Source organism: Nerophis ophidion, linkage group LG01 (genome assembly GCF_033978795.1).
Source record: "Nerophis ophidion isolate RoL-2023_Sa linkage group LG01, RoL_Noph_v1.0, whole genome shotgun sequence".
Taxonomy (NCBI): domain Eukaryota; kingdom Metazoa; phylum Chordata; class Actinopteri; order Syngnathiformes; family Syngnathidae; genus Nerophis; species Nerophis ophidion.
The window spans coordinates 81,919,109-82,063,287 of NC_084611.1; the positions used below are offsets into that span (position 1 = coordinate 81,919,109).

Below are 144,179 nucleotides of genomic sequence, written 5' to 3' on the forward strand. Positions count from 1 at the left end.
AATTTAGATTTTACTCAATATGACTGTGTACTGTAACACTCAATATGACAGTTATTTAAACATAACTGCTAAACCACACGTGAACAATGGCTAATAATGCCTGAAATAATGCATCTTTGGGAGTTTTACTCGAAACATATGCTTTTTTAAATCTTGCAAATGCAAAAAGTAGTTTTTTTACTCAATTTGACAGTAACGTACTTAGAATCTTGAGATAATGCGAAAAAAGCAATACAAAAATATTCCAACATAATTCCTAATCCAAATGTGCAAAATGTCTAAAAACGCCTGTGATATTGAATCCATGTGAGTTTTACTAGAAACAGTTGTTTTTCTATGGTTTGCAAATACAAAAATTTGGTTTTATTCAGTATGACTGTGTACTGTAACACTCAATATGACAGTTTTTTAAACATAACTGCTAAACCACACATGAACAATGGCTAATAATGCCTGAAATAATGCATCTTTAAGAGTTTTACTCGAAAAATATGCTTTTTTAAATCTTACAAATGCAAAAAGTAGTTTTTTTACTCAATTTGACAGTAACGTACTTAGAATCTTGAGATAATGCGAAAAAGCAATAAAAATATATTCCAACATAATTCCTAATCCAAATGTGCAAAATGTCTAAAAATGGCTGTGATATTGAATCCATGTAAGTTTTACTAGGAACAGTTGTTTTTCTATGGTTTGCAAATACAAAATTTAGATTTTACTCAGTATGACTGTGTACTGTAACACTCAATATGACAGTTTTTTTTAAACATAACTGCTAAACCACACATGAACAATGGCTAATAATGCATCTTCGGGAGTTTTACTCGAAACATATGCTTTTTTAAATCTTGCAAATTCAAAAAGTAGTTTTTTTTACTCAATTTGACAGTAACGTACTTAGAATCTTGAGATAATGCGAAAAAAGCAATACAAATATATTCCAACATAATTCCTAATCCAAACGTGCTAAATGTCTAAAAATGCCTGCGATATTGAATCAATGTGAGTTTTACTAGAAACAGTTTTGATAGAACGTGAAGGTGTGTCCAAACTTTCGGCCTCTACTGTACATACGACAAGGCTACCAGTTAGCCTAGAAAAGGAAATCCCCTGAATAACGTGGCATCGCTCCTAAAAACTCGCCAATCTGCGCATTTTCTTTGTCCGAATATCAAGCCCGCTGCCTTTTTTGATTACAGCTTTTTCGCTAGGCTAAGCTATGGGCAGCAAATTTTGCTGCTGTGTAATATTCCAATTAAGGGTTCAGTAAATGCAAATAGGACAGTTTTTTTTCTCCAAATACTAGGTTATATCCCAGTTAGTGTAGCGTACCACAGAGACCATAAACAAGGAAATTACAAATATAACTGTTAACATCTCCTTTCAGCACACCTGTAACTAATCACTGAATGCATTTTCTTTATAGTTTATTTGGTAAGTATGCATGCACGAATGCAAAGCTAGCTTTCTTATTTAATTGCAGCCGCCATGCTATGCTACGCTAACATCGTAACACTCCTACATTGTAATAAACGGACCAAACAACAGACGTTTGCTTCTCCCAAATGGCCAGTTTTTGTCGTCGTTCAATACGGGGTGAACCCTACGATCAGTTGGTATCGAGAAGGTAGAACACTCCAACTGCAAAGCAAATTCCGTGATTAACCGCCGGCTAATAATCAGTACAGGCCAAAAGTTCGGACAGACCTTCTCATTCAATGGGGTTTCTCTATTTTCATGACTATTTACATTGTAGATTGTCACTGAAGGCATCAAAACTATGAATGAACACATGTGGAGTTATGTACTTAACATGTTTTATACTCGATTTTCTTCAAAATCGCCAACCTTTGCTTTGATTACTGTTTTGCACACTCTTGGCATTCTCTCGATGGGCTTCAAGAGGTAGTCACCTGTAATGGTTTTCACCTCTTGGGGCGGTATAGCTCGGTTGGGAGAGTGGCCAGCAACTTGAGGGTTCCAGGTTCGATTCCCGCTTCCGCCATCCTTGTCACTGCCGTTGTGTCCTTGGGCAAGACACTTTACCCACCTGCTCCCAGTGCCACCCACACTGGTTTAAATGTAACTTAGATATTGGGTTTCACTATGTAAAGTGCTTTGAGTCACTAGAGAAAAGCGCTATATAAATATACTTCACTTCACCTCACAGGGGTGCTTGAAGCTCATCGAGAGTGTGCAGAGGAGTAATCAGAGCAAAGGGTGGCTATTTTGAAGAAACTAGAATATATAAGTGAAGTGATGTCAAGTGAACTATATTTATATAGCGCTTTTCTCTAGTGAGTTTACATAGTGAAACCCAATATCTAAGTTACATTTAAACCAGTGTGGGTGGCACTGGGAGCAGGTGGGTAAAGCGTCTTGCCTAAGGACACAACTGCAGTGACTAGGATGGCTGAAGTGGGGATCGAACCTGGAACCCACAAGTTGCTGGCACGGCCACTCTACCAACTGAGCTATACCGCAACATGTTTTCAGTTTTTTTTTTTTTTTGTTAAGTACGTAACTCCACATGTTTTCATTCATACTTTTGATGCCTTCAGTGACAATTTACAATGTAAATAGTCATGGAAATAAAGAAAATGCATTGAATGAGAAGGTGAGTCCATACTTTTGGCCTGTGAGTTAAAACCCTGGCCGAGTCATACCAAAGACTATAAAAATGGGACTCATTACCTCCCTGCTTGGCACTCAGCATCAAGGGTTGGAATTGGGGGTTAAATCACCAAAAGTGATTCCCGGGCGTGGCCACTGCTGCTGCTCACTGCTCCCCTCACCTCCCAGGGGGTGATCAAGGGTGATGGGTCAAATGCAGAGAATGATTTCGCCAATCATTTGTACTTTAACTTTACTGTATATGCTAACGTGGTCATTAAGACACCGAACTGGGACTTCAGTTTTTTTTCCTTACATACAGTGGGGCTAAAAAAGTATTTAGTCAGCCACCGATTGTGCAAGTTCTCCCTCTTAAAATGATGACAGAGGTCTGTAATTTTCATCATAGGTACACTTCAACTGTGAGGGACAGAATGTAAAAAAAAAATCCAGGAATTCACATTGTAGGAATTTTAAAGAATTTATTTGTAAATTATGTAGGAAAATAAGTATTTGGTCAACCATTCAAAGCTCTCACTGATGGAAGGAGGTTTTGGCTCAAAATCTCACGATACATGGCCCCATTCATTCTTTCCTTAACACGGATCAATCGTCCTGTCCCCTGAGCAGAAAAAACGCCCCAAAGCATGATGTTTCCACCCCCATGCTTCACAGTAGTTGTGGTGTTCTTGGGAGGCAACTCAGTATTCTTCTTCCTCCAAACACGACGAGTTGAGTTTATACCAAAATGGATACATGGATGATACAGCAGAGGATTGGGAGAATGTCATGTGGTCAGATGAAACCAAAATAGAACTTTTTGGTATAAACTCAACACGTCGTGTTTGGAGGAAGAAGAATACTGAGTTGCATCCCGAGAACACCATACCTACTGTTAAGCATGGGGGTGGAAACATCATGCTTTGGGGCTGTTTTTCTGCTAAGGGGACAGGACGATTGATCCGTGTTAAGGAAAGAATGAATGGGGCCATGTATCGTGAGATTTTGAGCTAAAACCTACTTATTTTCCACCATAATTTACAAATAAATTCTTTAAAATTCCTACAATGTGAATTCCTGGATTTTTTTTTTCACATTCTGTCTCTCACAGTTGAAGTGTACCTATGATGAAAATTACAGACCTGTGTCATCATTTTAAGTGAGAGAACTTGCACAATCGCTGGCTGACTAAATACTTTTTTTGCCCCACTGTACCTGTTTTTTTTTGTTTTGTTTTTTAAACAACTCAAGACCAATCCCCACAAAATCGCCGGCTGTTTATAATAAATGTGACACTCGTGATCAATAGCTGTTTCGAGGAATGACATTCGTCCTTGTTTGTTTACAATCTCGTTATAGAACAAACTGGGCTGAAGTATGAATTCTCGTATTTTTCTCGAGTGAACGAAGGACTGATCTTGATTCTGACAAAACGTGCCTTGACTTCCAAAGTTTCTTCGTCCTCTCCAATCTAAAAGAGGATATATTTTGCTATACGAGGAGGAGAAGCTTGATTGAAGTCATGAAACACTCCTAACAACACTTAACTTTACAAGGTTTATTTGGATTGTTGATAAATGACTTAAAAAAAAAACAATGTAATATAAACACCAAATTCATTGTATGGAGGGATATTTTTGGGAAACTTTGACAAACTAGCCTCTTTTTTTAAGCTGCTAATACTTGATCATTGATTAGACTAGTTAAATAATGTATATTTTTAAAGCAAACTCATTCGACGTTAGTATTTATAACTTGCAAGTCGGACCTTGCTTGCTGAATTGTACTTTGCATATCGCTAACTTTTACAGTTTGTGAGTGTCGGCCTTTGCAAGGCACTCCCAATTTCTTACAAAAAAAAGATGTATTCAGTATATGTTTGTTATTTTGCCTAGTAGTATCTGTTCAATGTTCCCATTTTCTGAGAGCTACATAGTGCTCGCATGTACAAGTCGGACTTTTGCAAAAGAAATATGACAAATGTTGAATTTAAAAAAAAAGGAAGATATGTTCTGAATGTTGTGCAACATATTTGGGAAAATAAACTCTTTCAAAAAGGTGGTACCGTGTGCAGTTATTGTGATTGTTTAAAAAAAAAATTATGTCCAAAACCAGTGAAGTTGGCACTTTGTGGTAAATAAAAACAGAATACAATGATTTGCAAATCCTTTTCAACCTATTTTCAATTGAATAGACTGCAAAGACAAGATACTTAACATTCAAACTAGAAAACGTTATGTTTATGTAAATAGCACATTTGGGATTTCAAAAAAAAAAGCTGGAACAAGTGGCAAAAAGGACTGAGAAAGTTGATGACTGCTCATCAAACACTTATTTGGAACATCCCCCTGGTGAACAGGCTCATTGGGAACAGGTGGGTGCCATGATTGGGTATAAAAGCAGCTTCCGTGAAATGCTCAGTCATTCACAAACAAGGATGGGGCGAGGGTCACCACTTTGTGAACAAATGCGTGAGCAAATTGTTTAAGAACATTTCTCAACCAGCTATTGCAAGGAATTTAGGGATTTCACCATCTACGGTCCGTAATATTAAAAGGTTTAGGGAATCTGGAGAAATCACTGCACATAAGCAACAAGGCAGAAAACCAACATTGAATGCCCGTGCCCCTCGATCAAAAACCGACATCAGTGTGTAAAGGATATCACCACATGGGCTCAGTAACACTTCAGAACACCGCTGTCTATATCTACAGTTTGTCGCTACATCTGTAAGTGCAAGTTCAAATTCTTATTATGCAAAGCGAAAGCCATTTATCAACAACACCCTAAAAACGCCGCCGGCTTCAATGGGCCCGAGCTCATCGAAGATAGACTGATGCGAAGTGGAAAAGTGTTCTGTGGTCTGACGAGTCCACGTTTCAAATTGTTTTTGGAAACTGTGGACGTCGTGGCCTCCGGACCAAAAGGGAAAAGAACCATCCGGTTTGTTATAGGCGCAAAGTTCAAAAGCCAGCAAATGTGATGATATAGGGGGTGTGTTGGTGCCCAAGGCATGGGTAACTTATACATCTGTAAAGGCACCATTAATGCTGAAAGGTACATACAGATTTCGGAGCAACAAATGTTGCCATTCAAGCAACGTTATCATGGACGCCCCTGCTTATTTCAGCAAGACAATGCCAAGCCAAATGTTACAATAACGTGGCTTCATTGTAAAAGAGTGCGGGTACTAGACTGGCCTGCCTGTAGTCCAGACCTGTCTTCCATTCTAAATGTGTGGCGCATTATGAAGCCTAAAATACCACAACGGAGACCCCAGACTGTTGAACAACTTAAGCTGTGAATCAAGCAAGAATGGGAAAGAATTCCACCTGAAAAGCTTCAAAAATTGTTCTCCTCAGTTCCCAAACGTTTACTGAGTGTTGTTAAAAAGGAAAGGCCATGTAACACAGTGGTAAAAATGCCCCTGTGCTAACTTGTTGGCCATGTGTTGCTGCCTTTAAATTCTAAGTAATGATTATTTGCAAAAAAATAGAATTCTCAATTCAAACATTAAAAAAAATGTATTTGCAGTTTATTCAATTGAATATAAGTTGAAAATGATTTGCAAATCATTGTATTTTGTTTGCAAATCATTGTATTTTGTTTCTGGGGCGGTATAGCTCGGTTGGTAGCAACTTGAGGGTTGCAGGTTCGATTCCCGCTTCCGCCATCCTAGTCACTGCCGTTGTGTCCTTGGGCAAGACACTTTACCCACCTGCTCCCAGTGCCACCCACACTGGTTTAAATGTAACTTAGATATTGGGTTTCACTATGTAAAGCGCTTTGAGTCACTTGAGAAAAGCGCTATATAAATATAATTCACTTTATTTATGAATTGCACGTGTCAACTTCACTGGTTTGGGGTTTTTGTACATTTAAATGCAGACTTGTGCACAGTAGAAAAAGAAATAGGTCAGACGGTGATACATACAGACAAAATCATCATATAGCTAGTAACTCAGGAGAGCCAATATCCAGAATATAAGGTTGTATTTTTTTTTAACCTCATTCATACCTGTGAGAATCCTGCGTGTGCCTGAGGCATTAAGGAGTGAGACTATCCAGGCCTGGGTGGTGTGTGCTCAAACAACCACCAAGTAGCATCTGTGAGCAGATAATAATCCATCATCTCTTTCTTTTTTGGACCTATAAACTTGGTAGTGCCTTCTTCACTGTCACTTTAATCAATCAATCAATCAATCAATGTTTATTTATATAGCCCCAAATCACAAATGTCTCAAAGGACTGCACAAATCATTACGACTACAACATCCTCGGAAGAACCCACAAAAGGGCAAGGAAAACTCACACCCAGTGGGCAGGGAGAATTCACATCCAGTGGGACGCCAGTGACAATGCTGACTATGAGAAACCTTGGAGAGGACCTCAGATGTGGGCAACCCCCCCACTCTAGGGGACCGAAAGCAATGGATGTCGAGCGGGTCTAACATGATACTGTGAAAGTTCAATCCATAGTGGCTCCAACACAGCCGCGAGAGTTCAGTTCAAAGCGGATCCAAGACAGCAGCGAGAGTCCCGTCCACAGGAAACCATCCCAAGCGGAGTCGGATCAGCAGCGTAGAGATGTCCCCAATCGATACAGGCGAGCGGTCCATCCTGGGTCCCGACGAGCGGTCCATCCTGGGTCTCGACTCTGGACAGCCAGTACTTCATCCATGGTCATCGGACCGGACCCCCTCCACAAGGGAGGGGGGGACATAGGAGAAAGAAAAGAAGCGGCAGATCAACTGGTCTAAAAAGGAGGTCTATTTAAAGGCTAGAGTATACAGATGAGTTTTAAGGTGAGACTTAAATGCTTCTACTTTAAGTGAGGGAGGAGGTAAAATCTCCCCCTAATTTTTATTCAGATTTTATTTAGACTTAAACATACATTTACATTGTATCCTTACTTGTTATTTGTATAATTGTTTCCGATATCAGTGATTTGTCAAACTTTTTTTTTTACAAAGTATCGCCTCAGAAAAAACGTGGCTCTCCAAGTATCGTTATGATGACCAATATTAAAATACAATGGTGTCGTAGGCCGAAGTATTGTAAATTTTGTAATATTTTACACTGTAACACTACACACTGTTTGAACAGTAACACTGTGTGTGAACATAGGAAAATAAAACACTGTACTTTAATCTTGTGGTACCACTAGTGGTACATTCACTGATCTCTATTATTAAAATGCTACATAAATAGGGTTAACGCTGTTAAAGGCCTACTGAAACCCACTACTAGCGACCACGCAGTCTGATAGTTTATAAATCGATGATGAAATATTAACATTGATACACATGCCAATACGGCCTTTTTAGTTTACTAAATTGCAATTTTAAATTTCCCGCGGAGTTTCCTGTTGAAAACGTCGCGGAATGATGACGCGTGTTTGTGACGTTATTGGTTGGAGGGGACATATTAGCCCAGCACCACTCACGGCTGAAAGTAGTCTGTTTTTATCGCATAATTACACAGTATGTTGGCCGTCTGTGTTGCTGAATCTTTTGCAATTTGTTCAATTAATAATGGAGACGTCAAAGAAGAATGCTGTTGGTGGAAAGCGGTGGATTGCAGCTGCCTTCAGTAACCGATACACAGCCGGTGTTTCTTTGTTTGCTGTGAGCTTTAGCGAAAATGTTTCTCTACCACATGTCAACCGGCAAGTTTTTGGATGGGAAAATTGTGATATTAAGTCGGCTCTTACCGGAGACTTGAGCGGATTATGCGACCTCCTCCTGCAGCTGTCAAAAAGGCAGCTGGGATCTTGGCTTCTCTCAGAGACACTGGCGGTCCCTGCAGCCATTGGACTTTCAGGTATCAATCAATGTTTACTTATATAGCCTTAAATAACTAGTGTCTCAAAGGGCTGCACAAACCACAACACAAACCACTACGACATCCTCGGTAGGTCCACATAAGGGCAAGGAAAACTCACACCCAGTGGGACGTCGGCGACAATGATGACTATGAGAACCTTGGAGAGGACGAAAGCAATGGATGTCGAGCGGGTGTAACATGATACTGTGAAAGTTCAAGCCATAGTGGATCCAACACAGCCACGAGAGTCCAGTCCAAAGCGGATCCAACACAGAGAGTCCCGTCCACAGGGGAGCCAGCAGGAAACCATCCCAAGCGGAGGCTTTATAATCTCACTAAAACACTTCTAACACAATAGGCAGATAAAGGATTTTCCATAATTATCCTAGTAAATGTGTCTAATAACATCTGAATCGCTCCCACTGCAATCACCTTTTTTTTTCTTTTTTTTTCTTCTAGACCTTCACTCTAATTTTCCTCATCCACAAATCTTTCATCCTCGCTCAAAATTAATAGGGAAATTGTCGCTTTCTCGGTCCGAATAGCTCTTGATGCTGAAGGCTATATGATTGTAAACATTGTGAGAATGTGAGGAGCTCTACAACCCGTGACGTCACACGCACATCGTCTGCTACTTTCGGTACAGGCAAGGCTTTTTTATTAGCGACCAAAAGTGGCGAACTTTATCGTCGATGTTCTCTACTAAATCCTTTCAGCAAAAAATGGCAATATCGCTAAATGATCAAGTATGACACATAGAATGGACCTGCTATCCCCGTTTAAGTAAGAACATCGAATTTCAGTAGGCGGTACCACTGGTGGTACATGCACTGATCTCTATTATTAAAATGCTACATAAATAGGGTTAACACGTACTGTTAAAGTATGGGGATTGTGGACCACAAAACAAACAATAAATACAATTATTGCCAGTATTTTCAATCATTCTGACCAATATGGTTCTAATTGTGTAAATTTAAATTATACTGATCCAAATATTTTCTTATAACGGCTACTAGAACGTCTCTTTTCTAACAAACGGCTTCCTTCAAAGAGCCAAATATTACGCCTTTTTCCGGAGTGTGCCTGAACACCTCACGTGACCTCCAACGGGAGCGCGCCTCTCCACCTGACGCCGGCCCTGTCGTGAACGAGCACGCAAGGCAGCACGTCGTCCCTCTCTGCGTCTCCGTTCTGAGCGGGGACTCGCACTCAGACTGCGGCGGCGCGCAGGTCATCTTCGCCGGGAGAGCGTCTCCTCCTCGCCGCCACCAGGACCAGGACCACGACTCGGACCAGGACCAGGACTGATAGTTAGTCTTAACGGCGTCGGAGCGGAGTACGTGTCCCGACTGAAGCCCTCGCATCCTGCCCGGTAAGTGAGGCTGCGTCACCAGCCAGGGGCCCGGGGATGTGCGGTTCTCAGGAGTCCGGGAAAGTCGTCCCACTGTCTGCGTGTGGACCCTCGGTCTACCAGGCTCTGCAATGCAGTGGAGGTCCACCATGATTTAATTGGTTCCTGTTGCACTAATAGATTAGGTCCATCTACTTGATGCTGCCGTTAAAATGGATTAGTTGTTAATAAAACATTTAATTTAAGTACTTATCACAATTAAGTACACTACACATCTCCTTAATTGTGACATGCAAAATCTACATTTTTGGTTCATAACTGTAAAACTATTAGAAACATAAGTGAATTTATATTCATTCGTTTATTTATTTGTTGTTTTTTCTTAACGCACAAAGTTTGTTAGTTAGATATGTTGTTTTGTGTAGATGATTTGCAACTTGCTTGGCAAACTTTATGTGTAAAAAAAACAGCTAAATAATCGCATGACGATGAAAAAAGTGACTAAATGTTTTTGTTGTACGTGGTAAATATTTGCTTATATGTAAATTTTACATGTAAACAAATAGGGGTGCACAAAAAGATTCTAAATCGATTAATACGTTTCAAACAATGATATGGAAAAAAAAAGTTTTAAAAAGGAATCGCTTTTTAAAGAGATGCTTTATGCCAGTGGTCCCCAAACTAGGGCCCGTGGACCGGAACCGGCCCGTCAGCGCCCAAAGTCCGGCCCCCGGGAAGTCCCGAATATATATATATATATATATTATATATATATATATATATAATACAATTACAACACTTTATGTACATATTTATATACATATTTATATAATATGTAACTACAAGCTCCATTCACAGACAGAGTCCCATTGCTTTTATGAGCGGTCAAGCGAGTCAAAAGCCGAAAAAAAAAAATATATATAGATTTATTTGTCGCGGCCGTGAGTCTTTCGTGGCGGGCCGCCACAAATAAATGAATGTGTGGGAAACCCTGTATATATATATATATATATATATATATATATATATATATATATATATATATATATATATATATATATATATGCATATATATATATATATACATATATATATACATATATATCTTGATTGGATTATCCAGAGAATAGTGCCCGATACCGTGGTAGAACGCAATATGTAGGTGTGGGAAAAATCACAAGACTACTTCATCTCTACAGAACTGTTTCATGAGGGGTTCCCTCAATCTCCTGATGATTGAGGGAACCCCTCATGAAACAGTTCTGTAGAGATGAAGTAGTCTTGTGATTTTTCCCACACCTATATATACATATATATATGTGTATATATATGTGTATGTATATATTTATATATGTGTATATATATATATATATATATATATATATATATATGTATATGTGTGTGTGTGTGTTTGCAAGGCTAAGGACAAAGCCTGTGGTAGCGGGGGCGCTCAGAGCAGTAACTCCCAAACTGGGAGAGTGGTTACAACAGATCCCAGGAAAAGCATTTGAAGCCTTAGTCCAGAAGAGCGCAGTCCTAGGAACAGTTAAAATACTGCGCAGAACTCTCAAACTCCCAGGACCCGAGCTTGAGGATGACACAGATTTTTATATACTGTATACACATAGCAAGTTTTTTTAACCCAATGCAGCCTCCGAGTCAAAAAGTTTGAGGACCCCTGTTTTAAGCCATCATTATGTGATAAGAAGGAGCTTTCCCTAACCTGTAACCTGTTTTGAAAAAGTTTCATTATAACTATTATACGGTTGAAGAATCCGTTTAAATCGAGAATCTGTTCTGAAATGAATCATCACCACAATAGTTGGAATGAGGTCGAATCGTTAGTTGACCAAAGAGTCACACCCCTAAAATAACTAACCAAGTAGTGTAAAACAACTAACCAAGAAGTGTATGAGCTGATGATTAACCATGATTGTGTACAAACTTTATAATCATAACGATTGTTACTTAATCTCTAAATGTTGTATGTGAACAGCTAACCCCTGATCCATCAATTGGCAATTAATTAAATTATATATTTTTTTAAGTAATTTCCAATTGTATCTGTTTGTCCGAACTATTGAGCTGTAAACGTTACATGTGAACAACTAAGCAACTAACTAATCGCTTGACAATTAACGTGAAAGCATCACCAGATGTGAACATAATTGGACAATTCAGGATTCAGTCGGAACTTTTTGCACAGAAATGCTTTGCTACTTACTGTTTGAATGTTATACGTGAACAAACAGCTAACTATAAATCAATCACTTGACAGTTAATGCAATTATCATATTTAAAAAAAAAAAAATCGCAAATGTTTGTATTTGTCCGAAGTTTTCGCATAACAATTACATGCTACTTGCTCAGTAAACTTCCCATGCAATCAACTGAGCAATTAAGTAAATGCCTGACAATTAACATGACATCACTAAATTAAAAATAAATCATTCAATTTAGTATTTATTCCGAACTTTTTAGGTAGAAATTCTTTGCTGCTTACTCTTTAAATGATATTTGTGAACAAAAAGCTAACTACGAATCAATCGCTTGACCATCAATGAAATTAATGAAGATGTAACTAGATTTAAAAAAAAATTACAATTACGGATTTAGTCCAAACTAAATAAATACAAAAAAAAGTTAAATTCCGGATTTCGTCCAAACTTTTTACGTATACAATTTTTGCTACTTAATATTTGATGTTGTATGTGAACAAGCAACAACGAATCAATCCCTTAACAGGTAATTCAGTTAAATAAAAAAACTAAATTGCAAACGTATGTATTTGTCCAAACTTTTTGCTTCTCTGCAAACTTTACATTTAAACAACTAAGCAACTATCCAAACGCCTGACAATTAACATTACATCACTAAATTAAAAATAAATCATTCAATTCAGTATTTATTCCGAACTTTTTATGTAGAAATTCTTTGCTGCTTACTCTTTAAATGATATTTGTGAACAAAAAGCTAATTACGAAGCAATCGCTTGACCATCAATTAAATTATATAAAAAAAATAAATGAATTACAAATGTAAAAACTTATGTATTTGTCCGAACTTTTTGCATAGCAGGCATTTGATACGTACCTGATATTTGATGTTATACGTGAACAAACTGCTAACTACAGATCAATCACTTGACAGTTAATTAAATGATAGACATAATACGAAATTGCAAATGTATGTATTCGTCCGAACTTTTCGCATAACAAGTATTTACTCTCTGCTCTGTAAACTTTACATTTAAACAACTAAGCAACCAACTAATCGCCTGACAATTAACATTAAGGCGTTACTAAATCATTTTAAAACTCATAAAATTTCGGAACAACTATTTGCTACCTGCTCTGGATAGGATAGGATAGGTCTTTATTGTCATTGCACAAGTACAACAAAACTTTGTTTTCAGCACAAACCCGTTCAAGATTAGACAAACAGTGTACAGGGTTACAGAACAGGAACGCTGATGGGTCGCCATAAGGCGCCCTGTAAAAGATGGGGAAAAAGGTAAAACGCTGGGGAAGGATGAGTAAAAAAATACAATCTAGACTGGGCTCCTAAGGGGGCCCAGTTTGGAGTGGGAAAAAACCTCCATAGCAAAGCACATATACATATTACAACATACATCTTGAGATATCTAGCAACAGAGGAAAGGGAGTGCGGGGTCCTGGTGGTAGGCCGCAGCTCTCAGGTGCTAACCATCCTTTCATCACCCCTATGGGATTTCCGTCGAGGGCGTTGGATTAGAGTGGGTGGAGGTATGTATGTGTGTGGCGTATATTATTATGGATGCATGTTTGTGTGTAAGCCTGCAGCGTGTCTCTGTTTCGCGCCCTTGATGTCGTGCAGTCGCTAGTCCAAAGTCAACAACAACAGATGTGCGTCCATGAGAAACAAGAAGGGAGTTTGTTGTGTCTTCATTGCACTGTGCTTCTGAAGAGACTCGAAGCCAGGAAACAATCCAAGTTAGAATGTTTTGTATGCGAGTGAAAATAAAAATTCCTTTTCACTCTAAATTGTCTGTGACTTGTCCTCAAACCTGCGGGGCAAACAGTCTGATGTGATCCAAAATCACAAAAGTGTCCACAGTTTTTCCCGCATCCTCCAATCATTTGTGGCAGCTTTGGGGTACTTTGAAGACTGCCAGCAACTTCCAATTTGTCGACAAACCAGAGCAACGCTTACTCCAATCAGCAGATGTTCTGTTGTCATACAAACCCCGTTTCCATATGAGTTAGGAAATTGTGTTAGATGTAAATATAAAACGGAATACAATGATTTGCAAATCATTTTCAACCCATATTCAATTGAATATGCTACAAAGACAACATTGATGTTCCAACTGATGAACACTTTTTTTTGCAAATAATCATTAACTTTAAAATTTGATGCCAGCAACATGTGACAAAGAAGTTGGGAAAGGTGGCAATAAATACTGATAAAGTTGAGGAGTGCTCATCAAACACTTAATTGGAACATCCCACGGGTGTGCAGGCTAATTGGGAACAGGTGGGTGCCATGATTGGGTATAAAAAGAGCTTCCCAAAAAATGCTCAGTCTTTCACAAGAAAGGATGGGGCGAGGTACACCCCTTTGTCCACAACTGCGTGTGCAAATAGTCAAACAGTTTGAGAACAACGTTTCTCAAAGTGCAATTGCAAGAAATTTAGGGATTTCAATGATCCATAATATCATCAAAAGTTTCAGAGAATCTGGAGAAATCCCTCCAAGTAAGCATGACGGTAGGAAACCAACATTGAATGACCGTGACCTTGGATCCCTCAGACCTCAGACGGCACTGTATCAAAAACCGACATCAATCTCTAAAGGTGTTCTGTGGTCTGACGAGTCCACATTTCAAATTGTTTTTGGAAATATTCGACATTGTGTCATCCGGACCAAAGGGGAAGCGAACCATCCAGACTGTTATCAATGCAAAGTTCAAAAGCCAGCATCTGTGATGGTATGGGGTTGCATTAGTGCCCAAGGCATGGGTAACTTACATATCTGTGAATGCTGAAAGGTACATACAGGTTTTGGAACAACATATGCTGCCATCTCAGCGCCGTCTTTTTCATGGACGCCCCTGCTTATTTCAGCAAGATAATGCCAAGCCACATTCAACACGTGTTACAACAGCGTGGCTTTGTAAAAAAAGAGTGCGGGTACTTTCCTGGCCCGCCTGCAGTCCAGACCTGTCTCCTATCGAAAATGTGTGGCGCATTATTGAGCGTAAAATACGACAGCGGAGACCCCAGACTGTTGAACGACTGAAGCTCCACATAAAACAAGAATGGGAAAGAATTCTACTTTCAAAGCTTCAAAAATTAGTTTCCTCAGTTCCCAAACGTTTATTGAGTGTTGTTAAGAGAAAAGGTGATGTAACAGTGGTGAACATGCCCTTTCCCAACTACTTTGGCACGTGTTGCAGCCATGAAATTCTAAGTTAATTATTATTTGCCCCAAAAAATTAAGTTTATGAGTTTAAACATCAAATATCTTGTCTTTGTAGTGCATTCAACTGAATATGGGTTGAAAAAAGTAAAAGGGTTTGCAAATCATTGTATTCCGTTTGTATTTACATCTAACACAATTTCCCAACTAATTTGGAAACAGGGTTTGTAATTCCGAATAGGTAGATATCGTCACGTCCTCGCCAGGCACGCGGCACTCCTTATTCTCCCAAGAGTCCGTCGTGTGACCAGCAACAACCGCTCAGTCACGACTAGCAGGTCCCCCTATACCCAGGCCAGTTAAATAGTTGCAATGTTGATTTGGAGAGCAGTGTAAAAAGACGCAACAAAAAAGTTAAGACAAGACAAAGCAGCAAGCAGGAGAGATAAGGGAGAGGAAAGGGGAGCGTCTACCCTCGATGAGTGCCTGCTCTCTAAACTTTACATTTAAACAACTAAGCAACTAACTAATTGCCTGACAATTAACATTAATGCGTCAACATAAAAAAAGTTTTCAGGATTTAGTCCAAACTTTTTATGTAGAAATTATTTGCTACTTATTCTTTGAATGTTATACAGTATGTGAACAAAAAGCTAACTACAAATCAATCATGTAACAATTAATGAAATCATATATTTAAAAAAAGAAATTAATTGCAAATGTATGTATTTGTCCGAATTTTTCGCATAGCAACTATTTGCTGGCTGCCCAGTAAACTTTACATTAGCACAGCAAAGAAACTAATTGCCAAATAATTAACATTAAAGTGTCACTAAAAAAGAACAAAAAATATACAATTCAGGATTTAATCCGATCTTTTTATGTAAAAACTCTTTGCTGCGTACCGTAATGTAATTGCCTGACAATATGAAGGCGTCATCGGATTTTTAACAAATTGTACAATTCAGAATTTAGTCCGAACCTTTACATAGAAATGCTTTGCTACATGATATTTGATGTTTTAAGTGAACAAACAGCTAACTACGAATCAGTCACTTGACAAATAATTAAATAAAATTGTAAATGTATGTATTGTCCGAACTTTTTGCAGAGCAACTATTTTCTACCTGCTCTGTAAACTTTTTATTTAAACAACAGAGCAACTAACTAATTGCCTGACAATTAATATTAAGGAGTTGCCAGATTTTTAAAAAATTATTCAGTTCAGGGTTTAGTCCGAACATATACGTAGAAATGCTTTGCTTCTTCCTCTGCAAATGTTACATTTCAACAAACAAACAACAGGGCCACTAATCTTTTGACAATTAAAGTAGCTAGATTTTTGTTTTTAAAAGATCGCTAATTCATTTGTACAAACCTTTTGATTAAAAAATGATTGTTACTTACTCTTTAAATGTTGTGTGTGATCATACAGCTTGCAACACATCAATCACTTTGCAATTATTAAAATTATATAAAAAAATTAATAATTGCAAACGTATGTATTTTTCAAAAACTTTTTGCACGGCAATTGTTTACTACGTAACATAAGCAACTAACTAATCGCTTGACAGTTAACATTGAAGCGTAATCACATTTTTAAAAAGTCGTTTTATGTACAAAGGCTTTTTTACTCACAAACTAACAACCAACTAATGATTTGACAATGTAATAATGAGATGGTTTCACTTCACTAAAATCAATAAATATATCGCAAATAGAGGCATTTGTATGAAATTGTTTAGTATTTATTCATTCAATTTCTAAAAATAAATTAAATACATTTATTGAATAATAATCAATTCATGAAACCTAGCCTGTCGACTTAACATATTAACAAACAAATATCTTATTCAAAAGATATTTGTCAAAAGTGTTAAATCGGATTATCGTGATTGTGTACGAACATTTGGAGTGTTTTTTTTTTTTACTGTAAATTGTTTTGTAAACAACGGAAAAAAGTAATTATTTACTTAAGAAGTCACCAGATTACATTTTTTGGGAAACTAATTCTTTTTTACGCACTTTCTACGCTACGCTACTAGCTATCTTCAGTTTTTTTGATGGTCTTACTCGTAATTCACTTATTAGCTTTTTTAAAGTTGTATATTTTCAAAATATTATCGCATACAAGGTAGAGAAAAATTGTAGAAAGTGCCTTCCGCCCGATTGTAGCTGAGATAGGCGCCAGCGCCCCCCGCGACCCCAAAAGGGAATAAGCGGTAGAAAATGGATGGATGGATGACATTAATTGTACTGTATAGGGATGTTTAAAGGGGAACATTATCACCAAACCTATGCAAGCGTCAATATATACCTTGATGTTGCAGAAAAAAGACCATGTATTTTTTTTACCGATTTCCGAACTCTAAATGGATTAATTTTGGCGAATTAAACGCCTTTCTGTTTATCTGTCTTTTAGCGATGACGTCAGAACGTTACGTCACCAAGGTAACACACCCGCCATTTTCATTTTCACATTACAAACACCGGGTCTCAGCTCTGTTATTTTCCGTTTTTTCGACTATTTTTTGGAGCCTTGGAGACATCATGCCTCGTCGGTGTGTTGTCGGAGGGTGTAACAACACTAACAGGGAGGGATTCACGTTGCACCACTGGCAAGAAATCTGCCGCCAGACCCCCATCGAATGTACCAGAGTGTCTTCACATTTTACCGGCGATGCTAAGACAGACATGGCACAGAGATGTATGGATAACCTGCAGATGCATTTGCAAAGATAAAGTCAACAAATTCACAAAGGTGAGTTTTGCTGATGTTGTTGACTTATGTGCTAATCAGACATATTTGGTCACGGCATGACTGCCAGCTAATCGATGCTAACATGCTATGCTAATCGATGCTAACATGCTATTTACGCTAGCTGTATGTACATTTGAAACTAGATACCCACATTTAATGCGAAACAAACACTTACCAATCGACGGATTTAAGTTGCTCCAGTGTCACAAGATGCGAAAGTCCTGATCATTTGGTCCGCACATTTTACCGGCGATGCTAATAAGGCAGCTATGCTATGGGCCACTTCATTAGGTACACCCATGCTATGGCCGAATAGCGTCAATAGCTATTCGCTTATTAACTTCAATTTCTTCTTCAATTTCGTTTTCGCTATCTGCCTCCATACTCCGACCATCTGTTTCAATACGTGCGTAATCTGTTGAATCGCTTAAGCCGCTGAAATCAGAGTCTGAATCCGAGCTAATGTCGCTATATCTTGCTGTGGTAACCGCCATGTTGTTTGTATTGGCAGCCCTGTATGACGTCACAGGGAAATGGACAGTCGGATCGCAAATAGCGAAAATCAAGATCTTTAAAGCTTTTTTTAGGTGTAACATTTTGAAAAAAACAACAAGCCACTGGGAACTGATTTTTATTGTTTTTAACCCTTTTGAAATTGTGATAATGTTCCCCTTTAAAGATAATAATAGGTGAAAGTCTGATGCAACATTCATGGCCACAGCTTTTATTGAAGGCAATTAGCCTTGATTCCGACTTTTGTTATTGTCGCCCAATGTTCTTGCAGTTAAAAAAGTTGTATTTTACATTGTCACTGCGAGCCGAACTCAATGCACCGAATGCAACCTTTAAGCCTTTTACGACTCTGTGCCTGTTTGGGACCTCAGAGCCCGTCTTCCCTTTGGCTTTTGTACACTATTTTACGCCTGCTGAGATGAGTTAGAGGGCATCCCATTCAAGCGTAGAGGAACAATACCTCCGTAGAAAGGAAAAAAAAAGAAGCTTCTCCGTAGGTCGGGTCACGAGTGGGCGGAGGTTGGAGTCGGCCCGGTTGCTGTGGAGGCTGAGAGCAACATGGAGAACTCAATCCTCTGACGTCATCTTAAGGAGGAAGATACCGGGGTCGGGGGGCTTGATTTATGTGTGGGATCTGGGTTGGGGGCTGAATAGTCGCTGCCAACTTGGTACCACTGGAGTGTTCTTTATTGCCTGGAAATCAGTCTTATGAATACAGTTTTGACCAGTGCTGGTGGACAAACGGCTCAAAATGAAAAAAGTAACAAAGGAGGCAGGTGGCTTTAAGACCTCCCAACTCAGTTTTACCGCCCAAACACTCTAGTAGATAAAAAGTGGCTTAAACATTTATCACCGGTGACATGAGCGACTATCATCTACAGCAGGGGTCACCAACCTTTTTGAAACCATGAGCTACTTCTTGGGTACTGATTAATGCAAAGGGCTACCAGTTTGATACACACTTAAATAAATTGCCAGAAATAGCCAATTTTCTCAATTTACCTTTAATAAATCTATATATATATATTTTTAAAAATGGGTATTTCTGTCTGTCATTCGGTCATACATTTTTTTTCCTTTTACGAAAGGTTTTTGTAGAGAATAAATGATGAAAAAAACACTTAATTGAACGGGTTAAAAGAGGAGAAAACAGGAAAAAAATGAAAATTACATTTTGAAACATAGTTTATCTTCAATTTCGACTCTTTAAAATTCAAAATTCCACCGAAAAACGAAGAAAAAAAAAACTAGCCGATTTGAATCTTTTTGAAAAAAAAATAATAATAATTTATGGTACATCATTAGTAATTTTTTCTGATTAAGATTAATTTTAGAATTTTGAGGACATGTTTTAAATAGTTTAAAATCCAATCTGCACTTTGTTAGAATATATAACAAATTGGACCAAGCTATATTTCTAACAAAGACAAATCATTATTTCTTCTAGATTTTCCAGAACAAAAATTTTAAAAGAAATTTGAAAGACTTTGAAATAAGATTTAAATTTCATTCTAAAGATTTTCTAGATTTGCCAGAATAATTTTTTTGAATTTTAATCATAATAAGTTTGAAGAAATATTTCACAAATATTCTTTGTCAAAAAAACAGACGCTCAAATGAAGAATTAAATTAAAATGTATTTATTATTCTTGACAATAAAAAAAATAAATTTACTTGAGCATTGATTTAAATTGTCAGGAAAGAAGAGGAAGGAATTTAAAAGGTGATTAAAAATCCTAAAATCATTTTTAAGGTCGTATTTTTTCTCTAAAACTGTCTTTCTGAAAATTATAAGAAGCAAAGTAAAAAAATTAATTAATTTATTTAAACAAGTGAAAACCAAGTCTTTAAAATATTTTCTTGGATTTTCAAAATTTATTTGAGTTTTGTCTCTTAGAATTAAAAATGTCGAGCAGAGAGAGACCAGCTTGCTAGTAAATAAATACAATTAAAAAAAATAGAGGCAGCTCACTGGTAAGTGCTGCTATTTGAGCTATTTTTAGAACAGGCGGGCACCGCGTTGGTGACCCCTGATCTACAGTAGGTCAGGATCTTAAAGAAAGCGCAATTCTTCTGTGAACAAAATGTGATAGGCTTCTCCGGAAAAAAATAGGGGTGTGAATTAGAGATGTCCGATGATATCGGACTGACGATATTATCGGCTGATAAATGCTTTAAAATGTAATATCTGAAATTATCGGTATCGGTTTCTAAAAGTAATATGTATGACTTTTCAAAACGCCGCTGTACGGAGTGGTACACGGACATAGGGAGAAGTACAGAGCGCCAATAAACCTAAAAAGCACTACCTTTGCGTGCCGGCCAAATCACGTAATATCTACGGTTTGTCACACACACACAAGTGAATGCAAGCATACTTGGTCAACAGCCATTCAGGTCACACTGAGGGTGGCCTTATAAACAACTTTAACACTGTTACAAATAGAGGTGTAACGGTACACAAAAATTTCTGTTCGGTACCTACCTCGGTTTAGAGGTCACGGTTCGGTTCATTTTCGGTACAGTAAGAAAACAACAAAATGTAAAGTTTTTGGTTGTTTATTTACCAAATTTGTAAACAATTGCTTTATCATTTTAACATTGGGAACACTATAATAATTCTGCCCACGTTAATCAACATTAAACTGCCTCAAATTGTTGCTTTGATTAAATAAAATGACAAAACCTTTCTTCTACATATAAAAAGTGCAACATTAAACAGTTTCAAGTCAACTCATCAGTCTTAATTTATTATAGCATTTGGGAAGCCTGTAGTTGACTTTTATTATGTAAATGTTATATTTTTATCAACATGTGATAGCATGGACCCTGCCATTCAAAACTAGGCTGCTACATTACTAATGATTAATGTAACTATAGCTGAAAAAATAGTACAACAGCAATAGGAGAGACTATTCATCCCAGTACACCATGGAGTTCAATGAAATAACAGACAGAGGGCTTTGCTGCCCCTAACACACACGCACACACACACACACACACACACACATATAGCAAAATGAGCTAACGTTACGCTAAAAGGTAATTAGCCTTCACCTCAAGCCAGAACTGCGAGCGAACAGTTCTGAGCAGTTTAAGTTTCTAAAAAGTCAACGGGCTCATAGTGATGTTTAGAAAGTAAATGACTTGGAAGTGTTTAGTATAATTTGGAAAGAGTCCGCTGCTCCCCTGCTAAACGAATATCTGCTCGACGCTGAAGCAGTGACTCCATGCGCTCTGAATACGCACTGCTGATTGGCTGTTTCATCGCTCTGATTTACGCACTGCTGATTGGCTTTGTATGTAACCAATCAGATGGTTGTGTGGGCGGTACAAATGCTTGCTGCTGAGACAGAGGCAGAAAGCAGAGCAGCTTGTGAAGACTTACAAACTCGTTCGGTACACCAGCGTGCCGAATCGGAACCCCCGTACCGAAATGGTTCAATACAAATACACGTACCGTTACATCTGCGCCAAACTGTGAACCCACACCAAACAAGAATGACAATCACATTTCTGGAGGACATCCGCACCGCAACACAACATAAACACAACAGAACAAATACCCAGTATCCCCTGCAGCACTAACTCTTCCGGGACGCTACAATATACACTCCCCGCTATCCCATCCCACCTCAACCCCGGGCCCCCCAACCCCGCCTACCCCTCAACCTCCTCATGCTCTCTCAGGGAGAGCATGTCCCAAATTCCAAGCTGCTGTTTTGAGGCCTGTTAAAAAAAATAATGCACTTTGTGACTTCAATAATAAATATGGCAGTGCCATGTTGGCATTTTTTTCCATAACTTGAGTTGATTTATTTTGGAAAACCTTGTTACATTGTTTAATGCATCAAGCGGGGCATCATAACATAACTAGGCATAATAATGTGTTAATTCCACGACTGTATATATCGGTATCGGTTGATATCGGAATCGGTAATTAAGAGTTGGACAATATCGGAATATCGGATATCGGCAACAAAGCCATTATCGGCCATCTCTAGTGCGAATCTTTGGGCACCTAACTATTCAATCCGATTCAGAATCGATGTCCTAAAACTGTGACACGTGTACCTCAAGTTGTACGTAGTCTCCATCTAGGGCAGAGATCGGCAACCCGCGGCTCCGGAGCCGCATGCGGCTCTTTGATTACCCTGATGTGTCTCAGCTGCTAAATTGCAGACCCCAACGACTATTCTTTGAGGTTTCCGGATTTTAGTACCTCTCTCAGAAATCACCCGGGGATAATATTCTCCAATCTTCACCTGGACTAGAACACTAAGGGTGTGCAGTGATGGAAATGTATTTAACCTCCTTTACAACATGTCGTCGTGCCCGCTTTTACATCACGCAATCTGCGTGTCGACTGGTCATGTTTTGTTCAGCCTCTGTTAACACACGCAAGCGACTGCAACACATACTTAGTCAACAATCATGCAAGTTACACTGCGGGTTGTAATATAAACAACTTTAACACTCTTACTAATATGTAACACACTGTGAACCCACACCAAACAAGAATGACAAACACATTTTGGGAGAACATCGGTACTGTAACACAACATAACCACAAAATAACAATTACCCAGAATTCCATGCATCCGTACTCTTCCGGGCTACATTAGCACCAAACCCCGCCCCCTCCTACCCCGTGCTAGCGGGTGTATAATGTAGCCCGGAAGAGTGGGATGCATGGGATTCTGGGTAATTGTTCTTTTGTGTTTACGTTGTGTTACAGTGCCGATGTTCTCCCAAAATGTGTTTATCATTCTTGTTTGGTGTGCGTTCACAGTGTGGTGCATATTAGTAAGATTGTTAAAGGGGAACATTATCACAATTTCAAACGGGTTAAAAACAATAAAAATCAGTTCCCAGTGGCTTGTTTTATTTTTGGAAGTTTTTTTCAAAATTTTACCGGTCCCGGAATATCCCTAAATAAAGCTTCAAAGTGCCTTATTTTCGCTATCTTCGAAACCACTATCCATTTCCCTGTGACGTCATACAGGGCTGCCAATACAAACAACATGGCGGTTACCACAGCAAGATATAGCAACATTAGCTCGGATTCAGACTCGGATTTCAGCGGCTTAAGCGATTCAACAGATTACGCATGTATTGAAACAGCTGGTCGGAGTATGGAGGCAGATAGCGAAAACGAAATTGAAGAAGAAACTGAAGCTATTGAGCGAATAGCTATTGACGCTCTTCGGCCATAGCGTGGGTGTACCTAATGAAGTGGCCCATAGCATGGCTGCCTTATTAGCATCGCCGGTAAAATGTGCAGACCAAACGATCAGGACTTTCGCATCTTGTGACACTGGAGCAACTTAAATCCGTCGATTGGTAAGTGTTTGTTTCGCATTAAATGTGGGTATCTAGTTTCAAATGTACATACAGCTAGCGTAAATAGCATGTTAGCATCAATTAGCGTAGCATGTTAGCATCGAATAGCTGGCAGTCATGCCGTGACCAAATATGTCTGATTAGCACATAAGTCAACAACATCAACAAAACTCACCTTTGTGATTTTGTTGACTTAATCGTTGCAAATGCATCTGCAGGTTATCCATACATCTCTGTGCCATGTCTGTCTTAGCATCGCCGGTAAAATGTGCGGAGACTCTGGCAAATTCAATGGGGGTCTGGCGGGAGATTTCTTGCCAGTGGTGCAACTTGAATCCCTCCCTGTTAGTGTTGTTACACCCTCCGACAACACACCGACGAGGCATGATGTCTCCAAGGTTCCAAAAAATAGTCGAAAAAACGGAAAATAACAGAGCTGAGACCCGGTGTTTGTAATGTGAAAATGAAAATGGCGGGTGTGTTACCTCGGTGACGTCACGTTCTGACGTCATTGCTAAAAGACTGATAAACAGAAAGGCTTTTAATTTGCCAAAATTCACCCATTTAGAGTTCGGAAATCGGTTAAAAAAATACATGGTCTTTTTCTGCACCATCGAGGTATATATTGACGCTTGCATATGTTTGGTGATAATGTTCCCCTTTAAAGTTGTTTATATCACAACCCTCAGTGTAACCTGTATGGCTGTTGAACAAGTATGCCTTGCAATCGTTTACGTGTGATAGCAGAAGCCTCGTACAACATGTGACTGGGCCGGCAAGCTGATTGGACGCGTTGTAGATGGCGTCAAAGGCAGCGCTTTCATAGGTTGCCCTATTTATTGTCAATCGAGGGAAGTTCTGTTAACTTTCGCGAGAATGTTTAATGTAACATACGGTAGATTCCCCAGGTTAATACATGGCCAACAGTAAAAAAAAACTCTGTATGCAGTGTTATTTCATTTTAAATTTCAAAATAGTTTTGTGGCTCCCATTGTTTTCTTTATTTTGTGAAACGGGTCGAAATGGCTCTTTGAGTCGTAAAGTTTGCCGACCCCTGGTCTAGGGGGATGCCTAAGAATCACTTGTATAAAGCACAGTGTTATATTATCCTATATTTAAACTCAGTGTTACTGTTCAAAGTGTATATTGTTACAGTTGGCAAAAATGTTAAATATAGTTGTTAAATAAAATCTCTGCCTCGCTTTTAATGAATACTTAGGCCTACTGTATTTTAACAGTGGTCGTGATGGCGGTACATGGAGAGCCGATTGTTTTCAGAGGTGTTTTTTGGTGAAAACGTTTGAGAACCGCTGATTTAGTATAATAATTATAATGCATGGAAAAGTATTTTTTTTAAATATATTTTGTATTGTTACTACTTTTGGTTTTGGACCAGAAGTAGGGAATACATTTGTGGGGGGAAAAAATAAAAAAAATATATCACCTGATACGTACAAGTAATTTGGGGACCGTTCAGCTCTTTGGAGTTTAGGTGGCTACTTCGAGGACTGAGTAAGTCCTGGAGACAGGCAGGGAGCTTGGTCGTAATTATTTGTGAGGAGGTGCACGAGTCCCACATTAAGTCAATTCCCGCTACTTTCAATCAATCAATCAATGTTTATTTATATAGCCCTAAATCACAAATGTCTCAAAGGGCTGTACAAAGCACTACGACTACGACATCCTCAGAAGAACCCACATAAGGGCAAGGAAAACTCACACCCAGTGGGCAAGGAGAACTCACACCCAGTGGGACGCCAGTGACAATGATGACTATGAGAACCTTGGAGAGGACTTCATATGTGGGCAACCCCCCCACCCCCCTAGGGGACCGAAAGCAATGGATGTCGAGCGGGTCTAACATGATACTGTGAAAGTTCAATCCATAGTGGCTCCAACACAGTCGCAAGAGTTCAGTTCAAAGCGGATCCAAGACAGCAGCGAGAGTCCCGTCCACAGGAAACCATCCCAAGCGGAGTCGGATCAGCAGCGTAGAGATGTCCCCAACCGATACACAGGCGAGCGGTCCATCCTGGGTCCCGACGAGCGGTCCATCCTGGGTCTCGACTCTGAACAGCCAGTACTTCATCCATGGCCATCGGACCGGACCCCCTCCACAAGGGAGGGGGGACAGAGGAGAAAAAGAAAAGAAGCGGCAGATCAACTGGTCTAGAAAGGAGGTCTATTTAAAGGCTAGAGCAGGGGTGCCCATTACGTCGATCGCGAGCTACCAGTCGACCGCGGGGGGTGTGTCAGTCGATCTCCAGCCAGGCTTTTAAAAAAAATAGACCTAAAAATTAGTGATCATCAATCTTCACCAAGACGTCACTTAAATGACATTCACGGTACCGGAGGGTCTCGTGAGATGACGCTGGCTGCTGCAAGATCATTATTATTAAAATATGACCGAGAGGAAGGAGAGAAACACTTTTTATTTCAACAGACTCTCGCGCCGTACCTTCCGTCAAAACTCTAAAGGCCGACTGCACATTTCCTATCTTCACAATAAAAGCCCTGCTTCATGCTGCCTGCGCTAACTAAATACAGAGTCTCGGAAAACTGGCGTGCACAAGCGATCCCTCAGAAAGCTGGCGTGCACATCACTTGTGCACGCCAGCTTTCCGAGACTCTTATTTTGTTAGCGCAGGCAGCATGAAGCAGGGGTTTTATTGTGAAGATAGGAAATGTGCAGTCGGCCTTTAGAGTTTTGACGGAAGGGACGGCGCGAAAGTCTGTTGAAATAAAAAGTGTTTCTCGCCTTCCTCTCTGTCATTTTTTCATAATAATGAACTGGCAGCAGCCAGCGTCATCTCACAAGACCCTCGGGTGCCGTGAATGTCAATCAAGCAAGCTACGGAATTTGCCGCCAATGTTTTTCTTGTAAAGTGTATGGAAGCTGGATGAATTAGATGCCAAAAACCAACCACTTTCATGTGGTATTGTACAGAAAGGACAACTTTTTTCTCCTCCATTTGAAAATGTGGGCATTATCATCATTACTGTCTGATTCCAATCAATGCAAGTCATCAGAATCAGGTAATACACCAACTTATATTCTTGTCTTTGTGAAAGAAAGACATCTATTTGTGTTACACATGCTTGTATTATCATTAAACACATTTAACTTGTTTACACAAATGTCTCTTTCATAAATAAATAAATATAAATGATATATATAAATGAGGTAGATCCCCTCGAGTTGGTCAATTGAAAAGTAGCTCGCCTGCAGAAAAAGTGTGGGCACCCCTGGGCTAGAGTTTACAAATGAGTTTTAAGGTGAGACTTAAATGCTTCTACTGAGGTGGCATCTCGAACTGTTACCGGGAGGGCATTCCAGAGTACTGGAGCCCGAACGGAAACTTTTAATAGTACATTCTGTGTTTTTGGTTCTAATCTGTGATTCTGTCACAGGCCCTACGCTCCAGAATAATCAGAAACACTAACCTAACGGTGTCAGGTCAACCAGTATAAACCGTTCCCTCCTTAGTATGGTTTATTTGTTTCAGACATGCTTCCCAAGTTACATGAAGAAACATCGCCTTTGTTAAAAACTTGTTAGTGAAAACGGATATGAGGAAGTAGCACTCAGACATCAGGAGCATCAGTGTAGATAAAAATGAGTGATGTATGTATGTTTTCAGTGTTCAGTTGTGTGTCCATGTCAGTGTCTCTGTCCCCAGAGGCAAACAAGCCGCCATACAAACATGTTTGCATTCCCTTTGCCTTTCCTGGATCTCGTCTCCATGGCGACACCTGCTCCACGCCAGCACCTTTGACTATAAGCACACCTGCACCACAAGCTCAGGATGCGTACGAGAGCTTAAGCCAGGTCGAAGCTGAGCGTCCCAGTGTGTGTTTGTTATTGCTGTGTGTGGGCCGGGAAAAACCTGGAACATTTGCCTGAAGCTAACTTTGGGCGGCAGGCTCACATTGCTTGAGTGACAACCGGGAACCCAAAACATCACCCGATCAGGCGCCGTCACAAAAGAACAAAAGGTGAGAAGAACCGGAGCTTGGTTTTGATCCATAGTCCTGGAGATGGTGTCCCATCTCATCGCTCAGTCTGGTTTTCTTTTACTTCCTAAAGTTTTTTATGTCAACGTTGCCAGCGTATGTATGAGACTTCAGTTTGTTGAAATAGATATTACACATAAAAAACGTTTCCATATGAGTTGGGAAATTGTGTTAGAGGTAAATATAAACGGAATACAAGGATTTGCAAATCGTTTCAACCCATATTCAGTTGAATGCACTATAAAGACGAGATATTTGATGTTCAAACTCATAAACTTATTTTTTTTTTGCAAATAATTATTAACTTAGAAATTCATGGCTGCAACACGTGCCAAAGTAGTTGGGAAAGGGCATGTTCACCACTGTGTTACATCACCTTTTCTTTTAACAACACTCAATAAACGTTTGGGAACTGAGGAAACTAATTGTTGAAGCTTTGAAAGTGGAATTCTTTCCCATTCTTGTTTTATGTAGAGCTTCAGTCGTTTAACAGTCCGGGGTTTCCGCTGTCGTATTTTACGCTTCATACTGCGCCACACATTTTCCATGGGAGACAGGTCTGGACTGCAGGCGGGCCTGGAAAGTACCCGTACTCTATTTTTAATAAGCCACGCCGTTGTAACACGTGCTGAATGTTGCTTGGCATTGTCTTGCTGAAATAAGCAGGGGCGTCCATGAAAAAAACGACCCTCAGATGGCAGCATATGTTGTTCCAAAACCTGTGTGTACCTTTCAGCATTATTGGAACCTTCACAGATGTGTAAGTTACTCATGCCCTGGGCACTAATGCACCCCCATACCATCACAGATGCTGGCTTTTGAACTTTGCATCGATAACAGTCTGGATGGTTGGCTTCCCCTTTGGTCCGGATGACACGATATCGAATATTTCCAAAAACAATTTAAAATGTGGACTCGCCAGACCACAGAACACTTTTCCACTTTGCATCAGTCCATCTTCGATGATCTCGGGCCCAGAGAAGCTGGCAGCATTTCTGGATGTTGTTGATAAATGGCTTTCGCTTTGCATAGTAGAGCTTTAACTTTCACTTTCAGATTTTACGACGAACTGTATTTAGTGACAGTGGTTTTCTGAAGTGTTCCTGAGCCCATGTGGTGATATCCTTTAGATATTGATGTCGGTTTTTGATGCATTGCCGTCTGAGGGATCGAAGATCACTTTCATTTAATGTTGGTTTCTGGCCATGCCGCTTACATGGAGTGATTTTTCCAGATTCTCTGAACCTTTTGATGATATCATGGACCGTAGATGTTGAAATCCCAAAATTTCTTGCAATTGCACTTTGAGAAACATTGTTCTTCAACTGTTTGACTATTTGCTCACGCAGTTGTGGACAAAGGGGTGTACCTCGCCCCATCCTTTCTTGTGAAAGACTGAGCATGTTTTGGGAAGCTGTTTTTATACCCAATCATGGCACCCACCTGTTCCCAACTAGCCTGCACACCTGTGGGACGTTCCAAATAAGTGTTTGATGATCATTTCTCAATTTTATTAGTATTTATTGCCACCTTTCCCAACTTCTTTGTCACATCTTGCTGGCATCAAATTCTAAAGTTAATGATTATTTGCAAATGAAATACCATAATTATTGATTTTACACTAAAATACTGTACATGTGATAAAACAAGATACAACAACTGAACATCAGGTATCATAATCAGCTAATTTTTTACGGTAAATGTTACGAAAACATTTGATTTTCCAATGAAAAACGTTGATTAGGGATTTCGATTCGCAGGTACCGAGAATTGGTACCATATCTGTTCAAATATGAACAGTACCCATCCCTAGACCCAGTGTTTTCTGCAATGGACAAGGCTTTTTCTAAAATAAATGTCAACTGCAGAGTACGCTGTTTCTCACGAGTTTGTAGATAAAGGAACAAAAATGCCAGTTTAGTAAAAACTAAATTTGATATTCATAATGACGGGCGGAAGGAAGGAGTAGTTTCTGCCAACACAATGTTAATATTAAGACTTTTTCAAATCTACATCTCACACAAATATGTCAAAAATATTGATTGGATAATCACTACTAGTATCAGGAACCTTGGTTTCAGTACCAATATATTACAAGTATTGGATTAATCACATGTTTACGTTATGGACCTTGCATATCCTCTGAAGATCCAGTGTCCACGGTTGTGGACGTTTGTGAAAATTAATAGTAGGTTTATTTTTTTGCTAATTTGTTTCAGACAAAAGTGTTAAAGTCCGCTGCTCGGATCTCACATTATTTGGTTTGGATCTTACATTATTTGGTTTTGAGTGTTTTGTGTTTATCTTGTTGGTTCATGGACACTTCCGATTCTTAGTTGGTGCACTTCCTTGTTTGTTTTTGTCACCATGGCGACTTGATTTCGTCCGCAACGTGACAAAAAGAAATGAACCACAAACAAATGTACACTGTAGAGGACGCTGGTTCTGATGAGGTCATAGTGTTGAGGTGTGGCCTTCTCGTTAGCTAGTTTTTCAATGAATATGTTGTTTTTGGGGGGGAATATGTAAGAAAATCATATTGACACACTTTTTCTGAAATTAATAAATGTCTAAAAGGACTGAAAAGAAACAACCTATCCCAAAAAGAGGTCTGTAATAGTGATGTGCTTTGATAGTTCTTGTTCGCTATACAGTACCAGGTACCGTATTTCCTTGAATTTCCGCCGGGGCGCTAATTTAAAACCTCTTCTCATTCCGGCATTTACCAAAGGCATGCGGTAAAGGCAAGCATGCGCTAATTATTTTAAAACCTCTTCTCACTCCGGCGCTTACCAAAGGCATGCGGTAAATTTAGGCCTGCGCTTATAATTTTGTGTGTGATGTAAGGATACCATCATGAAAAGCACCTTTGATAAAAAAAAAACGTTATTATGGTCTTACCTTTATTTATAAATGAAGTCCATGCGCAGATCCTTCTGATCAAAAGTATCGATAACTTGTTTATAGAAGTCTTTCTTATCTTTCTTCGGTTTTAAAAGTCTCTCTGTCTCGATGGATATCTTCCTTTATTACCTCCTGCTTCGATTGAAAGTCCAGTTTAGAAAACTGTTTTATTTTAGATATGTAATCCTCCATGTTAAAAGTGCAAGCGAGAGGAAAAAATAAACGATCGCCGCTCACTCTTGCTGCTTGTTGACACTTCTTCTGCAGCCGAGTAGTGGCAAGAAGGATCACTAGCGCCCTCTACCACCAGGAGGCGAGAGTCATTTAATGACTCATATTTGACACACGCAGCTACGGTATATAAATAAAATAGCTGCTTACTGTTCTTTTTAGCATATTCAATAGCTTGGACCTTAAATCCTACTGAATAGCTCTTAATCTTCTTCCCTTTAAGCGATTTCAAATTATGGAAATCAGCCTCGTCCATTTTGAAAATGATGACAGGTGAAGTGTCACTCGTGACGTGACGAGTTTGACCCTGCGGAAATTCTAGGCATATGCTAATTATTTTGCGAAACGAGTTTGTCCCGGCGGAAATTCTAGACATGCGGTAATAAAAATAATACTTTGCGAAACGAGTCTGACCCGGCGTTAATCCTGAGCCGGTGGTAATGCTAAGCATGCGCTAATTATTTTGCAAAACGAGTTTGACACGGCAGTAATTCTAGGCAGGCGCATACTATATACCCGGCGGCTATTCAAGGAAATACGGCATATCCGATCATTCCTAAGAATGCTAACATATTTTAGGTCAATTTTTTAATTGTACATATGAGTTTTTTCCAGGTTTGTTTTAAATCCGATTGGCTAGCCTTCAACCGTCTGTCCTAAATTGAGCTAAGACCCTTTTATTACTCATCAGGAGTCAGGAAATATCTACCCGAGACACTGTTGGCAAAGCTAAGCGCTTTTATGCTCAAAATCGGAAAACCTTGTTGCAGAAACCACTGTCGTTATTACCTGATGTGTGCTAATCCCTCAAGGAGGAGTTGTTAGTTCATGCACACAGGTGTGCCAATAGGGTATTGCAAGCTATTTATTGAATCCCATCAGGGTACCTTTATTGTCGAACATTGAGTACAGAACACAGGTGGACTGCAGTTTGATTTAGAACATGTTGACTTGTTGTTGGTTTGTAACTAGAGCTGTAGCAAGGGATAGGTAGCGTCCACATTTGAACCGACACAGTACCAGTAGTTTTGTTCCTGTTAATAAATATGAATTATTTTTGATAATAAAATCTTATTTTGTATTGCATCATTTAAAAAATATATATGATTATGATAACTATGCTATGCAGTTGTTATATCTTGTTTTATCATCACATTATCATTTGCAAGCATGACAATAAGTTGCAATTAAAATTGCAAGTCCAAAACGTTAGATGGCAGTTGTGCATAGTTGGTGGTGTGTTTTGTTTTGTTTGTTTCCCCCATAAAAACGGTTTATACTTTAAGTATTGTACTTATTACACACATGCATCTTAGTTGTAGTTTTCCTCAACAACTTTGTAGGTGTTGAAATCCCCATGGGACGGCTTGGCGAAGTTGGGAAAACGTTTTGCTTCTTATCCGAGTACTGTAGGCTTCAGAATGCCATTGTGCCAGTTGTTTACAATTTGAGGGGTTCCTGGTTCAATCCCCACCTTCTACCATCCTAGTCACGCCCGTTGTGTCCTTGAGCAAGACACTTCACCCTTGCTCCTGATGGGTCCTGGTTAGCGCCTTGCATGTCAGCTCCCGCCATCAGTGTGTGAATGGGTGAATGTGGAGATAGTGTCAAAAGTGCTTTGGGTTCCTTAAAAAAGAGGTAGAAAGGTGCTCACCATTCATGTAAAATCGCTAATGCTAATAAGCAGCAGCATAATAGAAAATATACAGAAGGATTAAAAAAGAATACGCCAAAATCATATTGCATTTCTTTAGTTCTAAAGCATTGTAATCAGTGGCCAGTTATCCAAGTTTTATTGTGTTACAATTTCAGCGTTGTGGTCATGTAATCCTTTCGGCGCCTTTCAATTGTAGGAAGACTTCGTGTTTATTTACCCTCAAAATGGCAAATAACAGCAGCAATCAACACGGTGGATCGCAAAATCCTGGTGCGCGTTCCAGAGGAATTCTCATATTGTTTTGATGTTTTCCATGCTGCCGGTGGTGGCCATATTGAGTACTTGTAAAGCATGAAATAAATACTCAGTTATGTACAACGCGTGTTCAAGCTAGGTTTGCTATTGTTTTTCATTTTTGAAATATCGAGTGATAATTTTGGCTAATTATTTTATAATCACCTGGTATATTAGCATGAAGCTAGCATATTTCTAAAAAAAGTGGAGCCTTACTTTACTTGCGTTGGAGCGCCAATTGTTTTCTTGGCATTGAAAAAATGCAACATTACAGAGAAGTAGTTTGACTGAGTCCGCTCTCAGTGCCGCTGGAGTGATCGCCAAGCGCCGAATTGCGAAGAGCTGGCTGAGTTGGCAACCTGGCGTGACGTCACGCGCAATCTAGGTAGCGTAAAATGGCACCTTTGGATTTTACGTGAATCGGTGCCTGGTAGGACTGTCGGGATTTAGTCTGTGCCAAAAAAAGTACCAGATTGGATATCCATCCCAAGCTGTAGCCATCGATTCTTTTCGAGAAGTCTATTGATTTGTCATCGGCTAAAACACGTTACAGCAGGGGTCGGGAACCTTTTGGGCTGAGAGAGCCATACAAGCCAAATATTTTTAAAAAGTATTTCCATGAGAGCCATATAATTTTTTTTTTAAGACTGAATACAACTAAATGCGTGCATTTTTAAGTAAGACCAACATTTTTAGAGTAAAATAAGTCTCTTATTCTTTTTTATACCATTGTTATTCTGAAACTAACCAACAATAAATAAAAAAAACTTCTTTCCATTAATGCGACTTCTTGAACATGTGCGGTAGAAACCGGATGGATGGATTAAAATGCATGAGAATGTTTTATATTTTGAACGTTATTTTTGACACTGTGATTACCAGAGGAATTATTCATTATTCACCGTAATAAGCAATGTCTACTAAAATGTATCTGAGAGCCAGATTCAGTCATCAAAAGAGCTACATGTGGCTCTCGAGCCATAGGTTCCCTACCCCTGCGTTACAGGTTCAGTGCGTGTTAGTTACATAGTTTAAATAAACAAAATTTTTTTGGTGTGCCATAATCTTTAGTAATTTTTTCCAACATTGAAATTGCACTTTCACCATATGAGCAATAGTGAACATTTCAGAAATAAGTGTGCTCTCCATTGCAGTGGTCGTGTGAAAACTATGTTTGCGGTTTGAATTTTTTAAATTTAATTATGAAACTATTAAACAAAGCAGCATAATATAACGCAAAGCTTTTTTTCTGATCGATTAATTGTTTAAAGGTAATTTTTAACACTCCCAGGGCATTCAAGCAATCACAACTGGACTGTTTGGATTGTCTTAGAAAACGTTTCGCTTCTTATCTGAGTACTGTAGGCTTCAGAATGCCATTGTGCCAGTCGTTTACAACTGAATGGAACACTAACGTGGGTGATTCCGACTATTTTGGACTGGTAGTAGTCGATCCACAATGCTATCGATGGGAACTTAGACTTCAAACACTGTTGACAGTAGGATTGCTTGTTTGCATCAAAGCATTTGTTTTTCTCACTACGATAGGCCGAAACCATCCTTGCCCAGGCTCACCCTTCTGATTTTGTAATATAAGTATTTGTGATTTTGGCACCAGCCGCTAGACTAGATCTGACCAATCTATAAGCAGAGGTGGGTAGAGTAGCCAGAAATTGTACTCAAGTAAGAGTACTGTTACTTTAGAGATTTATTACTCAAGTAAAAGTAAGGAGTAGTCACCCAAATATTTACTTGAGTAAAAGTAAAAAGTATGTTGTGAAAAAACTACTCAAGTACTGAGTAACTGATGAGTAACCTGTTTGTTAAATGATTACGGCAACAAATAATGCACAAAAACATAAAAATAGATACGAGCAAATTCAGAATCAGGAATATCTCTTAAGCAACTAAAACCATAATATATATTAAATAATAGTACATTAAAATAAAAAAAATTAAGGCACATTGAGCCACAATAACTTAACAGTGCCATAGGTTCAGTAGGCATTCAATGATTGAAACTTGTATTAGTAGATTGCACAGTACAGTACATATTCCGTACAATTGACCACTAAATGGTAACACCCCAATAAGTTTTTCAACGTTAATCAATTACTTAATAAATGACCAAGTCGAGGTGATCTACCTCATATATACATGTACATGCACACACATATCATATATATGTACATAAATTTATATATACAGTATATAATTTATATTTATTTAGCCGTTTTTGTTGACATGTTAAAGGTGTTTTAATGAATATACATGCATGTTTAACATATATATTCCTATCTTTCATGAAGACAAGAATATAAGTTGGTGTATTACCTGATTCTGATGACTTGCATTGTAGTTTTGAAAACGTCCACGTTTTCAAATGGAGGAGAAAAAAAAGTTCCTCCTTTCCGTCTAATACCACATGAAAGTCGTTGGCTTTTGGCATCTTATTTGTCCAGCTTCCATATTCGTTTTTATACACTTTACAATAAATACATTGGCGGCAAACTCCGTAGCTTGCTAGCTTGTTTGCGCTAGCTTTCGGAGACTCTTATTTTGTTGACGCAGGCGCGATTGAGCGGCACCTTTATTGTGAAGACAGGAACTGTGGGATCAGTCTTTCGGCTTTTGACCGAAAGTACGGTTGAAATAACAAGTGTCTTTTTTCCTGTACACTTTTGATTGATTGATTGAAACTTTTATTATTAGATCGCACAATACAGTACACATTCCGTACAATTGACCACTAAATGGTAACACCCCAATAAGTTTGTCAACATGTTTAAGTCGGGTTTTACGTATCACGGTCATGTGACCGCCTGGCTCTGTTTGATTGAAACGCAGGCATGAAACGCAGGCATGCGTAGATCCTAGGTTGAAAAACCAAAACAAAAACATTAAGAGATCGATAAAAAAAAGTAGCGAGCTGAATGTAGTTAAATGGAGCGGAGTAAAAGTAGCGTTCCTTCTCTATAAATATACTCAAGTAAAAGTAAAAGTATGTTGCATAAAAACTACTCTTAGAAGTACAATTTATCCCAAAAGTTACTCAAGTAGATGTAACGGAGTAAATGTAGCGCGTTACTACCCACCTCTGTATGTAAGCATGAACTGATAAGGCCTGCTGAGGTATTGGCACTTGCCGCTAGCAAGATCTGTCCAATATAAGTCCAAGACTAGATCTGATTTATCTACATTTAAGAATAGATCTGACCAATATAAGTCTATGAGCATGAACTAATGAAGCCTACTTGTCTAAACATCTTCTAATACAAACTAAACAATCCAGTTGCGATCTATTGAATGCCCTGGGATTACAATGACCTGGATGAATGAGAACGTTCATAGACATATTCCTAACACCAATTGAGATCTCAACAATGGTAGCTTCTTTATAAAGTCATGATATTTTCCGTGAAATAGTTGACACATTTACCAGACTTCTTACCAAGGTACATCAGCTAAAAATCTGCTTTTCAGGAGGTAATGAAGGACAAACCTCCTTCCTCGTGGATATGATGCCTCCTCTTACCAAACCCTATAGCTAGGTCCACCACCATGTATACAACCACTTTGTAAACGAAACACAAAAGGCTTCGCTACACATCTTTAAACACAGCCTGCCAACTGTCAGTCAGCTGGCTATAGTTGATGGTTTCTTTTTGCACTACTCTCCAAATCTAAACATTGGAACTATTTAACTGGCCTCAACAAAATTGACAAGATCTTGGGTTTGGGGGAACCTGCTGTCGTGACGAAGCGGTTGTTGCTGGACACACGACGGACTCTTGGGAGAAGAAGGAGGGCCGCGTGCCTGGCGACCCTTTTTTGTCGAGGACGTGAAGATATCCACCTATTCGGAATTATGACAACAGGACATCTGCTGATTGGAGTAAGCGTTGCTCTGGTTTGTCGACAAATTGGAAGTTGCTGGCAGTCTTCAAAGTGCCCCAAAGCCGCCACAAATGATTGGAGGATGCAGGAAGAACTGTGGATTACATCGGACTGTCTACCCCGCAGGTTTGAGGACCAGTCATAGAGAATTTAGAGTGAAAAGCACATTTTTATTTTAGCTCGCATACAAATCATTCTAATTTGGATTGTTTCCCTGGCTTCGAGAGTCTCCCGAAGAACACTGCAGCGAAGACACAACAAACTCCCTTCTTGTCTCTCATGGACACACACTTGTTGTAGACTTTGGACTAGCTACTGCATAATACATCAAAGCCGCGGAACAGAGACACAATACGGGCTTACACACACACACCCACAAAAAATATACACCACACATATACACCCCTTCCCCCACCAACCCAACGCCCTCGACGCAAATCCCGTAGGGGTGATGAATGGATGGTCAGCGCCTGAGAGCTGCGGCCAACCACCATGACCTTGAACTACCTTCCCTCTGTTGCTAGATATCTCGAGATGTATGTTGTAATATGTATATGAGCTTTGCTATGGAGGTTTTTTCCCCACTCCAGACTGGGCCCCCTTAGGAGCCCAGTCTAGATTGTATTTTTTTTATTCATCCTTCCCCAGCATTTACCTTTTTCCCCATCTTTTACGGGGCGCCTTATGGCGACCCATCAGCGTTCTTGTTCTGTAACCCTGTACACTGTTTGTTTGTCTAATCTTGAACAGGTTTGTGCTGAAAACAAAGTTTCATTGTACTTGTGCAATGACAATAAAGACCTATCCTATCCTATCCTTGTTTTCGTCAGGCAATTTGCTAACCTAGAATGATGCTGTAGCAATCTAGCACCTAAATATGTGTTAATTAGCCGTATTAGTAATGTAGTATTGCATTCAATGCCAACGTCTCATCAGACATAAACACAAGTGACAGCATCAATCTTGTATGAAATGTGACAATCATGTTTTAAGATAGTCACTGCGATGAGCCATTAAACAGTTTCCAGAACAACATCGTTATAATCATATCACACAGTCTTGTAATTAGAAGGACTTAAGGGGCCTCAAAGTAGCTGCCAAGTGTTGTTGTATTTACGAACAACCCACTAAATAACGTCCTTAAAAGAATTATAGGATTGGATGAATGAAACCAGGGTTTTTGTCACCTGCAGCTGCTTATCTGCATGTCACTTTGATGCAGGGATGGAAGGAAGGAGCCCGACCTCTATTTATAGTCACATTCATGGATTGTGGGCCAGCACAGCCTCATTGGGGAGCCGTATATTAAAGGTGAATTTAACTGCTTTAAGATCCCTGAAAAACATTTTAGGAGGAAACTAAAGCCAGGACTTTATTTGATTTTGATTTTTATTAAGGATCCACAACAACCAACTAGTCTTCCTGGGGTCCACAAACAAGTAAAAGCATATCATTAAAAATACACGATACAGATACAAAATAAAAGCATCAAGAAAACAATTTACAGTCACAGAATAATAATTACCATATTAATATAACAACATAATACAAAACCAAACAAAATCATCAACAAGCAAACTAATTTAAAGACTCAGATAAAAAATTACTTTTCTTTTAAAAACCTGTTTACTTTCAATGCTGGTGAGAATTCGAGACAGGTTATTCCAGAGCGATACAGATCTATAAATAAAATATTTCTGCAGAGCATTCTTCCTGGGACGAGGGAGTACAACATGCTCCTCGCAAGACGTTATTATACATATGTTATTATTCAAAGAAAAAAAGATAAAGGGAATAATAATATGATAATAAACAACAGTTTACGTAACAATATACACACATTATTAACAACTATTTTACGAAGCAGTGTTTCAAAGCATGCTCGGATACAGTGATACATCTAGTAGTTTCTAAATATAATACAACCATACATTATTTATTGATAACATAAAAGTAACACTTTTAACAATAGTTATTGATTAGATTGAAGCAGCAAACAGATGATGGCGCAAATAATTCCATCAAACCCGGTTGTGGAACGGATCGAAACTGGAAGCGAAACTCTGTCCAGTTGAGGTTCTTTCAACTTCCATCCATCCATCCATCTTCGGCTTATCTGAGGTCAGGTTGCGGGGGCAGCAGCCTAAGCAGGGAAGCCCAGACTTTCCTATCCCCAGCCACTTCGTCCAGCTCTTCCCGGGGGATCCCGAGGCATTCCCAGGCCAGCCGGGAGACATAGTCTTCCCAACGTGTCCTGTGTCTTCCCCGTGGCCTCCTACCGGTTGGACGTGCCCTAAAGGCGTTTGGGTGGCATCCTGACTAGATGCCCGAACCACCCCATCTGGCTCCTCTCGATGTGGAGGAGCAGCGGCTTTACGTTGAGCTCCTCTCGGATGGCAAAGCTTCTCTCCCTATCTCTAAGGGAGAGCCCCGCCACCCGGCGGAGGAATCTCATTTTGGCCGCTTGTACCCGTGATCTTGTCCTTTCAGTCATAACCAGAAGCTCATGACCATAGGTGAGGATGGGAACGTAGATCGACCGGTAAATTGAGAGCTTTGCCTTTTGGCTCAGCTCCTTCTTCACCACAACAGATCGATACAGCGTCCGCATTACTGTAGACGCCGTACCGATCCGCCTGTCGATCTCACGATCCACTCTTCCCTCACTCGTGAACAAGATTCCGAGGTACTTGAACTCTTCCACTTGGACCAGGGTCTCCTCACCAACGCGGAGATGGCACTCCACCCTTTTCCGGGCGAGAACCATGGACTCGGACTTGGAGGTGCTGATTCTCATCGCAGTCGCTTCACACTCAGCTGTGAACCGATCCAGTGAGAACTGAAGATCCTGGCCAGATGAAGCCATCAGGACCACATCATCTGCAAAAAGCAGACACCTAATCCTGCAGCCACCAAACCGGATCCCCTCAACGGCTTGACCGTGCCTAGAAATTCTGTCCATAAAAGTTATGGACAGAATTGATGACAAAGGACAGCCTTGGCGGTGTCCAACCCTCACTGGAAACGTGTCCGACTTACTGCCGGCAATGCGAACCAAGCTCTGACACTGATCGTACAGTTCTTTCAACTTGGACTGCTAAATTGCTCATTTTTCCATTTTGAGCGAGAACACATGAGTTTTTTGCAGTATGGTCGTAAATTAATGGAATGAGGTTCACTAGGCTGGCATACGGCGTGTTAATATTTTTGGAAAAATAACGATTGAGGGTTATGTGTGTCTTTATTACGAAAGCTCTTTTTTTGACACTGAATTTATGTAACTGAATTTTTTGGCGTTATAATTTTGTAAACTGAATTTCTCACCTCAAATTATGCTGACAATTTCATTGGAAAAAAGGTGTTAGCAAAATTAAGTGTAAAAAAAATTCAGTGTGTAATAGTTCAGGGTAAAAAAAAAAAAATCAATGTAGAAAAATCTGACTAAATAAATACACTGTAAAACAAATCGGTGATTCTAACCCGTGGAATAATTTTTATAGTTTGAAAATAACCATTGAAATGTTAATTATGTTGTATTATGCCCAGGTAGCTCAGTTAACTGCTTTTTGTATGCTGTTTTGCAAGACATGTGTCACGTGACTTCAACCTTGACACCTCATTGGCTGGTTATGAGACAGGGTCGATTGCTTTAGTCTTAATTTACCGGAAGAGAGTCTTGCTTTTTGAAGCAGCAAATGTTTCAACACTGATTTTTTCAGCACCATTTTTTTTTACATTGACTTTTTATACACTAACTTTTTTTACACTTATTTTTTTTCACACTGAATTTTAAAACTTGAAATTTTTTAACACGTTTTGCCAACAATTTTTTTTTCTCTGCAATTGTCAGCATAATTTGATGTAAAAAATTTCAGTTCACAAACTTTAAACGCAAAAAATTCAGTAACATAAATTCAGTGTCAAAAAAAATCCTTTCTTAATAAAGACACAAAATAACCTCAGATAAAATTTGGGATGTATTTGTGGTTGCCGAAAACGAGTCGGTATGCTTAGATCCATGCCAGTTGTTATTAAAGAGAATTAGCATGTTAGCAAAGCCTTTGAAGCAGTTCCTTCACTATCTTAGAGACACTGTACTCCTAATACCGAAACTATTACCGTGAAAACCTTGATTTACAAACTTGGTTCTTGAACAGAGTTTGTAAATCGAAAAATTAGTATGAAAATTTCTCCATAATAATCAATGTAAATATGAATATTGGTTTCCACGTCCGACAAAAGCCCATATTGTAATGAAGGTTTGTAATTTTTGAACACAATATAATGTTCTATACCAGGGTCTCAAACGGCCAGCGCTTTGATGACAATTTCATGTATGTGCGAATATGAACCGAACTTGACAGCGTCATAATACCCAACATTCTCGATTTTCACGGAAGTCCCCATGGTATCAAGGCCGATTTTTACACAATCAACTCTATTCATGGAGTGCTGTAACGGCACTGTTCTTGACACCCTCTGAATTCTGTACAGACAATGTGCTAGCCAAATTGATTGTCACCTTTGGCTGAGCAGTCCGCATGTGTGATGTTGCAAGACTTATTTGCTCAACAGCTACACAAGTCACACTGAGGGTGGCCGTAAAAAAAAAAACTTTAACACTGTCATAAATATGTGCCAGACCGTGAACCCACACCAAACAAGAATGACAAACACATTTCAGGAGAACATCCGCACTGTAATACAACATACTGAACAAATACCCACAATCCCATGCAGCCCTGACTCTTCCGGGCTACAAAACACACACTGTTATGCGGCTGACACCCAGGTCTACATCTCAACCAAACCAACTGCTTTTCTTCCTCCTTCCTCCCTTACAGACTGCCTCAGTAAACTCAAGCAGTGGTTCTCACCCAATTTCCTTCAACTCAATAGTAATAAAACCGTAATCTTACTTGTAGGTACAAAAAACATTTTCGCCAAAACCGACAGCTTGTCAGTTTCTCTCGGCAATTCCTCTGTCTCACCCAACTCAAGAGTCTGGTTGTCGACAGCACACACTGGAAAAACTGTTGCCTAGACTCAATAAATAAAAGTTCGTAAATCTAAACGTTCGCGAATAGAAGGGTTTCTAAGTTGATGTTCCACTGTATTTAGAACCTAATACAGAAACCAAAATGAATAACTCATAAGTGACAGTTTACTTTGCCCGGAGTCCAGGTTTATCTGCGCCTATGTCACCAATGTCGCTTGAGCTTATTAAGTAAAGAACAAACTAGGATTTAGTGTCTGAATGTCTCAAGTAGTTCACGCTTGTCTCGCTCCAAAGATAAAAATCCTCACAAATTCTCTACTGTAATCTCTTAATCCGGGATTTCTTAAATAATGGTGTTCTTTGTACTTGATGGTTCATTTGTGCGTTACATAACCGGGGATTATCTTGGCGAAGGCAGAATGAGGCAATAAAGTGTCCGGTGAGTTTGCATTGCTTGCCCTTGCGTCAATCTGTCATCATTCCCTGCACTCTGAGGTGAAGGTGGTCAGCGGAATTAAAAACAGAAAGTTCCAACTGCCCACTGACTGGGCGCGCATGGGGAAGAAAAAAAATGCTCCTTGCTAACGAGCGTTCCCATGGAAACGAAGACGGAGGATTGGTCCCCTTGTGAACCCACCTCTTTGGCCCCGCGGCGTCAGTTAAAGACCTTGTCTCTGCGGGGGCTGCCTGGCCCTCAGGAAATTGGAAGTTAGGGACAGGGGATTATCATAGCGGTGAGCGGGGAACCTTGACCTTCAAGTATGACACACTTGTGGTGGAGATTGTGTTTCTTCCGACCTTAAAAATGTTCTTCTTGTTTAACTATCCATTGACAACCTTGGAAGTCCACTTTATGGCTATATTTACATGTAGTGTTGCATACTGTAGCTAAAGAGTCAATTTACCATGTATGTTTTTGCAATGCCAGGTTCAAAACGAGGCTGTCCGTCCTAAAGATGAACCACGACTCTCAAATGTGAATTATAGTGAAGTGAATTATATTTATATAGCGCCTTTCTCTAGTGACTCAAAGCGCTTTTACATAGTGATACCCAATATCTAAGTTACATTTAAACCCGTGTGGGTGGCACCGGGAGCAGGTGGGTAAAGTGTCTTGCCCAAGGACACAACGGCAGTGACTAGGATGGCGGAGGCGGGAATCGAACCTGCAACCCTCAAGTTGCGAGCACGGCCACTCCACCAACCGAGCTTTTCACAGCTATATAGGGCTTTACGATGATACGATCGTAATCAACGCTGATCAGCTGTCAAACATCGTTATCGTTCACCAATCAGAGCCAATCATTTCCTGGTACAGCAGAAGTAAACAGAATCATAAATAAAAAACAGAATGACCGAACTTGCAGCTAAACACAAAGTTGAGGGCAAGAAAATCAAAGTTGGATTTATCCAGGGCACTACGATTTATGTGTTAAAGGGGAACATTATCACAATTTCAAAAGGGTTGAAAACAATAAAAATCAGTTCCCAGTGGATTGTTGTATTTTTTTGAAGTTTTTTTCAAAATTTTACCGGTCTCGGAATATCCCTAAATAAAGCTTTAAAGTGCCTTATTTTCGGCTGTCTGCGAAGACACTGGCCATTTCCCTGTGACGTCACACAGTGCTGCCAATGTAAACAAACAATGGGAATACCACAGCAAGATATAGTGACATTAGCTCGGATTTCAGCGACTTAAGCGATTCAACAGATTACGCATGTATTGAAACAGATGGTTGGAGTATGAAAATATTGAAGAAGAAACAAGCTATTGAGCGAATAGCTATTGACGCAATTCATAGCCATAGCATGGCCGAATAGCTGCGTTAGCATCGCCGGTAAAATGTGCGGACCAAACGATCAGGACTTTCGCATCTTTTGACACTGGAGTAATTTAAATCCATCGATTGGAAAGTGTTTTTTTCGCATTAAATGTGGGTGGAAGGAAACGTAATATAGTTGCAAATGCATCTACAGGTTATCCATACACCTCTGTTCCATGTCTGCTTTAGCACCGCCGGTAAATAGCATGTTAGCATCGATTAGCATAGCATGTTAGCATCGATTAGCTGGCAGTCAACATCAACAAAACTCACCTTTGTGATTTCGTTGACTATCGTTGCAAATGCATCTGCAGGTTATCCATACATCTCTGTGCCATGTCTGTCATCGCCGGTCAAATGTGGAGACACTCTGGCACAGTCAATGGGGTCTGGCGGCAGACACTTTGGCATCTTCGGGCCAGTGGTGCAACTTGAATCCCTCCCTGTTAGTGTTGTTACACCCTCCGACAACACACCGTCGAGGCATGATGTCTCCAAGGTTCCAAAAAATAGTCAAAAAAACGGAAAATAACAGAGCTGAGACCCGGTGTTTGTAATGTGTTGAAAATGAAAATGGTGGGTGTGTTACCTCGGCGACGTCACATTCTGACGTCATCGCCTCCAGCAAGATAAACAGAAAGGCGTTTAATTTGCCAAAATTCACCCATTTAGAGTTCGGAAATCGGTTAAAAAAAATAGATGGTCTTTTTTCTGCACCATCAAGGTATATATTGACGCTTACATAGGTCTGGTGATAATGTTCCCCTTTAACAGAATGGGGGACAGGATCCTGAAGTCTCAGGGCATTCAATAGACAGCAATCGGACTGTTTGGTTTGTCTGAGAAGACGTTTTGCCCCTAATCCAAGTAGGCTCCTTCAGTTCATGCTCTTAGACTTAGACTTAGAGTAAGACAAATGACCTGGATGAATGAGAGCATCCATGGACAGAATTCAGAATTACTAACTCATTTAATTTGCTTTGTTATTTACTCAGACTGTCAACAAAATTGATCTAATTCAAATTAAGGCCCGGGGGCCGAATGTGGCCCGTTAAGGTCTTCAATCTGGCCCGGTAGACATTCCCAAATCATTTTTTTAAAATCTTTAAGATGGAAACTGTAACTGCCATTATGATGTCCAGTGATGTTTTCTAATGACCGTAAGTCTTGAACTATACAAAGTATTTCAATGGTTGGAATCTGTGCTTTACCATATTAACTAGTATATCATGCAAATCTTATTAGTTACTATGGTAATCTAAGTCACAGCAGCTCAGACGAGGCACCAAGCGGTGTGGGTGGGGATTCTTTCCACAGAGGCCAGCCTGAAATGCGAATGTCAGGGACGGACTCGGAAGGAGATTTTGACAACAAAATTCTAAAGCTTAGTGATATATCAGGTAAATCAGATTATAGGTGAGTTTTTTTTTTACCCTTCGCGTTCATATTTTGCTGTTTTTTGTATTTTTGTTGCGTTTCGCTAGATTGTAAGATACTTCGATGGAGAGGGGAGGGGGTGTGACGTTCACATGCTGTCAATATTCAGTGTTTTATCGATCGTAGTTAGTATTGTAAATCCCACATTCTTTATTTTCATGTAAATTCTTGGTGTCTCATTCAGTAAAAAATTTTAAAATTCCATTGTGTTTTTTAAGACGGTCTGTCACAACGTTTTTAGCATTCAATCCGACATTATTGTGCGGTTTTGTATTAGTGTTCCTAAAAAGAGATATACCGGCCCCCAGACACATTTTTTTCTCAAAATTTGGCCCCTGAGGCAAAATATGTCACGCCTGTGAATCAGGTTTTATGTTTGATCATGTTATGTTTTTTTTCTTTTGACTCTTGTTTCCTGTTTTGCACTTCCTGGTTTTGTTTGTTTCCATAGTAACCCATTAGTTTCCACCTGGTCTCCTAGTCACGCCCCGGTCCTCAGCTCTCACACCTGTTTCCAATAAATCACAGCTAGTATTTAAGCCATGTGTTTTCTGTTCCTCGGCCTGGCAACTTTACCGGAACTTTGTATTGAACCCTCATGACCTCGCACCTACCTTTCCTTGCCGACCTTCATGCCTTGCCACGCTGTTTATAGTTTTGACCACGCCACGTAGGACTTTTTGTATTTATGCCTAAGTGCAAGTTTTTGGTTTGTTTTGTGCCATAGATTAGTGTTTCTCAAATGGGGGTACGCGTACCCCTGGGGGTACTTGAAGGTATGCCAAGGGGTACGTGAGATTTAAAAAAAAATATTTTTAAAATAGCAACATTTCAAAAACCCTTTATAAATATATTTATTGAATAATACTTCAGCAAAATATGATTGTAAGTTCATAAACTGTGAAAAGAAATACAACAATTCAGTGTTGACAACTAGATTTTTTGTGGACATGTTCCTTAAATATTAATGTTAAAGATTAGTTTTTTTGTGAAGAAATGTTTAGAATTAAGTTCATGAATCCAGATGGATCTCTATTACAATCCCCAAAGAGGGCACTTTAAGTTGATTACTTCTATGTGTAGAAATCTTTATTTATAATTGAATTACTTGCTTATTTTTCAACAAGTTTTTATCTATTTTTATATCTTTTTTTTCCAAATAGTTCAAGAAAGAACACTACAAATGAGCAACATTTTGCACTGTTTCACAATTTAATAAATCAGCAACTGATGACATAGTGCTGTATTTTACTTCTTTATCTCTTTTTTCCAACCAAAAATGCTTTGCTCTGATTAAGTGGTACTTGAATTAAAAACATGTTCACAGGGGGTACCTCACTGAAACAAGTTTGAGAACTACTGCCATAGATAGTATCTTTTGTTTATTTGTATATAGTCATGCCATTGTGCTGTTTTGTTTGGAGTTTAGTCTAGTTCTTATCCGCCATTGTGCGTGCCCTTTGTTTTCCTGTTTTTGTATTGTAGTGTTTAAATAAATGAAAAATGTACTTACATTCACGTCTGGCTCGTGCCAATCATCCTTTGCGTAGAAGAAGCAAAACAAATCCAAGTTCAAGTCCTGACAAAATAATTGCCCATGCCTGATCTAATTTATAGTTTATTTACTTTGTGTCAGGCTTGGACTTGGTCTTGGGTTGTTTTCCCGAGGTGCAAAGCGAATGGAGTGGAAACTGCGTGAAGGAAGGTACATCTTTATTTTAACACTAAAACTAAAAACAAGAAACAAAAAGCACGCACAATGGCTGTATAAAAAAACTGGGCTATGAAACAAAAGACTAGCACAAAGGCTATAAACTACAAACATGAAACAAAAACACTTGCGCAGTGGCATAAATAACAAAAACTTACGTGGACAAAATGGACAGCATTGCAAGGCATGACGCAGATAATCAAGGACGTGAATGAGGTGAGGTTGCCAGACTGACTAACTGGTAACTGTGGCTTAAATAATGAACATGATAAGTGAAAACAGGTGTGAGACAAGACAGGTGAACTGATTGGTTGTCATGGTAACAAAACAGGGAGTGAAAAAAAAGGAACTTAGAGTCCAAAGGGTCAAAAGCACCTGGTATTCCTAGGCAGTCTCCCATCCAAGTACTAACCAGGCCAGACACTGCTTAGCTTCGAGAACAGATAAGATTGGGCATGCTCAGGGTAATACGGCCACACAAAACTCATGATCAGACAAGACAGAAAACTGAATCAGTTGGCATGGTAAGACAAACAAGGAAATGCAAAACAAAACTAAATGTCCCAAAAAACTAAACATAGCATGACCAAAACAAAACATGAACCATAGGCGTGACACTTTGTAGTAAAGATGCTCTAATATTGGCAGGTTTCTATGTTATATCGTATTGGATTGTAAGTTTTTATTTCAGATATGTTAAAAAAAAGAGGAGGAAAAATCAAAACAACTGTAAAGAAAAGAAAATAACGACATGGTGATGTGTTTCAAACATCCATCCATCCATCCATTTTCTACCGCTCATTCCCTTTCGGGGCCGCGGGGGGCGCTGGCGCCTATCTCAGCTACAATCGGGCGGAAGGCGGGGTACACCCTGGACAAGTCGCCACCTCATCGCAGGGCCAACACAGAGACAGACAACATTCACACTCACATTCACACACTAGGGCCAATTTAGTGTTGCCAATCAACCTATCCCCAGGTGCATGTCTTTGGAAGTGGGAGGAAGCCGGAGTACCCGGAGGGAACCCACGCATTCACGGGGAGAACATGCAAACTCCACACAGAAAGATCCCGAGCCTGGATTTGAACCCAGGACTGCAGGACCTTCGTATTGTGAGGCAGACGCACTAACCCCTCTGCCACCGTGAAGCCCCCCCTTTATTTGTCTAGAACTCATTTGAAACTCACTTCCTTTTTCAATCTTTAACACAACAATAAATAAATCAATTAATTAATATCAATTCAATACATTTTGCCTCAATCAATAATTGTTTCTGTTTCTTACTTTGAAGCCATTAGTACACTTATTTTTTGACATAAATGGTTGGACAGTAAAAGTCATTGGTGGAAATATATGACCTTACCTACTCGCCAACGATCCGGTCGACACCTTCAGTTTTACCTTGCACCTGTTTTGGAAGAGCTTCAATACCGTCTTGATTAGGTTGCGCGTTGCTGCTTCATCCATCAGTGATTCGTGTCACAAGTTTGGGCGAGGTCTTCCAACAGGAGGTTTCCGACAAAGACTTATCGGCCTCAGGGGTGGGCAGCAAGGGGACCCTCACAAAAAGAGCCCACATTCATGAAGACAGGTGGAATTGTGGAAACTTCCCCTTGGTTTTCCTTGCCTTGGGGCCACATCTAGTATTGGGTATAGTCTAAGGTTACTGGCAGGTGTCTGCCCTCCAAAGGTCCAGTCCAAGCTTGTAATTGACCTGCAGCGTGTGTTTATAAGATATATCTGTCCCTAATTAATTGTCACTAAGGATAAAAGTCACATATCAGTTCTAGAATATTGTTCATTTTCTCCAAGAAGAAGTGTTGACTATTCGTCCGATCGGTTCGCTATTAAGCAGCATTGTCAGGGTTGCCAGATGGGAAATGACAAGAAGCTTAAAAGGATACTGTTTTGAGGATAATTACCTTAAATACCCGATTTGATGTTTTTCAGGACCATCTGCTACAGTAAACATTACCACAGATTGTGTCTAATAGGGCGGGGTAAAACCAATTTAGCATATTAATCGTGGATCAATATCTTCTAAAATGTGCAATATGGATTCACAGGGCATAATATTGATTAGTCTTGTGCGCGAAGGAAAACTAAATAAAAGCCAACAAAGGTGAGGGACTTGCCAGCATTGCCTTCAAGTGCGCCAGAAAACCCAAGCGCACACTTCCGACCTTCAAAATAAAAGCGCTGCTCATTACATCCTGTCTGACCCTGCTAACGAAATAAGAACCCATCCATCCATCCATCCATCTTCTTCCGCTCATCCGAAGTCGGGTCGCGGGGGCAGCAGCCTAAGCAGGGAAGCCCAGACTTCCTTCTCCCCAGCCACTTCGTCCAGCTCTTCCCCGGGGGGATCCCGAGGCGTTCCCAGGCCAGCCGGGAGATACAGTCTTCCCAACGTTTCCTGGGTCTTCCCCGTGGCCTCTTACCGGTCGGACGTGCCCGAAACACCTCCCTAGGGAGGCGTTCGGGTGGCATCCTGACCAGATGCCCGAACCACCTCATCTGGCTCCTCTCGAAATTCCATTGATTTGGGAAATTTTCCATAGTGTGTAGTATGTTTTTCTTTTTTTAGCATTCTACAGTCTCTTTGACAGCTTTTGCGAAAGAACAACATGTACTGTATTCACGTTTAAGGCATCAGCCTCTGATTGATCAGTATGTTGGTAAATGTTCACAGGTCTTGGATTCCATTTTGGATATAACCTGTTTCTAGCTGCAAGCCGCCTCAGTAATGAACTGTTACTCTGCAGCGTGAGTCACGATATGCAAACTACAATGATGAAATGTACAATACAATGTCATCTTTTGCTACTGATTGCGTTCATTTTTTGAGTCATGAAGAGCTTCTCGTGAAAGGAGATGTCCTCACAGCGTCGTGAATTAGACATGAGGCCCAACATGAGGCCATTTGTGACGCCTGCCTAATTAATTAGTAAAGGTCGCCAGGTGTCAGGTGAGGTTGACGAACATGACGTGACAGTAAAGGTTGTATAAGAGGCCGCACGTCAATAGAAGTAGAAATCAGCAGAAATAGCTTATGTAATGTTTGATGCTAATAGTGTGTGTTTGAGGACCAAACCACCCCCCTTGACGGTCCCCCAAAACAGACTTTAATCCACTTGTCCGACCAACATTGTTAGCGACCGGTCACATTAACAGTGCAGCTGGTTTAACCCTTTTCTGTCTCTGCACCGCCACTGGGTATCATGTGACCGACTGTGGCGGTGAACGATGGGAGCGCCGGGTGGGTTCTGACACCTGAGTACTTCCTGACACATTCTCGTTTTTCCACATTGCCAATAAGCTCTTCCTCATTTCAGGGAGGATTGCTTCAAGGGAGGGCTTCTTACAATGGGTCAGTTTTCTTTGTGGTCATCCATTGGATGTTAAATGCTATTAGCAATGTTATTGATTGTTAAAAAGAAAACTGCTTGGCTTTTTCACTACGACAATCCTGAAACAAGATTGGTTCAGAGGCCAATTCCCTGATGTGCAATGTCAACAGGGTTCGTATTAGCGCGGAGAGTCCCAAATGGATTTTTAGTCCATTGCCTTAACCACTTGGCCACAACAACAATCGTGCTATATGGTGATGAATTGCTAGCTGGGTTGAGGTCCATAGACCGCATGGTTGAGTCCTGATATTCACAGCGTTAAGGAATCATAAAAAACAGGTTGTCATCCTACAAGATATTTCCCTTTTTTTTTTATCCTCACTGACTAAGTAATGCCTGTCCAGTAATCCATTAAAATGGTTTCCAAGAAAGTTACTGCAAGACTGATGATTATGTGTCCCTCAAAACCTACGTTGTCGGCAGGATTTGAACCTACGCGGGGAGACCCCAATGGATTTCAAGTCCATCGCCTTAAACACTCGGCCACGACAACTAATGATGTCAAGTCCTGATCAATTGACCGCAGGGTTTAGTCCTTATATTCACAGCATTAAGGAGTCATACAAACCAGATTGTCATCCTACATGATATTTCCGTTTTTTTTTAAATCCTTACTGACTGAGAAATGCTTGTCCACCAATCTGTCAAAATGGTTTCCAAGAAAGTTACCCCAAGATAAATACTCTATTTTAAAGACTTAAGAGCCAACTCATCCAAAAGATAGAGCCAGAGTACAAACAATAACACACATTATCAGCGTGTTTGCTTGTTAGTTTTTAAAAAATATTGCATTATGTCCATCAGCAATAAAAAAATAATAAATTAGCAACACCGTTTTATAAGCCGCAAGGTTCAAAACGTACAAAAAAGATAGCGGCTAATAGCTGTTAGTAGTTATTGACTAAGGTACTTTTGTCGCTCAAATCCTACTTTGTCCTGTTGTACCTGCACAAGGAGACATCAAAGGATGTCAGCTCCATCGCCTTAACTGCTTGGCATGTCTCATGTGCAAATTATTAGCTGGGTTGAGGTCCATAGACGGTTGTGTCTGTGTCCCTCAAAACCTACGTCGTCGGCAGGATTTGAACCTACGCGGGGAGACCCCAATGGATTTCAAGTCCATCGCCTTAACCACTCGGCCACGACAACTAATCATGTTATGTCTTGATCAATTGACCGCATGGTTTAGTCCTGATATTCACAGCATTAAGGAGTCATACAAACCAGGTTGTCATCCTCCACGATATTTCCATTTTTTAAAATTCTTACTGACTGAGTAATGCCTGTCCCCCAATCTATCAAATCTGTTTCCAGGAAAGTCACCCCAAGATAAATACCTTAATTTAAGGGCTTAAGAACAAAGTCGTCCGAAAGATAGAGCCAGAGTACAAACAAAAACACACCTTATCAAAGTGTTTTCTTGTTAGTTTTTGTTTTAAATATTGCATTATGGGCATCAGCAAAGAAAGATAAAAAAATTAGCAACACCGTTTTATAAGCCGCAAAGTTCAAAATGTAGAAAAAAGGTAGCGTTTGATAGTTTTTAGTAGTTATATCAGCATCAAGGGTTGGAATTGGGGGTTAAATCACCAAATGTTTTATTCCCGGGCGCGGCCACTGCTGCTGCCCACTGCTCCCCTCACCTCCCAGGAGGTGATCAAGGGTAATGGGTCAAATGCAAAGAATAATTTCGCCAAACCTAGTGTGTGTGTGACAATCATTGGTACTTTAACTTTAGTGACTAAGGTCTTTTTGTCGCTCAAATCCTACGTTCTCCTGTTGGAACCTGCGCAGGGAGACCCTAATGGATTTCAAATCCATCACCTTAACCACTTGGCCACGACAACTAATTATGCTCAGTCCTGATCAACTGACCGCATGGTTTAATCCAGGATTAAGGAGTCATAGAAACCAGGTTGTCATGCTACAAAATATTTCCATTTTTAAAAATACTTCCTGACTGATTAATGCCAGTCCACCAAAATAGGTATGTGATGAAGTTACTGACTAAGGTCTTTCTGTCCCTCAAAACTTACGTTGTTGGCAGGATTTGAACCTACGCGGGGAGACCCCAATGGATTTCTAGTCCATCGCCTTAACCACTCGGCCACAACAACTAATCATGTTATGTTCTGATCAATGGACCGCATGGTTTAGTCCTGATATTCACAGCATTAAGGAGTCATACAAACCAGGTTGTCATCCTACACGGTATTTCCATTATTTTAAATCCTTACTGACTGAGTAATGCCTGTCCCCCAATCTATCAAACCTGTTTCCAGGAAAGTTACCCCAAGATAAATACCTTATTTTAAGGACTTAAGAGTGAACTCGTCCAAAAGACAGAGCCAGAGTACAAAGAATAACACACCTTATCAGTGTGTTTGCTTGTTAGTTTTAAAAAAATATTGCATTATGGCCATCAGCAAAGAAAAATCAATAAATTAGCAACACCGTTTTATAAGCCGCAAAGTTCAAAATGTAGAAAAAAGGTAGCGTCTCATAGTTTTTAGTAGTTATATCAGCATCAAGGGTTGTAATTGGGGGTTAAACACCAAATTTGATTCCTGGGCGCGGCCACCGCTGCTGCCCACTGCTCCCCTCACCTCCCAGGGTGTGATCTAGGGTAATGGGTCAAATGCAGAGAATAATTTCGCCAAACCTAGTGTGTGTGTGACAATCATTGGTACTTTAACTTTATTGAATAAGGTCTTTTTTTGCTCAAATCCTACGATTTCCTATTGGAACCTGCGCAGGGAGACTCTAATGGATTTCAAATTCATCACCTTAACCACTTGGCCACGACAACTAATTATGCTCAGTCCTGATCAACTGACCGCATGGTATAGTCCTGATATTCACAGCATTAAGGAGTCATACAAACCAGGTTTTCATTCAACACGGTATTTCCATTTTTTTAAATCCTTACTGACTGAGTAATGCCTGTCCACCAATCTATCAAACCTGTTTCCAGGAAAGTTACCCCAAGATAAAAAGCGGCTCATAGTTTTTAGTAGTTATATCAGCATTAAGGGTTGGAATTGGGGGTTAAATCACCAAATTTGATTCCCGGGCGCGGCCACCGCTGCTGCCCACTGCTCCCCTCACCTCCCAGGGTGTGATCTAGGGTAATGGGTCAAATGCAGAGAATAATTTCGCCAAACCTAGTGTGTGTGTGACAATCATTGGTACTTTAACCTTAGTGACTAAGGTCTTTTTTTGCTCAAATCCTACATTTTCCTATTGGAACCTGCGCAGGGAGACCCTAATGGATTTCAAATCCATCACCTTAACCACTTGGCCACGACAAGAAGTTAGGCCCAGTCCTGATCAACTGACCACATGGTTTAATCTTGATATTCACAGCATTGAGGAGTCATAGAAACCAGGTTGTCATCCTACAAAATATTTCCATTTTCAAAAACACTTCCTGACTGAGTAATGCCAGTCCACCAAAATAGTCATATGATTGAAGCCACTGACTAATGTCTTTCTGTCCCTCATCACTTACGTTGTTGGCAGGATTTGAACCAGCGCGGGGAGACCCCAATAGATTTCAAGTCCATCGCCTTAACCACTCGGCCACAACAACTAATAATGCTTTGCCTTGATCAATTGACCGCATGATTTAGTCCTGATATTCACAGCATTAAGAAGTCATACAAACCAGGTTGTCATCCTACACGGCATTTCCATTTTTTTTTTAATCCTTACTGACTGAATAATGCCTGTCCCCCAATTTATATAACTGGTTTCCAAGAAAGTTACCTCAAGATAAATACTTTATTTTAAGGACTCAAGAGCAAAGTCGTCCAAAAGATAGAGCCAGAGTACAAACAAAAACACACCTTATCAAAGTGTTTTCTTGTTAGTTTTTGTTTTAAATATTGCATTATGGGCATCAGCAAAGAAAAATCAATAAATTAGCCACACCGTTTTATAAGCCGCAAGGTTCAAAATGTAGAAAAAAGGTAGCGGCTCATAGTTTTTAGTAGTTACATCAGCATCAAAGGTTGTAATTGGGGGTCAAATCACCAAATTTGATTCCCGGGCGCGGCCACCGCCTCTGCCCACTGCTCCCCTCACCTCCCAGGGTGTGATCAAGGGTAATGGGTCAAATGCAGAGAATAATTTTGCCACACCTAGTGTGTGTGTGACAATCATTGGTACTTTAACTTTATTGACTAAGGTCTTTTTGTCGCTCAAATCCTACGTTTTCCCATTGGAACCCGTGCAGGGAGACTCTAATGGATTTCAAATCCATCACCTTAACCACTTGGCCACGACAACTAATTATGCTCAGTCCTGATCAACTGACCGCATGGTTTAATCCTGATATTCACAGCATTAAGGAGTCATAGGAACCAGGTTGTCATCTACAAAATATTTCTATTTTTAAAAATACTTCCTGACTGAGTAATAATGCCAGTCCACCAAAATGATGTCCAAGAAAGTAGTCCTGTGATGAAGTTACCGACTAAGGTCTTTCTGTCCCTCAACACTTACATTGTCAACAGGATTTGAACCTACGCGGGGAGAGCCCAATGGATTTCTAGCCCATCGCCTTAACCACTCGGCCACGACAACTAATTAGACTATAACCTGATCAATTGACCGCATGGTTTAGTCCTGATATTCACAGCATTAAGGAGTCATAGGAACCAGGTTGTCATCTACAAAATATTTCTATTTTTAAAAATACTTCCTGACTGAGTAATAATGCCAGTCCACCAAAATGATGTCCAAGAAAGTAGTCATGTGATGAAGTTACCGACTAAGGTCTTTCTGTCCCTCAACACTTACATTGTCAACAGGATTTGAACCTACGCGGGGAGAGCCCAATGGATTTCTAGTCCATCGCCTTAACCACTCGGCCACGACAACTAATTAGACTATAACCTGATCAATTGACCGCATGGTTTAGTCCTGATATTCACAGCATTAAGGAGTCATACAAACCAGGTTGTCATCATACACTGTATTTACATTTTTTTAAATCCTTACTGACTGAGTAATGCCTGTCCACCAATCTATCAAAATGGTTTTCAAGAAAATTACCCGAAGATAAATACCTTGATTTAAGGACTTAAGGACAAACTCGTCCAAAAGAGAGAGACAGAGTACAAAGAATAACACACCTTATCAGTGTGTTTGCTTTTTATTTAAAAAAAAATATTGCATTATGTCCATCGGCAAAGAAAAATCAATAAATTAGCCACAGCGTTTCATAAGCCGCAAGGTTCAAAACGTACAAAAAAGGTAGCGGCTCATAGTTTTTAGTAGCTATTGACTAAGGTCTTTTTGTTGCTCAAATCCTACGTTGTCCTGTTGTACCTACGCAGGGAGACCCCAAAGGATATCAGCTCCATTGCCTTAACTGCTTGGCCTGTCACATGTGCAAATTGTTAGCTGGGTTGACGTCCATAGACAGTTTAGTCCTAATATTTACACCGTTAAAGAGTCCTAGAAACCAGATTGTCATCCTCCAAAATATTTTCCTTTTTTTAAATCCTTACTGACTGAGTAATACCAAACCACAAAACGATTTCCAATAAGGTTACCACATGTCAAAGTGTTACTGACTGACGACTATGTGTCCCTCAAAACCTACGTTGTCGGCAGGATTTGAACCTACGCGGGGAGACCCCAATGGAATTCAAGTCCATCGCCTTAACCACTCGGCCACGACAACTAACCATATTACGTTGTGATCAATTGACCGCATGGTTTAGTCCTGATATTCACAGCATTAAGGAGTCATACAAACCAGGTTGTCATCATACACTGTATTTACATTTTTTTAAATCCTTACTGACTGAGTAATGCCTGTCCACCAATCTATGAAACTGGTTTCCAAGAAAGTTACCCATAGATAAATACCTTATTTTAAGGACTTAAGAGCGAACTTGTCCAAAAGATAGAGCCAGAGTACAAACAGTAACGCACCTTATCAGTGTGTTTGCTTGTTAGTTTTTTAAAAATAGTGCATTATGTCCATCAGCAATAAAAAAACAATAAATTAACCACACCGTTTTATAAGCCGCAAGGTTCAAATTGTAGAAAATAGATAGCGGCTAATAGCTGTTAGCAGTTATTGACTAAGGTATTTTTGTCGCTCCAATCCTACATTGTCCTGTTGTACCTGCGCAGGGAGACATCAAAGGATGTCAGCTCCATCGCCTTAACTGCTTGGCCTGTCTCATGTGCAAATTATTAGCTGGGTTGAGGTCCATAGACGGTTGTGTCTGTGTGTCCCTCAAAACCCACGTTGGCGGCAGGATTTGAACCTACGCGTGGAGACCCCAATGGATTTCTAGTCCATCGCCTTAACCACTCGGCCACGACAACAAATCATGTTGTGTTCTGATCAATTGACCGCATGGTTTAGTCCTGATATTCACAGCATTAAGGAGTCATACAAACCAGGTTGTCATCCTACACGGTATTTCCATTTTTTTAAATCCTTACTGACTGAGTAATGCCTGTCCACCAATCTATCAAACCTGTTTCCAGGAATGTTACCCCAAGATAAATACCTTATTTTAAGGACTTAAGAGCGAACATGTCCAAAACATACAGGCAGAGTACAAAGAATAACACACCTTATCAGTGTGTTTGCTTGTTATTTAAAAAAAAATATTGCATTATGTCCATCAGCAAGGAAAAAACAATAAATTAGCCACACCGTTTTATAAGCCGCAAGGTTCAAAACGTAGAAAAATGATAGCGGCTAATAGCTTTTAGTAGTTATTGACTAAGGTCTTTTTGTCGCTCAAATCCTAAGTTGTCCTGTTGTACCTGCGCAGGAAGACCCCAATGGATATCAGCTCCATTGCCTTAACTGCTTGGCCTGTCTCATGTGCAAATTGTTAGCTGGGTTGAGGTCCACAGACGGTTGTGTCTGTGTGTCCCTCAAAACCTACGTTGTCGGCGGGATTTGAACCTACGCAGGGAGACCCCAATGGATTTCCAGTCCATCGCCTTAACCACTCGGCCACGACAACTAATTAGACTACATCCTGATCAATTGACAACATGGTTTAGTTCTGATATTCACAGCATTAAGGAGTCATACAAACCAGGTTGTCATCCTACACGGTATTTCCATTTTTTTAAATCCTTACTGACTGAGTAATGCCTGTCCCCCAATCTATCAAACCTGTTTCCAGGAAAGTTACCCCAAGATAAATACCTTATTTTAAGGACTTAAGAGCGAACTCGTCCAAAAGATAGAGCCAGAGTACAAACAATAACACACATTATCAGTGTGTTTGCTTGTTCGTTTTTTTTAAATATTGCATTATGGCCATCAGCAAAGAAAAATAAATAAATTAGCCATACCGTTTTATAAGCCACAAGGTTCAAAATGTAGAAAACAGGTGCTGCTCATAGTTTTTAGTAGTTACTTCAGCATCAAGGGTTGGAATTGGGGGTTAAATCACCAAATTTGATTCCCGGGCGCGGCCACTGCTGCTGCCCACTGCTCCCCTCACCTCCCAGGGTGTGATCAAGGGTAATGGGTCAAATGCAGAGAATAATTTCGCCAAACCTAGTGTGTGTGTGACAATCATTGGTACTTTAACCTTAGTGACTAAGGTCTTTTTTTGCTCAAATCCTACGTTTTCCTATTGGAACCTGCGCAGGGAGACCCTAATGGATTTCAAATCCATCACCTTAACCACTTGGCCACGACAACTAGTTAGCTCAGTCCTGATCAACTGACCGCATGGTTTAGTCCTGATATTCACAGCATTAAGGAGTCATACAAACCAGGTTTTCATTCAACACGGTATTTCCATTTTTTTAAATCCTTACTGACTGAGTAATGCCTGTCCACCAATCTATCAAACCTTTTTCCAGGAAAGTTACCCCAAGATAAATACCTTAATTTAAGGACTTAAGAGCGAACTTGTCCAAAAGATAGAGCCAAAGTACAAACAATAACACACCTTATTAAAGTGTTTGCTTGTTAGTTTTTGTTTTAAAAATTGCATTATGGCCATCAGCAAAGAAAAATCAGTAAATTATTCTCAGTCCTGATCAACTGACTGCATGGTTTAATCCTGATATTCACAGCATTAAGGAGTCATAGAAACCAGGTTGTCATCCTCCAAAATATTTCCCTTTTTAAAAATCCTTCCTGACTGAGTAATGCCAGTCCACCAAAATGATGTCCAAGAAAGTAGTCATGTGATGAAGTTACCGACTAAGGTCTTTCTGTCCCTCAAAACTTACGTTGTCGGCAGGATTTGAACCTACGCGGGGAGAGCCCAATGGATTTCTAGTCTATCGCCTTAACCGCTCGGCCACGACAACTAATCTTGTTATATCCTGATCATTTGACCGTATGGTTTAGTCCTGATATTCACAGCATTAAGGAGTCATACAAACCAGGTTGTCATCCTACACGATATTTCCATTTTTTAAATCCTTACTGACTGAGTAATGCCTGTCCCCCAATCTATGAAACTGGTTTCCAAGAAAGTTACCCCAAGATAAATACTTTATTTTAAGGACTTAAGAGCAAAGTCGTCCAAAAGACAGAGCCATAGTACAAACAAAAACACACCTTATCAAAGGGTTTTCTTCTCAGTTTTTGTTTTAAATATTGCATTGTGGGCATCACCAAAGAAAAATCAATAAATTAGCCACGCCGTTTTAGAAGCCGCAAGGTTCAAAACGTAGAAAAAAGGTAGCGGCTAATAGCTTTTAGTAGTTATTGACTAAGATCTTTCTGTCGCTTAAATCCTACGTTGTCCTGTTGTACCTGCGCAGGGAGACCCTAAGGATGTAAGCTCCATCGCCTTAACTGCTTGGCCTGTCTCATGTGCAAATTGTTAGCTGGGTTTTGGTCCATAGACGGTTGTATCTGTGTGTCCCTCAAAACCTACGTTGTCGGCAGGATTTGAACCTACGCGGGGAGACCCCAATGGATTTCAAGTCCATCGCCTTAACCACTCGGCCACGACAACTAATCATGTTACATATTGATCAATTGACCGCATGGTTTAGTCCTGATATTCACAGCATTAAGGAGTCATACAAACCAGGTTGTCATCCTCCACGATATTTCCATTTTTTTTAAATCCTTACTGACTGAGTAATGCCTGTCCACCAATCTATCAAAACTTTTTCCAGGATAGTTACCCCAAGATAAATACCTTATTTTAAGGACTTAAGAGCGAACTCGTCCAAAAGAGAGAGACAGAGTACAAAGAATAACACACCTTATCAGTGTGTTTGCTTGTTATTTAAAAAAATATATTGCATTATGTCCATCAGCAAGGAAAAATCAATAAATTAGCCACAGCGTTTTATAAGACGCAAGGTTCAAAACGTAGAAAAATGATAGCGGCTAATAGCTTTTAGTAGTTATTGACTAAGTTCTTTTTGTCGCTCAAATCCTACGTTGTCCTGTTGTACCTGCGCAGGGAGACCCCAATGGATATCAGCTCCATCGCCTTAACTGCTTGGCCTGTCTCATGTGCAAATTGTTAGCTGGGTTGAGGTCCATAGACGGTTGTGTCTGTGTGTCCCTCAAAACCTACGTTGTCGGCAGGATTTGAACCTACACGGGGAGACCCCAATGGATTTCTAGTCCGTCGCCTTAACCACTCGGCCACGACAACTAATTAGACTACATCCTGATCAATTGACCACATGGTTTAGTTCTGATATTCACAGCATTAAGGAGTCATACAAACCAGGTTGTCATCCTACACGGTATTTCCATTTTTTTAAATCCTTACTGACTGAGTAATGCCTGTCCCCCAATCTATCAAACCTGTTTCCAGGAAAGTTACCCCAAGATAAATACCTTATTTTAAGGACTTAAGAGCGAACTCGTCCAAAAGATAGAGCCAGAGTACGAACAATAACACACATTATCAGTGTGTTTGCTTGTTCGTTTTTTTTAAATATTGCATTATGGCCATCAGCAAAGAAAAATCAATAAATTAGCCATACCGTTTTATAAGCCACAAGGTTCAAAATGTAGAAAACAGGTGCTGCTCATAGTTTTTAGTAGTTACTTCAGCATCAAGGGTTGGAATTGGGGGTTAAATCACCAAATTTGATTCCCGGGCGCGGCCACTGCTGCTGCCCACTGCTCCCCTCACCTCCCAGGGTGTGATCAAGGGTAATGGGTCAAATGCAGAGAATAATTTCGCCAAACCTAGTGTGTGTGTGACAATCATTGGTACTTTAACCTTATTGACTAAGGTCTTTTTTTGCTCAAATCCTACGTTTTCCTATTGGAACCTGCGCAGGGAGACCCTAATGGATTTCAAATCCATCACCTTAACCACTTGGCCACGACAACTAGTTAGGCTCAGTCCTGATCAACTGACCACATGGTTTAGTCCTGATATTCACAGCATTAAGGAGTCATACAAACCAGGTTTTCATTCAACACGGTATTTCCATTTTTTTAAATCCTTACTGACTGAGTAATGCCTGTCCACCAATCTATCAAACCTGTTTCCAGGAAAGTTACCCCAAGATAAAAAGCGGCTCATAGTTTTTATTAGTTATATCAGCATTAAGGAGTCATAGAAACCAGGTTGTCATCCTACAAAATATTTCCATTTTTAAAAATACTTCCTGACTGAGTAATGCCTGTCCACCAAAATAGTCATATGATTGAAGTCACTGACTAAGGTCTTTCTGTCCCTCAAAACTTACGTTGTCGGCAGGATTTGAACCTACGCGGGGAGACCCCAATGGATTTCAAGTCCATCGCCTTAACCACTCGGCCACGACAACTAATCATGCCTTGGCTTGATCAATTGACCGCATGATTTAGTCCTGATATTCACAGCATTAAGGAGTCATACAAACCAGGTTGTCATCCTAAACAGCATTTCCATTTTTTAAATTCTTACTGACTGAGTAATGCCTGTCCACCAATCTATCAAACCTTTTTCCAGGAAAGTTCCCCCAAGATAAATACCTTAATTTAAGGACTTAAGAGCGAATTTGTCCAAAAGATAGAGCCAAAGTACAAACAATAACACACCTTATTAAAGTGTTTGCTTGTTAGTTTTTGTTTTAAAAATTGCATTTTGGCCATCAGCAAAGAAAAATCAATAAATTATGCTCAGTCCTGATCAACTGTCCCTCAAAACTTACGTTGTCGGCAGGATTTGAACCTACTCGGGGAGAGCCCAATGGATTTCTAGCCCATCGCCTTAACCACTCGGCCACGACAACTAAACTTGTTATATCCTGATCATTTGACCGTATGGTTTGGTCCTGATATTCACAGCATTAAGGAGTCATACAAACCAGGTTGTCATCCTACACGATATTTCCATTTTTTAAATCCTTACTGACTGAGTAATGCCTGTCCCCCAATCTATGAAACTGGTTTCCAAGAAAGTTACCCCAAGATAAATACCTTATTTTAAGGACTTAAGAGCAAAGTCGTCCAAAAGACAGAGCCATAGTACAAACAAAAACACACCTTATCAAAGTGTTTTCTTCTCAGTTTTTGTTTTAAATATTGCATTATGGGCATCACCAAAGAAAAATCTATAAATTAGCCACGCCGTTTTATAAGCCGCAAGGTTCAAAACGTAGAAAAAAGGTAGCGGCTAATAGCTTTTAGTAGTTATTGACTAAGATCTTTCTGTCGCTCAAATCCTACGTTGTCCTGTTGTACCTGCCCAGGGAGACCCCAAAGGATGTCAGTTCCATCGCCTTAACTGCTTGGCCTGTCTCATGTGCAAATTGTTAGCTGGGTTGAGGTCCATAGACGGTTGTGTCTGTGTGTCCCTCAAAACCTACGTTGTCGGCAGGATTTGAACCTACGCGGGGAGACCCCAATGGATTTCTAGTCCATCGCCTTTACCACTCGGCCACGACAACTAATCATGTTATGTCCTGATCAATTGACCGCATGGTTTAGTCCTGATGTTCACAGCATTAAGGAGTCATACAAACCAGGTTGTCATCCTACACGGTATTTCCATTTTTTTAAATCCTTACTGACTGAGTAATGCTTGTCCACCAATCTATCAAAATGGTTTTCAAGAAAATTACCCCAAGATAAATACCTTAATTTAACTTGTCCAAAAGATAGAGCCAGAGTACAAACAATAACACACCTTATTCAAGTGTTTGCTTGGTAGTTTTTGTTTTAAAAATTGCATTATGGCCATCAGCAAAGAAAAATCAATAAATTAGCCACACCGTTTTATAAGCCACAAGGTTCAAAATGTAGAAAAAAGGTAATGGCTCATAGTTTTTAGTAGTCACATCAACATCAAGGGTTGGAATTGGGGGTTAAATCACCAAATTTGATTCCCAGGCGCGGCCACTGCTGCTGCCCACTGCTCCCCTCGCCTTCCAGGGGGTGATCAAGAATGATAGGTCAAATGCAGGGAATAATTTCGCCAAACCTAGTGTGTGTGTGACAATCATTGGTACTTTAACTTTATTGACTAAGGTCTTTTTGTCGCTCAAATCCTACGTTTTCATATTGGAACCTGCGCAGGGAGACCCTAATGGATTTCAAATCCATCACCAACTAATTATGCTCAGTCTTGATCAACTGACTGCATGGTTTAATCCTGATATTTACACCATTAAGGAGTCATAGAAACCAGGTTGTCATCCTACAAAATATTTCCCTTTTTAAAAATCCTTCCTGACTGAGTAATCCCAGTCCACCAAAATGATGTCCAAGAAAGTAGTCATGTGATGAAGTTACCGACTAAGGTCTTTCTGTCCCTCAAAACTTACGTTGTCGGCAAGATTTGAACCTACGCGGGGAGACCCCAATGGATTTCTAGTCCATCGCCTTTACCTCTCGGCCACGACAACTAATCATGTTAAGTCCTGATCATTTGACCGTATGGTTTAGTCCTGATATTCACAGCATTAAGGAGTCATACAAACCAGGTGGTCATCCTCCACGATATTTCCATTTTTTTAAATCCTTACTGACTGAGTAATTAATGCCTGTCCACCAATCTATCAAACCTGTTTCCAGGAAAGTTACCCCAAGATAAATACCTTATTTTAAGGACTTAAGAGCGAACTCATCCAAAAGATAGAACCAGAGTACAAACAATAACATACCTTATCAGTGTGTTTGCTTGTTAGTTTTTAAAAAATATTGCATTATGTCCATCAGCAATAAAAAACAATAAATTATACACACCGTTTTATAAGCCGTAAGGTTCAAAACGTAGAAAAAAGATAGCGCCTAATAGCTGTTAGTAGTTATTGACTAAGGTCTTTTTGTCGCTCAAATCCTAAGTTGTCCTGTTGTACCTGCGCAAGGAGACATCAAAGGATGTCAGCTCCATCGCCTTAACTGCTTGGCCTGTCTCATGTGCAAATTGTTAATTGGGTTGAGGTCCATAGACGGTTGTGTCTGTGTGTCCCTCAAAATCTGCGTTGTCAGCAGGATTTGAACCTACGCGGGGAGACCCCAATGGATTTCTAGTCCATCGCCTTAACCACTCGGCCATGACAACTAATCATGTAATGTCCTGATCAATTGACCGCATGGTTTAGTCCTGATATTCACAGCATTAAGGAGTCATACAAACCAGGTTGTCATCCTCCACGATATTTCCATTTTTTTAAATCCTTACTGACTGAGTAATGCCTGTCCCCCAATCTATCAAACCTGTTTCCAGGAAAGTTACCCCAAGATAAATACTTTATTTTAAGGACTTAAGAGCAAACTCGTCCAAAAGATAGAGCCAGAGTACAAAAAATAACACACCTTATTAGTGTGTTTGCTTGGTAGTTTTTTTTAAATATTGCATTATGTGCATCAGCAAAGAAAAATCAATAAATTAGCCATACCGTTTTATAAGCCACAAGGTTCAAAATGTAGAAAACAGGTGCTGCTCATAGTTTTTAGTAGTTCCTTCAGCATCAAGGGTTGGAATTGGGGGTTAAATCACCAAATCTGATTCCCGGGCGCAGCCACCGCCTCTGCCCACTGCTCCCCTCACCTCCCAGGGAGTGATCTAGGGTAATGGGTCAAATGCAGAGAATAATTTCGCCAAACCTAGTGTGTGACAATCATTGGTACTTTAACCTTAGTGACTAAGGTCTTTTTTTGCTCAAATACTACGTTTTCCTATTGGAACCTGCGCAGGGAGACTCTAATGGATTTCAAATCCATCACCTTAACCACTTGGCCACGACAACTAGTTAGGCTCGGTCCTGATCAACTGAGCACATGGTTTAATCCTGATATTCACAGCATTAAGGAGTCATAGAAACCAGGTTGTCATCCTACAAAATATTTCCCTTTTTAAAAGTACTTCCTGACTGAGTAATGCCAGTCCACCAAAATGATGTCCAAGAAAGTAGTCATGTGATGAAGTTACTGACTAAGGTCTTTCTGTCCCTCAAAACGTACGTTATCGGCAGGATTTGAACCTACGCGGGGAGACCCCAATGGATTTCTAGTCCATCGCCTTAACCACTCGGCCACGACAACTAATGTTATGTTGTGATCAATTGACTGCATGGTTTAGTCCTGATATTCATAGCATTAAGGAGTCACAAAAAACAGGATATCATCCTACAAGATATTTCCTTTTTTTCTAATCCCCACTGACAGAATAATGCCTGTCCACCAATCCATCAAAAATGTTTTCCAAGAAAGTTACTGCAAAACAAAGTGTTACTGACTGACGACTATGTGTCCCTCAAAACCTACGTTGTCGGCAGGATTTAAACCTACGCGGGGAGACCCCAAAGGATTTCTAGTCCATCGCCTTAACCACTCGGGCACGACAACTAATTAGACTATATCCTGATCAATTGACCGCATGGTTTAGTCCTGATATTCACAGCATTAAGGAGTCATACAAACCAGGTTGTCATCTTACGCGATATTTCCATTTTTTTAAATCCTTACTGACTGAGTAATGCCTGTCCCCCAATCTGTGAAAATGGTTTCCAAGAAAGTTACCCCAAGATAAATACCTTATTTTAAGGACTTAAGAGCATAGTCGTCCAAAAGACAGAGCCAGAGTACAAACAAAAACACACCTTATCAAAGTGTTTTCTTCTTAGTTTTTGTTTTAAATATTGCATTATGGGCATCAACAAAGAAAAATCTATAAATTAGCCACGCTGTTTTATAAGCCGCAAGGTTCAAAACGTAGAAAAAAGATAGCGGCTAATAGCTGTTAGTAGTTATTGACTAAGTTCTTTTTGTCGCTCAAATCCTAAATTGTCCTGTTGTACCTGCGCAAGGAGACATCAAAGGATGTCAGCTCCAGCGCCTTAAGTGATTGGCCTGTCTCATGTTCAAATTGTTAATTGGGTTGAGGTCCATAGACGGTTGTGTCTGTGTGTCCCTCAAAATCTACATTGTCAGCAGGATTTGAACCTATGCGGGGAGACCCCAATGGTTTTCACGTCCATCCCCTTAACCACTCGGCCACGACAACTAATCATGTCATGTCCTGATCAATTGACCGTATGGTTTAGTCCTGATATTCACAGCATTACGGAGTCATACAAACCAGGTTGTCATCCTACACGGTATTTCCATTTTTTAAATCCTTACCGACTGAGTAATGCCTGTCCCCCAATCTATCAAACCTGTTTCCAGGAAAGTTACCCCAAGATAAATACCTTATTTTAAGGACTTAAGAGCAAAGTCGTCCAAAAGATAGAGCCAGAGTACAAAGAATAACACACCTTATTAGTGTGTTTGCTTGGTAGTTTTTTTTAAATATTGCATTATGTGCATCAATAAAGAAAAATCAATAAATTAGCCATACCGTTTTATAAGCCACAAGGTTCAAAAGGTAGAAAACAGGTGCTGCTCATAGTTTTTAGTAGTTTCTTCAGCATCAAGGGTTGGAATTGGGGGTTAAATCACCAAATTTGATTCCCGGGCGCGGCCACCGCCTCTGCCCACTGCTCCCCTCACCTCCCAGGGTGTGATCTAGGGTAATGGGTCAAATGCAGAGAATAATTTCGCCAAACCTAGTGTGTGTGTGACAATCATTGGTACTTTAACCTTAGTGACTAAGGTCTTTTTTTGCTCAAATACTACGTTTTCCTATTGGAACCTGCGCAGGGAGACCCTAATGGATTTCAAATCCATCACCTAAACCACTTGGCCACGACAACTAGTTATGCTCAGTCCTGATCAACTGACCACATGGTTTAATCCTGATATTCACAGCATTAAGGAGTCATAGAAACCAGGTTGTCATCCTACAAAATATTTCCATTTTCAAAAATACTTCCTGACTGAGTAATGCCAGTCCACCAAAATAGTCACTGACTAAGGTCTTTCTGTCCCGCAAAACTTACGTTGTCGGCAGGATTTGAACCTACGCGGGGAGACCCCAATGGATTTCAAGTCCATCGCCTTAACCACTCGGCCACGACAACTAATCATGCCTTGTCTTGATCAATTGACCGCATGATTTAGTCCTGATATTCACAGCATTAAGGAGTCATACAAACCAGGTTGTCATCCTCCACGATATTTCCATTTTTTAAAATTCTTTCTGTCTGAGTAATGCCTGTCCACCAATCTATCAAACCTGTTTCCAGGAAAGTCACCCCAATATAAATACCTTAATTTAAGGGCTTAAGAGCAAAGTCGTCCAAAAGATAGAGCCAGAGTACAAACAAAAACACACCTTATCAAAGTGTTTTCTTGTTAGTTTTTGTTTTAAATATTGCATTATGTGCATCAGCAAAGAAAGATAATTAAATTAGCAACACCGTTTTATAAGCCGCAAAGTTCAAAATGTAGAAAAAAGGTAGCGTCTCATAGTTTTTAGTAGTTATATCAGCATCAAGGGTTGGAATTGGGGGTTAAATCACCAATTTTTTTATTCCTGGGTGCGGCCACCGCTGCTGCCCACTGCTCCCCTCACCTTCCAGGCGGTGATCAAGGGTAATGGGTCAAATGCAGAGAATAATTTTGCCAGACCTAGTGTGTGTGTGACAATAATAGGTACTTTAACTTTATTGAATAAGGTTTTTTTGTCGCTCAAATCCTACGTTGTCCTGCTGTACCTGCGCAGGGAGACCCTAATGGATTTAAAATCCATCAGCTTGGCCACGACAACTAGTTATGCTCAGTCCTGATCAACTGACCACATGGTTCAATCCTGACATTCACAGCATTAAGGAGTCATAGAAACCAGGTTGTAATCCTACAAAATATTTCCATTTTTAAAAATCTTTCCTGACTGAGTAATGCCTGTCCACCAATCTATGAAACTGGTTTCCAAGAAAGTTACCCCAAGATAAATACCTTATTTTAAGGACTTAAGAGCGAACTTGTCCAAAAGATAGAGCCAGAGTACAAACAATAACGCACCTTATCAGTGTGTTTGCTTGTTAGTTTTTAAAAAAATAGTGCATTATGTCCATCAGCAATAAAAAAACAATAAATTAACCACACCGTTTTATAAGCCGCAAGGTTAAAAATGTAGAAAAAAGATAGCGGCTAATAGCTGTTAGTAGTTATTGACTAAGGTCTTTTTGTCGCTCAAATCCTACGTTGTCCTGTTGTACCTGCGCAGGAAGACATCAAAGGATGTCAGCTCCATCGCCTTAACTGCTTGGCCTGTCTGATGTGCAAATTATTAGCTGGGTTGAGGTCCATAGACGGTTGTGTCTGTGTGTCCCTCAAAACCTACGTTGTCGGCACCATTTGAACCTACGCGGGGAGACCCCAATGGATTCCTACTCAATCGCCTTAACCACTCGGCCACGACAACAAATCATGTTATGTCCAGATCAATTGACCGCATGGTTTAGTCCTGATATTCACAGCATTAAGGAGTCATACAAACCAGGTTGTCATCCTCCACGATATTTCCATTTTTTTAAATCCTTACTGACTGAATAAAGCCTGTCTACCAATCCATCAAACCTGTTTCCAGGAAAGTTACCCCAAGATAAATACCTTATTTTAAGGACTTAAGAGCAAAGTCGTCCAAAAGATAGAGCCAGAGTACAAACAATAACACACCTTATTAGTGTGTTTGCTTGGTAGTTTTTTTTAAATAGTGCATTATGGCCATCAGCAATAAAAAAAACAATAAATTAGCCACACCGTTTTATAAGCCGCAAGGTTCAAAACGTAGATAAAAGACAGCGGCTAATGGCTGTTAGTAGTCCTGTTGTACCTGCGATGGGAGACATCAAAGGATGTCAGCTCCATCGCCTTAACTGCTTGGCCTGTTTAATGTTCAAATTGTTAGCTGGGTTGAGGTCCATAGACGGTTGAGTCCTAATATTTACAGCGTTAAAGAGTCCTAGAAACCAGATTGTCATCCTCCAAAATATTTTCCTTTTTTTAAATCCTTACTGACTGAGTAATACCAAACCACGAAACGATTTCCAATAAAGTTACCACATGTCAAAGTGTTACTGACTGACGACTATGTGTCCCTCAAAACCTACGTTGTCGGCAGGATTTGAACCTACACGGGGAGACCCCAATGGATTTCTAGTCCATCGCCTTAACCACTCGGCCACAACAACAAATCATATTCAATTGTGATCAATTGACCGCATGGTTTAGTCCTGATATTCACAGCATTAAGGAGTCATACACACCAGTCGCCTTAACCACTCGGCCACGACAACAAATCATGTTATGTCCAGATCAATTGACCGCATGGTTTAGTCCTGATATTCACAGCATTAAGGAGTCATACAAACCAGGTTGTCATCCTCCACGATATTTCCATTTTTTTAAATCCTTACTGACTGAATAAAGCCTGTCCCCCAATCTATCAAACCTGTTTCCAGGAAAGTTACCCCAAGATAAATACCTTATTTTAAGGACTTAAGAGCAAAGTCGTCCAAAAGATAGAGCCAGAGTACAAACAATAACACACCTTATTAGTGTGTTTGCTTGGTAGTTTTTTTTAAATAGTGCATTATGGCCATCAGTAATAAAAAAAACAATAAATTAGCCACACCGTTTTATAAGCCGCAAGGTTCAAAACGTAGAAAAAAGACAGCGGCTAATGGCTGTTAGTAGTCCTGTTGTACCTGCGATGGGAGACATCAAAGGATGTCAGCTCCATCGCCTTAACTGCTTGGCCTGTTTAATGTTCAAATTGTTAGCTGGGTTGAGGTCCATAGACGGTTGAGTCCTAATATTTACAGCGTTAAAGAGTCCTAGAAACCAGATTGTCATCCTCCAAAATATTTTCCTTTTTTTAAATCCTTACTGACTGAGTAATACCAAACCACGAAACGATTTCCAATAAAGTTACCACATGTCAAAGTGTTACTGACTGACGACTATGTGTCCCTCAAAACCTACGTTGTCGGCAGGATTTGAACCTACACGGGGAGACCCCAATGGATTTCTAGTCCATCGCCTTAACCACTCGGCCACAACAACTAATCATATTCAATTGTGATCAATAGACCGCATGGTTTAGTCCTGATATTCACAGCATTAAGGAGTCATACACACCAGGTTGTCATCCTACACGGTATTTCCATTTTTTTAAATCCTTACTGACTGAGTAATGCCTGTCCACCAATCTATCAAAATGGTTTCCAAGAAAGTTACCCCAAGATAAATACCTTATTTTAAGGACTTAAGAGCGAACTCGTCCAAAAGATAGAGCCAGAGTACAAAGAATAACACACCTTATCAGTGTGTTTGCTTGTTAGTTTAAAAAAAATATTGCATTATGTCTATCAGCAAGGAAAAATCAATAAATTAGCCACAGCGTTTTATAAGCCGCAAGGTTCAAAACGTAGAAAAAAGATAGCGGCTAATAGCTTTTAGTAGTTATTGACTAAGGTCTTTTTGTCGCTCAAATCCTAAATTGTCCTGTTGTACCTGCGCAGGGAGACCCTAATGGATATCAGCTGCATCGCCTTAACTGCTTGGCCTTTCTCATGTGCAAATTGTTAGCTGGGTTGAGGTCCATAGACGGTTGTGTCTGTGTGTCCCTCAAAACCTACGTTGTCGGCAGGATTTGAACCTACGCGGGGAGACCCCAATGGATTTCAAGTCCATCGCCTTAACCACTCGGCCACGACAACTAATCATATTATGTTGTGATCAATTGACTGCATGGTTTAGTCCTGATATTCACAGCATTAAGGAGTCATACAAACCAGGTTGTCATCCTACACGATATTTCCATTTTTTTAAATCCTTACTGACTGAGTAATGCCTGTCCCCCAATCTATGAAAATGGTTTCCAAGAAAGTTACCCCAAGATAAATACCTTATTTTAAGGACTTAAGAGCAAAGTCGTCCAAAAGACAGAGCCAGAGTACAAACAAAAACACACCTTATGAAAGTGTTTTCTTCTTAGTTTTTGTTTTAAATATTGCATTATGGGCATAACCAAAGAAAAATCTATAAATTAGCCACGCCGTTTTATAAGCCGCAAGGTTCAAAACGTAGGAAAAAGGTAGCGGCTAATAGCTTTTAGTAGTTATTGACTAAGATCTTTCTGTCGCTCAAATCCTACGTTGTCCTGTTGTACCTGCGCAGGGAGACATCAAAGGATGTCAGCTCGATCGCCTTAACTGCTTGGCCTGTCTCATGTGCAAATTATTAGCTAGGTTGAGGTCCATAGACGGTTGTGTCTGTGTGTCCCTCAAAACCTACGTTGTCGGCAGGATTTGAACCTACGCGGGGAGACCCCAATGGATTTCTAGTCCATCGCCTTAACCACTCGGCCACGACAACTAATCATGTTATGTCCTGATCAATTGGCCGCATGGTTTAGTCCTGATATTCACAACATTAAGGAGTCATAGAAACCAGGTTGTCATCCTAAACGGCATTTCCATTTTTTAAATCCTTACTGACTGAGTAATGCCTGTCCCCCAATCTATCAAACCTGTTTCCAGGAGAGTTACCCCAAGATAAATACCTTATTTTAAGGACTTAAGAGCAAAGTCGTCCAAAAGATAGAGCCAGAGTACAAACAATAACACACCTTATCAGTGTGTTTGCTTGTTAGTTTTTTTAAAATATCGCATTATGGCCATCAGCAAAGAAAAATCTATAAATTAGCCATGCCGTTTTATAAGCCGCAATGTTCAAAACGTAGAACAAAGATAGCGGCTAATAGCTTTTAGTAGTTATTGACTAAGTTCTTTTTGTCGCTCAAATCCTACGTTGTCCTGTTGTAACTGCGCAAGGAGACCCCAATAGATATCAGCTCCATTGCCTTAACTGCTTGGCCTGTCTCATGTGCAAATTGTTAGCTGGGTTGAGGTCCATAGACGGTTGTGTCTGTGTGTCCCATCAAAACCTACATTGTCGGCAGGATTTGAACCTACGCGGGGAGACCCTAATGGATTTCAAGTCCAACGCCTTAACCACTCGGCCACGACAACTATTAATGTTATATCCTGATCAATTGACCGCATGGTTTAGTCCTGATATTCACAGCATTAAGGAGTCATACAAACCAGGTTGTCATCCTACATGATATTTCCATTTTCTAAAAATCCTTACTGACTGAGAAATGCTTGTCCACCAATCTATCAAAATGGTTTTCAAGAAAATTACCCCAAGATAAATACCTTATTTTAAGGACTTAATAGCAAACTCGTCCAAAAGAGAGAGACAGAGTACAAAGAATAACACACCTTATCAGTGTGTTTGACTAAGGTCTTTTTGTCGCTCAAATCCTAAATTGTCCTGTTGTACCTGCACAGGGAGACCCCAATGGATATCAGCTCCATCGCCTTAACTGCTTGGCCTGTCTCATGTTCAAATTGTTAATTGGGTTGAGGTCCGTAGACGGTTGTGTCTATGTGTCCCTCAAAATCTACGTTGTCAGCAGGATTTGAACCTACGCGGGGAGACCCCAATGGATTTCAAGTCCATCGCCTTAACCACTCGGCCACGACAACTAATCACGTTACGTCGTGATTAATTGACCGCATGGTTTAGTCCTGATATTCACAGCATTAAGGAGTCATACAAACCAGGTTGTCATCATACACTGTATTTACATTTTTTTAAATCCTTACTGACTGAGTAATGTCTGTCCACCAATTTATGAAACTGGTTTCCAAGAATGTTCCCCCAAGATAAATACCTTATTTTAAGGACTCAAGAGCGAACTTGTCCAAAACATAGAGCCAGAGTACAAAGAATAACACACCTTATCGAAGTGTTTTCTTGTTAGTTTTTGTTTTAAATATTGCATTATGGGCATCATAGGCTCATAGGACTCCGGAGGCAGTGGACAGGTACCGACAGGCCAAGCGGTGTACGGCTTCAGCGGTCGCGGAGGCAAAAACTCGGACATGGGAGGAGTTCGGGGAAGCCATGGAAAACAACTTCCGGACGGCTTCGAAGCGATTCTGGACCACCGTCCGCCGCCTCAGGAAGGGGAAGCAGTGCACTATCAACACCGTGTATGGTGCGGATGGTGTTCTGCTGGAACACCATCCTACTGTCATCCTACAAAATATTTCCATTTTTAAAAATCCCTCCTGACTGAGTAATGCTTGTCCAACAAAATGATGTCCAAGAAAGTAGTCATGTGATGAAGTTACTGACTAAGGTCTTTCTGTCCCTCAAAACATGCATTGTCGGCAGGATTTGAACCAACTCGGCCACGACAACTAATCATCTTATGTCTGGATCAATTGACCGCATGGTTTAGTCCTGATATTCGCAGCATTAAGGAGTCATACAAACCAGGTTGTCATCCTAATACCTGTCCCCCAATCTATCAAACCTTTTTTCAGGAGAGTTACCCCAAGATAAATACCTTATTTTAAGGACTTAAGAGCGAACTCGTCCAAAAGAGAGAGACAGAGTACAAAGAATAACACACCTTATCAGTGTGTTTGCTTTTTATTTAAAAAAAAATATTGCATTATGTCCATCAGCAAAGAAAATTCAAGAAATTAGCCACAGCGTTTCATAAGCCGCAAGGTTCAAAACGTACAAAAAAGGTAGCGGCTCATAGTTTTTAGTAGCTATTGACTAAGATCTTTTTGTTGCTCAAATCCTAAGTTGTCCTGTTGTACCTGCGCATGGAGACCCCAAAGGATATCAGCTCCATCGCTTTAACTGCTTGGCCTGTCTCATGTGCAAATTGTTAGCTGGTTTGAGGTCCATAGACTGTTGAGTGCTAATATTTACAGTGTTAAGGAATCATTAAAAACAGGTTGTCATCCTCCAAGATATTTTCTCTTTTTTAAATCCAGATATTTTCTCTTTTTTAAATCCTTAATGACCGAGTATTACCAACCCACGAAACGATCTTCAAAAAAGTTACGGCAAGTCAAAGCGTTACTGACTGACGAGTATGTGTCCCTCAAAACCTGCGTAATCGGGGAGACTCCAATGGGTTTCAAGTCCATCGCCTTAACCACTCGGCCACGACAACTAATTATGTTATATTGCGATCAATCGACCAAGGAGTCATACAAACCAGGTTGTCATCCTAAACCTGATCAACTGACTGCATGGTTTTATCCTGGTATTCATAGCATTTCATATTTCACAAATTAGGTCCCTCAAAACCTACATTTTCAGCAGGATTTTAACTTGCACGGTTAGACCCTATACATTTTTCGTCCATCGCCTTAACCGCTCGGCCACAACAACAATCGTAGTACTCAATGATTCATTTCTAGCTGGGATGAGTTCCAATATTCACTGCCTTAAGCAGTCAGAAAAACCACGTTGTCATCCTCCAAGATAGTTTCCTTTTGTTTAAATCCTATACTGACTGACTATTACCAACCTATGAAACTGTTTCCAAGAAAGTTACCGTAAGTTAAAATTTTACTGACTGACGACTATGTGTCCCCCAAAACCTACATATACGCTGTAGGTAGGATTTGAACCTGGGCAGGGAGACCCCAACGGACTTCTAATCTATCGCTTTACCCACTCGGACACGACAACAATCATAGTACTTAATAATCAATTGCTAGCTGGGTTAAAGTCCGTAGACCGGATGGTTGAGTCCTAATATTTACAGCGTTAAGGAGGCATAACAACCATGTTGTCATCCTCCAAGATAGTTTCCTTTTGTTTAAATCATATACTGACTGACTATTACCAACCCACGAAAGGGTTTCCAAGAAAGTTACCGTAAGATAAAGTTTTACTGACTGACGACTGTGTGTCCCTCAAAACCCACATGTACGCTGTCGGCAGGATTTGAATTTGCGCGGGGAGACCCCAATAGATTTCAAATCCATCGCCTTAACCACTCGGCCACGAAAACAACAAGCATAGCAGTTATTAATCAATTGCTAGCTGGTTTGAAGTCCGTAGACCGGATGGTTGAGTCCTAATATTCACAGTGTTAAGGAGGCATAAAAACCACGTTGTCATCCTCCAAGACAATTTCCCTTTTTTAAATCTTTACTGACTGAGTATTACCAACCCACGAAACGGTTTCCAAATAAGTTACCGCAAGATGAAATGTTACTGACTGATGACTATGTGTCCCTCAAAACCTATTTTGACAACTAATCATGTTAAGTCCTGCTCATCCGACCACATTTCTTAGTCCTGATATTCACAGCATTAAGGAGTCATTGAAACCATGTTGTCATCCTACAAGATATTTCCATTTTTTGAAACCTTTACTGACTGAGTAACGCCTGTCCACCAAAATGATCTCCAAGAAAGTTATCATGTGATGAAGTTACTGACTGAGGTCTTTCAGTCCCTCTAAAAGTACATTGTCCGCAGGAGTTAATCTTCAGCAGGGAGAGACCCTAAACATTTTATTGTCCATCATCTTAACCTCTCAGCCACAACTACAATCATTCTGTCCCGTGTTAATAAATCGCTAGCTGGGTTGAGGTCCATTGACCACATGGTTGAGTCCTAATATTCACAGCATTAAGGAGTCATAAAAAACAGTTTGTCATCCTCCAAGATATTCTCCTTTTTTGCAAATCCTTAATGACTATTACCAACCCACAAAACAGTTTCCATGAAAGTTACCGCAAAAGAAAATGACTGAGGACTATGTATTCCTCAAAACCTACGTTGTCAGCAGGACTTGAACCTATGTGGGGAGACCCCAATGGATTTCAAGTCCATCCTCTTAACCATTCAAACGAACCACGTTTGAAACACCTCGACACATCTGTCTGATCTGCTCAAACCAATGACCAAACTCCATTACCGGAGCAGGAGAAAACGCCAGACCGCCAATAAGTTACTATTCCGCTGACGGACAATGAAACATGGCACAATTATTTCACCTCTTATGGCTTTTACCGAGTTTATAGGGCAAATAAACAGGTTGGTCTTCTGATTCTGCTATATCACCAATTTCAACAGCATTAAGGAGCCCTAGAAACTAGATTATCGTTTTTCAAGATATTTTCCTTTTTTTTTTTATCCTTACTGATTGAGTATTACCAACCCACAAAGTTTTGTTGGTTATATGTTTATAAGTTGTCGGCAGGATTTGAATCTACACGGGGAGACCCCAATGGATTTCAAGTCCATCGCCTTAACCACTCATCCACGACATTATTTTAATTGATTGATTGATACTTTTATTAGTAGATTGCACAGTTCAGTACATATTCCGTACAGTTGACCACTAAATGGTAACACCCGAATACGTTTTTCAACTTGTTTAAGTCGGGGTCTACGTTCATCAATTCATGCTAACCAACTATATTACGTCCTGATCAACTGAGCGCATTAAGGAGTCATAGAAACATGGGTTATCCTGACGTTTCCAGCTGCTTGCTGTCCTATTTCAAGAGCAACTACAACTGTTTTGAGGTCCATTAATCATATTATTTACTCTGTTAGGGAGCTATAGAAAACAGGATTGTCATCCTGAACGATATTTCCCTTTTTTTAAATCATTACTGTTCTGCCCAAGTGCAGCTGGGATAGGCTACAGCCATATAACCCCCCACAACCACAAGAGGGACAAGCGGTAGAAAATGGATGGATGGGTAAATCCTTACTGATTGAGTATTACCAATCCACCATTCACCGCAATGGTCTCTAAAAACGTTTTTTCGAGATAAACAGTTACTGACTGGGAGGACTTTTTGTCAGCAGAATTTAAACATGCGCAGGGAAACCCCGATGTCTAGTCCATCGCCTTAACCAGTCGGCCAGGACAACCAGTTGTCCAATACTCTGTACAACTGTTGTCTGATTTGAGGTCCAGAAATGCTAATATTTACAACGATAAGGAGCAAAGGATCCTCCAAGATATTTCCCGGTGTGAGAATCACTGTTCTAGTTTGTCCAGCTCAGTTTGTGGGAAAACATTGCTTATCATAATAATATTAACAAATGTAATATTGAAACTGTAACCATAGATCCATACACCTGTGGTTCACAAATGGGGGTATGCTTACCCCTTGGGGTACTTGAAAATATGCCAAGGGGTACGTGAGATATTTTAAAAAATAGCAACAATTCAAAAAAAAATTATAAATATATTTATTGAATAATACTTCAACAAAATATGAATGTAAGTTCATAAACTGTGAAAAGAAATGCAACAATGCAATATTCAGTGTTGACAGCTAGATTTTTTGTGGACATGATCCATAAATATTGATGTTAAAGATGTCTTTTTTGGTGAAGAAATGTTTAGAATTAAGTTCATGAATCCAGGTGGATCTCTATTACTGCGATGAGGTGGCGACTTGTCCAGGGTGTACCCTGCCTTCCGCCCGATTGTAGCTGAGATAGGCGCCAGCGCCCCCCGCGACCCCGAAAGGGAATAAGCGGTAGAAAATGGATGGATGGATCTCTATTACAATCTCCAAAGAGGGCACATTAAGTAATGATTACTTCTATGTGTAGAAATCTTTATTTATAATTGAATCACTTGTTTATTTTTTGACAGGTTTTTAGTTATTTTTATAACTTTTTTTCCAAATAGTTCAAGAAAGACCACTAAGAACGAGCAATTATTTTGCACTGTTATACAATTTAATGAATCAGAAACTGATGACATAGTGCTGTGTTTTACTTCTTTATTTCTTTTTTTCAACCAAAAATGCTTTGCTCTGATTAGGGGGTACTTGAATCAAAAAAAATGTTCACCGGGGGTACATCACTGAAAAAAGGTTGAGAACCACTGCCATACACCATAGATACCGCTACATTGTGTGTTCTATCACAACAATCTACAGCACCTCGTAACTGAAGCGAGCATGTCTTTGAACTGTTTCAACTTCAAAGGGCTTCAAAATCAGAGAAAGTGGATTTAGCCTTAACCCTCGTTTAGAGACCCCCACTCTTCTAGATGGGGGCACCCATTCCCTCTTTGATCCATCACCTCCCCTTCAGTTCCTCTAATGTTTCGTGATTGTCCATGACAACATGCATGACTTCCTCATCATTTTCTTGCCCTTCATTGTTTTTTTCACCTCTGCAGCCCTGTGGCCGCTGTCAACGCCGCCGCGCCGCCTGCACTCACCCCCTGCTGGAATTAACCCTCAAAGGTCTGATGGATCGCCGGCTGAATGATGGAGACGGACAAGAGAAGCAAAGGCCACGCCCCCTTCGCTCTTTCAGTAGTGAGGCAATGACTTCCTCCGGCAGTGAGGGGACGGACGACGCTGCGTTCTGATGTTGGTCACGGTGAACTGACGCATGTCGTCTGGAAGTTGACTTCATATGCTGACAAGCGCTCGCTACCATGCTGGTTATGAGTAGTCCGTCCTCAGCCAACGAGAGCTGCAGTTCCGTTGGGAGCGGCTGCACCACCTCCGACCTGTCCTCAACTACAGGACGCTTAGTTCCGCCCCCTTTGCCCCCACCACCCCCGCCTCCGGCCGCTCCCCCTCCGCCAGCCCAGGTTAGCACCTCCGGCAAGAAGAAACGCCGGGTGCGGAGCTTCTTCTGGAAGCCCATCCCGGAGGAAAAGGTTCGCGGGAAGCCCAACATTTGGACCATGTCGGTGCGGCAGCAGCAATATCAGATCGACGTCCGGTCTGTGGAGGAGCTGTTTGGTCAGCAGGAGGAGGCAGTGGTTGGTGGACGGGGGGCGGCAACTGCCGGGATAGCGACCCGTGTCTCCCGATCCCGGTCTTTCAAGGAGAGCAGCAGAGAAGAGGTGAGTCTGATCCGCCGACTCCCATGGTTAAAGTTAAAGTACCACTGATAGTCACACACACACACTAGGTGTGGTGAAATTACCCTCTGCATTTGACCCGTCCCCTTGTTCCACCCGTTGGGAGGTGAGGGGAGCAGTGAGCAGCAACGGTGGCCGCACTCGGGTAGTATGAGCATTAAAGGCCTACTGAAATGAGATTTTCTTATTTAAACGGGGATAGCAGGTCCATTCTATGTGTCATACTTGATCATTTCGTGGTATTGCCATATTTTTGCTGAAAGGATTTAGTAGAGAACATGGACGATAAAGTTCGCAACTTTTGGTTGCTGATAAAAAAGCCTTGACTGTACCGGAAGTAGCAGACAATGATGTCACCGGTGTGAGGGCTCCTCACATCCTTACATTGTTTATAATGTGAGCCTCCAGCATCAAGAGCTATTCGGACCGAGAAAGCGACAATTTCCCCATTAATTTGAGCGAGGATGAAAGATTCGTGGATGAGGATATTGATAGTGAAGGACTAGAAAAGAAAGGAAAATAAATTTAAAAAAAATAAAAATAAAAAAAAAAAGGCGATCGCATTGGGAGCGATTCAGATGTTTTTAGACACATTTACTAGGATAATTCTGGGAAATCCCTTTTCTTTCTATTGTGTTGCTAGTGTTTTAGTGAGTTAAATAGTACCTGATAGTCGGAGGGCTGTGTCCACGGGTGTCTTGCCGCCAGTCTCTGATGGAAGTCACGGCAGCTGCATGGACGGCGCAAGCTCCGCTGATCTCCGGTAAGAGGCCACTTATTTCCACAATTTCCTCACCGAAAACTGACGGTTGACATGTGGTCGGGATCCATGTTCGCTTGACCGCTCTGATCCATAGTAAAGTTTCACCTCCGGGAATTTTAAACAATGAAACACTGTGTGTTTGTGTTGCTAAAGGCTAAAGCTTCACACCTCTCTCTTTCTACTTTGACTTCTTCATTATTAATTGAACAAAGTACAAAAGATTCAGCAACACAGATGTCCAAAATACTGTGTAATTGCGCGATGAAAAGAGACGAGTTTAGCCGCAAGTGGTGCTGGCTAATATGTCCCCTCCAACCAATAACGTCACAAACACACGTCATCATACGCGTTATCATTCCGCGACGTTTTCAACAGGAAACTCCGCTGGAAATTTAAAATTGTAATTTAGTAAACTAATTGGCATGTGTTGCAATGTTAATATTTCATCATTGATATATAAACTATCAGACTGCGTGGTTGGTAGCAGTGGGTTTCAGGAGGCCTTTAAAGTACCACTGATAGTCACACACACACACTAGGTGTGGTGAAATTACCCTCTGCATTTGACCCGTCCCCTTGTTCCACCCCTTGGGAGGTGAGGGGAGCAGTGAGCAGCAACGGTGGCCGCGGCTGGGTAGTATGAGCATTAAAGGCCTACTGAAATTAGATTTGCTTATTTAAACGCGGACAGCAGGTCCATTCTATGTGTCATACTTGATCATTTGGCGATATTGCCATATTTTTGCTGAAAGGATTTAGTAGAGAATATCGATGATAAAGTTTGCAACTTTTGGTGGCTAATAAAAAAGCCTTGCCTTTACCGGAAGTAGCAGACGATGTGCGCAGGACGTCACGGGTTGTAGGGCTCCTCACATCCTCACATTGTTTATAATCATAGCCAGCAGTAGCTAGAGCTATTCGGACCGAGAAAGCGACAATTTCCCCATTAATTTGAGCGAGGATGAAAGATTCGTGAAGTACTATAAAAAAGAAAAAGAAAAGGCGACGGCGACAGGCGGCGTTTCAGATATAATTAGACACATTTACTAGGATAATTCTGGAAGATCCCTTATCTGCTTATTGTATTAATAGTTTTTTTATTGAGATTGTAAAGTCATACCTGAAAGTCGGAGGGCTGCGGTGAACGCCAGTGTCTCTCAGAGAAGCCAATGGAGGAGCCAAGATCACAGCTGCCTTTTTGAGCTGCAGGAGGAGGTCCCATAATCCACTGAAGTCTCCAGTAAGAGCCGATTTAATATCACAATTTTCCCATCCAAAAACATGCTGGTTGACGTAGAGAAACATGTTTGCCTGACCGCTCTGTGTTAAAGTTTCACAACAAAGAAACACCGGCTGTGTCTCGCTGCTAAAGGCAGCTGCAATCCACCGCTTTTCACCAACAGCATTGTTCTTTATAGTCTCCATTAATAATTGAACAAATTGCAAAAGATTCAGCAACACAGATGTCCAAATTACTGTGTAATTATGCGATGAAAAGAGACGACTTTTAGCCGGGTGTGGTGCTGGGCTAATATGTCCGCTACTACCTGAGACGTCACAAACACGCGTCATCATTTCGCGACATTTTCAACAAGAAACTCCGCGGGAAATTTAAAATTGTAATTTAGTAAACTAAAAAGGCCGTATTGGCATCTGTTGCAATGTTAATATTTCATCATTGATATATAAACTATAGGACTGCGTGGTCGGTAGTAGTGGGTTTCAGTAGGCCTTTATGCAAGGTTAGCTCAAGGCTAATTTTTTTTAAACGTGTAGCGAAGCCGGCTTTTTAAAAAGAATAATCCATCCTCTGTGAATTGGTCGGGAGGCAATATCATGTCTCGGGAAGAGCAACAGAACGGTTGCGGTAATAAGTGACATCGCCGTCTACTGTTCCGGCATGCATACCGCATCCCTCCCAAGTACTTCCTGCACTGTCTCACGTGTGTCACTGCTATGTTTGTCCCCTTTCAGATCAGCATCCTAGACTCCAAGAGAGGAATGAATGTGGGCATTTTCCTCAAACAGTTCAAAAAGTAAGTCCTGCGCATGTTTTACAACCTAAGGGACGAGAGCCCCCTTGCATAGCCCCCATGTGTTTGTTCACACGTCCTAAAAGTGATCATATTGTGTGCGGTAATTATAATTTTTTTATTTCCAAATTTGTGTTTAGTTAAATGGTAAATGGGTTATACTTGTATAGCGCTCTTCTACCTTCAAGGTACTCAAAACACTTTGACACTATTTCCACATTCACCCATGATGGCGGGAGCTGCCATGCAAGGCCCTAACCACGAACCATCAGGAGCAAGGGTGAAGTGTCTTGCTCAAGGACACAATGGACGTGACGAGGTTGGTAGAAGGTGGGGATTGAACCATGACCCCTCAGGTTGCTGGCACGGCCACTCTACCAACTGCGCCACGCCTCCCCCAAGTTAATGAGCTTACTCATATTTCTCTTTTTTTAATCAGATTCGAAAATCCTACTAAGAGGCTTTGGGTTTACATAAGTTATCTGGAGCAACATGTATGTGTGCATACTTCTATTAAAATTAATTTGACATCAATTTGCATTCAAATCAGAGATATTTGAATACACTAGTCCAGACCTGGGCAAATTAAGGCCCGAGGGCCACATGCAGACCGTTAAGCTTTTCAATCCGGCCCGCCGGACATTCCCAAATAATTTTTTTTAGATCTTTAAGATGGAAAATGTAGCTGCCTTTATGATGTGCAGTGATGTTTACTAATGACCGTAAGTCTTGAACTATACAAAGTATTTCAATGGTTGGAATCTGCGCTAATTACCGTATTTTTCGGAGTATAAGTCGCTCCAGAGTATAAGTCGCACCTGCCGTAAATGCATAATAAAGAAGGAAAAAAAATATATAAGTTGCACTGGAGTATAAGTCGCATTTTTGGGGGAAATTTATTTGATAAAACCCAACTCCAAGAATAGACATTTCACAGGCAATTTAAAATAAAATAAAAATAGTGAACAACAGGCTGAATAAGTGTACGTTATATGACGCATAAATAACCAACTGAGAAGGTGCCTGGTATGTTAACATAACATATTATGGTAAGAGTCATTCAAATAGCTATAACATATAGAACAGGGGTGGGCATTACGTCGATCACGATCGACTGGTCGATCTCGCAGGGTGTGTCAGTCGATCTCAAGCCAGGCATTACATTAAACACATATGCTACTCTCATAACAAAGTGTTTAAAAACGAGTATGCAAGTTGGACAAATGAGATGCCAAATCCAACCACTTTCATGTGGTATTGGACAGAAAGGAGGACTTTTTTTTTCCTCCATTTGAAAATGCGGACGTTATCAGCACCACTGTCTAATTCCAATCAATGCAAGTCATCAGAATCAAATACACCAACTTATATTCTTGTCTTCATGAAAGAAAGGAATCTATGTGTGTTAAACATGCTTGTATTATCATTAAACACCATTAACTTGTTAACGAAAATGTCTCTTTCATAAATAAATAAATATAAATTATAAATAGGAATGAGGTAGATCTCCTCGACTTGGTCAATTGAAAAGTAGCTCGCCTGCAGAAAAAGTGTGAGCGCCCCTGAAATAGAACATGCTATACGTTTACCAAATAATCTCTCACTCCTAATCGCTAAATCCAATGAAATCTTATACGTCTAGTCTCTTACGCGAATGAGCTAAATACTATTATTTGATATTTCACGGTAATGTGTTAATAATTTCACACATAAGTCGCTCCTGAGTATAAGTCGCACCCCCGGCCAAACTATGAAAAAAAATGCGATTTATAGTCCGAAAAATACGGTAGTTACTATGGTCATCTAATTAGTTACTATGGTAATCGACATCACACTTGCACAGACAAGGCACTAAGCAGTGTGTGTGGGAAGCGTTTCCACTGACGCGCAAGGAGATTTTCACAACAAAGTCCTAAAGCTTAGTGATATATCAGATATATCAGATAAGTAGGTGGGTTTGTTTTGTACCCTTCGTGTTCATATTTCACTGTTTGTTGCATTTTTGTTGCATTTCACTTGATTGTAAAATATGTCGATCAAAACAGGGTGTGACATTCATATTTTGTCAATATTCACTGTTTTATCGTTCATAGAAAAATGTAAAATTTCATTATGTTTTTTTAAGGCGGTCTGTCATATTGTTTTTAGCATTCAATCAGACATTATTGTGAGGTTTTGTATTAGTGTTCCTAAAAATACTAGATGTACCGGCCCCCAGACACATGTTTTTCTCTAAATGAGGCCCCCAAATCAAAATAATTGCCCAAGTTTGCACTATAGTCCTTGCACGTGTGAGTCCGTCCGCTCCAGAGTACTGTATTTTTCAGACTGTAAGTCGCAGTTTTTTTCATGCGACTTATACTCAGGAGCGACTTATGTGTGAAATTACTAACATATTACCGTAAAATATCAAATGTTATTTAGCTTGTAAGAGACTAGACGTATAAGATTTCATGGGATTTATCGATTAGGAGTGACAGATTGTTTGGTAAACGTATAGCATGTTCTATATGTTATAGTTATTTGAATGACTCTTACCATAATATGTTACGTTAACATACCAGGCACCTTCTCAGTTGGTTATTTATGCCTCATATAACGTACACTTATTCAGCCTCTCATTTCACTTGATTGTAAAATATGTCGATCAAAACGGGGTGTGACATTCATATTTTGTCAATATTCACTGTTTTATCGTTCATAGAAAAATGTAAAATTCCATTACGTTTTTTTAAGGCGGTCTGTCATAAAGTTTTTAGCATCCAATCAGACATTATTGTGAGGTTTTGTATTAGTGTTCCTAAAAATACTAGATGTACCGGCCCCCAGACATGTTTTTTTCTCTAAATGAGGCCCCCGAATCAAAATAATTGCCCAGGTTTGCACTATAGTCCTTGCACGTGTGAGTCTGTCCGCTCCAGAGTACTGTATTTTTCAGACTGTAAGTCGCAGTTTTTTTTTCATGCGACTTATACTCAGGAGCGACTTATGTGTGAAATTACTAACATATAACCGTAAAATATCAAATATTATTTAGCTCATTCACGTAAGAGACTAGACGTATAAGATTTCATGGGATTTAGCGATTAGGAGTGACAGATTGTTTGGTAAACGTATAGCATGTTCTATATGTTATAGTTATTTGAATGACTCTTACCACAATATGTTACGTTAACATACCAGGCACCTTCTCAGTTGGTTATTTATGCCTCATATCACGTACACTTATTCAGCCTGTCATTTCACTTGATTGTAAAATATGTCGATCAAAACAGGGTGTGACATTCATATTTTGTCAATATTCACTGTTTTATCATTCATAGAAAAATGTAAAATTCCATTACGTTTTTTAAGGCGGTCTGTCATAAGGTTTTTAGCATTCAATCAGACATTATTGTGAGGTTTTGTATTAGTGTTCCTAAAAATACTAGATGTACCGGCCCCCCAGACATGTTTTTTTCTCTAAATGAGGCCCCCGAATCAAAATAATTGCCCAGGTTTGCACTATAGTCCTTGCACGTGTGAGTCTGTCCGCTCCAGAGTACTGTATTTTTCAGACTATAAGTCGCAGTTTTTTTCATGCGACTTATACTCAGGAGCGACTTATGTGTGAAATTACTAACATATTACCATAAAATATCAAATGTTATTTAGCTTGTAAGAGACTAGACGTATAAGATTTCATGGGATTTATCGATTAGGAGTGACAGATTGTTTGGTAAACGTATAGCATGTTCTATATGTTATAGTTATTTGAATGACTCTTACCATAATATGTTACGTTAACATACCAGGCACCTTCTCAGTTGGTTATTTATGCGTCATATAACGTACACTTATTCAGCCTGTCATTTCACTTGATTGTAAAATATGTCGATCGAAACGGGGTGTGACATTCATATTTTGTCAATATTCACTGTTTTATCGTTCGTAGAAAAATGTAAAATTCCATTAAGTTTTTTTTAAGGCGGTCTGTCATAAAGTTTTTAGCATCCAATCAGACATTATTGTGAGGTTTTGTATTAGTGTTCCTAAAAATAGAAATACCGGCCCCCAGACACATATTTTTCTCTAAATGAGTCCCCCAAATCAAAATAATTGCCCAGGTTTGCACTATAGTCCTTGCACGTGTGAGTCCGTCCGCTCCAGAGTACTGTATTTTTCAGACTGTAAGTCACAGTTTTTTTCATGTGACTTATACTCAGGAGCGACTTATGTGTGAAATTACTAACATATTACCGTAAAATATCAAATGTTATTTAGCTTGTAAGAGACTAGACGTATAAAATTTCATGGGATTTATGGATTAGGGGTGACAGATTGTTTGGTAAACGTATAGCATGTTCTATATGTTATAGTTATTTGAATGACTCCTACCATAATATGTTATGTTAACATACCAGGCACCTTCTCAGTTGGTTATTTATGCCTCATATAACGTACACTTATTCAGCCTGTCATTTCACTTGATTGTAAAATATGTCGATCGAAACAGGGTGTGACATTCATATTTTGTCAATATTCACTGTTTTATCGTTCATAGAAAAATGTAAAATTCCATTACGTTTTTTTAAGGCGGTCTGACATAAAGTTTTTAGCATCCAATCAGACATTATTGTGAGGTTTTGTATTAGTGTTCCTAAAAATAGAAATACCGGCCCCCAGACACATTTTTTCTCTAAATGAGGCCCCCAAATCAAAATAATTGCCCAGGTTTGCACTATAGTGACTCCACGTCTGAGTCCGTCCGCTCCAGAGTACTGCATTTTTCGGACTGTAAGTCGCAGTTTCTGACTTATACTCAGGAGCGACTTATGTGTGAAATTACTAACATATAACCGTAAAATATCAAATATTATTTAGCTCATTCACGTAAGAGACTAGACGTATAAGATTTCATGGGATTTATGGATTAGGAGTGACAGATTGTTTGGTAAACGTATAGCATGTTCTATATGTTATAGTTATTTGAATGACTCTTACCATAATATGTTACGTTAACATACCAGGCACATTCTCAGTTGGTTATTTATGCGTCATATAACGTACACTTATTCAGCCTGTCATTTCACTTGATTGTAAAATATGTCGATAAAAACAGGGTGTGACATTCATATTTTGTCAATATTCACTGTTTTATCATTCATAGAAAAATGTAAAATTCCATTACGTTTTTTAAGGCGGTCCGTCATAAAGTTTTTAGCATTCAATCAGACATTATTGTGAGGTTTTGTATTAGTGTTCCTAAAAATAGAAATACCGGCCCCCAGACACATGTTTTTCTCTAAATGAGGCCCCCAAATCCAAATAATTGCCCAAGTTTGCACTATAGTCCTTGCACGTGTGAGTCCGTCCGCTCCAGAGTACTGTATTTTTCAGACTGTAAGTCGCAGTTTTTTTCATGCGACTTATACTCAGGAGCGACTTATGTGTGAAATTACTAACATATTACCATAAAATATCAAATGTTGTTTAGCTCATTCACGTAAGAGACTAGACGTATAAGATTTCATGGGATTTAGCGATTAGGAGTGACAGATTGTTTGGTAAACGTATAGCATGTTCTATATGTTATAGTTATTTGAATGACTTACCATAATATGTTACGTTAACATACCAGGCACCTTCTCAGTTGGTTATTTATGCGTCATGTAACGTACACTTATTCAGCCTGTTGTTCACTATTTATTTATTTTAAATTGCCTTTCTAATGTCTATTATTCAATCAATCAATCAATCAATGTTTACTTATATAGCCCTAAATCACTAGTGTCTCAAAGGGCTGCACAAACCACTACGACATCCTCGGTAGGCCCACATAAGGGCAAGGAAAACTCACACCCAGTGGGACGTCGGTGACAATGATGACTATGAGAACCTTGGAGAGGAGGAAAGCAATGGATGTCGAGCGGGTCTAACATGATACTGTGAAAGTTCAATCCATAATGGATCCAACACAGTAGCGAGAGTCCAGTCCAAAGCGGATCCAACACAGCAGCGAGAGTCCCGTTCACAGCGGAGCCAGCAGGAAACCATCCCAAGCGGAGGCAGATCAGCAGCGCAGAGATGTCCCCAGCCGATACACAGGCAAGCAGTACATGGCCACCGGATCGGACCGGACCCCCTCCACAAGGGAGAGTGGGACATAGAAGAAAAAGAAAAGAAACGGCAGATCAACTGGTCTAAAAAGGGAGTCTATTTAAAGGCTAGAGTATACAAATGAGTTTTAAGGTGAGACTTAAATGCTTCTACTGAGGTGGCATCTCAAACTGTTACCGGGAGGGCATTCCAGAGTACTGGAGCCCGAACGGAAAACGCTCTATAGCCCGCAGACTTTTTTTGGGCTTTGGGAATCACTAATAAGCCGGAGTCCTTTGAACGCAGATTTCTTGCCGGGACATATGGTACAATACAATCGGCAAGATAGGATGGAGCTAGACCGTGTAGTATTTTATACGTAAGTAGTAAAACCTTAAAGTCACATCTTAAGTGCACAGGAAGCCAGTGCAGGTGAGCCAGTACAGGCGTAATGTGATCAAACTTTCTTGTTCTTGTCAAAAGTCTAGCAGCCGCATTTTGTACCAACTGTAATCTTTTAATGCTAGACATGGGGAGACCCGTAAATAATACCTTACAGTAGTCGAGGCGAGACGTAACAAACGCATGGATAATGATCTCAGCGTCTTTAGTGGACAGAAAGGAGCGAATTTTAGCGATATTACGGAGATGAAAGAAGGCCGTTTTAGTAACGCTTTTAATGTGTGCCTCAAAGGAGAGAGTTGGGTCGAAGATAATACCCAGATTCTTTACCGTGTCGCCTTGTTTAATTGTTTGGTTGTCAAATGTTAGAGTTGTATTATTAAATAGAGTTCGGTGTCTAGCAGGACCGATAATCAGCATTTCCGTTTTTTTGGCGTTAAGTTGCAAAAAGTTTGCGGACATCCATTGTTTAATTTCATTAAGACACGCCTCCAGCTGACTACAATCCGGCGTGTCGTTCAGCTTTAGGGGCATGTAGAGTTGGGTGTCATCAGCATAACAGTGAAAGCTAACACCGTATTTGCGTATGATGTCACCTAGCGGCAGCATGTAGATGCTGAAGAGTGCTATTGGGTTTTATCAAATAAATCTCTCAAAAAAATGTGTCTTATACTCCAGTGCGACTTATATATGTTTTTTCCTTTCTTTATTATGCATTTTCGGCAGGTGCGACTTATACTCCGGAGCGACTTATACTCCCAAAAATACGGTATAAGCCGCACTTCCGGCCAAACTATGCAAAAAACTGCGACTTGTAATCCGAAAAATACGGTATTCTTGTCTGGTGCACACAAAGTACCTTTTGTGAAAAAAAAAGCACCCGTGCTGTTTTATGTTGACACCCGCAGGTCCAACCGCTCCATTGTCGAGGACATACGGCGAGGAGACGGGAAGCTCTACGGCGCCGAGCTGCTCAAAGACTTGCTGAAGCTGCTGCCCGACGCCGACGAGGTCCGTGTCCGTGCACGTCACCTTTTGCAACACGATTCCCCCCGAGACTGAAAGAAACGCGCCCGTCTGTTGTAGATCAAGAAGCTGCAGGCGTTCAAAGGCGACCCGGACAAGCTGACGCTGGTCGACTCCTTTATGTATCTTCTCATTCAGGTCCCACGGTGAGTCGCACACACCTGCCAATAATGAGAGGGAAGTTTGACGTTTGTGTGGCTTTTTGTGGGAAAAGATTAGGACTATTTATTTAAAGGGTTCACCTGTGCTCAAATAAAAGTCCTGATTGCATCACTGGACTCATAAAGGGTTTTATTGTATCAATTTGTAAAATTATATTCAAATTTAGTGCGCTATAAAGTGTTTAACATGGTTAAAAATGTTGTCTCATATGTTTTAACAAAGTTATGAGACTAATTGTCATTAAAAAGACAGGAAACAGTCACTTGTTGGTTCATTTAGTTTAGAACAAGGGGGTCGAAAGTGAGGCCCGTGGGCCAAATTGGGTCCGCTGATTATTCTCACATTATTAACATCCATCCATTTACTACCGCTTATCCCTTTTGGGGTAGTGGGGGATGCTGTAGCCTATTAATAACATTATTTTAACAGATTCATATTTAAGTAGATATGTAAGTATTTATATTTTTATTTTGATAAAAAAATGTTGGTAATGTTTGATAATAAAACATGTGTTACATTATTATATAATTAAATAATAATTTCTTAGATAATTATTAGAATATAATAAATACATATCATATTTCTAATTATATATATATATATATATATATATATATATATATATATATATATATATATATATATAATTAGCCTGTTTTTTTTTTTTTATCATAGAATCTATGGTTGCTGTTTTTGCGGTGGATTACTGAAAATGGAAAAACAGTACTAACATTTTTTTAATGTAAAATTATGGCAACTGAGCAGCCTTTTTATTTTTATTTTATTTTATTTCACCGTAAAATGTTCTATCATTTTTACATTGCACATTTTAATGGATAACTTGCTTTGAAATCAAGTCAATCAAATATCTTTATTTTAACCAAAAAGTTTGTGTAACGACCTGGTCGCATGGTGATGCGGATTCGTTCTCCCAGGGATGCAGACGGGCTTCGGACACGGCGTGCAGGTAGGAAATGATTTATTTAACCAATAAAACAGACTTTGACAAAACTAAAAGAGCTAGCATGGGAGCTAGAAAACAAATAGCCTAGCATGGAAGCTAGCAGGTAGCGAGTAGGAAACAAAACGTTGTTACTTGTTGTGCGAAGACAAATTCAGAAGCAAGACAGACTGACGGGAGAAGGCAGGCTAAATAATGACAGTAATCACAAAACAGGTGCACGTCAGGAGCAGGCGGCAGGTGAAAATAATGAGTGACTATGGAAACCAACTGAGAGGTGCACAAACAGGAAAGGAAGAGTCCAAAGCCAACACAAAACACAAAAAGACTCAAAAATCTAAATCATAACATGATCCGGGCAGCGGATCACAACAGTTTGTAATGTATGATAATATAATATTTGTTATGTTATTAGGAAGCACAAAACTAATAGTTCAATATTATTACAGATTATAATTAATTTCCAACCTGAATTCATACAATTTTAACCAACATTACATTATTAACATGTATATATATATATATATATATATATATACTGTATATATATATCTTCATCCATCCATTTCTACCGCTTATTCCCTTTGCGGTCGCAGGGGGCGCTGGTGCCTATCTCAGCTACAGTCGGGCGGAAGGCGGGGTACACCCTGAACAAGTCGCCACCTCATCATATATATATATGTATATATATATATCCATCCATCCATTTTCTACCGCTTATTCCCTTTTGGGGTTGCGGGGGGCGCTGGCGCCTATCTCAGCTACAATCGGGCGGAAGGCGGGGTACACCCTGGACAAGTTGCCATCTCATCATATATATATATAAATAAAAATACAAAAAATATATTATAACTATTACATAATATTGAATATAAATATATGTAATTGCATGTATTTTTTCTGTCAAAACAGAAAGCACGACTACATTAAGTAAGAAAAGTAATTTTTTGACATATATTATTTTTAGGCTGGGTGGGAACTTTGATATTCACATTAAGGTTATTTGTGTTCCACACTTAAATCCAATATTGATATAGGATTTGGGTGTGATTTCAGCAAAAGAAAATAAGCTTCGGATGATATCAGTTTGCATGTAAAATGTCCGATACAAGCAGTCCTGCAGAGTGTTTACTTGTGCAAATCTGGACAGTCAGTTAACATGTAAATGTCCGCCAATAAACACACAAGGTTGGTCTTTTCTTCTATTTTAGTCAGATACGAAACGGAAATACGGTAGGCAATAGGCTATTACGAGCCGGCAGCTACACAACAGCTGAGAACACAATAGCGCACAAGCTAGACATACACTGTAAGTGTCCTTTTTTGAACAATATTGCGGTCTCAAACAAGACATTTGTCAATATAAGTATTAAATGATTATAATTGCATATCTCTTATACATACAATGTCCCCACGGCATATTAGAAAGGATTCAGTAACAAAAGTGTCCACATCCTTCATCTTACTTTGTCGTTTTACTCATTCGCCAAAAAAATCAATTACCACTCCACTTCAACGTCAAAGACAGCATACAGTGGGGCAAAAAAGTATTTAGTCAGCCACCGATTGTGCAAGTTCTCCCACTTAAAATGATGACAGAGGTCTGTAATTTTCATCATAGGTACACTTCAACTGTGAGAGACAGAATGTGAAAAAAAAATCCAGGAATTCACATTGTAGGAATTTTAAAGAATTTATTTGTAAATTATGGTAGAAAATAAGTGATTTATCTTCCCCTGTTTAAATTGTCATACTGTTTGAATTGTGTGTAACGTTACAAAAGCCAAACGTATTAAATAAACCCCTCTGCCTCGTTTTTGATTCATACTTTGGCCTACTACGCTACTGTGTATTAATGTTGGTCATTATGGCGGGACTTGGAGAGCCAAGGGTTTTCTGAAGTGTTACTTGGTGAAAAGTAGAGTATATCCATATTTACAAAGTGTATATTTTTCTTTTAATTTTTATTCATAACTGTGTGTAGAAGTGGCTGGTTGTATCCGCTGCTTTAATGTCTTTCATGTCTTTTGTCTTCTCTGATGTTTCCCTCTTACACACATGTGTGAGAGGGATGTGTACTATGGCTATGAGTTGTTGTTGTTTTTTTCCCTTGGCCTCAGTCTGGACCCCCTCTCCAGGGCCCAGGCTTGTATATCATATTTTATTTTATTTTATTTTATTTTAATATTCTATTTGTTCCTCCCATTCCCCCCACTTGTTTACCTGTATCTCACCTTTTTTGTAAGACCCGTCAGCGATCCTGTTCTGTCTTCCTGTAACGTTTGTCTGATCTTGAATGGGATTGTGCTGAAAATTCAAATTTTCCTAAAAGAACTCTATTTAATCCATCTAATCTAATCTAATCTAATCTAATGATATGGTGGCAAAATATATTTAAATGAGTGCCGTGTTGGTCCTGCGATGAGGTGGCGACTTGTCCAGGGTGTACCCCGCCTTCCGCTTGATTGTAGCTGAGAGAGGCGCCAGCGCCCCCCGTGATCCCAAAATGGAATAAGCGGTGGTAGGAAATGGATGGATGGATGGAGTGCTGCAGTGTGAGATGTGTAACATCATCTTTTGTTTCCCGCACAGGTTGGAGGTTCGCATCGAGGCCATGGTCCTGAGCGAGGAGTTCGTCCCCTCCTGCGCTGTGATGAGTCATGAGATCCGTGTCGTGCGCCTCGCCACTCAAGGTAGCGAGATACGGACATTTCAGTTTTTCATTTACTGATTCATCTTTCTTCAATCCCTCCTTCAACCAAACTTGTTTTTACAGCTTTCAAATTGTTAGAAAAATGATTTAAAATTATTTTGATTGTTTTCCCAAGAAAAGTATGTTGCATTCAAATTTCAAGAAAAATGATTTAAAATTATTTTGATTAATGTTTTCTAAAAAAAAAAAAAAAAAAAAAAGGACGTTGCATTGGCCGGGAATCGAACCCGGGCCTCCCGCGTGGCAGGCGAGAATTCTACCACTGAACCACCAATGCTTCTGGTATCCCGCCTACGGTAAAATGGTGTAATATATGTAGAATGTGTCCCTGTTCCTAGTTCACAGGACAATAAGGTGATGGTAGTGTACGCAGCTAACAAGAAAATACGTTTGTTGTGGGGTATTTTGACGAAATATGAAAATCTCTTATTGGTACATTGAGAATGAACGTGTAGTGTTCGAGAAGAGCGAGGTACGTTATGCGAAGTCTACTTTTACGACAGTTTGTTGTCATTTCTGATAACCGACACGGGCGTGTTTAGCGTTTTAAATCTTTTTTTTTTTTTTTTTACCCTACGTCACATCATCATAGTCCGTGGTTTTGTTAAATATTATTTACACTGACACAGTGAAAGATCGAAGAAATCAGTTAAAAAGGTTATGTATTTATTGTGGGTATTCATAACAATGTTGGTGATTATGCTGTGCACTGCTTCAGTCAGTCTGTTGATACAACTTGCATTTTTGTACATAGTATGTTCTTGGACAAGCGGTAAAAAAAAAGGATTGATGGATGTTCGATTTTTTTTTAATTTTTATTATTATTTGTAAAAAAAAAAAAATATATATATATATATATATATATATATATATATATATATATATCCATCTATCAATCTTCTTCCGCTTATCCGAGGTCGGGTCGCGGGGGCAGCATCCTAAGCAGGGAAGCCCAGACTTCCCTCTCCCCAGCCTCTTCGTCTAGCTCTTCCCAGGGGATCCCGAGGCGTTCCCAGGCCAGCCGGGAGACATAGTCTTCCCAACGTGTCCTGGGTCTTCCCCGTGGCCCCCTACCGGTTGGACGTGCCCTAAACACCTCCCTAGGGAGGCGTTCGGGTGGCATCCTGACCAGATGCCCGAACCACCTCATCTGGCTCCTCTCGATGTGAAGGAGCAGCGGCTTTACTTTGAGTTCCTCCCGGATGACAGAGCTTCTCACCCTATCTCTAAGGGAGAGCCCCGCCACACGGCGGAGGAAACTCATTTCGGCCGCTTGTACCCGTGATCTTGTCCTTTCAGTCATAACCAGAAGCTCATGACCATAGGTGAGGATGGGAACGTAGATCGACCGGTAAATTGAGAGCTTTGCCTTCCGGCTCAGCTCCTTCTTCACCACAACGGATCGGTACAACGTCCGCATTACTGAAGACGCCGCACCGATCCGCCTGTCGATCTCACGATCCACTCTTCCCTCACTCGTGAACAAGACTCCTAGGTACTTGAACTCCTCCACTTGGGGCAGGGTCTCCTCCCCAACCCGTAGATGGCATTCCACCCTTTTCCGGGCGAGAACCATGGACTCGGACTTGGAGGTGCTGATTCTCATTCCGGTCGCTTCACACTCGGCTGCGAACCGATCCAGCGAGAGCTGAAGATCCCGGTCAGATGAAGCCATCAGGACCACATCATCTGCAAAAAGCAGAGACCTAATCCTGCGGTTACCAAACCGGATATTTCATCATTGATATATAAACTATCAGACTGCGTAGTAGTGGCTTTCAGCAGGCCTTTACATCTTTTCACCGCATTGCAGAGCCTCGAGATGAAACCAGAGCAAGGTGTTCTTTTTTAGAGTGACAACAACGCAACCATGAATTGATTAACGTGGACCCCGACTTAAACAAGTTGAAAAACCTATTCGGGTGTTACCATTTAGTGGTCAATTGTACGGAATATGTACTGAACTGTGCAATCTATTAATAAAAGTATCAATCAATCAATCAAACAAAGGGACGGTGTCCTCATTCAAGTGTCCAAAGTAGATTTGGCTGGTCTTCTGTTGATGGATTGGGTTTGTTTTTGATCCCGCAGAGCTGATGAGCTGCGAGGAGCTTCACGCCATCTTGCATCTGGTGCTGCAGGCGGGGAACATCATGAACGCGGTAGGATGGAAAAAAAGAAAAGAAAAATCCGGTTTAAAAAGTTGACTAACGCCGGCGTCTGCAGGGAGGATACGCCGGCAACGCGGTGGGCTTCAAGCTGTCGTCTCTCCTCTCGTTGGCCGACACCAAAGCCAACAAGCCGGGGATGAACCTGCTGCACTTTGTCGCCATGGTGAGCACTTTGTGACCCGGGTTTAGTTGATCCGATACGGTGCTTTTCAACCTTGTTTTAAGCTAAGGCACATTGTTGGATATGACTTTAAAGCAGGGGTCACCAACGCGGTGCCCATGGGCCTGTTCTAAAAATAGCTCAAATAGCAGCACTTACCAGTGAGCTGCCTCTATTTTTTAAATTGTATTTATTTACTAGCAAGCTGGTCTCGCTTTGCTTGACATTTTTAATTCTAAGAGAGACAAAACTCAAATAGAATTTGAAAATCCAAGAAATTATTTTAAAGACTTGGTCCTCACTTGTTTAAATAAATTCATTTGTTTTTTTACTTTGCTTCTTATAACTTTCCGAAAGACAATTTTAGAGAAAAAATACAACCTTAAAAATGATTTTAGGATTTTTAAACACATATACCTTTTTACCTTTTAAATTCCTTCCTCTTCTTTCCTGACAATTTAAATCAATGTTCAAGTATTTTTTTTTATTGTAAAGAATAATAAATACATTTTGATTTAGTTCTTCATTTTAGCTGCTGTTTTTTCGACGAAGAATATTTCTGAAATCTTTCTTCAAACTTATTATATTTAAAATTCAAAAAAATTATTCTGGCAAATCTAGAAAATCTTTAGAATCAAATTTAAATCTTATTTCAAAGTCTTTTGTATTTCTTTTAATTTTTTTGTTCTGGAAAATCTACAAGAAATAATGATTTGTCTTTGTTAGAAATATAGCTTGGTCCAATTTTTTATATATTCTAACAAAGTGCAGATTGGATTCTAACCTATTTAAAACACGTCATCAAATTTCTAAAACTAATCTTAATCAGGAAAAATTGCTATTGATGTTCCATAAATTCTTTTTTTTTATTTTTTCCAAAAATTCGAATTAGCTATTTTTTGTCTTAATTTTTTTCGGTTGAATTTAGAATTTTAAAGAGTCGAAATTGAAGATAAACTATGTTTCAAAATGTAATTTTCATTTTTTTCGTGTTTTCTCCTCTTTTAAACCGTTCAAATTGTCAGGCTTTCCCCTGACAGTTTGTCTATGTTTTAGTTTTCTTCTGCATTTGTCTGTTTCCTCTGTGTCTAGTATCTCCTGTCTTTAGTTCCTGTCTAGTGCTCTTATTTTGTCAGCTTCCTGTCTTGTTCCCTGAGTGCTGTGTTCCTCCTCAGCTGCGGCTGATTGGCACCTGGTCACACCTGTTGCCAATCAGCCCGCTCCTATTAGTACCCTCATTGTCTTGTGTCAGTTGCTGGACCATAGTATGGTCATTTGTATTGTCGTTGCCACATGTCGCTCCTGTCGTTGCTATCGTGTCGTTTTATTGCAGCGTAGCGGTAAGCTACATTAGTTTGTTTGTAACTTACTGTCTTTTGTTCCCTGCTTCTGTTTTGTTTTCACTCTACAAGTAACGACTTCTGTTTTCCTGTTTGCTACCTGCTAGCTTCCACGCTTGGCCCTTTTTTGTTTCTTGCTAGCTTCTATGCTAAAGACCCTTAGTTTGTTATCCGCCTCGTGCACGCTTTGTGTTAGTACCCTTTTGTTGGATTTTGTCTTAGTATCTTTATTAAATCATGTTTTCTCACCCCATGCCTGCCTCCATCTCTGCATCTTGGGGTTCGTCAACAAATGACTCTGACACAAATAAGTGTTTTTTTCATCATTTATATTCTACAAAAACCTTCCGTAAAAGGAAAAAAAATGTACGACGGAATGACAGACAGAAATACCCATTTTTTAAAATATATATGGATTTATTTATTAAAGGAGAATTGAGCAAATTGGCTATTTCTGGCAATGTATTTAAGTGTGTATCAAACTGGTAGCCCTTCGCAATAATCAGTACCCAAGAAGTAGCTCTTGGTTTCAAAAAGGTTGGTGACCCCTGCTTTAAAGCAGAACCAAGCATGCATCACTATAGCTCTTGTCTCTAAGTAGGTGTACTCTCATCACCTGTCACATCACATCATGACTTATTTAAACTTTTTGCCTGTTTTCCTGTGTGTAGTGTTTTAGTTCTTTGTGGGAACATTGTTGATTGTCATGTCATGTTCGGATGTACATTGTCTTTGCTCCACAGTAAGTCTTTGCTGTCGTCCAGCATTCTGTTTTTTGTCTACTTTGTAGCCAGTTCAGTTTTAGTTTTGTTCTGCATAGCCTTCCCTAAACTTCAATTGCTTTAGTTAGGGGCACTCACCTTTTGGTTTTTTTTTATTTACGTATTAGACAGCTTTTTACCTGCATGCTGCCTCCCGCTGTTTCCGACATCTACAAAGCAATTAGCTACCGGCTGCCACCTACTGATATGGAAGAGTTTTACACGGTTACTCTGCCGAGATCTAGAAAGCACCGACACTCAACGACAACACATTTGCAGACTATAACATTTTTAACCCAAATAGGTGGAATTAGATACAGTAATCTCCCACAGCACACCAGAATAATATAACTTGTTACTTGACATATGCTAACTATTAGCATGCTAACAAGCATGCCTATGTTAGCATATTAACTTTTTTAAACAATTTTGCTGGCGTACACCACACAGTCATGCAACTTGGTATGTGACAGTATGCCAACTTCTAGCATGCTAACGTTAGCATGGTAAAAGTTAGCATGTGCCAAGTTCGAGATGATATGACTCGTTTCCATGCTAGCATGCTAACATTAGAATGGTAACTTTTTAAATAAATTGTTCAACCTTTTATCCCAGAGTAATATAACTTGTTAATTGATACATGCTAACTGTTAGCATGCTAACTATAGCCTTTAAGCATGCTAGCATGCTGTCACGCCAAATTTCTTCTCCCTACAAAAACCTTCCCCCCCATTTACATCCAGGGTCATGATTAATACAGACGTTTTGTTAACGCTATATTATAAAAATATAACGCTATATTATAAAAATACAGACGTTTTGTTAACGCTATATTATAAAAAATTTTTAAAAACAATTTATAAACACAAGCAATGGGATGACATAAGAGGAAACGTGACCCCGGAAGTAAATGCGTCATCCCATAGCTTGTGTTTATAAATTGTTTATCTTTTTATTTTTTATAATATAGCGTTAACAAAACGTCTGTATTTTTATAATATAGCGTTATATTTTTATAATATAGCGTTAACAAAACGTCTGTATTAATCATGACCCCGGAAGTAAATGGGGGGGAAGAAATTTGGCGTGACAATACCTATGTTAGCATATTAACTTTTTTAGACAATTTTGCTGGCGTACACCTCACAGTCATATAACTTTGTGTGTGACATTATGCCAACTTCTAGCATGCTAATGTTAGCATGTGCTAATTTCGAAATAATATGACTCGTTTTCATGCTAGCATGCTAACATTGGAATGCTAACTTTTTTGGAGAATTTTACAACCGTTTATCGCAGAGTCATAGAACTTGTTACTTGACATATGCTAACTGTTAGCGTGCTACCAATAGCATACTCTGTTAGCGGGCCAACTTTTTTAGACAACTTTGCCGCTGTACACCTTTAGAGTCATATAACTTGGTACGTGCGTGACATATACCACAATTTCTAGCACGCTAATATTAGCATACTCACGGTTAGCATGTGCCAAGTTCCATGTTATAGGACTCTGAGGTGTATGGCGCCTAACAGTTAGCATGTATCACGTACAAAATTATATGACTATGAAGTGTACGGCGGCAAAAGTGCCTAAAAAAAGTTAGCATATGCCAAGTACCAAGTCATAAGACTCTGGGGTAGACGGTTGCAAACTGTTAGCATGCTAATATTAGCATGCTAACAGTTTGTGGAGCATCCATTGCTTTCGGTCCCCTGGGGGTGGAGGTGGTGCCCACATATGCTGTCCTCTCCAAGGTTTCTCATAGTCATCATTGTCGACGTCCCACTGGGGTGAGTTTTTCCTTACCCTTATGTGGGCTATATCGAGGATGTCATTGTGGTTTGTGCAGCCCTTCGAGACACTTGTGATTTAGGGCTATATAAATAAACATTGATTGATGTACAAGTTATGTGACTCTTAGGTGCACGGGTGCGAAATTAGCTAAAAATAAATGTCAAACTTGCAATGAAAACATTCCTTTTTTCACCACTGCATCGGCAGAGTATCTCGAGTGCAACAAGATTGCTTTGTTGTTTATTTACGATGCAAATCTTCTTCTAGGAGGCAAAGAAAAAAGACGAGAAGCTGCTAAAGTTTCCAGAAAAACTGGTGGACGTCCAGAGTGCCGCCAGGTACTGTCCTGTCTTTTTTAATGTCACAGAATACATGGTTCTATGCCAAGCATGTTTATATTTTTACTGTCCCGATTTGATATCGGTCCAGTATCAGCAAAAATGATATCGGCTTGCATGTAAAATGTCCGATACTAGCAGTCCTGCACACATTAACTGGTGCAAAGACGGCATCTGAAAAGTCCTCTACCAACCGGTTTAGCTCGGTTGGTAGAGTGGCCGTGCCAGCAACTTGAGGGTTGCAGGTTCGATTCCCGCTTCCGCCATCCTAGTCACTGCCGTTGTGTCCTTGGGCAAGAGACTTTACTCACCTGCTCCCAGTGCCACCCACACTGGTTTGGATGTAACTTAGATATTGGGTTTCACTATGTAAAGCGCTTTGAGTCACTAGAGAAAAGTGCTATATAAATATAATTTACTTCAGTTCACTCCAATAAGCACACGATGTTGGTCTTTTCTTCTATCTTAGTCATTTACAAACAGGCTACTCGGTGTTATGATCCGTCGCCCGGATCATACGTTATTTTGGTTTTTGAGTCCTTTTGTGTTTTTTCCATTGTTTTGGATTCTTCCTGTTCCGAGTTTTGCTCTTCCTGCTTTATCTGGTTGCCATGGTTTCTTATTTGTTCCACCTGCTACTTTCGGTTGACGCGCACCGGTGTTTTTGATTACTTCCCAGTATTTAAGCCTGTCTTCTACCTCAGTTTGTTCTTGATCCTTGGTTTGCGGTAAGCAACATTCACGAGGCATCACATTTCTAAGTCTGATTTCCATGCTGAGTTTTAGCTTAGCTTCCCGTGCGCTCGGCACGTCATTTTGGACTCTGTATTCCGTGCTAAGTTTTGGTTTAGCTTCCCGTGCATAGGCACGCGTTTTCTTTTGTATGTTTTTGTACCAGTGTTATTTTATTTTTGTATATTAAATCAAGGTCTTACCTGCTTTTCTCGTCGGATCTGGTCAATTTGCATCCTGGGGTGGACAACACGCGCATCACTATGCGCGCCCATCGTGACACTCTGAGCTACAGTAGCAGCTACACAACAGCTAAGCACATAATAGCGTACAAGCTAGACATACTTAATAATAATTGAACAATATTGCAGTTTAAATCAGCACATTTGTCATTATAAACTAGTAGCTTAGACTTCTTTTTTATTGTCATTCAAATTTGAACTTTATAGTGCAGATAAGAACAAAACATGTTTGCATTAGCTCATGGTAGTGCAGGATAAAAAATCAATAGGGTGCAGATATAAATATATAGATTACTGAACAGATAAATATATTGCACTTTTGCATATGCACCCACGTTTATGGATATGTCTTTTATATTCCAGTGAGTTAATCCATTTTTGGGGGGGGGGATTGAGGGGATTATTGTGATGCGTTCAAGAGTCTTACGGCCTGAGGGAAGAAGCTGTTACAGAACCTGGGGGTTCTGCTACGTAGGCTGCGGAACCTCTTTCTAGAGCAGGGGTCGGCAACCCGCGGCTCCGGAGTCGTATGCGGCTCTTTGATCACTCTGATGTGGCTCAGTTGCATACTTGCTGACTCCTCCAATTTTTCCGGGAGGTTTCTGGATTTCAGTATGTCTCCCAGGGCGGATATTCTCCAATTTTCACCCAGATAACAATATTGAGGGCGTACTGTGACGGCAATGCTTTTAACGTCCTCTTACACATGTCACGCGCCACACAGTGAACCCACACCAAACAAGAATGACATACACATTTCGGGAGAACATCCGCACTGTCACACAACATAAACACAAAAGAAGAAATACCCAGAATCCCATGCATCCTTACTTTTCCAGGCTACATTATACACCCCCGCTACCACCAAACCCCCCTCCAAACCCGCCCACCTCAACCAATGCACAGAGAGGAGGGCGGGTTTGGTGGTAGCGGGGGTTGTATCCAGAGGTGGGTAGTAACGCGCTACATTTACTCCGTTACATCTACTTGAGTAACGTTTGGGATAAATTGTACTTCTAAGAGTAGTTTTTATGCAACATACTTTTACTTTTACTCGAGTAAATTTATAGAGAAGAAACGCTACTTTTACTCCGCTCCATTTATCTGCAATCAGGTCGCTACTCGCTACTTTTTTTTTTTATCGATCTGTTAATGCACGCTTTGTTTGTTTTGTTTTTGTCAGACACACATTCAAAGTAGGAACTATGCATGCCTGCTTTTCACCAATCAAATGCAGTCACTAGTGACGTTGGACCAATCAAACAGAGCCAGGTGGTCACGTGACCGTCACACGTAGAACCCGACATGTTGAAAAACTTATGCGGGTGTTACCATTTAGTGGTCAACTGTACGGAATATGTACTGTACTGTGCAATATACGAATAAAAGTTTCAATCAATCAACCAATCAATCAAAAGTGTAAAGGAAAAAAGACACTTTTTATTTCAACCGTACTTCCCGTCAAAAGCCTAAAGACTGATCGCACAGTTCCTGTCTTCACAATAAAAGTGCCGCTCCATCGCGCTTGCGCTAACAAAATAAGAGTCTCCAAAAGCCAGCGCAAACAAACTAGCAAGCTACGGAGTTTGCCGCCAATGTATTTCTTGTAAAGTGTATAAAAACGAATATGGAAGCTGGACAATTAAGATGCCAAAAACCAACGACTTTCATGTGGTATTAGACAGGAAGGAGGCACTTTTGTTCTCCTCCATTTGAAAATGTGGACATTTTCAGCACTGATTCCAATCAATGCAAGTCATCAGAATCAGGTAATACACCAACTTATATTCTTGTCTTCATTAAAGATAGGAATCTATATGTTAAACATGCATGTATATTCATTAAAACACCTTTAACATGTGAACAAAAACGGCAAAATAAATAAATATAAATTATATACTTTATATATAAATGTGTATATATATATATATATATATATATATATATATATATATATATATATATATATATGATATGTGTGTATGTATATATATATATATATATATATATATATATATATGTTTATGATATGTATGTATATGTATATATGAGGTAGATCACCTCGACTTGATCATTTATTAAGTAATTGATTAACGTTGAAAAACTTATTAGGGTGTTACCATTTAGTGGTCAATTGTAGGGAATATGTACTGTACTGTGCAATCTACTAATACAAGTTTCAATCAATCAATCAATCAATGAATGCCTATTGAGCATATGGTACTGTTAAGTTATTGTGGCCCAATTTGCCTTATTTTTTTATTTTAATTTTAATGTATCATTAATATATAATATTGTTTTAGTTGCTTAAGAGATATTCCTGGCTCTGAATTTGCTCATTGCTATTTTTATGTTTTTGTGCATTATTTGTTGCCGTAATCATTAAACGAACAGGTTACTCATCAGTTACTCAGTACTTGAGTAGTTTTTTCACAACATACTTTTTACTTTTACTCAAGTAAATATTTGGGTGACTACTCCTTACTTTTACTTGAGTAATAAATCTCTAAAGTAACAGTACTCTTACTTGAGTACCATTTCTGGCTACTCTACCCACCTCTGGCTGTATCATTCTGGGTATTTTTTCTGTTGTGTTTATGTTGTGTTAGGGTGCGGATGTTCTCCCGAAATGTGTTTGTCATTCTTGTTTGGTGTGGGTTCACAGTGTGGCGAATATTAGTAAGAGTGTTAAAGTTGTTTAAACGGGCACCCTCAGTGTGACCTGTATGTCAAGCTATTAGTACAGACTGTAGAGGGCGTCAGAGGCAGTGCCATTTTAGCACGCCTTTGGTATTGTTGATTTGGTGGAAATCAGCAGGTTCGAAATAAAGGATGCTCTGAAGTTTGGGAATCTCCCGGAAAAATTAGGAGGAATGGCATGTGTGATGCTGTCAAGCGGCATTAATATAATTTGTCATATTAAGGTGTGAGCCGCGAGTCTGAGACCCCTGGTTTATACATAGCACAAAGCAAAAAAAAACTCTGTTTGCAGTGTTATTTCATTTTAAATTTTAAAAGAGTTTTGTGGCTCCCATTGTTCTCTTTATTAAGTGAAACGGGTTAAAATGGCTCTTTGAGTGGTAAAGGTCGCGAACCCTGTTCTAGAGTATCTATTTATAGTTGCATATTACTCGCACATACAGAGTCTCCAAGGCGGAAGTGTATTCCAAAGTATCCAGTAACAAATGTGTCCGCATCATTCATCTTACTGTGTTATGAGCTTGACTAAAGGATTTGTCGCAAAAAAAACTTTTGCCACTCCACTTCAACTTGAAGACAGTATAGGTCCATTCCAAAATGCTTCATAATAGATAGGTTATTGTTTTTCATACCTGCCGTTGTTCTCTAATTTCACTTAATCAAACCTTTTTCTAACATTCAACACCACAAAATAGTAAAAAATAGGCGTGGCGAGGTTAGGAGAGTGGCCGTGCCAGCAATTTGAGGGTTCCTGGTTCAATCCCCACCTTCTACCAACCTCGTTACGTCCGTTGTGTCCTTGAGCAAGACAATTCACCCTTGCTCCTGATTGGTCCAGGTTAGCGCCTTGCATGGCAGCTCCTGCCATCAGTGTGTGAATGTGTGTGTGAATGTGAAAATAGTGTCAAAGCGCTTTGAGTACCTTGAAGATAGAAAAGCGCTATACAAGAATAACTCATTTACTATTTTAAGTGCAGTGTTTTATTTTTCTATATTAAAACACAATGTTACTGTTCAAACTGTAGACAAAAAACATTAAATACATTTGGTAAATAACACCTCTGCCTTGTTTTAATGAATACTTAGGCCTACTATGCTACTGTATTTTTATGTTGGTCATTATAGGGGCCCTTGGAGAGCCAACTGTTTTCTGAGGTGATTTTAGAACCAGTGCTGCAGCACCTTAGTACTTTGGTACAAGTTATTTTCAAAATCAATAGTTTTTCTCGCCTTCTTTATTAAAGTGCTGTCTCTTTCGATTTTTTTCGTTAGGGAACTCCATTCTGAGGAATTGATTGAGTGATTGAAACTTTTATTAGTAGATTGCACAGTACAGTAGGGCTGGGCGATATATCGATATACTCGATATATCGCAGGTTTTTCTCTGTGCGATACAGAAAATGACTATATCGTGATATCCGAGTATATGTTCTCACGCAGTTGCTTTTAGCTGCGGGCATTACACTAGATGCGTTTCCCACTCTTTCTTGTCTCTCCTTCTCACAGAGACATAAAACAAGCGCAGACAGGGAGCGACAAGGTGCGAATCTGGTAACAAATGCAGGAAGCATTAATTCCCAAGAAAAACAGCACAGGGTCTGGCTTCAAGCGGGAAGATGTAGCATCATTTGAAATGTCACCCCGCTAGAGAATGAAGAGTGCTTGAAACTCTGCATGTCAACATCTCCGTTCGGCGCCACACCAACAAAATGCCGAAGCAACTATTTCCAGATCAACACAGTATGAAAAAAATAGTCAACAACAGAAGGAGATAACGTCCGCAGGAACCCACCACATAGCGAAGGACTTATACTATTTGATTTTCTTTAATGCAGCTAATTTTTATTTGACACTTATTGAAATATCTTGCACAAAAATGCACTTTATTTGTTTTTAAACTATTGTAGTGGCGTTCTGTACAAACAGTGCACTTTAATTTAGTGTCTTGATATGTCATCTTATTGACATCATGCACAAAAAAAGCACTAATAACTTGTTATGAAATTACATGAATGTTTGTGCCACTGCTTAATAACTGTTTGATAAATGCAGTTTTGGTCAATTGACTTAGTTGTGATTTCCCTCTCTGCATGAAAGTTTAAAATGAGCATATATTAATGAAGTATGAACAAGAATGTTTTAATGTAGACACATAGAATCATCATACTGCTGTGATTATATGCATCCTATTACGCCTGTACTGGCTCACCTGCACTGGCTTCCTGTGCACTTAAGATGTGACTTTAAGGTTTTACTACTTACGTATAAAATACTACACGGTCTAGCTCCAGCCTATCTTGCCGATTGTATTGTACCATATGTCCCGGCAAGAAATCTGCGTTCAAAGGACTCCGGCTTATTAGTGATTCCCAAAGCCCCAAAAAAGTCTGCGGGCTATAGAGCTTTTTCATTTCGGGCTCCAGTACTCTGGAATGCCCTCCCGGTAACAGTTCGAGATGCCACCTCAGTAGAAGCATTTAAGTCTCACCTTAAAACTCATTTGTATACTCTAGCCTTTAAATAGACTCCCTTTTTACACCAGTTGATCTGCCGTTTCTTTTCTTTTTCTCCTATGTCCGACTCTCCCTTGTGGAGGGGGTCCGGTCCGATCCGGTGGCCATGTACTGCTTGCCTGTGTATCGGCTGGGGACATCTCTGCGCTGCTGATCCGCCTCCGCTTGGGATGGTTTCCTGCTGGCTCCGCTGTGACAAGACTCTCGCTGCTGTGTTGGATCCGCTTTGGACTGGACTCTCGCGACTGTGTTGGATCCATTATGGATTGAACTTTCTCAGTATCGTGTTACACCCGCTCGACATCCATTGCTTTCCTCCTCTCCAAGGTTCTCATAGTCATCATTGTCACCGACGTCCCACTGGGTGTGAGTTTTCCTTGACCTTATGTGGGCCTACCGAGGATGTCGTAGTGGTTTGTGCAGCCCTTTGAGACACTAGTGATTTAGGGCTATATAAGTAAACATTGATTGATTGATTGCTCAAGTGTTCATTCAAGGCTAAGGCAAAATATCGAGATATATATCGTGTATCGTGTCATGGCCTAAAAATATCGAGATATTAATAAAAGGCCATATCGCCCGGCCCTACAGTACAGTACATATTTCTTACAATTGACCACTAAATGGTAACACCGGAATAAGTTTTTCAACTTGATTAAGTAGGGGTCCACATGAATCAATTAAGTAATTTATGGTAATTCATGGTAATACGCGGCAAGTAGTTTGTTACGTGCAATGTTCTGTCCTACGATAAGAGAGGGATGTTTTCGATGACTCATTTTACACGCAGAATCTCCGTGGAAAACATCGAGGTGGAGTTCTCCTCCTTATACGTTGGCATCAAAACCCTGGAAGAGAAGGTGCAAGGCGACCCAGAGTTGCTGCAGCAGTTGGATCCCTTCCTGCAGGTGAGTCAGCAAAGCCATGACGCCTTTTTGTGGGGGCGTTCCGCCGACTAAGAGCGTTTGTCTTTGACGTCTGCGCTCTCAGAGTTCGGCGCAGACCCTCCAGGACCTGAAGCGGCGGCGCCTGGACCTGCGCAAAGAAGGCAACGCGTTGATCGATTTCTTCTGCGAAGACAAGGACACGTTCAAGCTGGACGAATGCTTCCGCATCTTTCAAGACTTCTGCATCAAGTTCAGGAAGGCCGTCAAGGTCAGTATGTTCAAGTCCTCAATAATATAAGATAATATAGATATTTTGTTAAATCCTATAAAGTGTTTGTACTGTAAGTAAAGTACTTTTCACCAAGGATGTTCCTAATGGGGTATTGTACTCCCGATTTCGATCATTCATGAATGAGATCAACTAATAGCAATACTGTCTTCTTCTAATGTATTTATTACAAGCTGGGTAACATTTGCAATGGTCTGGAACAATATGGCGCACAAACTACTATAAGAAATGTTGCCAATATTACGCACCGATAATGTGTCATGAGACATGCAAATATAAATTAAACAAACAGAGGACATAAATAAAGGAAATTAAATGAGCTTAAATATAACTAAAAATGAGACATAATGATGCCATCCATCCGTCCATTTTCTACCGCTTATTCCTTTTGGGCTCGCGGGGGGCGCTGGTGCTTATCTCAGCTACAATCGGGCGGAAGGCGGTGTACACCCTGGACAAGTCGCCACCTCATCGCAGTCATAATTGTCAAGGCGTGGACTTTGGGGGTTTGTTTTCCCGGATTGCAAAGGAAAGTTGGAGCGGGCAAGGCGTGAAGGTAAAGACATCTTTTAATATCAACTCTCAAAAAAGGAAGAAACGAAAGGCGCTCACAATGGAGCTACAAAACCTGGCTATGGAAGCAAAACTTGCACTAAGGCAAAACTATGGTCATAAAACAAAACGTGCACTATGGCATGAATAACAAAAAAATTTACTGTGATCGAGACAAGGGGCATGGATCATTGGCATGGAATCATGGGTTTGTAGAAGGTGATAGAAGGTGATATCGCCAGGCTGACTACCTGGCAACTGTGGCTTAAATAATACTGTGGTGATTGAAAACAGGTGCGTGACATGGGGACAGGTGAAAACTAATGGGTTGGCATGGAAACAAAGCAAACAAGGAAGTGCAAAAACAGGAAACAATGGAGTCTTAAGCAAAACGGAACATAACTAAAAAAAAAACACATGTTCACAAGACATGACACATAATGATGCAATATGTAGATACAGCTCGCCGAAATAGCATGTTAGCATCGATATATTTGCAGTCCTGCACTGACCAAGTATGCCTGATAAGCACTCCAACAAGTCAATAGCATCATACAAAGCGCACCTTTGTGCTTTCACGCACAGCATAAAACGTTTGGTGGACAAAATGAGACAAACAAGGAGTGGCATAAAACACGTCTTTTTGTGGCAGCGTCGGAGAAAGTTATACATGTAAACAGACTACGCTGAGTTCAAAGACAGCCAAAATTAGTAGAACAAAACGGCACTCGCCAAATACTCTCATCAGTGAAGCATGTTTAATAATAACGGTGAGATTTCTTTTTAAATTGGAGAGGTTTTTGTCATGTTTGTCCTCCTACAGAAACCATATTAAAACAAAAAATATTATTTTTTCCCTCATTTTTTTCCATCTTCATACATTTTTGAAAAAGCTCCAAGGAGCCACAAGGGCGACGCTAAAAAGCCACGAGTTGCCGACCCCCAGCATAGGCGATCACATACTTTTTCATGGTCACTACATATCTACTCATTACGCACAAGTTGTTTGATTGTAACGTTCATCTTAGTTGGAGTTTTGACTACCAAATTTTGAGGTGTTGCAATCGCCATGTAAAATCGCTAATTCTAATCAATACATGTACATGGCGTAGCCAGAGTCAATTAGCGCATTTTGAAAAGTGGAGCCATGCTTTTGAGCGACAAGTGCTTGAGCCGGTGTCGGGTCTACAACCGGACATCACATGCAACAAAGGCATCGAAAAAGGTTACTATTAAAGGGCTACTGAAATGAGATTTTCTTATTTAAACGGGGATAGCAGGTCCATTCTATGTGTCATACTTGATCATTTCGCGATATTGCCATATTTTTGCTGAAAGGATTTAGTTGAGAACATCGACGATAAAGTTCGCAACTTTTGGTCGCTAATAAAAAAGCCTTGCCTGTACCGGAAGTAGCAGACGATGTGCGCGTGACGTCAGGGGTTGTAGGTCTCCTCACATCCTCACATTGTTTATAATCATAGCCACCAGCATTAAGAGCTATTCAGACCGAGAAGGCGACGATTTCCCCATTAATTTGAGTGTGGATGAAAGATTCGAAAGTTCGAGTGAAGCACTAGAAAAAAAAGAAAAAGAAAGAAAAGGCGACGGCTCCAGGCGGTGGCAGTGGGAGCGATTCAGATGTTATTAGACACATTTACTAGGATAATTCTGGAAAATCCCTTATCTGCTTATTGTGTTAATAGTGTTTTAGTGAGATTATAAAGTCATACCTGAAAGTCGGAGGTCTGCAGTGAACGCCAGTGTCTCTGAGAGAAGCCAATGGAGGAGCCAAGATCACAGCTGCCTTTTTGACAGCTACAGGATGAGGTCCCATAATCCGCTCAAGTAAGAGCCGACTTAATATCACAATTGGTTGACATTTGGTAGAGAAACATGTTCGCTTGACCGCTCTGTCTTGAAGCTTCACAACAAACAAAGAAACACCGGCTGTATTTCGGTTGCTAAATCCACCGCTTTCCACCAACAGCATTCTTCTTAATAGTCTCCATTATTAATTGAACAAATTGCAAAAGATTCAGCAACACAGATGTCCAAATTACTGTGTAATTATGCGATGAAAAGAGCCGACTTTTAGCCGTGAGTGGTGCTAGGCTGAAATGTCCGTTCCAACCAATAACGTCACAAGCACGCGTCATCATACGCGTCATCATTCTGCGACGTTTTCAACAGGATACCTCGCGAGAAATTTAAAATTGCAATTTAGTGAACTAAAAAGGCCGTATTGGCATGTGTTGCAATGTTAATATTTCATCATCGATATATAAACTATCAGACTGCGTGGTCGCTAGTAGTGGGTTTCAGTAGGCCTTTAAGCACCAACGGAATTCAGTCAATATCTACTACACAAAAGTTCTAAATTCGGTACCCATCCCTACAAACCACTGACTGATTGGTTGAATCTTGGCTTTATTTTTTCATTCTTTTTTTTTTGCGTAGGACAACGCAGACCGGGATCTGAAGGAGGCTGCGAGGCAGCGGCGGCTGAAGGAGTTGGAGGAAAAGCGCTTTGCGTGGTCGGTAGAGGGCCACAACAGCGTATTCGGTCGGAGCAGCAGCGAGAACGACGTGGATATGCTCACCAAAGAAGGCCTTATGGACTTCTTCCAGCAGAGGTCCAAGAGTCCACAGAGTCCACTGGGACGTTCGTCCAGCGCTCGGCGCCATCGCCACACCATGACTTCCATCGCCGACCGCGAACTCCAAGGATACCTCGAGCTGTTCGGAGGCTCTGCCGACTATTCCAAATTTAGCAGCCTACCTCGGTCCGGCCGCACCCTCCAGCGGAAGACAACCCCTTGGATTTTAGGCCAAGGCGACGACCGAGAGCTGGACTATAACCGAGAACTGACGTCATCACGTGCAAACACAGACCCTCTCAGTCCACTCGCCAGGTTTTCCTCTTCCGGGCTAAACCCTGATGAGGACCGATACAACAACAATAGCTACTGTGTGTCGGAGGGCAGCATTCCGCCTGCTGCGCTTGCCGACTTTCCCAACCCACCCATTAGAGGACACATGAACGTAAGCGTCGAGAAACATACTTTAGTTCCAGGTCCTCAAGCTTTTAGCCTCCCCAGTCCAAACAATAACAGCCATCACATGCATTTTGTCAATGTAGAGGTCACTGATCTGGAAAAAGATGAGCGTCTTCTTTCTGGCGGCCTGGTTCTGGATAAATGTCCCGGAGGTTCAGAAGGGGTAGAACCCAAGGGAGAGTTGAGAGATGTGGATTGCAATCAGGAAGAGAACAGCACCGTTTCATCCACAACCTGTGACACCCCTCTACCGTTAGACACCCCCTTGTCCAATAGAAAGCCGCCGTTTAACATCCTCGACTGCACGGAAGCAGACTGCTCTGTCACGCTGGATTACTCCGAGGTTGAAAGCTCATCGCTCTCAAAAGAAGGACTTCAAGTCAGAACGGAGGACTGCTGCGAAGACCAGGAGAACCCTCACCATCTGAGTTTTTTGGTTTCACACAATGAGCTCTCTGTGCCACGGTCTGTGGACGCCGCCTCCGCGACGCCGCCCGAGTGGGAAACCGAAAGCAGTGACACCGCCGTAGCAAAGCAAGGCAGGATGAAAGACCCTCAGGCAGGCGGCAGGAAACCGATGCGTACAAACAGCAAAGGCAGAAAGTGTTCCAGCGGTTCTGGTGTGCGAACCTTGACGAGTAGCGAGAGCCAGGGCCTTCGGAAAGTGGTGCCCATCAGCAGGCTAACCAGGACCGGCAGCAAAAAGCAAGCAGACGGTGAAGAGTTACGCCGGCCTCTCCGCGAACAAAGCACGCCTCCGAGAGGACGGAGCGAAAAGACCGCCAGACCTCATCGACACTCCAGTCTGCCTCCTGATGAGTCGAAATCTCAGAAGGGAGGCGGCCCTGCCGGTAGCATCTCCAGATGTCCGTGCGATCCTAACCAGAGGAAAACCTCGTTCAGCAAGCCTAGCGCCAAGCCCCTTAGAAACATCCAGAAGCCTGCACATGAGGAGAAGATGTGCCGATCCACCATGAGGGCCTTGGCGCAGGCTCAAGCCCAGGGCGGTGCTTCCTCGGAAAACAGCAGCTCTCAAGCGCCGGCCCCCAAGACATCACCTGAGATCCCGAGCTTCGCGCGGAACACCGTGGCGTCGTCTTCCAGGACCAAGAAGGACCCGGGCGCCCAGTCGGTCCCTTCTACTCCTTCTCACGTCCCCTCCTTCCTGAACCGGCCAGCCTCTGTCAGGCAGACCAGGTTAGGCCATACGGCTCATAGCAGCGAGGAGCGGCCCCAAGGGACAACCCTGCGGCGGGTCAACAGCGTCAGGGCGGAGAGTCGCAGCAGCCACCGCAGCCAGACTCCGCCTCCCGCACGAGAGAACAATAGCTTTTCGGACAAGTCTCGAGACGTGGTGACACCCAGCAGGAGTGCGAAGCCCAGCTGGAAGTAACACAAAAGATGTTCTCTCCCGTAAAAAGACAACAATGAGAGCTATCTCCGGGTCCGAAGAGGATCCTCTAGTAGTTGACTTCAGGACTGTGAATTCTGTGTCTCTGTATTCAGTGAAGCTATGCTGTGTCCAAGTCTTTAACCAAATCGACAAATGGCGAGTCGGTGATTAGCACCGGATCCCTTTTTGCCTGCTTAGTCGTTCAACTGGAGGATTTCCACCGCAGGAATTTGCAAGCGTTATTAGAGGATGTCACTTGGGATGCTTACACGGAGTTAACCTTTGAAGACGCAAACGCATTCAAAAACAAAGCCAACAATGTTTCCATCTAAAACTCGATAACGATCGACCGGTACACAGTTTAACGTCGTACGACAATAACATTTCTGACAGCTATTTCACATTTCAATGATGGTAATTATCGTATTGACCGCGCTACGTCATTTATTTTTCCTATCACGAAAAACACGGCAACTAAATTTGTAACGATTTTCGCACAAATCTGTAGAGCTTTTTGGTGTCTACGTGAAAGTGTTCAATAACAACACGGTCGTCTGGGAAAACGGAGTTTCGAATTTACCGACAAACTGAAATATTGATATGGCAATATATCGCAATACTTTTTGTGACAATATTAAATCGATTTTCTAATGTCTTTTCATAATTTTTTTAATAGTTTTTAAAAACATATACGTATATATACATATATATATATATATATATATATATATACATATATAGTCGAGGTTACTGTGGTCAATACCGGGTTAGAGCGTAATATACGTTAGCTCAGTAAAAAACAAAAAGGCTATTTCAACCCTATCAACCCTACAAGCCTGTTTCGCAGGTTTCCCTGCTCTTTCGCCTGCTCTTCAGGGGTCCCCTGAAAAACAGGCGAAACTGGCTTGTAGGAATGAAATAGCCTGTTATTCCCTATGTGTATGTATGTATATATATGTGTATATATGTATATATATATATGTGTGTATGTACGTATATATATGTGTGTATATAATATGTGTGTTTATATTTATATATATGTGTATATATGTATGTATATGTGTATGTAAATATATATGTGTATATATATATAATATGTGTGTTTATATGTACATATATGTGTATATATGTATGTATATGTGTGTATATATATATATATGTATATACATATATGTACATGTGTATGTATATATATACACACACACATATGTATGTGTGTGTATGTATATATATATGTATATATATACATATATATATACACACACATATATACATACATATATATGTTTGTATGTATCTATATATATGTATATATACATATATATACACACACATATATACACATATACATATATACATACATATATATGTGTGTGTATGTATATATATATGTATATATACATATATATACACACATATATACACATATATATACATATATATATATATATATATATATATATAAATATACACACACATATATACACACACACATATATACGTATGTATAAACAGAAATGCTGGCTATCAAATTTATAGCCCGGGCTTTTAGTTCGATAGCTAGCGTGCTCGTCCCTCATGCCGGCGACCCAGGTTTGATTCCCAAGCGGAACAGAAAAGCAGGCACTCAACCATGTGGGTTACAGTTGCAATATAATGCATCACATCGTGACTCAGGTGTCCATATCGGGAAGTTCAGCCCCACGATAAACTGTTAACATTTTTCAAGAGTTATCGTAACGCTTCGAAGGTCAAATAACGCAACTGTACAACGGGAGTAAGAAAAACAAAGAAGGCAGACGTGCGCTACGATGCTACGTCATTTATTTTGCAATAACTTCGACCGAGGTGATGTTGTACATCAAACACACGGAAGGCAAATATTTGGTATAATTTTGCTAAGTTTCAACAAAATTTAACACAAACTTTCAATTTGTTAATTCCGAACAAAAATTGCGTACGACGGCAAAGTTGCAAGGTGTGTATTCGGAAAAAACCAAAACAATTCCGATAAAACTCAGGAGGTAAAGTAGTTTCCCTTAGTAAGTGACATCGCCCTCTGCTGGCCTGGCATGTGTTCCTGCGGTGGAAACGCGCCTGTGTTGTTGTACTCATGCTAGCTATTGTAACGTTTCCCGATAATACGACATGTTTAGCTCAGACTTTGTCTCCTCCAGTGATGTACGTTGACTTTTTTACGAGCAGAAACAAAATAATAGTATGCATGATGACGACGCCGCTGTCGTTTGTATCCAGTTTGATCACCAGAACACATTATGACAGGGGTGTCCAAAGTGCGACCCGGGGGCTATTTTTCGCTCGAAATACGATTTAGTTTTTGGGTGATATGGCACAAAGCCTGGACGTGGATTGGATTTGGACACTCTTGCATTATGCAAAAGTGTGGTACTTCTCTGTGCCTTGTGTGTTAGATTGTAAAATGTTTTTTTTTTATTTAGAATGGACAAGACGCGCATGTAGCCACCATGCTAATGCTAACAACGACAAACGTCGAAGACAAATACTCAGCATTTCACTATTGTCGTCGTTGTTTTTTAGGGACATTTTCACTGTGAACGTAGCACCTCATTATTTATCCCGTACCTGCCAGGACGAGGTGATTGTTACTTGTACGTAGCTTTAACAGTGAGAAGCATTTTATAACTGGACACAACGTTAGGTACACCCCATGTGTCAGGTTCAAACACTGATGACATCTATCAATAAGCAAGGAACTAAACAGAGACAGGATGATATTTGGCTCAATTGAGGAGAGACGTCTGGACTGTACTCTTTGTACGGACTCACCGCGCTCCGACGCTTGGACTTTCCCTGATTACATGGCAACAGCTGTTTCTAAGGGACAGAGGTCATAAACAGCCATGGCCTTTGATTACAAAACAGTTCAAAGAAAAGGTCTTAAAAGAGTTAAAAGAAACGACGCCTGGAGGGTAGTCTGGTCCTGCTTCCGCTCTGTTTTGTAGTTCTCGGGTCAAGACAAAATCTGTCTGTGGATTACAATACATCAAAGATTCAGAACACCTTCATGTTGCTTCCCATCGTACACGGTGGAGTTTTACAAGCCTTTTGCGCGGTAGGATGATGGCAACACAACGTTTTGTGATTACTTAGATACAATTATTCTGACACCATGCAAGAGCTTCTCTTCTCTTTTAAGGCAACTTAAAATGTCATCAGATGGTACCTAATGTTGTGGTCGTTGTTGATGATGATGATGATTCGTAGAAAATAAGTGTTGATTGTGTGTGCATTTGTCATTATTGTACGCAACAGGAGTACTAGGGCCACGGTGTAAACAAACAAAACGGTAATATCACATGTTGCGGAAAAAAAAAAAAATCCTAAAGTCCCGAGGTTATTAGAATAAAAAAATGCCGTTATTTTTTTAAATACATGAGATGACGATCAAACAAGCTTCCACAAAAATCTCACAAAATATTACCACTTTATTCCGATGAAACTATATATTGTTTGATATAATATGATTTTATTTTGGTCATTTTTTTGGGTTATATTACATCTTTATTGTCACCAATTTAAAGCATTTGTAATATGATGACTTTGTTCTCATTCATATTAAATTCAAATATGTATTTTTGTTGTAATCCTAAAACCTTGTTCTTGTTTTCTCATGGGATTTTACAGTTTTAATCCTTGAAAAAATACGCCGTTTGTCTCGAAATTTATTTCCCACCCCTAGCCATATTTCCACCTCATTGTTGTAAAATTACAACTTTTTTAATGTTTATAAAATTGCTATAAACTCATAAAATGACATTAGTTTTTTTCTTGTAACATTACCAGTATGTTCCAGTAAAGGTCAGATATTTTCTCTTTGTAAATTAACCATTTTTGTTGTAGTTTTACAGGAATTATTTGTGGAAAATAATTAAGTTTCTGTAATACAACACATTTATTTTCTCCAAATTAGGAATTAATTTCCATTATACTAGACTTTTTTGGGTTTTCTTGAAATGTGGAATGTATTCCCATCATTCAAGGACTTTTTTCCTTTCATATTACAAATTCATTTTCTTCAAATTTAAAATGTATTCTCATCATAGTGTGACTTTTTTCTTCCGATACTACAAATGTAATGTCTTAGAATTAAAATGTTATTGTATGTTACGAATGTATTTTTTTTTAAATTACAATTGTATTCCCACTATATTATGACCTTTTTACTCATAATATTACACATGTATTTTTTTCTAAATTAGGAATGGATTCCCATTATAATTGACTTCTTGTGTTTTTTAATTCCATCAAAATATGACATTTTTGATTGTAATATTACCCATTTATTTTCTTTAAATTAGGAATTGATTTCCATTATATTTGATAATTTTTTCTTGTAATATTACAAATGTGTTATCTCTCAATGATGAATTAATTCCCATTTTTAATGACTTTTTTTTTATTGTAAAATTACAAAACTAATTTCTTTCAAATGAGTAATGTATTCTTATTGTAGATCCGATATTACAAATGTATTTTCTTCTAATAACTACATTAAGACATTTTATTTTAAAAATCACACATGTATTTGTTCTTAATTAGGAAGTTATTCCCCCTATATTATCACGTTTTACTTGTAATGTTACACATTTATTCTCTCAAAATTAGGAATTAATTCCCCATGACTTCTTGTGTTATTTTTTTCTGAATTTTTTAAATACACCAATGGTGCAACTGGACACATCCTCAGTGATGTAACCTAGGATCACAGGGGGTTTCGGGTCTTTCAACAATCAGACCCCCTCCCCTAGGCGACCCAGCCAGGGTTGATCAGGCCCCAGCCTGTGTCCAGGTAGCGCTACTGCCCTACATGCCACGCCTCTCCCCTCCTGATCCACAGCCACCTTGATGCCACTTCTGCTGCATCTGTGACTAACTTCATGGCCCTTTGCTGGCTGGCCCCTGTGATGCCAAGCATTCTGTAGGCCCTGCAGAGAGATTTGCCCACAAACCCTCGACACCCCACTTCAACCGGCCGGCACATCGCTCGCCACCCATTGCTCCGACACTCCTCCACAAGCTGAGAGTACTTTGCACTCTTCCTCTCATTGGCCTCCTCCATACGGTCCTCCCAAGGCACTGTGAGCTCCAAGAGGATTACCTGCTTGGAGGCCACTGAGGTGAGCACAATATCTGGCCTTAGTGTTGTTTTAGCAACCACGTCAGGGAACTTCAACTGCTTTCCCAGATCAACTGACAGCTCCCAGTCGCGTGCTGTTGCCAACAGGCCAGACGAGGTGTTCCGGGCAGCCGGTGTTGACTTCTCCCCAGCTCTGATGAAAGCAGTACTCTTCACTGGGCGGAGGCTCTTGCTGTGACTGACTCCCCTGCAGATGGCATCAGCTATGGCCTTCAGGACCTGGTCATGTCGCCAGCGGTACCGCCCTTCACCCAGGGCTTTTGGACAACAGCTTAGGATGTGCTCCAAGGTTCCTCTCCTCTGGCAGAGGGGGCACCCTGGTGTCTCCACCTTTCCCCAGGTGAAGAGGTTGGATGGACTTGGCAGCACATCGTAGACCGCCTGGATCAAGAACTTTATTCGATGGGGTTCGGCTTTCCAGAGCTCGGTCCATGTGACCTTACGCTCTGATACTTGTTCCCATCTCGTCCAGGCGCCCTGTTGCCGCATTCCCGCCATCTGGCAGGCTCGCCTTTCCTCAACTCCTGCTCGCACTTCCTCGAGGATCAGTGACCTCTTCTCTTTCCCCTGCGCCTTGTCATAGCGAGGTGTTCTTCTGCTACCTAAGCCAGATCTCCCCTGCGCCACTGTTCCCACCAAAACCTTTTGCCGTAGCCTTGCCTCTGCAACATCCACAGCCTCGACAGCTCTCCACTTCCGCCCCGTCCTGACTTCAATCCCAGCCTGTGCAACCTTTGGGTCACTGGACTCCCGATACTGTAGGAGCTCCCTGGACCGTGTCACCATGAACTCCTCGCTCAGGCTGCTGATGGGGAGCTTCAGTTTGTTGTTATGCCCGTATAGAGCAATGCTGCTCAGGCTTCGCGGCAGTCCTAGCCACCTGCGCAGGAACCTACTGACCCTCATCTCAAAGCCTTCCACCGTTGAAATGGGGACTTCGTACACCATGAGGGGCCAGAGGATCCGAGGGAGAATCCCGTGCTGGTAAATCCAGGCCTTGAACTTGCCAGGAAGGCCAGACTTATCCACCACGGTCAGCCAGGTCTCCAGGTCTTGGTTGGTCGATCTTGTGGAGGCTGCGTCTCTCAGGCTGCAATTAAACACCTTTCCCAAGCTCTTCACAGGTTCCTCGGTGAGTGATGGTATTTTGGTGGTGCCAAGTGAGAAGCAGAACTTGCCAGTCACCTTTCCTTTCTTTAGCACTAGGACCCTCGACTTGGCCGGCTTGAAGTTCATGCGAGCCCAGGAAATCACCTCCTGAAGGCCATTCAAGATCCACCTGCAACCTGGGACGGATGTAGTGGTCACTGTCAGGTCGTCCATGAAGGCTCGGATGGGTGGCTGCCGGACTCCAGACCTGGAGAGGGGACCTCTGCACTGAACTTCCGCAGACTTCACCAGCATGTTCATGGCGAGCGCAAAGAGGATGACTGAGATCGTACAGCCAGTGATGATCCCCTTTTCAAGCCTGTGCCAGTCGGAGGTTGTTTTTCCGGAGGAGACTCTTAGATGGAAGTTGGCATAGTAGTCCAGAATGAGGTCTCTGAACTTCTTTGGAATGTGATGCCGATTCAGTGCCTCTTCGACCAGCTTGTGGGGTATGGATCCATAGGCATTTTCGAGGTCCAGCCACAGAACAGCCAGGTCCCCCTTATTCTCCCTGGCTTCCCTGATGAGCTGAGTGACCACGCCTGTGTGCTCCAGACATCCAGATACCTCTGGGATCCCTCCTTTCTGGACCGATGTATCAATGTAGGAGTTCTTCAGGAGGTAGTCTGTCAGTCGCCTGGCCATGAGGCTGAAGAAGATCTTCCCTTCAACACTCAGCAACGAGATGGTTCGGAACTGATTGATGTTCTTAGACTTCTCCTCCTTTGGGATCCACACACCCTCTGCCTGTCTCCACTGGTCTGCTACCTTGCCCCTCCTCCAGATCACCTTCAAGATTCTCCAGAGTCTGTGGAGTAGCCTTGGACAGTTCTTATAGACCTTATAAGGTACTCCACTGGGCCCTGGAGCAGAGCTCGTCCTTGCCCTGCGGACCACCTCCTGGATTTCCTTCCAGCCGGGCTCTTTCCCATCGAAGTCAAGCGTTGGTGTTGGTGGATTGATCAAGGACCTGCAGGGGCCTAGGTCTTGTTCTCTGCATCCATCGCTGTAAATTTGCTTGAGGTGGTGGTCGACCTCAGCTTTGGAGCAGGCCAGTCTACCGCTTCGCTTCTGTCCTAGCAGCTGTTTTGTGACTCCAAAGGGATTCGCCAGAAAGGCAGCTCTCCTCCTGGACCTTTCCTTCCTCCTCCTCCTATGCCACTCCGCTCTCCTCAAGGTTATTAGCTTCTTGCGGATTATACAACGTAGTTCCGCAAGAGGCCCCCTATCCTCTTCACGTGCAACCTTGAACTGCTGTCTTAAACACTTCAGTTCCTGCCTGAGCTGATGGATTTTACTCGCTCTATTGTTCATGATGTAGGGGGGCTTCGCTGCCCGCTTCTCCTCAAGTCCAAACCTCTCTGCAGCGAGGCTGATGATGATCGTGGTCATCGTCTTGAGGCGTCGATCAGCGTCCCCTTTGGCTGTTGTTTCTAAGATGGTATCAGCATCTTCATCAAACTGGAGCCACTCTTTCTCCTTGCTAGCTTGGGGCCACTTTACCCGACGATGTTCTGATGTCCTGTGTGCTTCTGGTGGTTGCATCACCTGGAGGCTCCGGGCACTGTGGGGTGACTCCGGGCCTGGCTCCTCCTGCGTCTCACCAGGCGTAGTTCCTGTGCGCTGTGATTCTACCACCTTCTGCATACACTTCATCCTGGCCTGGTGGATCCGCAGGCCATGTCGGTTCTTGCATACCTTCCCACATATGCATTCCATAGTCGTCGTCGTGTTACCATTGCCATGTGTCGTCAACCTTTGATCCGTCCAGTGGGATTCTCTTCCGCCCCCCCTCTCGGGAATCCCTGGGGGTATATTTCCTGTAGGTCGATTCGTAGCTTGTTGTGGGTTCCTTCCTCTCAGAAGGTGCAGCTCGGGATGCTACCCCTCACTGCCCCGGTGCCGTCTTTCCGGGCTCTCCGCTGTCTCTCCAGCTGTCACCAATCTATACTTGGTGGTCAACCAGACTGTTCCTGGTAGTCACTGGTTGTCCCAGAAAAGCAACTTTTTAAATACACCAATGGTGCAACTGGACACATCCTCAGTGATGTAACCTAGGATCACAGGGGGTTTCGGGTCTTTCAACAATCAGACCCCCTCCCCTAGGCGACCCAGCCAGGGTTGATCAGGCCCCAGCCTGTGTCCAGGTAGCGCTACTGCCCTACATGCCACGCCTCTCCCCTCCTGATCCACAGCCACCTTGATAGGAAATAATTTCCATCATTTTATAACTTTTTTCCTGTAAAATTACAAATGTGTTTTCGCTGGATGAAAAATTTAATCCCATCAAGTTATGCCTTTTCCTTGTAATATTACAAACCTGTTGTCTTTAAATTACAAATGCCTTATTATTATATTTCGATTTTTTTTATTCCGAGTTTACATCTATTTTCATTAAATTAGGAATGTATTTTAATTACATAAAACATTTTATTTTACTTTACACTTTTTTTTAAATCAGGAATTTATTCTCAATGTATTCTGATATTTTAATATTGCACATATATTTTCACAAAATTAAAAAATTACATTATTACTATTATTTTCCTGTAATATTACAAACACATTGCATGAATTAATTTGTGGTATTTAATGACTTTCGTTTAGTTACATTGTTTTTCTATTACAAATTAATTCCAATTTATTATCACCAAATATTGAGCCTTTATTTTTCTAAAATTAGACTTTTCCCCTCATAATATGACAACTGTTTCTCATTATATTTTGGTAATATTCTGATTTTATTCTCATAATTCTATGCTATGTGTGTGCGTGGCCCTGACACTCCTTGTTTATCTTTTCCGCTCTCGTTAGTCAGCGTTAAGAGTTTCTTTTTTAACAGCCTGGGTCGCGTTCGCCTCTTTAAACTTTCCCACCCAGCGACTGCCTCTCTTTAAAGTGCATTGTGCCATCGTCACCATGGCAACGACACAGCAAACGGCCTGTTGCCTTAAAGCCTCCTCATCATCATCATCATGTATGCATCCTTCAGGTTTTTACCAACATCTCAATCGTTTTGTTGTACATAATGTGTAAAGACATAGTATTTTTCTGACTATTAAAGCTTTATAATGGCAGCACACGTGTGTGTGTGTGTGTGTGTGTGTGTGTGTGTGTGTGTGTGTGTGTGTGTGTGTGTGTGTGTGTGTGTGTGTGTGTGTGTTCTTGTATTTCTACCCTTCTTGAGACATCAACAAGGGAAAGTACCTTCCATATGAGGAGGTGTGAACAAGTTAGGACATACACTAAATCATGGTCCCAATACGGAAAACCATTGCATCTAATAGAAAATGTCTCATTAGCACCCCTGGTGGTGAAATCTAATATAATTAGGGTGGTCCTAAAAGGGAGGGATTTTTCAAATTGACTGTCGGTTTTAAAAGTCTTCAACATATGAAATAACAAGTGTGTGTAAAAATTTTAAGTGCTCCCCCTCTGGCCAACATATGCAATAACAAGTGTGCATAAGACATTGAAATGCAACCCCTTTGGCTAAAAGTAATTCAAAACATATTTATATCGAGACATATTGTAATAACTTGAAGTAAATAATGGAGATTAAAAAACAATTACAAACAAAAATCAATCAATCAATGTTTATTTATATAGCCCTGAATCATAAGTGTCTCAAAGGGCTGCACAAACCACGACGACATGCTCGGTAGAGCCCACATAAGGGCAAGGAAAAACTCACTCCAGTGGGACATCGACAATGATGACTATGAGGAACCTTGGAGAGGACCGCATATGTGGGCAACTGGAGGTAGACGGTGTAGTATTTTATACGTAAGTAGTAAAACCTTAAAGTCACATCTTAAGTGCACAGGAAGCCAGTGCTGGTGAGCCAGTACAGGCGTAATATGATCAAACTTTCTTGTTCTTGTCAAAAGTCTAGCAGCCGCATTTTGTACCGACAGTAATCATTTTAATGCTAGACCCGAAAATAATACATTACAGTAATCGAGACGAGGCGTAACAAACGCATGGATAATGATCTCAGCGTCGTTAGTGGACAAAAAGGAGCGAATTTTAGCGATATCACGGAGATGAAAGAAGGCCGTTTTTAAAAAAAAAACGTATGAACTAAAAGCAGTCTTTTTCTCACAACGTGTCGACTTTGTTTTTTTTAATACATTTTTTATATTTTTCTGGTTTCTGTAATATTGCAATATTTTCTCGTAAAATTAGGACTTTTTCATAGAAAAATTACTATGTTTTAATGCAAAATGGTGACATTTGTCATATAAGATTCTGACTTTAATCACAATATTGCAATTATTTTGTTGTTCTTGAAAAACAGTGACATTTTTTCGAGTAAATTGATGACTTTTGTCATCATTTTGCCAAGGGAAATTCACGATGATTATTATCTTATTGCCAACATTTTAAAGTTTTCTTATAAAATTGTGACTTTTGTCGAGTAAAATCATGACTCGTTTCATAAATGTTAAGCTTTTCTTGTAAAATTGCGACTGTTATTAAGTAAAATTCCTGCGATGAGGTGGTGACTTGTCCAGGGTGTACCCCGCCTTCCGCCCGATTGTAGCTGAGATAGGCACCAGCGACCCTAAAGGGAATAGGCGGTAGAAAATGGATGGGATGGATGGATTAAGTAAAATTTCAACTTCAATGATAATATTGCACAAATGTTCAGTTTTTCTTGTAAAGTTTTTATTCGAGTTGAGTAAAATTATGACTTCTATTATAACACTGCCTAAATTCTACGTTTTTCTTGTGAAATTTTGACCTTTTTCTCATGAAATTCCATATCACTTTTCACAACAACCTTTTTTATATTTTCATGGTTTGTATATATTCTAATTGTAGTAAATAAACATCTTTATATATCTAGAAAGGCTGGTCCTAAGGAGGTAGGCACTTTTCAGAGGTGACAAACACAACAATGCATGTGTGTGTGTGTGTGTGTGTGTGTGTGTGTGTGTGTGTGTGTGTGTGCGTGTGTGCGCGCATTGTGAGAGTTTCCCTCTCATGCAAATCAAGCTGTTGGACACAAAAGAGACAGTGTGACACTTTGTGAGCGTGTGTGGTCTTCTTTTGGACACACACACTTTTTCACTGGCGACCATAAAACACAGGACACTTCATTAGGTACAGTGGAAACTAATAATAACAATAAAGTTAAAGTACCAATGATTGTCACACACACACTAGATGTGGCGAAATTATTTTCTGAATTTGACCCATCACCCTTGATCAACCCTTGGGAAGTGAGGGGAGCAGTGAGCAGCGGCGGTGGCCGCGCCCGGGAATCATTTTTGGTGATTTAACCCCCAATTCCAACCCTTAATGCTGAGTGCCAAGCAGGGAGGTAATGGGTCCCATTTTTATAGTCTTTGGTATGACTCGGCCGGGGTTTGAACTCACATCTTACCAATCTCAGGGCGGACACTCTAACCCAGGGGTGCCCACACTTTTTCTGCAGGCGAGCTACTTTTCAATTGACCAACTCGAGGGGATCTACCTCATTTATATATATCATTTATATTTATTGATTTATGAAAGAGACATTTGTGTAAACAAGTTAAATGTGTTTAATGATAATACAAGCATGTGTAACACATATAGATGTCTTTCTTTCACAAAGACAAGAATATAAGTTGGTGTATTACCTGATTCTGATGACTTGCATTGATTGGAATCAGACAGTAATGATGATAACGCCCACATTTTCAAATGGAGGAGAAAAAAAAGTTGTCCTTTCTGTACAATACCACATGAAAGTGCTTGGTTTTTGGCATCTAATTCATCCAGCTTCCATACACTTTACAAGAAAAACATTGGCGGCAAATTCCGTAGCTTGCTTGATTGACATTCACGGCACCCGAGGGTCTTGTGAGATGACGCTGGCTGCTGCCATTTCATTATTATGAAAAAATGACAGAGAGGAAGGCGAGAAACACTTTTTATTTCAACAGACTTTCGCGCCGTCCCTTGCGTCAAAACTCTAAAGGCCGACTGCACATTTCCTCTCTTCACAATAAAAGCCCTGCTTCATGCTGCCTGCGCTAACAAAATAAGAGTCTCGGATAGCTGGCGTGCACAAGTGATGTGCACGCCAGCTTTCTGAGGGATCGCTTGTGCACGCCAGTTTTCCGAGACTCTGTATTTAGTTAGCGCAGCCAGCATGAAGCAGGGCTTTTATTGTGAAGATAGGTAATGTGCAGTCGGCCTTTAGAGTTTTGACGGAAGGTACGGCGCGAGAGTCTGTTGAAATAAAAAGTGTTTCTCGCCTTCCTATCGGTCATATTTTCATAATAATGATCTTGCAGCAGCCAGCGTCATCTCACAAGACCCTCCGGTACCGTGAATGTCATTTAAGTGACGTCTTGGTGAAGACTGATGATCACTAATTTTTAGGTCTATTTTTTTTAAAAGCCTGGCTGGAGATCGACTGACACACCCCCCGCGGTCGACTGGTAGCTCGCGATCGACGTAAAGGGCACCCCTGCTCTAACCTATGGGTGTCAAACTCTGGCCCGCCATGTAATTAAATTTGGCCCTTGAGGCAATATCAATTTAGCATTAGAGCTGGCCCGCCGATGTTATACAGTGTCGGTGCCGCTGTAACACCGCGTTCACCACTAATACTCATACTTGCCAACCCTCCTAATTTTCCCGGTAGACTCCGGAAGTTCAGGGCCCCTCCCGAAAATCTCCCGGGGCAACCATTCTCCCGAATTTCTACCGATTTCCACCTGGACAACTATATTGGGGGCGTGCATTTAAGGCACTGCCTTTGGCGTTCTCTACAACCTGTCGTCACGTCCGCTTTTCCTCCATACTAACAGCGTTTCACATAATATTTGTGGCTTTTACACACACACACACACACACACACGCACAAGTCAATGCAAGGCATACTTGGTCAACAGCCATACAGGTCACACTGAGGGTGGGCGTATAAACAACTTTAGCACTTTTACAAATATGCGCCACGCTGTGAACCCACACCAAACAAGAATGACAAACACATTTCGGGTGAACATCCGCACCGTAAAACAACAGAACAAATACCCAGAAGCCCTTGCAGCACTAATTCTTCTGGGAAACTTCCAGCAAACTGACCAATAATTAACTTTTTATTCATGCATTTTCTCTTGCTACTTCAAAGCTTGAATTTTTGGTTCATTCATTATTGTTATTTTATTTTCAAATTTATTATTAGCCTGTGGAAAAAAATGATATTTACCTCAGAAAATTGCAAATAGAAAAAAAGGCATAACATTTTTATTAAAATTTTGTTTGATATGCCATTGATATTTTTTCAATTATTATTATTATTGTTTGAAACTGGATTTTGCATGTCACTAAAGTTATATAAGCCTTGCTTGTTCAATATTTAATGCAAAACTTGTTTGGGTCCCTATTAAAAGGTTAATTTGTTCAACCTTGGCCCGCGGCTTTGTTCCGTTTAAAATTTTGGCCCACTCTGTGTTTCAGTTTGACACCCCTGCTCTAACCACTAGGCCACTGAGTATGTTTTATATATATATATATATATGTGTGTGTGTGTGTGTGTGTGTGTGTGCATATATGTATATGTATATATATGTATGTGCATATATATATATATATACATATATATATATATATATATATATATATATATATACATATATATATATATATATATATGTATATATATATATATAATAGGTAAAATAATAATAATAGTAGTGATGAACTTAAACTACCCCCCCTTGTTGCCCACATATGCGGTCCTCTCCAAGGTTTCTCATAGTCATCATTGTCGACGTCCAACTGGGGTGAGATTTCCTTGCCCTTATGTGGGCTCTACTGAGGACGTCGTTGTGGTTTGTGCAGCCCTTTGAGACACTTGTGATTTAGGGCTATATAAATAAACATTGATTGATTGATTGGTTGATTGAAAATATAATTTGATGCAAACAAGGGCTGACCTTTAACCTTTTACAATGCCAGTCAATGGGGTTGTTGCAGGACGGTTGTCATGGCAGCCGCTGTCCGCGTTCACTTCCTGTTTGGCTGGAAGCAACCACCAATCACAGCCCTCGCCTGAATAAATACGCCAAGTCATAAAAACAAAAAAAGTAACTATTTACTCAGCGTACTGCACATAATTTGAGTGACCACGCAGTCTGATAGTTTATATATCAATGATGAAATATTAACATTGCAACACATGCCAATACGGCCTTTTTAGTTTACTAAATTGCAATTTTAAATTTCCCGCGAAGTGTCGTGTTGAAGCGGACATTATTTTCCAGCCCGATCCCAACTATAAGTAGTCTGCTTTAATCGCATAATTACACAGTATTCTGGACATCTGTGTTGCTCGAATCTTTTGCAATTTGTTCAATTAATAATGGAGAAGTCAAAGTAGAAAGATGGAGGTGGGAAGCTTTTAGCCTTTAGCCACACAAACACACGGTGTTTCCTTGCTTAAAATTCCCGCAGGTGAAGCTTTACTATGGAACAGAGCGGTCAAGCGAACATGGATCCCGACCACATGTCAACCGGCAGTTTTCGGTGAGAAAATTGTGGGAATAAGTCTGCTCTTACCGGAGATTAGCGGAGCTTCTGTCCTGTTCAGAGACTCTGGTGTCAACACACCCATGGCCACACCCCTCCGACTATCAGGTACTATTAAACTCACTAAAACACTAGCTACACAATAAGCAGATAAGGGATTTCCCAGAATTATCCTAGTAAATGTGTCTAAAAACATCTGAATCGCTCTCACTGCCCTTGCCTTTTTTTTCTTTTTTCTATGTCTTCACTTTGAATTTCCTCATCCACGAATCTTTCATGCTCGCTCAAATTAATGGGGAAATTTTCGCTTTCTCGGTCCGAATAGCTCTCGCTGCTGCTGGCTATTATTGTAAACAATGTTCAGATGTGAGGAGCTCCACAACCCGTGACGTCCACGCGCACATCGTCTGCTACTTCCGGTAAAGGCAAGGCTTTTTTATTAGCGACCAAAAGTTGCGAACTTTATCGTCGATGTTCTCTACTAAATCCTTTCGGCAAAAATAAGGCAATATCGCGAAATGATCAAGTATGACACATAGAATGGACCTGCAATCCCCGTTTAAATAACAACATCTCATTTCAGTTGGCCTTTAAATGTAGATTAAATACAATTCTAAAATCCTGCTAGTACTGCTTTTAAACCACTAGAGGGCAGCAGAGTATTGCTAAGGGTAGAGTCGTGTATAGAGAACCCAGTTTCCCGTTGTAGTCACGTGACGGGCTTTTGACCAATTGCTGCCTTAGAAGATGATCTGGCCATACTTTCTCTGATTGGTCAATAGCCTCTCACGTGACCACTGGCCGCCATGTTTGGTTCGAACTCTGAAACCGTGTTGACTTTACTCTCTCAATACAAGAACTAATGTGCGGATATAAGTAATGTATTACTTGTAATAATGAAGTAGTATAAATACTTTTGTGTAGAGTAATGTATATCAATAGTAGTATGTTTCGGCAAATATTTGGTATGTTGAGTGACATGTTTAGTACAATGTTTATTACTGTGTATAGTATTGTACTACTACAATACTCTACTGTGTATTGTATTGTACTACTACAATACTATACACTGTATAGTATTGTAGTAGTACAATACTATACACAGTAGAGTATTGTAGTACTACAATACTCTGCTGTGTATAGCAGGGTGGCACCAGTTCGCCCGCTGGCCTGTTCTAAAAATAGCTCAAATAGCAGCACTTACCAGTGAGCTGCCTCTATTTTCTAAATTGTATTTATTTACTAGCAAGCTGGTCTCGCTTTGCTCGACATTTTTAATTTCTAAGAGAGACACAACTCAAATAGAATTTGAAAATCCAAGAAAATATTTGAAAGACTTGGTCTTCACTTGTTAAAATAAATTAAATTAATTTTTTTTTACTTTGCTTCTTATAACTTTCAGAAAGACAATTTTAGAGGAAAAAATACAACCTTAAAAATGATTTTGGGATTTTTAAACACATATACCTTTTTACCTTTTAAATTCCTTCCTCTTCTTTCCTGACAATTTAAATCAATGTTCAAGTAAATTAATTTTTTTTATTGTAAAGAATAATAAATACATTTTGATTTAATTCTTCATTTTAGCTTCTGTTTTTTTCGACGAAGAATATTTGTAAAATCTTTCTTCAAACCCATTATGATTAAAATAAAAAAAAAAAATGATTCTGGCAAGTCTAGAACATTTTCAGAATAAAATTAAAATCTTATTTCAACGTCTTTTGAATTTCTTTTAAAATTTTTGTTCTGGAAAATCTAGAAGAAATAATGATTTGTCTTTGTTAGAAATATATCCATCCACCCATTTTCTACCGCTTATTCCCTTTTAGGGTCGCTGGCGCATATCTCAGCTCCAATCTGGCGGAAGGCGGGGTACACCCTGGACAAGTATAGCTTGGTCCAATTTGTTATATATTCTAACAATGTGCTGATTGGATTTTAACCTATTTAGAACATGTAATCAAAATTCTAAAATTACCAATGATGTTCCATAAATTCTTTTTTAAATTTTTTTCAAAAAGATTCAAATTAGCTAGTTTTTCGCCTCTTTTTTTCGGTTGAATTTTGAATTTCAAAGAGTCAAAATTGAAGATAAACTATGTTTCAAAATGTAATTTTCATTTTTTTCCCCCTGTTTTCTCTTCTTTTAAACCGTTCAATTAAGTGTTTTTTTTTCATAATTTATTCTCTACAAAAAACCTTCCGTAAAAGGAAAAAAAATGTACGATGGAATGACAGACAGAAATACCCATTTATATATATATATATATATATATATATATATATATATATATATATATATATATATATATATATATATATATATATATATATATATATATATAATTTATTTAAGTGTGTATCAAACTGGTAGCCCTTAGCATTAATCAGTACCCAAGAAGTAGCTCTTGGTTTCAAAAAGGTTGGTGACCCCTGAAGTATTATATTACTAGTAATAATGAAGTAGTATACATACTATTGTGCAAAGTAATGTATATTAATAATAGTATGTTTAGGCGAATATTTAGTATGTTGAGTGACATGTTTAGTACAATGTTTATTACTGTGTATAGTATTGTACTACTAATATTGTACTACTACTTATAATATAAGTAGTAGTACTTGTATTACCAGGAGCTGATCTGTCAAAGAGGCGGTGGCAGTGTGTTGTATCAGAGGTCAGGGGTCATGTGAGTGTTGACATGGTCACGTCAGAGGTCGGAGGTCATGTGTGAGGATTAAGATCCTCTCAATCCGTCTTGATCCCGCAGGAAGGAAAGCCAGCAGATGAAAGTCACTGCTCTCGTCTTCTTGTACTTCTTTAGGCGGATACATGTCGGATACTGCAATACTTCACATGCTGGATACTACAAGACAATACTGCATTTCCTGTGTTGTGTACCGGACGACAACACTACCAGTGAGTCATCCTCTCCCATGCATCAAATATCACTTACTATGTCTTTCTTTCTTTCCTTTCTTTTTTTAGTTTATTTCTAACATGAACACACTTACAGTATAATACAGGGGTCGGGAACCTTTTTGGCTGAGAGAGCCATGAAAGCCAAATATTTTAAAATGTATTTCAGTGAGAGCCATATAATATTTTTTAACCTCTTATAATAACATTATAATGTGTGTACTAGTACACATGAGGTGTACTAAAATACTAGCATCTTTGTTTTGTACTTCTTGTTGAAAGTACTCCTCAGCTCTGAAGTCGACATCAACTGAAGCTCAAGTGAACATGAACATCAAGTATGTCACACACACACACACACACACACACACACACACACACACACACACACACACACACGCACACACACACACACACACACACACACGCACACACACACACACACACGCACACACACACACACACACACACACACACACTGGTTATCATTTGGAATGGGGACCATGTTGTTCAGGACTTGTGGGGACCACCCTTTCTACAGGTTGTGGTGGCACAAAAAATGTTTTGGTAAAATGTCCACTGCCCAGTTAGCTCATAGAAGTCTTTAAATCTCTGGATTGATGAAGTAATGTGCTGATCATTCTTACTGGGGACCCTGGGGAAAAAGAGTTAATACGGTTCCTGGGGACCATATTTAAATAACTTTGCATAATTCACACACATTTGTTCGTGACTAGTGAGGACCTTTTAAAAAAAAAGTTCAAATTAAATATGACATGATCCTCAAAATGCAGCACTAAAGCTGTCGTCTTGTAGGAAGTTTCACTAGGGGGAAGTGGTTAAATATACACGGAAGAAGTGTGAGCAGAGCAGCGTGTGCAGTACCAGCTACAGCCCGATGAGGGGGCTGCTGCGCAAATGTCTCACACTCAAACAAACCAGTAAACATATTTAATGGGCCAAAGCTTCAAAATCACTTAGGCATCTTCAGAATGGATCTGACTATCATTTAAAAAGGTTTCCCTTTAGGGGACCTGTTTTTTTGTCCCCATACCGTCGGAGGTCCCCTAAAGGTGACTGTGTAAACAAAGCGATGTCCCCATTAAGTCAGCATTGCTAGAACACACACACACACACACTCACACACACACACACAGCGTACGGTAAGAAATAATGATTTATTCAAAACTTAAACAGACCAGGAAACAGAAAACTTGCACTATTCAGAACAAGGCAAAAAAAACAGAACTAGCATGGGAGCTAGAAAATACTAAAGGCTAAGCGCGGAAGCTAGCGAATCCAGAATTAGAAAGCCGAGTCATCACTTGTGAAACATAAACTGTATGTAACACAAACTACGAGGAGAGGACGAGTGAACGGAAAAGGCAGGCTTAAATACAGAATGAGATTACCAACAGGTGCGCGTTAGGAAACAAGTAACAGGTGGAACAAATAAGAAACTATGGTAACGGAACAAAAAAGGAAGTGCACAAACAAACTTAGAAATCCACAAAAGCCATGATCCGGGTAGCGGATAATGAGAATGTTTAGTAGTATTTGAAGTAGTATACAGTGCTGTGGTACAATGTGTAGTAGTACTGTATATAAAGCACTCTGTGAAGTAGTTTATTTAGTGTAATGTGTAGTAGTATATGTTGTAGTACCATGTGAAGTAGTATATTTACTGTTATTGTAGTAGTATAATGTAGAAGTAATAGAAGTAGTGCAATTTAGTGTTAGTGTTATGTGCAGTAATTTATGTAGTACTGTGTGAAGTTGTGTATTTAATGCTTTGTGTAGTACTTTAATTGGTGTTGAGTATTAATGTGTAATACTATACGAAGTAGAATAATTAGTGGTATTTATAGTGGTAGAATTACAGTTATGTGCAGTATTATAAGCAGTACTATGTGAAGTAGTATATTTACTGTTATTATACTAGTATATGCATTAGTATGTCAAGTACTGCGATTTAGTGCTATTTATTAGTGGTATGATTAGTGTAATGTGCAGTATTTTATGTAGGACTATGAAAATTAGTATATATATGTTTATTGTAGTTCGTATATGTTGTACTATGTGAAATAGTACATTTATTGTTATTGTAGTAGTATGTAAAGTAGTACTAATTGTTGCTAATGTATTTTTAGTAGTATATTCAGTGTTATGTGCAGTATTATATGTAGTACAATGTGAAGTAGTATATTTACTGTTATTTTTAGAAGTATGTGTATATGAAGTAGTATATTTAGTGTTATGTGTAGTATTATATGTAGTACTATGTGAAGTAGTATCTTTAGTGCTATGTGTAACAGTATAATGTATTATTATATGTATTACTGTGTAGAAGTCAAATTGATGGTATGTGTAGAAGCATATGTAGTACTACCTGAAGTACTATACTAAAGCGTAGTATTAGATTTAGTACTATGTAAAAGTAGTATATGTAGCGCTATGTGTAACAGTATAATTAGTCTTATGGGTAGTATTATGGTAGTATTATATGTAATTCTGTGTAGTAGTACAATTGGTGTTATGTGTAATAGTATATGTAATACTTTGTAAAGTAGTATATTTTGTGTTATGTGTAGTATATATGTAGTAATATGTGAAGTAGTATATTAAATGTTATTTATGGTTTACTTAGTGTTATGCTTGGTATATTTAGTGCTATATGTGTAATACTATCTGAAGTAGAATGGGTACTACTATGTGAAGTAGTATATTTAGTGCTATTTATAGTCGTATAATTACTGTTATGTGCAATATTATAAGCAGTACTATGTGAAGTAGTATATTTACTGTTATAGTAGTATATGTATTAGTATGTCAAGTAGTGCGATTTAGTGCTATTTATAGTGGTATAATTAACATTTAGTGCGGTATTTTATGTAGTAGTACCCATCCATCCTTTTTTCTACCGCTTATTCCCTTTTGGGGTCGCGAGGGGCGCTGGCGCCTATCTCAGCTACAATTGGGCGGAAGGCGGGTACCATGTGAAGTAATATATTTACTGTATTGTAGTAGTATAATGTAGTAGTATGTGAAATAGTGCAATTTAGTGTTAGTGTTATGTGCAGTATTTTATGTAGTACAGTGTGAAGTAGTATATTTAATGCTTTGTGTAGTACTTTAATTGGTGTCGTGTAGTAAAATGTGTATTACTATGTGAAGTAGTATATTTAGTGCTATTTATAGTCGTAGAATTACTGTTATGTGCAGTATTATAAGCAGTACTATGTGAAGTAGTATATTTACTGTTATTATAGTAGTATATGCATTAGTGTGTCAAGTAGTGTGATTTAGTGCTATTTATAGTGGTGTAATTAACGTTATGTGCAGTATTTTATGTAGTAGTACCATGTGAAGTAGTATATTTACTGTTATTGTAGTAGTATAATGTAGTAGTTTGTGAAATAGTGCAATTTAGTGTTAGTGTTATGTGCAGTATTTTATGTAGTACTGTGTGAAGTTGTATATTTCATGCTTTGTGTAGTAGTTTAATTGGTGTTGAGTAGTGAAATGGGTATTACTTTGTGAAGTAGTATATTTAGTGCTGTTAATAGTAGTAAAATTACTGTTATGTGCTGCATTATAAGCAGTACTATGTGAAGTAGTATATTTACTGTTATTATAGTAGAATATGTTTTAATATGTCAAGTAGTGTGATTTAATGCTATTTATTAGTGGTATAATTAACATTATGTGCAGTATTTTATGTAGTTGTACCATGTGAAGTAGTCTATTTACTGTTATTTATTTTAGTATAATGTAGTAGTATGTGAAATAGTGCAATTTAGTGTTAGTGTTATGTGCAGTATTTTATGTAGTACTGTGTGAAGTAGTATATTTCATGCTTTGTGTAGTAGTTTAATTGGTGTTGAGTAGTAATGTGTATTACTATACGAAGTAATATATTTAGTGCTATTTATAGTCGTAGAATTACTGCTATGTGCAGTACCATGTGAAATGGTATATTTACTGTTATTTTAGTAGTATAATGTAGTAGTATGTGAAGTAGTGCAATTTAGTGTTAGTGTTATGTGCAGTATTTTATGTAGTACTGTGTGAAGTTGTATATTTCATGCTTTGTGTAGTAGTTTAATTGGTGTTGAGTAGTGAAATGGGTATTACTATGTGAAGTAGTATATTTAGTGCTGTTAATAGTAGTAAAATTACAGTTATGGGCAGTATTATAAGCAGTACTATTTGAAGTAGTATATTTACTGTTATTATAGTAGAATATGTTTTAATATGTCAAGTAGTGTGATTTAATGCTATTTATTAGTGGTATAATTAACATTATGTGCAGTATTGTTATGTAGTAGTACCATGTGAAGTAGTATATTTACTGTTATTGTAGTAGTATAATGTAGTAATATGTGAAGTAGTGCAATTTAGTGTTAGTGTTATATGCAGTAATTTATGTAGTACTGTGTAAAGTTGTATATTTAATGCTTTGTGTAGTAGTTTAATTGGTGTTGAGTAGTAATGTGTATTACTATACGAAGTAGTATATTTAGTGCTATTTATAGTCATAAAATTACTGTTATGTCCAGCATTATAAGCAGTACTATGTGAAGTAGTATATTTACTGTTATTATAGTATTATATGCATTAGTATGTGAAGTAGTGCGATTTAGTGCTATTTATTAGTGGTATGATTAGTGTAATGTGCAGTATTTTATGTAGGACTATGAGAATTAATATATATACGTTTATTGTAGTTCGTATATGTTGTACTATGTGAAATAGTATATTTGTTTTTATTGTAGTAGTATGTAAAGTAGTACTAATTGTGCTAATGTATGTATAGTAGTATAATCAGTGTTATGTGCAGTATTATATGTAGTACTATGTGAAGTAGTATATTTACTGTTATTTTCAGAAGTATGTGTATATGAAGTAGTATATTTAGTGTTATGTGTAGTATTATATGTAGTACTATGTGAAGTAGTATCTTCAGTGCTATGTGTAACAGTATAATGTATTATTATATGTAGTACTGTGTAGAAGTCAAATGGATGGTATGTGTAGAAGCATATGTAGTACTACCTGAAGTACTATACTTAGTCATATTTGTAATAGTATAATTTTTAAAAAGCGTAGTATTAGATTTAGTACTATGTAAAAGTAGTATATGTAGCGCTATGTGTAACAGTATAATTAGTCTTATGGGTAGTATTATGGTAGTATTATATGTAATTCTGTGTAGTAGTACAATTGGTGTTATGTGTAATAGTATATGTAATACTTTGTAAAGTAGTATATTTTGTGTTATGTGTAGTATATATGTAGTAACATGTGAAGTAGTATATTAAATGTTATTTATGGTTTACTTAGTGTTATGTTTTGTATATTTAGTGCTATATGCGTAATATTATCTGAAGTAGAATGGGTACTACTATGTGAAGTAATATATTTAGTGCTATGTGTAGTATTATGTGAAGTAGTATATTTAGTGCTACGTGTAGTATTATGTGAAGTAGTATATTTAGTGCTAAGTGTAGTAGTTTGTGTCGTAGTATGTGTAGTACTGTCTGAAGTAGTATGTGCATGTTAAGTATTTAGCAGTATGTTTAGTTTTATGTTGAGTGGTATGTTGACAAGTATGTTGTCGTAGTAGTAGTAGTAATAGTATGTGAAGTAGTATTGTGTACCAGTTGGTCAAATGACAAGAATACTTGTAGTCGTGCATGATAATCGCCACAGTAAAAGCACTTTCTAATCTCTCATAGAAAAGAAATGCAAATAAGTTTTCTTTCGGTCCTTTTATTTTGAAAAGAAAAAGAAGGTCCTTGAAGGGCCAGCATTCATGGAGCGTTGCCATGGTAACAGCCTTGCTCGTATGGGAGGAGTTCGCCTGAAGAAAACATTTTGCACGTTAGTCCTTCTTCCTAAAATAGTTACATGTATCAAGTTTTTGGAAACAACGTTGATATTAACTCGTAAAAGTATATATATTTTAACCTTACCTTACCTTTTTTTAGTTGAGGTTTAATGGTTCAAGTTTAATTTATTAGACATTTTTTTAACATTTTTACAGATAAAGAAATCATTTTTTTTGTCTCAAATGTAATACGCCAAAACTAAAGCTTAATAATGATCTGCAGTTTTTTGTGATTAACATGCTAACAAAAGATTGCGATAAATTTGTCATATTTATGGACAATATATTTCCCACTTACGGTACTCGCAATCATTTTAGATATTTTTGTACATGTTCATATACTAATAAATGTTTTTTGTTTCTATATATATATATATATATATATATATATATATATATATATATATGTATGTATACTGTATATATGTGTACATATGTACTAAATATTACACATATAAAATTATTATTTTTATTATCACTACAATTCAAAAAAATAAAAAAAGTTAGGAGAAAATATCATGAAAATGTTTTTTTTTTTAACTACACTACTTCCGAGGGGTAAAACATCCACAGAAGATACATATAAAAACAATAATAATGACGATAAAATGAGTTATTACATTGAAAAAATATATATCGAAATTCTAAATTACAAAAAACAAAGGCTAATAAATCCAAATTATATTCAAAAAGTAGGAACAAGTAATTTTATACGAAACAAAAAGTGTTAATTTTATGAAAGAAGAAGGCAAAAAAGTTAAAATTTTTAAAATAATTTTAAACATTTTGTTTGAATAAATGATATTTTGATTTAGTTAAATATTGTTAAATCAAAATGTTTAAATTATTTTACATTTTTATGTTTCTAATTATAATGATTTATCTTGTTACTTTTATTTTATAAACATTTTGAATGAAATAAAATTTATTTGGCAGTGCTCATATTAACCACATGGGGTAATATTACAGGGCTTAGTTTTTTATTTAAGAATACTAACCTCTATTACAAGATGTCCATCCATCCATTTTCTACAGCTTTTCCCTTCTGGGGTGGCAGGTGGTGCTGGATGCTATCTCAACTACATGTATGTCAAACTTAGACTTGGACGTGGATTGTTTCATCGACGCAAAGGATAGTTGGCACAAGCGAGACGTGGATGTGAGTACATATTATTTATTAAACACTATAACTAAAAAAAGGCAAACAAATGGCGCGCACAATGGCGGAGAACAAACTTGACTAATGAAAAACAAAAGACTACCATGAAGGGTACAAACTATAAACATGAAACAAAAACACTTGCACTGTGGCATGAATAACACAAAAACGTACTGTGACATGGACAGAATGATCATACAGCAATGGCATGGCATGAAGGCAGTTTGAGGAATGTGGGAAGTTGCCAGGCCGACTACCTGGTAACTGTGGCTTAAATAATACCAGTGATCATTACAAACAGGTGTGAGAACTGAGGACAGGGGCGTGACTTGAAGGCAAGGTGAAAATCAATGAGTCGCCATGGTGACAAAACAAACAAGGAAGTGCAAACATTGAAACCAATTGTCCAAAAACTAAAACCAAACACGACAAAAACAAAACGTGATATCATGGGCGTGACAATGTATTATTTATTATTGTGTTCTTTGAGAATATTTGTACATTAGTATTATTTATCTGTTTAATTCTTGTATATTACCCAATTTATCCCACCGTGGGATAAATATTAATTATTATACACTCATTGTATTATAATTACTGTATTTCTTATTTAGAAATACTTTGTAAATACATACAAATATATAAATGAATACAATTATTGATATTTCCCTTGTTTTTAACATGGGACAAAAAACAGTAGAGATTTGTGTCCAGTGTGACTTAGTGGCGACTTTATGGCCTTTGAGCGCACGTCGGCGTGAATGAAGGCGTCTAAAAGTGTCGGCGTGAGTGAGCGCACTTCAAGCTGATTAATGCGTGCCAGACCGAGGCCAGCTAGTAAGTTACTTGTTAGTTTGGACTGAAGAACTTGGACAAGGTCCCAGTCGACCCTCTTTACGGCTCACACTAATTACAAAAGTGCCAAAACAACAAAAAAGGATTCGGATTTGTCGACCACGTTTGTTTTTTGTGCGGGTTCACTTTATTTTATTTACTTTCATTTTATGTACTTGCATTTTCAGAGCGCTGAAAACATCGACTCGTCGTGTAAACACGAGACAAATTAAGTGAAACGCCTCAATTTTGATGAATTTTTGACTTTTTGGGGGTGAAAGCGTATGCAATGCTCATCCTTTCCACTATGCAGCGCCACTACACTCACTTTGTTGTATGAAAACATCAAGCGAGTTATGCAATCCAGTGTTTTTCAACCTTTTTTCAGCCAAGGCCCATTTTTTTCATAAACAAAATACGGAGACACACCACCAGCAGAAAAGGTTAAAAATGAAACTCCGCCATGTTGTCATGCCTTATTTTGAGTTTGTTGTTGTTTCCTGTGTGTAGGTAGTGCTTTAGTTTCTGTCTTGCGCTGTTATTTTGGTGACTCTTCCTGTTTTGTTGTTGTTCTCCTGTAACAGCTTCACGCCTTCCTATGAGTGCTGTTGCCCGCACCTGCTTTGTTTTCGCAATCAAGACTATTTAAGTTGTGCGTACGCTATCCTTCTTTGTGGGGAGACTGTTGATTGTCATGTCATGTACGGATGTACTTTGTGGACGCCGTCTCCGCTCCACACGCTGTAAGTTTTTGCTGTCCTCCAGCATTCTGTTTTTGTTTACTTTGTAGTCAGTTCAGTTTTACTTGTTATGATCCGATGGTCGGATCATCACATATTGTAGTTTTGTTCCTTTTTTCACATTCTGTGGTTTGACTTCCTTAGTTCCTGTTTGCTTTGTCACCCTGGTTGCTTATTTGTTCCACCTGCTCCCTTGTTTTCGACACACACCTGTTTTGCTAATCACCTGCCTTATTTAAGCCTGCCCCTTTTGTTATTTTGTTCTCGGTTCCTAATATGCTCTCATGACTGCTTTCCATTGTTTTTCCTTTTTGTGCCTTTGTACCAAGTGTTAGTGTTTCTGTTAGTTTCCCTAGCTTCCATGCTGGCACCTTTTGTTGCCTTTTCTGCCTAGCACCAGTATTTTTATTCTTAGCCTTTTATTAGTGTAATAAATCCTTATTTTTTACCTTACGCTGTGTTCTTGCCCGACGCATCCACGGAAGAACAAATCCAGCATCGCTATGTCCACCAAACGTCACATTACTTTTGTTTTGCATAGCCATCCCTATGCTTCAGTGCCTTTTTGGTGTAAGCGTTACATACCTTTTACATACCAATAAAAGGTTGAAAAACCACTGCACTAGACAAAGGCACTTTATTATAATTATTGATTTGCAAAACATATTTTTTGGACCAATTGGGTGGAGTTGCATAATTTCCCACGACACACCAGACAATATCTCACGGCACAGTGGTTGAAAAACACTGATGTAATCAAGGCAATTTATTGTAGTTGTTTGTTACCAAACGGTATAGCTTGTAGTTGTTTGTTACCAAACGGTATAGCTCGGTTGGTAGAGTGGCCGTGCCAGCAACCTGAGGGTTGCAGGTTTGATTCCCGCTTCCGCCATCCTAGTCACTGCTATTGTGTCCTTGGGCAAGACACTTTACCCCCCTGCTCCCAGTGCCACCCACACTGGTTTAAATGTAACTTAGATATTGAGTGTCACTATGTAAAGTGCTTTGAGTCACTAGAGAAAAGCGCTATATAAATATAATTCACTTCACTTACCACACTTTCAGACTCTTAATAATTGGAGTGTCGAAGAAAAGTCTTAACTTTTGTTTGCGCAAACTGGTTGTACACGTGAAAGACAACTTTTTATTACGCATACTCTTTAACATGTTTAACTTCTTTAAGGCGAATAAATACATGGTTTTAAAACAGCAGTGTCCTTTTTTGTATATAAACTCAAGGTACACTTTAAGATGTCACAATATAACTTTAAGGCTTAATTATACAAAATAATTGTGAAACAAAGACGACATTAAAAGTGGTACGATTATGGGAACAATGAGAAAAAAAATTGGAAAATTTGCAGTAAAAAATAGTTTTAAAAAAAATACAACTTTTGAGGACAAAAAATTATTTTACGGGATTAAACAGAATAAAAATGGGTTAAGCCCCCCAAAAAATTCAAGTTTAAATACGAAAAAATATTATTTTTCAAGCAAAGTGGTAAAATTGCAGAAATAAAGTTAGAATATTACAGAGAAAAAACAGCAAAAAAGGCCAAATTTAAACCGTACTAAAGGAATTTTGTATGACAAAATTATTGAAGAATAAAAGTTGCAAACATTTAAAAGAGACAATTATTGCTAACTGCAATCATAATACATTTGTCAAATGACATAATAATACGTACATGGATAAATATAGTATTTTTTTTTACAATGCTTTAAATGCAGTATAGAATATATAACAATACATACATAGATAAAGTTATAGTACCAATGATTGTCACACACACACTAGGTGTGGCGAAATTATTCTCTGCATTTGACCCATCACCCTTGATCACCCCCTAAAAGGTGAGGGGAGCAGTGGGCAGCAGCGGTGGCCATGCCCGGGAATCATTTTTGGTGATTTAACCCCCAATTCCAACACTTGATGCTGAGTGCCAAGCAGGGAGGTAATGGGTCCCATGTTTTATTGTCTTTGGTATGAATCGGCCGGGGTTTGAACTCACAACCTACCGATCTCAGGCCGGACACTCTAACCATAATTGCAGTATGACATGTATTATAACACATACTTTGCAGTATAAAATGTACAATTATACATACATAGATAAATACAGTATAACATTTACTATAAACATCCATAGAAAAATACAGTATAAAATGTACATCAATACATACATAGATAAATGCAGTATGAAATATATACAAATAAGTACATAGAAAAATACAATATAAAATGCATGATGATACATACATAGATAGTGTAAATGCAGTATAAAATGACATAATACATACATAGATAAATCCAATATAAAATGTATAATACATAAAGTGATACTGCAAATACAGTAAACAAATGTACAATAATACATACATAAAACATACGGAATAAAATGTATAATATACATACATAGATAAATACAGTATAAAATGTGTAATGTACATACACAGAAACATACAGTAACATACATTCATCGATAAATACAGTATAATAAGTACAATAATACATACATAGAAAATACAGTATAAAATGTATAATAATATATATATTTTGATGCAATGAGCAATGTACATCTATACATACTTTTACATAAATAAATGCAGTATGAAATATATACAAATAAGTACATAGAAAAATACAATATAGCTCGGTTGGTAGACTGGCCGTGCCAGCAACTTGAGGGTTGCAGGTTCGATTCCCGCTTGTGCCGTCCTAGTTGCTGCCGTTGTGTCCTTGGGCAAGACACTTTACCCACCTGCTCCCAGTGCCACCCACACTGGTTTAAAAAATGTAACTTAGATATTGGGTGTCACTATGTAAAGCGCTTTGAGTCACTTGAGAAAAGCGCTATATAAATATAATTCACTTCACGTATGATAATACATACATAGATAATGTAAATGCAGTATAAAATGACATAATACATACATAGATAAATGCAATATAAAATGAAATACATAAAACAATACTGCAAAAACAGTAAACAAATGTACAATAATATATACATAGATAATGTAAATGCAGTATGAAATGACATAATACATACATAGATAAATGCAATATAGAATATATAATACATAAAACGATACTGCAAATACAGTAAACAAATGTCCAATAATACATATATAGAAACATACAGTATAAATGTAAAATAATACATACATAGACAAATACAGTATAAAATGTGTAATATACATACATAGAAACATACAGTATAACATGTATAATGATACATTTTATCAATAAATACAGTATCAAATGTGTAATAATACATACATAGAAAATACAGTATAAAATGTATAATAATACACATATTTTGATGCAATGAGCAATGTACATCAATACATACATAGATAAATGCAGTATGAAATATATACAAATAAGTACATAGAAAAATACAATATAAAATGTATGATAATACATACATAGATAATGTAAATGCAGTATAAAATGACATAATACATACATAGATAAATGGAATATAAAATGTATAATACATAAAACGATACTGCAAATACAGTAAACAAATGTACAATAATACATACATAGAAACATACAGTATAGAATGTATAATTATTCATTCATAAACAAATACAGTATAAAATGTGTAATATACATACATAGATAAATACAGTATAAATGTATAGTATAAATACATAGAAACATACAGTAACATGTATAATGGTACATTCATCGATAAATAAAGTATCAAATGTACAATAATACATACATAGAAAATACAGTATGAATTGTATAATAATACATATATTTTGATGCAATGAGCAATGTACATCAATACATACTTGTACATAAATAAATGCAGTATGAAATATATACAAATAAGTACATAGAAAAATACAATATAAAATGTATGATAATACATACATAGATAGTGTAAATGCAGTATAAAATGACATAATACATACATAGATAAATGCAATATAAAATATATAATACATAAAACAATACTGCAAAAACATTAAACAAATGTATGATAATACATACATAGATAGTGTAAATGCAGTATAAAATGACATAATACATACATAGATAAATGGAATATAAAATGTATAATACATAAAACGATACTGCAAATACAGTAAACAAATGTACAATAATACATACATAGAAACATACAGTATAAAATGTATAATTAAACAAACACAGACACATACAGTATACAATGTATAATAATAATACATAAAAAGATAATTTAAATGCAGAATAAAATGTATAATATACAGACATAGATGAATACAGTAATATATGTATAATATACATCAATCAATCAATCAATGTTTACTTATATATATATATGGGCCCTGCGATGAGATGGCGACTTGTCTAGGGTGTACCCCGCCTTCCGCCCGATTGTAGCTGAGATAGGCGCCAGCGCCCCCCGCCACCCCAAAAGGGAATACGCGGTAGAAAATGGATGGATGGATGTTTACTTATATAGCCCTGAATCACTATTGTCTCAAAGGGTTGCACAAACCACAACACAAACCACTACGACATCCTCGGTAGGCCCACATAATGGCAAGGAAAACTCACACCCAGTGGGACGTCGGTGACAATGATGACTATGAGAACCTTGGAGAGGACGAAAGCAATGGATGTCGAGCGGGTCTAACACGATACTGTGAAAGTTAAATCCATAATGGATCCAACACAGCTGCGAGAGTCCAGTCCAAAGCGGATCCAACACAGCAGCGAGAGTCCCGTTCACAGCGGAGCCAGCAGGAAAACATCCCAAGCGGAGGCGGATCAGCAGCGCAGAGATGTCCCCAGCCGATACACAGGCGAGCAGTACATGGCCACCGGATCGGACCGGATCCCCTCCACAAGGGAGAGTGGGACATAGGAGAAAAAGAAAAGAAGCGGCAGATCAACTGGTCTAAAAAGGGAGTCTATTTAAAGGCTAGAGTTATAATAATAGTTATAATAATACATACATAGAAAATACAGTATAAAATGTATAATAATACACATATTTTGATGCAATGAACAACCCTGCCTCTAATGCACCACAGTGGATGTTATATGTTATATGTTATAGTTATGTAATATGTTACAGTTATGTAATAATTGAAATGGTTGATGTCATGATGTGTGTTTTATATTATATGCTGCATTTTAAATGTTCTATATGAGACATAATAACAAAGTGTAATTCAGGCCCAGCTGTGCTAGCCTATTTTAATTTTTAGTCTTGAAGGGGACCAATCGACCTCAGTTCAAAGGTCAAATAGCAGGCGTCTGATTGACTCCCTCCCCCCGTGCCCTAAACCAGCGTCCTTTAGTTCTGTCCGTGGTTGGATTATTGCAAGAGCTCACATGCATTCCTCTCTTCTTGCCATCAGATGAAGCCAGGAGGATTAACTGACACACACACACTCTGACACACAACTCAGAGTCATCCAGACAGAGGGGAAGCAAGGCGGCCATGATGGTGTGCAGGTAAGTGAAAAGAGGAAATTAGGATTATTTACGGCACATGTTGATATGAAATGTGCTGCTCGGATGAAATAAGTCATACAGGTTCTCATGTTTGCGAGTCATGACGCTCGTTTACGCAAAAGGTGTTTGTTTTCAATGTTTGCACACTGTCAACAAACAACGTTGACATTTTTGAAGCTCAGAGTTGGAAGTTCATTTTACACACACACAAAAAAAAATCCCAATTCTTTCTGTTTACAAATAAAATTTATTCATCTTAAATTATACTATCGTATATTACCAATATGTTACAAATAATAACTGTATATTGGAAACAATAACCGTATATTACAAATAATACAAACCCCGTTAGCATATGAGTTGGGAAATTGTGTTAGATGTAAATATAAACGGAATACAATGATTTGCAAATCATTTTCAACCCATATTCAATTGAATGCACAACAAAGACAAGATATCTGATGTTCAAACTCTTAAATTTTTTTTTTTTTTTGCAAATAATAATTAACTTAGAATTTCATGGCTGCAAAACGTGCCAAAGTAGTTGGGAAAGGGCATGTACACCACTGTGTTAAATCACCTTTTCTTTTAACAACACTCAATAAACGTTTGGGAACTGAGGAAACTAATTGTTGAAGCTTTGAAAGTGGAATTCTTTCCCATTCTTGTTTTATGTAGAGCTTCAGTCGTTCAACAGTCCGGGGTCTCTGCTGTCGTATTTTACGCTTCATTATGCGCCACACATTTTCAATGGGAGACATGTCTGGACTGTAAGCGGGCCAGGAAAGTACCTGCACTCTTTTTCTATGAAGCCACGCTGTTGTAACACGTGCTGAATGTGGCTTGGCATTGTCTTGCTGAAATAAGCAGGGGCGTCCATGAAAAAGATGGCGCTTGCATGGCAGCATATGTTGTTCCAAAACCTGGATGTACCTTTCATCATTAATGGTGCCTAAACAGATGTATAAGTTACCCATCCCTTGGGCACTA

At 39.5% G+C, this 144,179-nt stretch overlaps 4 protein-coding genes and 27 non-coding genes across 33 annotated transcripts in view; 3 read left to right on the forward strand and 28 right to left on the reverse strand.

Moving 5' to 3' along the window:
• Positions 1-1,545, forward strand: part of arfip1 (ADP-ribosylation factor interacting protein 1 (arfaptin 1)) — a 52,290-nt gene extending 50,745 nt beyond the window's left edge. For all 3 annotated transcript variants that reach the window (XM_061913238.1, XM_061913248.1, XM_061913257.1), the window contains one exon: positions 1-1,545. This exon is cut by the window's left edge and continues 4,505 nt beyond it. The gene's annotated coding sequence lies outside the window, so the exon portion shown is untranslated.
• Positions 1,546-9,641: 8,096 nt separating this feature from the next.
• Positions 9,642-112,336, forward strand: fhdc1 (FH2 domain containing 1). Its single transcript, XM_061913269.1, has 12 exons — positions 9,642-9,814; positions 77,551-78,231; positions 80,987-81,048; positions 88,434-88,536; positions 88,612-88,697; positions 92,267-92,367; positions 94,479-94,549; positions 94,614-94,721; positions 98,882-98,952; positions 105,930-106,047; positions 106,130-106,294; positions 109,328-112,336. The coding sequence occupies exons 2-12, from the start codon at positions 77,815-77,817 to the stop codon at positions 111,317-111,319; spliced, it is 3,294 nt and encodes a 1,097-aa protein (XP_061769253.1). The 5' UTR covers positions 9,642-9,814; positions 77,551-77,814; the 3' UTR covers positions 111,320-112,336.
• trnas-uga (transfer RNA serine (anticodon UGA)) lies at positions 50,600-50,681 on the reverse strand. The gene has a single exon. It is a non-coding gene; the product is annotated as a tRNA-Ser (tRNA).
• On the reverse strand, positions 51,256-51,337 carry trnas-uga (transfer RNA serine (anticodon UGA)). Its single transcript has one exon. It is a non-coding gene; the product is annotated as a tRNA-Ser (tRNA).
• On the reverse strand, positions 52,224-52,305 carry trnas-aga (transfer RNA serine (anticodon AGA)). Its single transcript has one exon. It is a non-coding gene; the product is annotated as a tRNA-Ser (tRNA).
• Positions 53,699-53,780, reverse strand: trnas-uga (transfer RNA serine (anticodon UGA)). Its single transcript has one exon. It is a non-coding gene; the product is annotated as a tRNA-Ser (tRNA).
• trnas-aga (transfer RNA serine (anticodon AGA)) lies at positions 54,694-54,775 on the reverse strand. The gene has a single exon. It is a non-coding gene; the product is annotated as a tRNA-Ser (tRNA).
• On the reverse strand, positions 54,991-55,072 carry trnas-aga (transfer RNA serine (anticodon AGA)). The gene has a single exon. It is a non-coding gene; the product is annotated as a tRNA-Ser (tRNA).
• On the reverse strand, positions 55,799-55,880 carry trnas-uga (transfer RNA serine (anticodon UGA)). Its single transcript has one exon. It is a non-coding gene; the product is annotated as a tRNA-Ser (tRNA).
• trnas-aga (transfer RNA serine (anticodon AGA)) lies at positions 56,455-56,536 on the reverse strand. Its single transcript has one exon. It is a non-coding gene; the product is annotated as a tRNA-Ser (tRNA).
• Positions 57,111-57,192, reverse strand: trnas-gga (transfer RNA serine (anticodon GGA)). The gene has a single exon. It is a non-coding gene; the product is annotated as a tRNA-Ser (tRNA).
• Positions 58,423-58,504, reverse strand: trnas-aga (transfer RNA serine (anticodon AGA)). The gene has a single exon. It is a non-coding gene; the product is annotated as a tRNA-Ser (tRNA).
• trnas-uga (transfer RNA serine (anticodon UGA)) lies at positions 59,079-59,160 on the reverse strand. Its single transcript has one exon. It is a non-coding gene; the product is annotated as a tRNA-Ser (tRNA).
• trnas-aga (transfer RNA serine (anticodon AGA)) lies at positions 59,736-59,817 on the reverse strand. Its single transcript has one exon. It is a non-coding gene; the product is annotated as a tRNA-Ser (tRNA).
• On the reverse strand, positions 60,871-60,952 carry trnas-uga (transfer RNA serine (anticodon UGA)). Its single transcript has one exon. It is a non-coding gene; the product is annotated as a tRNA-Ser (tRNA).
• Positions 61,318-61,399, reverse strand: trnas-aga (transfer RNA serine (anticodon AGA)). The gene has a single exon. It is a non-coding gene; the product is annotated as a tRNA-Ser (tRNA).
• On the reverse strand, positions 61,975-62,056 carry trnas-aga (transfer RNA serine (anticodon AGA)). Its single transcript has one exon. It is a non-coding gene; the product is annotated as a tRNA-Ser (tRNA).
• trnas-aga (transfer RNA serine (anticodon AGA)) lies at positions 62,932-63,013 on the reverse strand. Its single transcript has one exon. It is a non-coding gene; the product is annotated as a tRNA-Ser (tRNA).
• On the reverse strand, positions 63,591-63,672 carry trnas-aga (transfer RNA serine (anticodon AGA)). The gene has a single exon. It is a non-coding gene; the product is annotated as a tRNA-Ser (tRNA).
• trnas-aga (transfer RNA serine (anticodon AGA)) lies at positions 64,574-64,655 on the reverse strand. Its single transcript has one exon. It is a non-coding gene; the product is annotated as a tRNA-Ser (tRNA).
• Positions 64,877-64,958, reverse strand: trnas-aga (transfer RNA serine (anticodon AGA)). The gene has a single exon. It is a non-coding gene; the product is annotated as a tRNA-Ser (tRNA).
• trnas-uga (transfer RNA serine (anticodon UGA)) lies at positions 66,493-66,574 on the reverse strand. The gene has a single exon. It is a non-coding gene; the product is annotated as a tRNA-Ser (tRNA).
• On the reverse strand, positions 68,608-68,689 carry trnas-aga (transfer RNA serine (anticodon AGA)). Its single transcript has one exon. It is a non-coding gene; the product is annotated as a tRNA-Ser (tRNA).
• Positions 69,482-69,563, reverse strand: trnas-aga (transfer RNA serine (anticodon AGA)). Its single transcript has one exon. It is a non-coding gene; the product is annotated as a tRNA-Ser (tRNA).
• trnas-uga (transfer RNA serine (anticodon UGA)) lies at positions 70,138-70,219 on the reverse strand. The gene has a single exon. It is a non-coding gene; the product is annotated as a tRNA-Ser (tRNA).
• trnas-aga (transfer RNA serine (anticodon AGA)) lies at positions 70,796-70,877 on the reverse strand. Its single transcript has one exon. It is a non-coding gene; the product is annotated as a tRNA-Ser (tRNA).
• Positions 71,452-71,533, reverse strand: trnas-uga (transfer RNA serine (anticodon UGA)). Its single transcript has one exon. It is a non-coding gene; the product is annotated as a tRNA-Ser (tRNA).
• trnas-uga (transfer RNA serine (anticodon UGA)) lies at positions 71,974-72,055 on the reverse strand. The gene has a single exon. It is a non-coding gene; the product is annotated as a tRNA-Ser (tRNA).
• trnag-gcc (transfer RNA glycine (anticodon GCC)) lies at positions 92,594-92,664 on the reverse strand. The gene has a single exon. It is a non-coding gene; the product is annotated as a tRNA-Gly (tRNA).
• Positions 112,337-116,009: 3,673 nt separating the features above from the next.
• On the reverse strand, positions 116,010-119,557 carry LOC133560593 (uncharacterized). Its single transcript, XM_061913282.1, has one exon. It carries the CDS (start codon positions 119,364-119,366, stop codon positions 116,157-116,159), a length of 3,210 nt encoding a protein of 1,069 aa, XP_061769266.1. The 5' UTR covers positions 119,367-119,557; the 3' UTR covers positions 116,010-116,156.
• A 23,486-nt stretch (positions 119,558-143,043) lies between these two features.
• The window catches only part of trim2a (tripartite motif containing 2a), a 49,393-nt gene continuing 48,257 nt past the window's right edge, over positions 143,044-144,179 (forward strand). The window contains exon 1 of the mRNA XM_061913292.1: positions 143,044-143,189. The gene's annotated coding sequence lies outside the window, so the exon portion shown is untranslated. The remainder of the gene's footprint in view (positions 143,190-144,179) is intronic.

Coding starts and splice junctions, on each gene's coding strand:
- LOC133560593 (XM_061913282.1), bottom strand. CDS start 119,366: ATGGAATGCATATGTGGGAAGGTATGCAAGAACCGACATGGCCTGCGG.
- fhdc1 (XM_061913269.1), top strand. CDS start 77,815: ATGCTGGTTATGAGTAGTCCGTCCTCAGCCAACGAGAGCTGCAGTTCC. Junction 94,550..94,613: donor CGGGGAACATCATGAACGCG/GTAGGATGGAAA, acceptor CGGCGTCTGCAG/GGAGGATACGCCGGCAACGC. Junction 94,722..98,881: donor TGCTGCACTTTGTCGCCATG/GTGAGCACTTTG, acceptor ATCTTCTTCTAG/GAGGCAAAGAAAAAAGACGA.